The sequence below is a fragment of the Hibiscus syriacus genome, unplaced genomic scaffold (assembly GCF_006381635.1).
Source record: "Hibiscus syriacus cultivar Baekdansim isolate YM2019G1 unplaced genomic scaffold, ASM638163v2 tig00000738_pilon, whole genome shotgun sequence".
Lineage (NCBI taxonomy): Eukaryota > Viridiplantae > Streptophyta > Magnoliopsida > Malvales > Malvaceae > Hibiscus > Hibiscus syriacus.
In genome coordinates this window covers 490,018-634,196 of record NW_024061816.1, presented here as the reverse complement: position 1 = coordinate 634,196, position 144,179 = coordinate 490,018, and the positions used below count along the sequence as shown (strand labels likewise).

The 144,179-nt window shown below is 33.5% G+C and overlaps 8 protein-coding genes and 5 pseudogenes across 8 annotated transcripts in view; 5 read left to right on the top strand and 8 right to left on the bottom strand.

The window, feature by feature from the left end:
• Window positions 1-839, top strand: part of LOC120213772 (inactive protein RESTRICTED TEV MOVEMENT 2-like) — a 954-nt gene extending 115 nt beyond the window's left edge. The window contains exons 1-2 of the mRNA XM_039211836.1: window positions 1-319; window positions 827-839. The exon at window positions 1-319 is cut by the window's left edge and continues 115 nt beyond it. Coding sequence (XP_039067767.1) covers window positions 1-319; window positions 827-839 — 332 coding nt within the window. The remainder of the gene's footprint in view (window positions 320-826) is intronic.
• Window positions 840-1,445: 606 nt separating this feature from the next.
• Window positions 1,446-2,509, bottom strand: LOC120213764. The gene is made up of 2 exons (XM_039211823.1): window positions 2,354-2,509; window positions 1,446-1,789 (listed from the first exon to the last, which is right to left on the bottom strand). Exons 1-2 carry the CDS (start codon window positions 2,472-2,474, stop codon window positions 1,446-1,448), a joined length of 465 nt encoding a protein of 154 aa, XP_039067754.1. The 5' UTR covers window positions 2,475-2,509.
• A 13,302-nt stretch (window positions 2,510-15,811) lies between these two features.
• LOC120213752 (blue copper protein 1b-like) lies at window positions 15,812-17,012 on the bottom strand. Its single transcript, XM_039211812.1, has 2 exons — window positions 16,847-17,012; window positions 15,812-16,143 (listed from the first exon to the last, which is right to left on the bottom strand). Exons 1-2 carry the CDS (start codon window positions 17,010-17,012, stop codon window positions 15,827-15,829), a joined length of 483 nt encoding a protein of 160 aa, XP_039067743.1. The 3' UTR covers window positions 15,812-15,826.
• A 6,047-nt stretch (window positions 17,013-23,059) lies between these two features.
• Window positions 23,060-24,389, top strand: LOC120213742 (annotated as a pseudogene).
• A 2,186-nt stretch (window positions 24,390-26,575) lies between these two features.
• LOC120212956 (5-methyltetrahydropteroyltriglutamate--homocysteine methyltransferase-like) lies at window positions 26,576-32,103 on the bottom strand. Its single transcript, XM_039211127.1, is given in 13 exon segments — window positions 26,576-27,176; window positions 27,179-27,221; window positions 27,315-27,516; window positions 27,634-27,884; window positions 27,984-28,089; window positions 28,177-28,343; window positions 28,465-28,545; window positions 28,625-28,788; window positions 28,905-29,296; window positions 29,379-29,506; window positions 30,194-30,281; window positions 30,377-30,729; window positions 31,971-32,103. Coding segments are annotated over 12 exon segments (2,295 nt in total). The 5' UTR covers window positions 30,727-30,729; window positions 31,971-32,103; the 3' UTR covers window positions 26,576-26,853.
• Window positions 32,104-59,939: 27,836 nt separating this feature from the next.
• Window positions 59,940-60,728, bottom strand: LOC120213731 (protein starmaker-like). Its single transcript, XM_039211792.1, has one exon. It carries the CDS (start codon window positions 60,726-60,728, stop codon window positions 59,940-59,942), a length of 789 nt encoding a protein of 262 aa, XP_039067723.1.
• A 4,126-nt stretch (window positions 60,729-64,854) lies between these two features.
• Window positions 64,855-69,075, top strand: LOC120213720 (annotated as a pseudogene).
• A 691-nt stretch (window positions 69,076-69,766) lies between these two features.
• LOC120213711 lies at window positions 69,767-75,415 on the bottom strand (annotated as a pseudogene).
• Window positions 75,416-80,969: 5,554 nt separating this feature from the next.
• On the bottom strand, window positions 80,970-82,465 carry LOC120212944. Its single transcript, XM_039211121.1, has 4 exons — window positions 82,297-82,465; window positions 81,842-82,073; window positions 81,679-81,734; window positions 80,970-81,207 (listed from the first exon to the last, which is right to left on the bottom strand). The coding sequence occupies exons 1-4, from the start codon at window positions 82,336-82,338 to the stop codon at window positions 81,052-81,054; spliced, it is 486 nt and encodes a 161-aa protein (XP_039067052.1). The 5' UTR covers window positions 82,339-82,465; the 3' UTR covers window positions 80,970-81,051.
• Window positions 82,466-83,926: 1,461 nt separating this feature from the next.
• LOC120212925 (microfibrillar-associated protein 1-like) lies at window positions 83,927-86,573 on the bottom strand. The gene is given in 3 exon segments (XM_039211110.1): window positions 83,927-84,226; window positions 85,269-85,602; window positions 85,605-86,573. Coding segments are annotated over 3 exon segments (1,293 nt in total). The 5' UTR covers window positions 86,449-86,573; the 3' UTR covers window positions 83,927-84,111.
• An 8,396-nt stretch (window positions 86,574-94,969) lies between these two features.
• On the top strand, window positions 94,970-99,020 carry LOC120212934 (annotated as a pseudogene).
• A 5,642-nt stretch (window positions 99,021-104,662) lies between these two features.
• LOC120212915 (polyribonucleotide nucleotidyltransferase 1, chloroplastic-like) lies at window positions 104,663-130,015 on the bottom strand. The gene is given in 25 exon segments (XM_039211103.1): window positions 104,663-105,064; window positions 105,699-105,740; window positions 105,840-105,893; window positions 109,221-109,284; window positions 109,690-109,784; window positions 109,862-109,969; window positions 110,066-110,139; window positions 110,715-110,787; window positions 110,960-111,007; window positions 111,148-111,331; window positions 111,469-111,647; window positions 112,366-112,458; window positions 112,796-112,909; window positions 113,548-113,619; window positions 113,733-113,996; window positions 114,333-114,446; window positions 115,452-115,508; window positions 116,614-116,648; window positions 116,651-116,769; window positions 116,875-116,939; window positions 127,908-127,991; window positions 128,510-128,552; window positions 128,644-128,750; window positions 128,895-128,963; window positions 129,675-130,015. Coding segments are annotated over 25 exon segments (2,766 nt in total). The 5' UTR covers window positions 129,972-130,015; the 3' UTR covers window positions 104,663-104,752.
• Window positions 130,016-134,612: 4,597 nt separating this feature from the next.
• LOC120212439 lies at window positions 134,613-136,392 on the top strand (annotated as a pseudogene).
• Window positions 136,393-144,179: the final 7,787 nt, after the last annotated feature.

Below are 144,179 nucleotides of genomic sequence, written 5' to 3'. Positions count from 1 at the left end.
CCCCAGAAGGAAGTAAATGGATCCGATTCAGCAAGGAATTCGCCACTCCTAAAGACTGCAAACCAACTGAAATCCGTGCAAGGTTCTGTACCAATCTTTATATAACAGTGCCGAAGGAAATCGCGCCTTCGCATGCGGAGACAGTGCCTCCGTTGCTGCCGGTTCAAGACAAAGGAAAACTCGATCAACAGAGAAACATTCGCCAAAGCGGAGGGGTTACCGACGAGATGGCTCCCCCCGAATGGTCTATTTCAAGTCTTAAGATAGAAGGCAAAACAGCAACGAAGATTGTGGCAAGTTTGATAGTGACGGCAATATTGTTTATTGGGATGTCTAAGGAAATACATTCTAATATAAGATTAAAAAAAACGATGCTGGAAATATTAATATTTTTTTAATATTTTTGGGAGGACGCTGTCTAAAATCTTGTTTTTTCTACCGGAAATATTAATAACGAAAATCTTTTTTTATAAAACAAACAAACCCTTGTTTAAATTTATATTTTTCCCAATTTGATTCATTTCTGTTAAATAAATTTATTCATGTACATTAAATGAACATGTACATTAATAACTTGAATTTTATTTAAGAATAGTAATAAGAAAGCTACAAATTAAACCATTTCATTTTTAAATATATAAAAATTAGGTATAGATGTTGATAATTATATTACAAATAAATAAGATACACGCAAAATCGATAATAATATTAAATATATAATAATAATAATAAAATAAACGTGCATTAAATTAACATAAATAAATATGTACATGGGTTATGATCCACTTATACCTAGCGTAAAACTAAAAGTTTTACATATTTTTAGGATTGTTGGATAAGAGAAAACCAAATACTGATATTAATTCCTTATTTTTTTCCAATAAATATCTTCTGATTTACTACTATTCATCTCAACCTTTAATTTTCCTCATCCAACAATCTTAAAAAGATGTAAGATGAAAAACATTTACACTATGTAGCTGGATACTAACCCTATGTGCATTGATATAAATGAATTCAATATATCTTATTTGTTTTCGATTCATTCAATATAACATCAAATCGTTGGTAGAGCGTAAGGTTATTAATCTTGAGGTCGTGGGATCGAGTCTCATGGAGGGCATTTCATAATTTGGAGGTTTCTCACGGAAGCTGCTCTCAACCTGGCGTTGGGGCAGCCTATTATCCTACCTCCCCCTTATCCCATTACATATGGGAATAAGAGTCAGCTAAAAAATATATATAGGTAAAAGAATATATATAAATGAACAAAAACAAATCGTTGGTGGAATGATTTGTTAATTTAGGGGGCCATAGATGTTTTTGATATTTTAATAACTTATAAACAGTTGACGAATCGAATAGGAAATTAGATGTTCATTACTTCAAATGTAATTTTTAATTAAAATTTGATTTTATTTGAACCAATTTTCATGGAATTGGAATCAATTTCCGAAATAGGTACATTGAGAATACTTGTAGATATAAAACCCAAGAATGATGAGAAGAGCAAGGGCCATGGAAGACTTGAGAAATTCGTGTAAATGTAGAATTCCAATTGCGTTACCCCTCCCATTGGTGAGGAGGCTAAAGGTTGAGCTTTTACATGGAAGCCTTAGAATAAGTTTTCCACCTTCAAACTTGGCTTCAATTCCCTTTATATCATACTTTGAAACATCAATCCTTTTGCTTAATCGCTTTATTTTATTCTTCCCCATTGGATGTTCTCCACTGATATATAGACATCCATCCCATTTCATCTCGTTCTTCAACTCTTCCTCTTTGAATCCTGAAAAACAAAAATAGGGACAAATTCATGATTTTTATGTTACGGGTCAACTTCTAAAATTTTAGAGACAACAAGAAATTACCAATAGAAAATATAAAAAAGAACACGTAAAATATACGATAATTTAAGAATTTTAAGATCTATTGCACTAGTCGCCCCCTTCGATCCATCCCTAACAAGAATGATGTAGCTTTACATGAATCATTTAAACGTGTAATTGGGTAAACTACATGTTTAGTATCTTAACTATCATTTTTGTTCTATTTTTGCTACTTAATTATTATTTTTTTCCCGCAAAAGCATACATAATATTTAGTTTTACTTTAGTCACTCGACATTAAAAAGTAATAGAATTGCTGATGTATGATCACCGTTATTTTTTTAACAGTGGGTGACCAAAATAAAACTAAAACATAACGTTATGTATGATCTTGAAACAAGAAATAGTTAGGTAACCATAACAAAACAAAAACGATAATCGAAGTACTAAATTTTGTAGGTTACCCAAACTAATTCCTTCTTTTTAGTAGAAATAAAGGAAGGAAAAGATATTGGTTTGTGTACCTTGTAAATGGATTTCAACAATGCGAACTTCTTGGATAATGGAAGCTCCGACTTCCTTTCTCCACTGGCAATAGGGTTGGAAATCATCGTAACAAGGCTCGGTGTTTTCTTCGTTCTTCATTGGATTGAAGAGAAAAATGAAAATGGTGAATTATCAAAGAGATTTTGAGTGCATGAAAGTAGTGTTTTATTGCTTCTCTTTATATAAACAGACCTTCGTGAAGGGGGATGAACAAAAGATTCTTTCGTTTTATTTAAAAGCAAAGCAAAGTAGCCATTTTTGGTCTTGAAACCTAAATATTCTTTTCCATTCCCAAAATCATTCTGTTCCTTGTAACGGCTTTTTGCTACGTTTTTTGTAGTACGGGACAACTCGTCGTCTTGAGGTAACGAGTTTCGTTGATAATATTATTATATTCCGTGTATATTATTTAATTAATTTATAAGAAACTTGTCACCTTGAGGAGACGAGTTCTATTAAAATAATATTTTTTTCATTTATTTACTTAAATTGAAAATTAAATAAAACGTTAGAACTTATCACATCGAGATGACGAGTTCCTTTAAAATAATATTATTTAATTAATATTATTTTTTTTCAATTTTTTCGTGGTTTTTTTAATATTGTATTTAAAAAATAAGTCGTAATAATGTACAGGGGAACTCGTCACCTCGAGGTGACACGTTCTATAGATATTGTTATTATATTCCGTGTGTATTATGTAATTAATTTATAAAGAATTCATCACGTCGGGATGACGAGCTCCTTTAAAATAATATTATTTAATTAATATTTTTTAGTTTTTCGTGGTTTTTTTAATATTATATTTAAAAAATTAATCGTAATGATGAGGTTATGAGATTTGAATGGTCATATTCAGTTGTTGTTTTATCTTTTTAATGTGAGGAGTTCGAATGGTCATATGATATATGACTGAAAAGTTTAAGCATATTGTAATAGATTTTGTTTAAAAGAGCAACGAGCTATAAACATTAAATTAAATCATTAAATATTATATTATGGAGATAAAAACAACGTAAATAAGACTAATCTTACACCTTAAACAGTAAATAAAATCATAAACATAGTAATATTTTTAATAATGTTTTATTCTTCATAATTAATAGACTCGTCAGAAGTAATATTAAGTTATTCAATTCTCTATGCTTTTTTCTTGTTGTCGGTCACGAACAAATTAGAACCATACTTGTTTCTTCGTCATTTGTCTAAGTTGGTGGGATGTTCGAGCTGGAAGCAACATTCTCAACCGTACGAGCAAGGTCGAGATCAACAAACTCTACAAAAAAATCGACACTAGACAAAGAACGATAGAAATATGTCTCAATCATATCAGCAATGTCGACATCATCCCTTAGATGAAACCTCATGCATGATAGTGGAAATCTATACTATAACAAATATATTCTTCTACTACTTCCGAGTTGAACCCTTGTTTGTATATTAAACTTTAACTCGACTATTTAAATATTTTCTTTGAAACACATGGTTAAAGATTTGAAATTATAAAAAACATTTGCACAAATAGTTACCATGTTCGCAAAAAACTCAAGCTTTTGAAGTGAAAGACTGAAGTTGTTTTAGATTTTTTTGCTTCAAATGAGTAAAATATCTTTCACCTCACACATATTAATAGATTTATCAAAATTTTGTGAACTGAAAAGTTTCTTCCATGGTGTATTATTTTACCTATTATAATACCCCAAATTTTGGCTAGTTATTAAAATGTAAGTATTGAAAGTTTGGGGGCTAAAGTATAAACTTTGTAAAAGTTTAGGAACTACAAATGTATTTTAAAAAGTTATATATTTTAGCTGTAAATGAACAGTTTGGCTTAAAATAAGGATTTTTGTGTGAATCAGATTTTCGGTACGAGATTTGTGTTAAAAGTCATAAAACGATAAAGTTTGGTATTAAAATCAGATAATCGGGTCGAACTAGAATTTTTCAGTGAGAGTTCATAATGATGAAGAATTTTTTCGAACTTACTAATTTATTGCATAAGGAATTGGACCAGCATCAACACTTCGTTTGATTCCATCAAAAAAGGAGTTTGATCAACGTCACCCTTAGTTCATCTATCACATAAGAAGGTGGATTGACATTTCCAATAAAGAATTCGTAATGATTATTTTAAAGTAAATTTTTAAGTATTCGACCTACCTAACCGAAAGGTCGATAACGACTCTAAATTCATATTAAATCAAATTTCATCAATAATCCACAATTTTCAAAAAATATCAATTTCCCGAGATAATGTAATAATTATTTTAAAGAGAAAATCGCCTCAGTGACCAAAAAAAAGTTATAATATACGATTTTAACCAACTTTTTTTGGATTTGCCAAAATGACCAACAAAATCGCAACGCGAAATAAAAATCGCAACGCGATCCCCAGAATCGCAAATCAGTTTCCAAAATCGCAACGCGATTCTTGAAAATCGCAATGCGATATACGGATTCGCATTGCGATTTTCCAAAATCGCAACGCGAATATGAAAATCGCAACGCGAACACATAAATCGCAACGTGTATCCGTATATCGCAACGCGTATCCATAAATCGCAATGCGTATCCGTATATCGCAACGCGTATCCGTAAATCGCAACGATAATCCGTAAATCGCAACGAGAATCTGTAAATCGCAACGATAATCCGTAAATCGCAACGAGAATCTGTAAATCGCAACGATAATCCGTAAATCGCAACGAGAATCTGTAAATCACAACACTGAAATTTTGGGTATATAACACTGAAATCATAAACTAAATCCCTAAATCGCAACTCATTCCATCTCCATCTATCACTCTCTCCGGCGACATCCGTTCCTATATCCAACGACATCCTTCCCAATCCGGCAACAGGTTTTAGTTTCGCAGCTCGTCTGTTTAGTAAATTAATTTACAACCATGAAATCATCTAATGTTGATCATGTTTGGATAGATTTGTGTTTTGGAGGGTCATGGGATAATGTTCATGGTGTTTTACAATATATGCCTTTACCCATGAATCTTCAACTAAAATTGTCTTTACAAAAGTTAACTTATGAAACTCTAATGCTACGTGTTTCAAATAAATTGAATTTAGAGCCCCTAAGTGGATTTAGGCTATCTTATCAGAGAAATGGTAAGTTTATTTGTTAACCGACAATGAAGATGTTGAACGATTCATTGCTTACATTAGTGTTTCACAAGATGATGTTACATTGTATGTTGTTGAACCTAGAAGTAGTATTGTTGGGTCAGTAGCGGGTAGTAATCAACTAAGTTTTTCTCAAAACCCACAACCTTTCTCTAATCCAAATCCCAATCAACTTTCAGCACCAAATTCCAGTTTTCGTATTGACCAGTTAGACGATGATGAGCCAACAGAAAAAATTGTGAGTACTAGTCAGTATTCGAAATTTGGTCTTGGTCAATATCCGGACTTTGATATTGGTCAATACACGGATTTTGATGATGTTTCAGAAGAAGAAACAGACCATGTGTGTAATGATTTTAATATTGGTCAATACCCAAATTTTGATGATGAAACACCCGTTGCCGAGGAAGATGTTGTTGATGATAATGAGGAGGAAGTTACGACTGTGAATGAACATGTTGAACATCCATTCTGTAATTCATATAATCCTGAAGAAGAAAAAGAAGAAGAAAAAAGTCCCCGAAGAAAAGAAAATGCCACGGGAGTATAACTGGAATATGCCAGAATTACTTCAGTTACCGGAAGAAGAGTTGGCAAAGAAAGCAGTTGATTGTTACACAAAAGTTATTCGTGTCAAGAAAGATGATTGTTTTGATACAAAGGAAGACTTGAAGATAGCTTTGTATACGAAATGTGTGGAAGATGGCTATCAACTAAAAGTTAACAAATCAAGCAAAGATCGTTTCGAAACAAGGTGTATGATTGACAAAAACTGTACGTGGCGTATGATTGCAAAGAGAATAAAAGATTACAAAATGTTTCAAGTTAGGACTTTTATTGATAAACATACATGTTCAAGAACCCAAGTTTTTCCTCACCATAGACAGGCAAACAAAAAGGTGTTGGGTGGTTTTATGGCTGAGTTAATGTTTTTGAATGGCAGGGTATATCGGGGACATGAATTATGACTGACATGAATGCTCGGTTCAAGATTAGTATATCATATTCTCAAGCTTGGAGAGCCAAATGTTATGCCTTGGAATTGTTGAGGGGGTCGCCAGAAGCATCGTTTGCCCAACTGCCGGCTTATTGTCACAATTTAAAGCTGAAAAATCCTGGGATGGTAACTCATATCAAAACAGATAGAGATGGACGCTTTGAGTTGCTGTTTATCGCCATTGGTGCTACGGTTAGTAAATCAATATAATTTTGTTGACTCATTTTTGTTAGTTACATGCATTTCACATTTAAATGATTATATTTCTTGTGTATATTATTTTGTAGATTCGTTCGTTTATTACTTGCATGCGCCCAGTTATTATAGTTGACGGAGCACATTTGAAAGGTCGATACCTTGGAGTAAACTTATTAGCAGTAGCCATGGATGCTAACAATGGGATATTGCCAATAGCTTACGGGGTTGGCAAATCTGAAACCTCTGATTCATGGACATGGTTTATTGGGCATCTTAGGGATTGCATAGGTCCTATTAGCAATCTGACAATCATATCCGATAGGGCAAACTCAATTGATAACGCTGTTAGAAGGTGTTTCCCAGATGCTTTTCATGGACTTTGTGGTGTTCATTTGTATAGAAATCTAAAATCAAGGTCTGCTGGTATAAAAAAGCACAAATGGACATACTGGAAGGCTGTAAAAGCTTATCGGGAAGTGGATTTCAATAAGCATATAAATTGTTTAAGACGTGTTTTGCCTCAGTGTGCTCAAACACTAGAAGATGTCGGGTTTGAAAGATGGTCAAGAGTACATCAACTTGGAGCAAGATATGGTTTCATGACGTCTAATAGTGCAGAATCAATCAACGCTCTAAGTCGTCATTTCCCGGAAATTACCCATACTATGTTAATGGAGTTTTTTCGAGCCTCTATTCAACAGTGGTACTACAAGAAAGAACCATGCAGGTATTATTCTTTGAATTCGTAACTTTCATATTTATATATTTTACTAAGTATTGTTTATTAAATTTACAGGAACATTGGAACATCGTGTTACACCATGGACTGAAAAAAAGATAACGAAACGTGTTGTGAAGTCAACGTCATGGAGAGTTGAACCATGTTCAAACACTTTGTTTCAAGTATTGGATAATAACTTAAATGGGCTAGTCGATCTAAATGCAAAGACTAAATGCAAGACGTGTAGTTGTATGAAATGGCAAACATCTGTTGTACCCTATTCCCATCCTTCTGAGTGGGACATACCAGATGACTTACAAACAGTTTTTGCCACCAGACATGGACAGAAGGCTACTGGCCGACCAAAAGTCACGATCGTATACCGTCTAAGGGTGAAGAGAAGAAAGAGAACATGTAGTCGGTGCAAGGAAAGTGGTCATACAAGGTTGACATGTGGATCACCAGTGCCTCAAAATCATCTTTCCTCTACCAAATATGGATCCATCAAAATCCAAAGCTCATATGTGTCAAGCAAAAGGCAACCATCTTCAAAATCCAATCATTATGTGGATTTTATGTGTGAACTTTTAACATTTTCAGTTGAATTAATGACTCAGGCCAACCATTTTGACTTAACCAACTCTTGTTATTCAGTTGTTATCACTATTAGGCATGCATTTGACTATCGCAACACGGAAATTACAATCGCAACGAGAGAATCGCAATGCGAAATGAAAATCGCATTGCGATCTCTCGTTGCGATTTTCATTTCCGCATTGCGATTTTCATTTCGCATTGCGATTCTCTCGTTGCGATTTTCATTTCGCATTGCGATTTTCATTTCGCATTGCGATAGTCAATTTTTCCTTCAACATAATGCAGATTGAAATCAACAAAATCAACCATTACATTTCGCAATGCGGAAATGAAAATCGCAACGAGAGAATCGCAATGCGAAATGAAATCGCAACGAGAGAATCGCAATGCGAAATGAAAATCGCAACGAGAGAATCGCAATGCGAAATGAAAATCGCAACGAGAGAATCGCAATGCGAAATTAAAATCGCATTGCGATTCTCCCATTGCGATTTTCATTCCGCATTGCGATTTTCATTTCGCATTGCGATTCTCTCGTTGCGATTTTCATTTCGCATTGCGATTTTCATTTCGCATTGCGATAGTCAATTTTGCCTTCAACATAATGCAGATTGAAATCAACAAAATCAACCATTACATTTCAATCAATTAAACAAGCACAAATAAGAATTATATTCGCATCAATTACACAAATCAACTTTACAAATCATCTTTTACAAATCAATTAACAATCAAAAATAAGCAATAATTCTTATTTCCGATCATCTACTATTGAATCAACTTTTACAAATCAATTAAACAATCAAAAAACAATCAATTAAACTATTGAATAACTTTTGCAGCCACATCATTTCACGCAGTTCACTTCTGAGATTAACCTGCAGAAACCAAACATTTGCTCAAACAACACTTCTACACATCTAAAACCTACAAACAGCAAATTATTGAATTCTAGGACTTAACCAAACATTTTCAAACCAAAAGTATATAAACTTACCAATTGTTTATGGACATTTTATAACGCGGATGCAGGTAGGCAGCGTCTCGTATATATCGATTTAGCCATATAATGCCGAAACCACAAGCCTACTGCAGCTCTATCTCTATCGGTGGGAGGTAGATACTTGATGCTTCCCGTCGTTAAACGCTCCAACGCCAAGCATACGAGAGGACCACAATCTCCTCTGGCTCCGCTCGTTTGTTGTGGCGCGGTCTCGTCTCTAATAACTGTAATATTGAGCTTTTTGGCTTCTTGTTTCCAGAACGAGTCCAATAATGATCGCATCCAAGAATTTAGCCAAATGAGAGCTCCATCCCTTAATAATCTCTTAAATCAGCCAATGATATGTAATTTATCATGCTGTCATACACTATTGTCTTAAGGGATGGGAGCTGAAGCTCGACGAGAATCCAATGTTTACGTTCCAAAACAGGGAAAACACGCTCTAGGTGAGGTGATGGCTCTCGAATTGGAGGAAGTGGATGCTGCTCATCATCCGTGCCATCAAAAAATTCTGACTAGCTTGCCACCAATCAGTGCAAGCTCTTCCTCCGTGGGTGTCAGTCTTTGTAATGGAATGTTGGCCTCCTAAAATATAAAAACTCAAACAAAGTAAACGTCTACTATTAATAACTTGTTTATATATTATATGAAAAGTATTTGTGTTAACTTACATTATTTATTGTGGCATATGGTATTAAGTCTTCCCAATCCAACAGAGTTTCCTCTTCCAGGAAATAGCCCTGGGAATATCATTTGAACGTTTTTATTGCATATGTACGCATGCTGGGGAAAGCCTCGAATATCCAAATCTACAAACAATATAAACAAATTAGTAATTGTTAAATAATTAATTATAATTTTGAAACATTATAAGAAATTCTTACCTTAAAGGCCCAAACAAAGCCTGACAAAGTGTATGTGGACCCATCGCCCGCGCAAACTTTTGCGGTCATCAAGGCAGACGACAACTTAGTCCAGGTAGCTTTCCATATCGAACCCCACGAAACAGATTCCATGCATTCAGGTCCTCTACCAATATTATTAGCTCCCGATGAATAGGTTTGTCTGGCCTCTCTGCCTAAAAAGCGGCATACACAAGTAGTAGAAGGCATACTCGACAACATCGACGTCTTCCATCCGGTGAAACCAGCTTTCTTATTAAATATTTCTTCAGGTCGTCAACATGTAGGTTCGGCTTCTCCATTGACTCATCCGGAAAAACCGGGTATAACCATGGGCGGGCGATATGACAGTGTACCGGCCTACATCATCGTGTCCGAATCGAGACCAGTGATTAAGCAGAACTCCTTCCGCCCAAAGCAAGTATACGCTGGTGGAAAATGAAACCATCTCTTCCTCACCACGTTGTATACTGTCGGTAGATTTGATGTCATGGTCTGAAGCCACAAATGGGTCAAATTAGCATCTCCACCCGGATGCTGTACTCTCAGCCATGGCCCGAAGCAGGTTTCCTCAAACAATTGTCTTTGAGCAGGTGAAAGCTTCTTTGCAATTGTAGTGGCCAGGCTGACTTTATTTCTCAAGGTCAATTGAGCCGAAAAAATTTCTACAAAAACAATAACATACCAAGTTAGATATACCAAAAACTACACTGTGAAGATATACCAAAAACAATAAACTAAAAAGTAGTAGTTATTCTTGAAACTAAAATTTGCAACACTGTTTTGTCTTTTGGTTGAAATGAAAATCGCAACGAGAATCGCAACGAGAGAATGACTGTCGCAACGAGAGAATCGCAACGCGAAATGAAAATCGCAACGAGAGAATCGCACGCGAAATGAAAATCGCAATGCGATTTTGGTTTCGCGTTGCGATTCTCTCGTTGCGATTTTCATTTCTCTCGTTGCGACAGTCATTCTCTCGTTGCGATTTTCATTTATCTCGTTGCGACTCTTCTGTAAATTGAAACTTGAATGGATTGCATTACTTCAACCAAAAGACAGAACAAAGACAAAGACAATACTAACTTGAAAATCGCAAACGAGAATAGCAACGCGAAATGAAAATCGCAACGACAGAATCGTAACGCGAAATGAAATCTAAGTGAAATGGTTAATCTATTATTGAAATGACCAGTAAACTTTATCATCAGTTTCATATGAAAAACCTACAATATGCAAACATTTCAAAATAAAAATTAAAAAAAAACTAACCCTCGGAGGTTGATTTTCCATTTCTGAATATTGTGAGGGATTTCTGACCGTGAATGGTTTGAGGGATTTCGCCGGAGATGGGGACGGAAATCTTCGGAGATGGGGACGGATTTCTTCGCCGTAGAGAGTGAGAGATGGAGATGGACTGAGTTGTGATTTTAGGTTTTAGGTTATGATTGCGATTACGGGATTTTGTCTTAATATTCTTTTTGTAATTTGAAAATAAAATACGCGTAGCGATTATAATGGCGCTTTAAATATCGCGTTGCGATTTACGGATACGCGTTGCGATTTTATTATCGTTGCGATTACGGATACGTTGCGATATCGGATACGCATTGCGATTTACCCATACGCGTTGCGATTTACGGATACACGTTGCGATTTACGGATACGCGTTGCGATTTATGTGTTCGCGTTGCGATTTTCATATTCGCGTTGCGATTATGGAAAATCGCAATGCGAATTTTACTATCGCATCGCGATTTTCAAGAATCGCGTTGCGATTTTGGAAACGATTTGCGATTCTGGAAACTGATTTGCGATTCTGGGGATCGCGTTGCGATTTTTATTTCGCGTTGCGATTTTGTTGGTCATTTTGGCAAATCCAAAAAAAGTTGGTTAAAATCGTAATTATAACTTTTTTTTGGTCACTGAGCGATTTTCTCAATATAAAAACTCAACAAAGTTAAACGTCTACTATTAATAACTTGTTTATATATTATATGAAAGTATTTGTGTTAACTTACATTATTTATTGTGGCATATGGTATTAAGTCTTCCCAATCCAACAGAGTTTTCCTCTTCCAGGAAATAGCCCTGGGAATATCATTTGACGTTTTTATTGCATATGTACGCATGCTGGGGAAAGCCTCGAATATCCAAATCTACAAACAATATAATAACAAAATTAGTAATTGTTAAATAATTAATTATAATTTTAGAAACATTATATAGAAATTCTTACCTTAAAGGCCCAAACAAAGCCTGACAAAGTGTATTTGGACCCATCGCCCCGCAAACTTTTGCGGTCATCAAAGGCAGACGACAACTTAGTCCAGGTAGCTTTCCATATATACGAACCCCACGGAAACAGATTCCATGCATTCAGGTCCTCTACCATATTATTAGCTCCCGATGAATAGGTTGTCTGGCCTCTCTGCCTAAAAAGCCGGCATACACAAGTAGTAGAAGGCATACTCGGACAACATCGACGTCATCCATCCGAGTGAAACCAGCTTTCTTATTAAACAATTTCTTCAGGTCGTCGACATGTAGGTTCGGCTTCTCCATTGACTCATCCGGAAAAACCCGGGATAACCATGATGGGCGGGCGATATGACGAGTGTACCGGCCTACATCATCGTGTCCGAATCGTAGACCAGTGATTAAGCAGAACTCCTTCCGCCCAAAACAAGTATACGCTGGTGGAAAATGAAACCATATCTCTTCCTCACCACGTTGTATACTGTCGGGTAGATTTGATGTCATGGTCTGAAGCCACAAATGGGTCAAATTAGCATCTCCACCCGGATGCTGTACTCTCAGCCATGGCCCGAAGCAGGTTTCCTCAAACAATTGTCTTTGAGCAGGTGAAAGCTTCTTTGCAATTGTAGTGGCCAGGCTGACTTTATTTCTCAAGGTCAATTGAGCCGAAAAAAATTTCTACAAAAACAATAAACATACCAAGTTAGATATACCAAAAACTACACTGTGAAGATATACCAAAAACAATAAACATAAAAGTAGTAGTTTATTCTTGAAACTAAAATTTGCAACACTGTTTTGTCTTTTGGTTGAAATGAAAATCGCAACGAGAGAATCGCAACGCGAGATGACAATCGCAACGAGAGAATCGCAACGCGAAATGAAAATCGCAACGAGATAATCGCAACGCGAAATGAAAATCGCAATGCGATTTTGGTTTCGCGTTGCGATTCTCTCGTTGCGATTTTCATTTCGCGTTGCGATTCTCTCGTTGCGATTTTCATTTCTCTCGTTGCGACAGTCATTCTCTCGTTGCGATTTTCATTTATCTCGTTGCGACTCTTCTGCAAATTGAAACTTGAATGGATTGCATTACTTCAACCAAAGACAGAACAAAGACAAAGACAAATACTAACTTGAAAATCGGAACGAGAGAATAGCACGCGAAATGAAAATCGCAACGACAGAATCGTAACGCGAAATGAAATCTAAGTGAAATGGTTAATCTATTATTGAAATGACCAGTAAACTTATCATCAGTTTCAATATGAAAAACCTACAATAATGCAAACATTTCAAAATAAAAATAATTAAAAAAACTAACCCTCGGAGGTTGATTTTCCATTTCTGAATATTGTGAGGGATTTCTGACCGTGAATGGTTGTGAGGGATTTCGCCGGAGATGGGGACGGAAATCTTCGGAGATGGGGACGGATTTCTTCGCCGTAGAGAGTGAGAGATGGAGATGGGACTGAGTTGTGATTTTAGGTTTTAGGTTATGAGTTGCGATTACGGGATTTTGTCTTAATATTCTTTTTGTAATTTGAAAATAAAATACGCGTAGCGATTATAATGGCGCTTTAAATATCGCGTTGCGATTTACGGATACGCGTTGCGATTTTATGTATTATCGTTGCGATTTACGGATACGCGTTGCGATATACGGATACGCATTGCGATTTACCCATACGCGTTGCGATTTACGGATACACGTTGCGATTTACGGATACGCGTTGCGATTTATGTGTTCGCGTTGCGATTTTCATATTCGCGTTGCGATTTTGGAAAATCGCAATGCGAATTTGTACTATCGCATTGCGATTTTCAAGAATCGCGTTGCGATTTTGGAAACTGATTTGCGATTCTGGGGATCGCGTTGCGATTTTGTTGGTCATTTTGGCAAATCCAAAAAAAGTTGGTTAAAATCGTATATTATAACTTTTTTTTGGTCACTGAGGCGATTTTCTCTATTTTAAATTCGAATTTTCGTAAAGAAATGGTTACGAAAATGATGTCCAAGTGTTGCTTCGGACCTACACCGAGCCTATGAGGTCATGTTTGTGTATTTTGGAGCTATGAGCTCAAATATGATTATGGTATGTTATTGTCATATTGTGCTTATTGTTATTCCGGGCAAGAACCCTTCTCCCCCACCAATTATATTTTTAATTATTAATTAATATAAAAAATAAAAATAAAAAATTTATCAGACCCTTCAATTTAAAATATTATATTTATAGAAAATAAAATATTATTTTAGCCCTGTTATAATATTTCTAGTTTTGTTCCTGATTATCTTATTGATTTCGGTATACAATTGATGTGCCATAAGATCCATAACGCTTGTACGGATATTGTTTGGATTTCGGTCCAATTAGTGTCGAGGGGATAATGATTTGGTCGGACTGTGTCCAAGACAACAACGGAGGAACTAAGGGTTTGAATTTTATATCTGGTCTAGCATGAAGGAAACTAGATTGTTCCTATATGCATTATTGACGGTGACAACGAGATTTGCATATTCATTATTCGAAAGTGTATCATTGAGCTTATGTTTATTATTCATGAAACGATGATATGCATGTTTATCCTATAAATATTAGTGTTCTAGTTTATCACTAACTTAGCCTGTTTTGTAGATGAGAATAATTTAGCTAGGACTCTTAGATTAAACATTAATGTACCTTTTCGATTAGCAAAGATGGTGAATAAAACTCAACTTCTTCACCAGTAAACCTGTGTTCTACATGGCCATCACAAAACCAGTATGAAGATGGTCGTGAATAAGGGCCTGAGCTCTTTCACAGAACCTATATAAAGGGATGTTTAATAACTTGAAAAATAAGCCATATAATTGTAGTAACATTAAAAATAAAAGCAATCATTAGATATCAACTCAGTTACTTCAACCTTCAACCATTAGAGGGATGTTTTGAGCGGTTATCGGTCGAATATTACTTAATTAACTTAACGAGCAATGAGTCGAGTCGAATCGAGTAATATAATTTTTTAATGAGCACGAATCGAACATTATTTAACTCACGACCCACTCACACAAGAGCACCACTATAGCGTACAATATGCACATTACCTATTGACTAAAGGCACGGTGCCTATAATGAAAAAGGAAGGAATGGAACTTCGTTATGCTAATAGATAAATTCGCTGCGGATGAATTTTAAAATACTAGACCTATAACATACGGTTGATATGCCATGCATTAAATATGGTTTAAACTTACTGACCTATAGGGTGTGTAAAAAGATCCAATCTGATTTATTTGATTTGGTATTCAATCCAAAATTTTAGATATCCGATCTATTTTTTATTTTTAAATAATTTGGATTGGATATCCAAATTTTTTCGAATAACCGGATCAGATATGGAACGGATAAAATCCACTTCCGGATAATCATTTAACTGTAATGTGACAAATTCACCCCAAAAGTAATAAAGGTTAACACAGATTAATTAATTAAAAATCATTTGGTTTTTGTGTAAAAAATAAATGAAAAACACTTCATTATTTCAAACGTTCTAGCAGTAAATAAAATCTCCAATCCAGCCCCTAAAAACTGTTTTACTCTTTAAAATGCTAAGCCTTCAATTATTTTCTCCATGAGTGAAAAAGCTTCACTAGGCCGTGATCAAAGCGGCAATGGCGAAAATCACCCCTAACAAGACGTGGACACCGGTGGCTTTGGCGAATAATGTCGTAGCTGCGCTGGGAGCTGGAGCTGGGGCAGCGTCGAGCACCGTGATCTTAAGCTTCATCCCACCGTCGCAATGGCCCTTGATGCCGCAGATGTACCATTTGGTGCCGGCGGTTGCCAAATTAATCGTGTCGTTTCCGGTGAATGAGCCTAAGCTATTGTTTGATGGAACAGTGCAGCTTTTGAATTGATCTCCGGTCACTTTGTAGACATTGTGAGATCCAGCCTTGTACTTGAAAACTGCAACAACAAAAGTAAATAAAATTGAGTCTTCTATCCAAAACTAAATTTATAACCTAAAAATAAGATTTAGGATTACAACGGAATTTATAAGCATATACATACATATATATATATAATGCACGTAAATGGTGACGAACCCAAAAATACTTTTAAGAGTGAGCGTACATATGTTAAAACATAAAAATTTATATGGATAAATACAAATAAACTTTACGGTAGATACCATCAATAAAATAAATAATTAATAAAAAATCGGATTTCAAAGTGATTATGTACCCACCTTAATTATGTGTGAATCCATCACTAGATGTAAATATATTTTAAGTTATTTATATTTTAGACGCTATTTTGTATTTACCCCAAACTATTAAAATCAAAATATTTATATTTAGATTGATATATATATATATATATATATATATATATATATATTAAGGCTTAAAAACTCATTTATCCTCTATATTATTTTTTCGGAATATTTTGTCCCTAAATTATTGTTTTTAGAATGTTTTATCCTCTAAACTATAAATGTTATTTATGTTGTCCTAATTTTTTAACATCGTAAAAAAATCCGATAATATCTAAAAAATAATTTCGAGGTAAAATGGTAAAAATATATACTTAGAGACAAATAAACTTTTTAATTCATAGGGATATATGATCCATACCAGAGAGAAATGTTAGGGATGGTAAAGTGTACCGAGAGTGTCTCCAACAAAGAACTGCTTGTCCTTAGCCCATTCATCGTACTTAACTCCAAGATTCCAACCATCGCCACTTCCGACTACGTACTCCGTTGCCGACGAGATCACTGGAGCCATCAAAGCGACGATTGCGAAAATAACCAGTGAACGATGAACGACCATTTAATTCAAGCTTTTGTTGCTCTAATGTTTTGGTTTTCTGGGTATGGAAGGCTTCGTCAAACGACATAGGTGGATGTAAGTATTTGTAGTGTTGAAGCTAATTGCTGGCTTCTAAAGAGTACAATATTGAAAGTAAAAACTATGCGTAATTTTTTAAATAAACTAAATGTTGTATTCAAGGACTATTGCCGACTTAAAATGAGACAATTAGATTATTATATATCAGACTATCTATGGAGCATGTAGATGATTACGATATGTTAATAGAATTAATAATAGATGATGTATATGTTGGTTTTTTGGCAAAATCTCACATTGGTTGTGTATAAGGAGGAGGGGAAATTCTTTTGTTATAAATAGAGCCCCCTTCCTCCTTAATTAATCATCTCACAAATATAAGTTTTCTTCTATATTAAAGGCTATTTGTACTCTTTCTCCCTCTCTATAATATTTCCTCTATTAGTGAAATATTATTTTAGTAGTATTCGAGGACTTAGGCATAATTTTGGCCTAACCTCGTTAACTTTTGGTGTTCTCTTTTATGTCTATTTAATAGCTATTGTCGGGTATAGTTGTTGTTAATTATTGTCTTATTAAAATTACTTGTTTTTGTAGTTCTGTCTAAGGAAAGTGGATTTTAAGAGGAACCATTGTGACCCCTCCTCTTTTCTGGGAATCTACCTTGAGGTGATTTTTAGTACAATCGTTTTCACACTAGTCACCTAGATAATAGTTTTCAAGGTGAATTCGTTATTATTGGTGGAAATCAACCCGAAATCCACAATAATTGGTCTCAGAGCTCTTGGTTTATTTTAGTATGCTCTGTGGTTGCGGCTTAGGCTGATCTTCCACATCAGAAAAAATTTCCTTGGGGTAATTGACATTCCGCATTGACAGCTATTAAAAAATTTGTAGCAGAAATGGCAGACACACAAAAACATCCGAAAGAAATGTTGTGACAAATGTTAGATTTGCAGTGGAGATTTTTTATGGCACCGGTCATTTCGGTATGTGGCAAAGTGAGGTTCTAGATGCCCTATTTCAGCAGGGTCTAGGCATTGCTATTGAAGGAGAAAAACCAGATGATGTTGAGGAGAAAGAATGGAAGAGGATCAATAGATTGGCATGTGGTACTATTTGATCATGTCTTTCTAGAGAGCAGAAGTATGCATTTTCTAAGGAAACTTTTGCAAGTAAATTGTGGAAGGCACTGGAGGAGAAATTTTTGAAGAAAAGCGATCAGAACAAGCTCTATATGAAAAAGAGATTGTTCCGCTTCAACAATGTACCAGGTACCACTATGAATGATCACATTACTAGCTTTAATCAGCTAGTGACTGATCTGATGAATATGAACGTGACTTTTGAAGACAAAGATCTAACTTTGATGTTGATGAGATCACTTCCTGATGAGTTTGAGTATCTTGAAACTACTCTACTTCATGGGAAGGTTGATGTGTCTCTCAGTGAAGTAACTGTTGTCTTGTATAGTTATGAATTGAGAAAGAAAGACAAACAAGAAAACACAAGTGTCGAAGTAGAAGCTCTTGTTGTTAGAGGTCGTTCGAAGAGTCAGAATAAAGGAATGATAGGGAGATCGAAGTCAAAGTCCAGATTGAGCAAAGATGAATGTACCTTTTGTTGAGAAAAAGGGCACTAGAAGAAAGAATGTCTTAGGCTAAAGAATAAAGGCAAACCTGAAAGGGGAAAGGCTGTCTCAGAATCAAATGTGGTCGAGTATGATGATGCAGATTCATATTTCGCATTCGCCGCTACGCCATCAACCAGCTTTTCCAGTTCATGGATGTTAGATTCAACTTGTAAGCACCATATGACCCCAATAGAGAATGATTCTTTGATTTTAAAGAACTGAAAGGTGGAATTGTCTACACAACAAATAATTCTCCTCTTGACACACCTGAGATTGATTCAATTCGCTTGAGGAATCAGGATGGATCAATCAGAACCTTAACATGTGTCCATTATGTACCAGATTTAATGAGAAATCTCATATCTGTGGGAACTTTAGAGTCAAAAGGTTTAGAAGTTAGGGCAAAAGATAGGATTATGAGGATTATCTATGGTGCATTGGTGATAATGAAGGAATCCAGAAAAGAAACAATGTGTATTGCTTTCTAGGTACTACAATTGTTGAGACAGCAGCAGTGGCAGCTTCTACTGATGAACAAGAGTCAGAAGCAACCAGGTTATGGCATATACGCTTGTGGCATGTTGGTGAAAAATCCTTGAAATTACTGATAGATCAAAGATTATTGAAGGGTGCTCGGGCTTGCAAATTAGCTTTTTGTGAGCATTGCATCAAAGGAAAGAAGATGGGGTGAAATTTGGAACAACAATCCATGATACTAAATGTATTTTGGATTATGTTCATTCAGATGTATGGAGGCCTTCCAAGACAATGTCACCTTTGTTGATGATTTTTCCCGGAGAGTTTGGGTGTATATAATGAAGACAAAGGATGAGGTGATAGGATTTTTTCTTAAATGAAAAAAGATGGTGGAGACTCAAACAGGCAAAAAAATCAAACATCTCTGTACAGACAATGGTGGAGAGTATAAAAATGATCCATTTTAAAAGTCTGTGAAGAAGAAGGTATTGCCAGGCACTTCACTGTCAGATCTACACCACAACAGAATGGAGTGGCAGAGCGTATGAACTGGACATTAGTGGAGAAGGTTCAGTGTATGTTGTCTAATGTTGGGTTAGGCAAAGAATTTTGGGTTGAGGCTTTGGTCTATGCTTGTCACCTTGCCAACTGCTTACCATCGACTGCTATTAGTGGTAAAACACCATTAGAGAAATGGTTTGGAGTACCTACTACAGATTATGATTCCTTACATGTGTTTGGTTCCACTACATACTACCATGTTAAGGAGTCAAAGCTGGATCCAAGAGCAAAGAAGGCGATCTTTATGGGGATCACCTCTGGTGTGAAAGGCTATCGTCTTTGGTGTCCAGAAACAAAGAAAATAATCTTCAGCAGGGATGTTACCTTTGATGAATCTACCATGTTGAGAAAGGTGACTTCAGAAAAATTGGAGCAGACAGATGGAACTCCAAACAGGTGGAGTTTGAAGGAAGCAGAATTAACCTAGCCAGTAAAGAAACTGATGTTGACTCTCCTATGGTAGAAGAAGAGTCAGATGAAGAAGAGGTTCAGACCCAAGAACCTCCACAGCAACATGAATCAATTGCACTCAGAAAGGAAAAGATGACCATTAGACAACCTGCTCGTTATGCTGATATGGTCTCTTTTGCATCACTAATTGCAATTGATGACGTTCCTGCCACTTTTAATGAAGCAGTCCAAAGTTCAGAACATAAAAGGTGGAGGATCGCCATGAATGAAGAAATGCAATCCCTTTAAAAGAATCAGATGTGGAAACTAGCTAGTCTTCCGAAGGGAAAGAAGGCAATTGGGTGCAAGTGGGTATATGTAAAGAAAGATGGATTTCTTGACAAGAATAACATCTACTACAAAGCAATATTGGTGGCTAAAGGCTACGCTCAAACGGAGGGAGTTGATTATAATGAAGTATTTTCTCCAGTTGTAAAACATTCCTCCATCAGAATTTTGTTGGCTTTGGTAGCACAGTTGGATTTGGAACTAGTTCAGATGGATGTAAAAACTGCATTTTTACATAGAGACTTGGATGAGGAAATCTACATGACTCAGCCAGATGGATTCAAAGTTGCTGAAAAAGAAAAGATTGTGTGCAAATTAGAAAAATCGATGTACGGTTTGAAGCAATCTCCAAGGCAGTGGTACAAGCGATTTGACAAGTTTATGATAGAGCATAAGTACACAAGAAGCAAATATGATCATAGTGTGTATTTACGCAAGCTACAAGACGGATCCTATATATATCTTCTTCTTTATGTTGATGATATCTGATAGCTTCAGAGTCTGACAGAAATTGTGAAACTAAAGACTCAATTGAACAGGGAGTTTGAGATGAAGAATCTTGGTGAAGCGAAGAAGATTCTAGGCATGTAGATATCAAGAGATAAGAAATTGGGGAGGCTTTGTTTGTCTCAGAAATAATACCTGAGGAAGGTACTAAAACGTTTTGGTATGAATGAGAAGTCAAAACCAGTTAGTACACCTCTTGCTCCTCATTTCAAGCTCGGTGCATCCATGTCACCTAAGGATGATGCAGAACGGGAATACATGTCAAAGGTTCCGTATGCAAGTGTTGTTGGTAGCTTGATGTATGCAATGGTGTGTACAAGACCCGATATTTCACAGGGAGTTGGGATTGTGAGCAGGTATATGCATGATCCTGGAAAGGAGCATTGGCAAGCTGTGAAATGGATTCTGCGGTATATTTTGAACACCGTAGATGTTGGTTTGGTCTTTCAACAGGACAAACAAGATGGCCAGTGTGTAGTTGGGTATTGTGATTCAGACTATGCAGGTGATTTGGACAAGCGTCGATCAACTACTGGTTATGTGTTTACATTTGCAAAGGCACCAATCAGTTAGAAGTCCACCTTACAGTCAACAGTGGCTTTGTCTACTACAGAGGCAGAGTATATGGCAGTTACAGAGGCTGTGAAGGAGGCAATTTGGCTTCAAGGGTTGCTTGATAAATTGGGAATGGAACAGAAGCACATCAAAGTACACTGTGACAGTTAGAGTGCTATTCATTTAGCAAAGAACCAAGTTTACCATGCAAGGACGAAGCACATCGATGTTCGATATCACTTTGTACGAGAGATTCTAGAAGAAGGTGGAGTCATAATCCAGAAGATTCGGACCACTGAGAATCCTGCTAATATGTTGACAAAAGTGGTAACTGCGGTCAAGTTTAAACATTGTTTAGACTTGGTCAATATTGTTACAAATTGAAATTGAATTTGCAGACACTATTGAAGATTGAATTTTTGAGAGATGTGTGTGGAATTTGCCAAGGTGGAGATTTGTTGGTTTTTTGGCAAAATCACACATTGATTGTGTATAAGGAGGAGGGGAAATTCTTTTGTTATAAATAGAGCCCTCCTCCTCCTTAGTTAATAATCCCACAAATATAAGCTTTCTTCTATATTAAAGGCTATTTGTACTCTTTCTCTCTCTTTATAATATTTCCTCTATTAGTGAAATATTATTTTAGTAGTATTCGAGGACTTAGGCATAATTTTGGCCTAACCTCGTTAAATTTTGGTGTTCTCTTTTATGTCTATTTAATAGCTATTATCGGGTATAGTTGTTGTTAATTATTGTCCTATTAAAATTACTTATCTTGGTAGTTCTGTCTAAGGAAAGTGGGTTTTAAGAGGGACCATTGTGACCCCTCCTCTTTCTTGGGAATCTACCTTGGGGTGATTTTTAGTACAATCGTTTTCACACTAGTCACCTAGATAATAGTTTTCAAGGTGAATTCGTTATTGTTGGTGGAAAACAACCTGAATTCCACAACAGTATAAAAAGTTTTAGGGTAAATTATGCGTTTAGTATTTAAACTACCTCTTTTAGCCCGTTTTAGTACATAAACTTGTAATTTTTTTCAAAATCATACCTAAAGTTAAGTTTTTGTTTTATTTTAGTATCTGCCATTAAAAACTTTAGTCTTTGTTTCATTTTAGTACACCGCTCAAAATTTAACGTTAAGTATTGAAAAAATTGAAAATTTAGATACTAAAACAGATCAAAATTGATAGTTTAGGTACTAAACTTGTTAAGCTTTTAACGGTCGGGTATTAAAATGAAATAAAAACTAAACCTTGGCCATGATTTTGAAAAAATTAAAAATTTAAATATTGAAATATGATGCTGGAACTTGAATTTTTTAGAGATAACAAACATATTTTTAACTACCAAAACAGCTTAGTTCGTGATCTTTCAAACTATTTTAGATACCAAAGTGATAAAAATGGATGTTTTTTTAGGGTAAAATGAGTACTCAATCCTATTTAGCATTCATTCAATCCCATGCCAAAATTAGTGGTTACAATTCTTCCAAAATGCATAATCTTTTAGGGTAAAATATAAGATATTTACTGGCAAACAAATAACTGGAAGAACAATGGCGCTATTGAAATTTCTGTTTCCGACATATCCGTTGGTGACTGCAACGTCGACGGCATCTTTGACGTTAATGGCAAGTGCTGGATTATCAGATTTTAGAGGAAAGAACGATGAATATTCCAAGTTTTTCAACGTTTCCGATTCAGAAAAATCGAACAAGTTAACGCTCCCCAGTAGAATCGCCATGCCCACGCTTTATACACCTGCTTTTCTCGCTGGGCTTTCATCGTTTGCGATTTACCCAGAAGAGAATCTCAGGTTTTTTTTGCTCAAATCCTCCATTTCCATCCATTTCTTCAAGAGATTTTTTGAGGTAAAATACACAATTAGTCACCATATTATTCACATGCATCGATTTTTGTTAAAAATTAAAGATTGTTTAAGTTGAACGTTAGTATGCTAACTATGATATTATAAAATTATATTTTAATGCTCCCCTAACTATGACTCTCATATTGAATTAGTCCTTAAACTTTTGAGTATTTTAATTTATCCCCAAACTATGATCCTTATTTTAAATTGGTCCCCAAATTTTGACTCTTCCAATTTCATCTCAAAATTCATCGAAATATGTAATTAGTTTCAACTATAGTTTAACCTAAGTTTCATTTTTTTTAAAAACATATAAGAATATAATTGGCCTAATGATTAGTACATACATATTATTTTGGGTGAAATTGAAATGTTTAAAAAGTTTAAGGGTTAATTTGGAATGTAGGTCAAAGTTTAGGAGTGGAATTGAAATGCTCAAAAGTTTGACTAATTTAGAATGACAAACATAGTATAAGGAATAAATTAGAAAGTTTAAAAATCTAGGGACTAATTTAAAATAAGAATCATAATTTGAGGACATGTAGTACAATTAACCTTTTATTGCAGTCATGTTTTGTTCATAAATCAGCGGGGAACTGGGTGTGGAAACGATGATTTCATTTCCAGTGCGCTCATGATATTCAACCGATACTTAACAAACGGGGCTTCAAGAGCCTGAAATTGATCTGAAAACCCCTGGGATTCTCTTGTTTTTCATAGGGATCACTGGCAATTTCTACCATCATTTCCTGCTTTCCAAGCTGAGAAACGAAGGCGCCAACAAAGAGTACAAGGATCCCAAAGGGGGGTTTGTTCGGATTCGTGGTTTGCCCTCACTACCTGTTAAAGGTTTTATGGTTCTGGGGATTCGCTCTCATTCCCCAGACTTTGTTTTCGTTTGCGTATGCGATGGGAACTACCTGTTGCTTGCTGGGTAGAAGTTATTCCAGTAGGAGATGGTACCTTGCAAAGTTTGAAGATTTAATGTTAAGCCTTTGATTCCATTTTTGTTTTGAATTCTTTATTTTTTTTAGATATTGAAGATAGTCATGTTCAGATTAGAATATGATCTTTGGATATGTAAACAGATGTTGAGATATAAATTCATATTCGGTGTTTATTATGTGAGTGGGAACGAACGAAAATGAATGCTTCGAATTCGGATATTATATCGTACTTTTTTTTTATAAAAGATATTATTATTATTATTATTATTAGGGTAAACTATATCATATACCACCGAACTTTAGACGTCGTATTATTTATATCACTGAACTTTTAATTTTACTAATTATAGCATTAAGCTTTGAATTTTGTTTTAATTATACTATTAAACCGTTAAATCGTTAACGACTCGATGATGTGGCTGACGGTTGCCGACATGGCTGACGAATGTCAATGTAGATACATCACCAAAACGATGTTGTTTTGATCTAGTTGTTAATATAGGTGGCGAACGGATCATTCTAATTAAGTTCGGTTAGGTTTGGGTCATTTTGAGTTTAGACTTAATTTGGGTCGAGTTTAAGTTGGATCGGATCATTTCGAGTTTCTATTTTATTTGGGTCTACAGTAAGTTATTTGTGTAGTGTAAAAATAAGTTTTTCTCATATTAAATTTAGATAATTGTATTTTTTCCATATACAAAGGAATTAAAATAATTTGTAAATTAATTTAATAGTTTTGAAAAGTTATTTTAGTAGTTTCAAAGTAAAATATTAAATTTATAATTTATAATTTGATTTAAATAAATTGAAAACCAATTTAATAATTTTTAATCATTAGGTAATGAAATCTAAAATGAAATATTTAATTAATAAACTGTTATTTAGATTAGTTAAGGATTAATTTTAATACTTTGGTTCATTAATTAATGGAATCTAAAATAGATGTTAAATTACGAAATTATTATTAAATTAAAAATTGAAAATAAAAAGAAAAAATAAAATAAAATTTAACATAAATTTCGATATGACAAAGGTATTATTATTGTACGAAATTAGAATTAAATTATATAAAAAATATTTAATAGAGAAAAATTAATTGTATCATAATTATTAATTAATTAAATATATATTAAAGTTAATTTATATTTATTTAATTATTAGATATTTAATTCGGTATATAAATTTTAAATTTAGATATTTAATTAATAAAAATAATTAAAGTTCAAATCAAATAAATAATTAATATATATACTTGGATTTTATCTTAATAGTTTATTATTTAACACGTTGCTAAAAAATAGATAATAACAAAAATAAAATATTTACACATTTTAGCTCAATTATCTGGCTAAAATCGAATCAAATTCGGTTCAAATCGGGTTTGAGTAAATTAAATTTGGGTTACTTTTGGCACGGGTTATTTTCGGTTCGGTTGCTTTCGGTTTAGATTACTTTCGATTCAAGTTGCTTTCATTTCAGGTTATTTTCGGTTCGGGTTACTTTTGGTTTGGCTAAAATTCAGGTTGGTTTAAGTTCTATTCTATTTTTTGGGTTTCGGGTCAAATTTGGGTCATCATGTTCTGGTTTATTTCGGGTCTTTGTTTAGATAAATTGGCTCGGGTAATCGGGTTCATGTCAAAAAATTTACCAGGTCTAGTTGTTAACGATTTAACGGCCCAGTGGTATAATTGAAACGAAAATCAAAGTTCAGTGTTATAATCGACAAAACTGAAAGTTAAATGGTCTAAATGATACAACACCTAAAGTTCAGGGATATCTGATGTAGTTTATCCATAATTAAATTATATGTATTAAAAGTGAGATTTTATGCTTACAATTGTATTATTTATCACATTGCTAAAGAGATATGATAATAATAAAAATAAAGTAAATTAAATTTGGATTGTTTTTTATTTAAATTACTTTCAGTTCGGGTTGCTTACGATTTGTTATTTGTGATTTAGATTGCTTTCAATTCCGATTAATTTCAATTCGAGTTACTTTTGATCAAAAATTCAAGTCAATTTCGATTTAGATTATTTAAATTCGAGTTTCAGATCAAATTTGAGTAATCATATGCGAATCTATATTGAGTTTCGGATCATATTCGCCAGGTCTAATGCCACTGCTACAACACAAACAGTATTTCCACTACTAGGCATTAGGATTCCTTTTGTATGCAACATGGCAAAAGTGAATCGGGGACTAGCTCTTCCCTTATTTGGGCAGTCTGGACAAACACAAATCATCAATTATCCTACATCAACTCCACAACTCAACCCACAAACAGGTTTTCTTTGTGATAATATATATAAAAAAGGAGATATTTAGAGAAAAAAGAAACAACCATGAAAGGAGGAAATCAATTGGCCTCAAGGGCATATTATGCCCCTATCCAATATATCATCAAAGAAAAACACAGTTATTCAAATGGCAAGACAGTCCTACATCTCTTTCATTTTTAATATTTTTTCTCCTCCTGGGGCATATAAACCATTAATGGAGGGTACTCCAACCTCTCATGATGAGCTTCTCACTTGGCACTGGCAAGTTGAGTGCGGAGCAACTTGGCCGCAGCAACCATGTTGTTGAGGGCCGGTTTCACCTCAGCATACTTACGAGTCTTGAGCCCGCAGTCGGGGTTAACCCACAAGATGTTGCTCTCGAGCACAGCAAGCATTTTGTTGATCCTGTCCGCAATCTCTTCGGTTGATGGTATTCTGGGAGAGTGGATGTCATAGACACCAGGGCCAATTCCAGCACCGTACTTGACTCCTTCGCGGAAGACAGATAGGAGCTTCTCATCGGAACGAGAGTTCTCAATGGTGATCACATCAGCATCCATGTCGATAATCGATGGATGATATCGTTGAAGTTGGAATAACACATGTGGGTGTGGATCTGTCACAAGATTTTTTAAATGCAATACGCATGAGAATTATGGTGATCCAAGTAAGAAAGCTTTGAGGTCAAAAGAATGAAGCAAGATAAAACCTGGGTGGTGTCCTTGACGCCAACATTAGTGATCCTAAAGGAGTGGACAGCCCATTTGAGGTAGAAGGCGTGCTCGGACTTCCTAAGGGGCAATCCCTCTCTCAATGCGGCCTCGTCGATTTGAATGACATTGATACCGGCCTTCTCGAGATCCTCAACTTCATCCTTGATAGCCAAGGCAATCTGGTAGCAAGTTTCGAATCTGGAAAATTTGGCAATTGTGGAATGTTAAAAGATATTCATGTTGCAAAGCAAAATTCACAGGTACAAGTGTAGAATTTTGGATCATTTTTTCCTTTATTGGCTTTCTAGAGCATACCTGGGCTGATCATTTCGGACAAACGACCAGTTGAGGATGGTAACAGGGCCTGTAAGCATTCCCTTCATTGGGCGTTTAGTCATGCTTTGGGCAGTAGATGACCAGAAAACAGTCATTGGTTTGGGGCGGCTAACATCACCGTAGATGATTGGTGGCTTGACACAGCGAGATCCATAAGATTGCACCCACCCGTTAACAGTGAAAGCAAAACCGGACAACTGCTCACCAAAGTACTCAACCATATCGTTTCTCTGCACAATTTGAAGTATATATTAGGATGCTTGCGGAGTTCAAACCATATATGCATATCCCATTTACTGCTAAAGGCCAAAACAAAGCGGAATACTCACCTCAGGCTCTCCATGAACAAGGACATCAATGTCAAGTTCTTCCTGAAGATCGACAACCTTCTTAATTTCCTCCTTGATTGCTTTAACATAATCGTCCTCAGAGATCCTATAGGGAATGTAAGAGCATTAGTTAAAAGAATGGTCGTGTTGACATATTATAAGAAGATGAGGAAAAAATTCCAGATCAACTCACTTGTTAGCCTTGAATTCACGACGAACTCTCCTGAGTTCCAATGTCTGCGGGAAGGATCCGATGGTTGTGGTGGGGAGGATTGGCAGATTAAGCTTTTTCTGCTGAGCATCCAGTCTAGCACTAACGTTTGTTGTGCGACGGTGATCAGAGCCCTTCAAAGCAGCAGCCTGAGAATGCGAGCACCGTAAAACATGGTAAGCAAATAAAGATTTTGATGATGAAAAAGATTATTGCAGAGCAGTCACTTGAAAGGAGAAAAATGGAATTTTAATTTATCAAATCGCTTACAGCCTTTTGAACAGCTTCATTGGTCACTCTTGGGGAGGACTTCCTTGAAGCCTGAGCAGCGGCATTGGAAGCAAAGAAGGCCTAAAGATGGATGAATAACTGGTAAGTTACATGGTGTTGTCCGAACATTAAGAAAGGCGGGAAATCTTCTAATAAATACCTCATCCTTCTGACCAGCCAATGCCTTGGCAACTGCATTGACCTCGACAACTTTCTGGGCAGCAAAGGCAAGCCAGGATTTGATTTCATCATCGAGCTTAGTCTCATTTACTAGATCGACTGCAGTGTGGAGAAGTGAGCAGGAGGTGGATACCACAAGGTTTTCTGTACATCAGAAACAGGTCAAAGATATTAGTCTAAGACAAATAACAAAATTGTAATACTCTCCATATGATTATGATTTTACGAACACCATAAAATGCGATGAGAAAAACAAATACCTTTGCCAACAACAGCCTCAAGAGCCTGCAAGGTGCTAAGAGAAGAAGCAAGATCATTGGCCCAAATGTTCCTTCCATCAACAACTCCAGCAAACAGGAATTTATCCTTGGGGAAATTATTCTTGATCAAGTCAATGGTTTTAGTTCCACGAACCAAATCAAAACCATAAGCAGTGACACCCTTCAATTCAACGAGGGTCTTGTATGCATCAGAAGTAAGATCAGCAAAGTAGGTCTCGATCAAAATATTCAAACCAGAGAGAGTAGATTCCAAATCAGCATAAGCAGCACTGAACGCTTGCAATTGATGAGCTTCAAGGTCCAAGACAAGGGTGGGTTCATCAAACTGAATCCAGGAAGCACCAGCAGCCTTAAGCTCAGATATCACTTCCCTGCAGAGATTCAATGTTACAATGACAAATTGAAGCAGCTATGTGTGTGTGTGAAACAAATAAAAGGAAAATCAATTCTTACTTGTAGATAGGGAGGATTTTGGGGAGAAGTGAGAGAAGAGAAAAGGTCTTCTCCACACCTTTTGCTGGTTTAGACAGCAACAAGTATGAGACAGGGCCAATAAGAACTGGCACGGTGTTGACTCCAAGCTGCATTTGGGACAGTGAATCAACAATTACGTTTCAGAATAAGATTAAGAACATCAAATAAGATGAGTATGAAAGACAGGATACAAGTGGAGCACCATAATCAAGTGGGTCTGGTTGGTACTCCCAGTCTTGCAGGCAAATTCTCAAAAAAGGATTGTATAAAATACAATTCCAGGAAGATATAAATTATTCTTTTTTATGTAAAATCGGTAACAATAATGACAGACATGAAACCAGCACATTAGCCATTATCCAGTTAACCATATGTCCAAGGGCATTAAAGAAAAGAACGAATGCTAATTGCTAAAAGATGTTTATCTGGGTCCAAAGCCTTTAAACTATGTTTGAGCCATTAAAAAGTTCCATATAAAAGAACTTACAAGTCCAGCTATTTCCATCAAAATCATCTATGTAATGAATATACTCCATGGATTTAAATTGTGGTTGTGGTTGCGTTGCACAATACCTTTACTGCTACATAGCTCCCAATATTTAAATCCTTGATATACTCATGCATGCATCTCATTTCCCAAATTTCAGGCAACCACCATACTTGCAGGATCTTAACATTTGATACCTTACCTCTAATTACTAACTGAGCCGCTAGAATTAAATATTAAGTCACATCACAGAAAACAATCTATATTGTCATAAATATAGAGAAAAAATTAGACCCAAAAAACATACTGCTTTAGCTTCCTTGTACTCATCCACTGCCTTGTGAGATGCATAAGAGAATTTAACATCAGGTCCCAATTCGGGAACAATGAAGTGGCTGAAACAACACATTGCACGGAATATAAGAGCCAGTTTCAGAAAACTAGCATGCAAAACAAAGCTAATATAGCATGACCAAGCATGGAAACTTACTAGTTGGTGTCAAACCACTTGGTCATTTCCATGGCAGGCACAGAGGCATTTCCTCTGGCCATTGAGAAAAAAGTATCGAATCCGATCTCGCCACCATTCCAACCATATCTAGGAGGTACAGCGCCAAGCATTGCTGTGGCATCGAGCACTTGATCGTAGTAAGAGAAAGTGTTGCTGGGAATGTACTTGATCCCAGCATCAGCCATTTGTTTCCAGATGGATGACCTGAGACCAGCTGCAACCTTTTGCAAATCCTCGGCGCTGCTCTTCTTATCCCAGAAAGATTCCAGAGCAAACTTAAGCTCTCTCTTGGGTCCCATGCGAGGATATCCAACAATGTGTGAGGCCATTTTCTGAAATAACAGATAAATTTAGCTTTATTTATATACGATCAAATACAATATACAACAACTTTACATGTCATATATTATAAAACTGAAAATCATCAAAATCAAAGCTAAGATCCATGATGCATCTGTAATTTATATGGACTCTGTCAAAAGCTTAGTCGAATTCATATTTTTGGAAGTTATTACCTAAAATGAAAAAAAAATGCACTGGCTTAGCTTAAGATTATGTAACCAAAACATGTGCATATGAGAAAAAAATCTTTGCTTCAAAATTAGATAAAAAAAACACATGGATTAAAGTACTTAAAATTCAAGATCTGAATTTGTAAACTTGAATAAAGGAATCCTAGAAAATCAGACAAAAAAATCTAAAAATTTCAAGACAAGTTAATACTAACTTACTTAAATTTAGGTTTTACAGCTAGAAACCAATGATTACACCCTGTGTTACTGGGACTTATATATTAGTATCCAAATCCCAATATGCCAAACTAAGTAATATAACACTGAAGATCTATACCTTTCACAACCCCAACAGGTAGGATTTAATAAATTGCTATCATAAACAGACTGAAAAAATATAAGACAAAAGAACTTGATAAAATGCTAAATCTAACCGACAGAACTCAATAGAATAACACAGGACCATTAAAAATTCAAAAACAAGGAACCCAAGTTAAATATCAAACACTAATAAATAGTAAACAAAAATAAACTGAAATTTCTGGGTATATATATATATTATAAAAGAAAGACTGGTCAATGCTTACACTTTCTAGCATATATTAGCAAGAAGAAAAAAACAGCAGAAATAAATTTTATTTTCAAAAGCGAATGTTGAAAATAGCAATCGTTTTTAATCACAGAAAGAAAATCAACAGGTATGGTTGAAATGCTTACACTTGCAAGTAAATCAAAATCACAGAAACACAAGTTTTTGTGTAATTTATGAAAGAAAGAAAAAAACAAGTTCAAAAATGGAAAGATCAAATCCTAATAACAAAAACCCACAAAGAAAACCAATAGGAAAAGTAGAAATGCTAACATTTACACGTAGATCTGGGTGAAAAACCAGAAAAATCAAAGTTGATAAACTCGAGTTAAACCGATCAAAAAAGACCCAGAAAGGAATATAAAAAAGCATAGTTGAAAAGGAATGAAAGAAGATAATATACAGATGATAAAGAAAGATAAAAAGGGGGAAGGGGCAAACATGAGCCATAAGAGGAGGAACCAAACCGTACCGTAAATAAGAACGGAGGTTGAACCCGAGACAGAAGTGAACCTTAGATATAGAGATTAAGATGCAGAGTAAGGAGCGGCACGAGTTGTGGCAATGGAGGTGTTGCTATTTATAACCTAATGGTGCTTACTGGCTGGGCTGTACGGCCTATCAACCAGATCTCTCCCTTTTTTTTGGTAGAGTACATATTTATCCCTTTATTCTATTTTTGTTTCATTTTAGTTAAAAAATTAACACCACCATTGATGTGAATATTTTTAAAAAAAAATCAATGATGATGTAATATTATCTTATGGTGACATGTGAAAATTATTTTTAATCTTTAATGGTGAATGGTCAAAATAAAATCAAAACCTAACATTATGTCTGGTTTTGAACAAAAACATTTTAGATAATTCTAATGGAACAATAGTGATAGTTGGGGTGCTAAACATGTAGTTTACCCTTTTTATGTTGTGAAGTTAGGCTGGCGCGTGGGATTGTTTTCTGGGTTGGTGGATTGGTGGGTGTAGGGACTAGAGAGAGCACCATTTCTTTCTATAATTTTGCGTGCCTACTATTTGATGAAATCTAGGATAATTATAATTTTGCATAAATTATTTCAAATACCAGTGAACTTTTGTTTACTATCAATTTTATCATCAGACTTTAAATTGATTCAATTGTAATGTAATTTTTTTAATTTCAATTTCAATTATAATATTAAATTATTAATTTATTAATAGATGGATGATATGCTAATTTTTTTGTTGATGTAAAAGTTAAAAGTTAATATTTTAATCTATTTTATCTTATTTTTATCAAAATTATGGTTTTTTTTTATTTTTTAGCCACCATATAAAATTGTCATTTTCAATATTTTTTTACGACTACCTTAAACATCAATGAATGCATCTCATCATCCTTCATCACTTTTTTAGTTTATATTTTATTAAAATCTCTTTAAAACTCACGAAATTAAACATATAAAATTTATTATATTTAGAGGTTTAGGGGTTTTCATGAATTTAAGTGGTTTAAGATGCTTTTCTTTTTGAAAATTCAAATGATGTGAAGCATTCTTTCAACGAGACAAATAAAGTACCTGAAAACTAGTCTCATCGAATGACTTTTAGAGTATATCAGGATATTATAACACATACAGTTTAGATGAATTTTCATCATTTTGAGTGTATTTTGTGGAAAACTAATCCGAGAATGAATAAAATGTGCATGTTTTGACATTTATTTGTCTTGAATGTTGATCGGTGACTGGTGGTGATTGAGTGACAACGATAGCCAAAGGCGTTGATGATTATTTGTAGGGGAACAATATGATACTCAAAGTAAAGCTTAGTGTCCAAAAATGAAGTATTTGAAAGTTTTATGATAAAATTGATATACAAATTAAAGTTCAGTAGAAATAAAATAAACACATCACTTAATTAATGACTTAATGATTCAATAATTATATTAAATCCAAAACTAAAGTTCAATGCTACAATTGAATTCTTTTAAAGCATAAACAGGTATTGAGTTTAACTCTACGGTACCTGTAATAACATCGAGAGCTTCTCCATCCTCCTTTCCCTGAATGTGATAGATAGAAGCAAGGGTTCGAGATTCCTGGTTAGTGTGAGTACGGGTATTCGAATGATTTGCCTTGCCTTTTCCATGGTGGATTGATTAGGCTCTATTAGTGCCTTTATTTTGATTTGCAGGATTAGAACTTGCAATAGTATAATTTATGTTCGGGACTTTCCTTGGATTCTATGGACACTCCTGGATGTAGTGGTCCGAGGTTCCACACAAGTAGCATAAGTTCTGATGAGTCCTACATTGACCGAGATGATGTTTTTGGAAAATTTTATAGGTAGGATATTGAAAAATCTTCTCGGAATTCCCCGTACTATCCATAAAGACCATCGGGACTGTAGGCTTAGAAATTGACTGAGGCTTCAGAATATAGTTGCTCTTGTGAGCAGAAATGTGATTGAACGAGTTTTCCTGGCTGTGTTTGGACTTCTTGGATTGTCAATGGGGTTTGTCATCACTCCTGGGTCGTTTATCTTTCCAGAAACTGTCACTCTTGCGTTTCTCAGAAGCTTTTATCTTCGCCTCAGTAGTGATAACCCGGTTCACCAGGATCTGAAAGTCAGTGATTCCATGGTAGTGAATATAGGACTTAGCTCGTCGTTCAATTAGTCGATAAACATTCGACATTTGTCACTTTCCTTCCTGGTGTATTTTGACCCGTACTTGCAATATTTGCAGAAGTCCTTCACATACTACTTGATGGGTCGGTCACATTCTTTAAGGTACAAGAAACGCTTCTTGTGTTCATCCAGATAATGCTCACTAATATACTTCTTTTTGAACTCTTTTATAAAGAACTTCCAAGTAACGGATTCAACATGAGCAATCAGAAAGTGGTTTCCCACCAATTCAACGCTTCATCTCCCAACAAGGCTACAACATACTCGAGTTTATGTTTATCTGAGCATTGCAATTACTTGGTCAAAATTTGAGTGGTGTTCTCAAGCCAATACTTAGCCTCTTCGGGTTTATCTTCATTGGCACCAGTGAAAGTATATGCTCGGTGTTGAGCCAACTTATCGGTAGGAGCCTTGTTAGGTACAACAGGGAAAGTAACAGGCTGATCACGTCTAAGGTTGACTACAAGTTGATCGAACATCTCCTTTATGCTAAGGAGACATTCTTGTTGGATTGAACTTATGGTAGGATTTCCCTATTTATCAGGAATTTGGGCTCATTGTTGAGCTTGTTGTATAGGATTCTGATCCATCCATACACTGTCTCTTTTATTTGAGGATCCCTCGGGACTTTCACTATCTGAAGCCATTCTTGTTTATGGCATTCTATGATAGAACAAGAAGAGAAATTTTAGGTTAGGCAAGAATACAAGTATGTTTAAATACAACTCCTATGTAGCTCAACGTAACCTTATATGATACATGAGACTCGACCCAAAAAGCTATGATTACCATTTCATTATAATATTCCCAACTCGAATCGAGGGTTAGGAGCATTACCGAGACCATTAAGCATTGAATTAAACATACACAATGGACATTACAATTGAAGAGCTATTTTTTAATACAAGATTAATCAAATCTCAATCAATTTACTTATCGATTAATTTGATAGACCGTGAATTCTAATTTAGCTAAGGTAGTTTCATTTAATTTCAATCAATAATTCATTAGGCCGATTACTAATATAAAACCACATGCATATCTAGGAATTTAATGAACTTAACATGCTATAACTTCATATCATAACTAACTTATATATTTACATTACAAAAGAGACCCTTAATGGTTTATACCAAATGACATACTAGTAAGTTATATACATTCCAAAGGAGCCATTGACGATATATACATTACGGGTCTATTTACTCCATAGACTATTCTTTTTCAGTAAGCTCTTAGGTACATTTCATAAACAACTTAATTACCCACCAAATGCATGATATTTGAACCACTATACTTAGAACTAAGCCACTGACTAGGAGTATAAAGATAACAAAACAAGTCATAATTGCAATCTTCCTTCAGTTTGAACAGCTAGGAAGTTGTTCTTCAAAATACTTTAGAATTTGTAGTTTGAGAAAGAAAGAAACAAGAGTGACAAGTACTTAAAGTACTTAGTGAGGTGATATAAAAACCATATTAACTTTTACCATGTAATTATCTTTACAATCAATCACAGTTACAATTTAATTTGCTTCAATCTCGAATAAGGAAAAGAACGCAACCATACACATTCAAATTAGCAATCAATTCAACCAACCAATTAAACAAGTCAATCCTTCTTCCATTTGAGCAAGTCATAATTCACCATATATGCAACACACAATCTACATAGCATTTCGAATTAAGCAATTCAATCTATATAGCAATTCGATTTGAACAATTCATGCATATACATGTATTCTTCTAATTTAATCTTGTCAATTAATTTAAGCCTTCGTTTCTAGTTCAGTCTAGATAAGAAAGTCTCCAACCAACTATCGACATACACTTTAATTGCATTGTAGTGCTGGTCAAACCTCCTACTATCTCCAAAGAACACATAACGTACTCTTCGTCTGTCTCCAATAAGCACCGTAGTACTGGACTGTAGTTCCCATACACAATTGAGCTCTAAACTCTAAGGCGTGCCCTTATATCTGTTGAACTATGTTTTGATATAACAATTTAAGGCAAAATGGTTTTTGGACTTGAATTGAATTTATAAAATGTTTTTGGACTTAATTGAATTTATTCAAAGTTTTAAAAGGTTTCAAAAAAAAAATTCAAAGTCCATTAAAATTGGATTTGAGTCAAAATGATAAAGGGTGTCAAAGTGCATCCCTGCATCCCTGCAGTGCATCCATGCATCCCTGCAGTGCATCCATGCACCTGCACTAGTGCATCGATGCATCATGCAGTGCATCCATGCACTCAAACACCGAATGCAATTAGTGCATCGATGCATCCTTGTGTGCATCTATGCATCAAGGCCATGCATCGATGCATCCTGCCATGCATCCATGCATCAAGGTTGCAACGGCTAGTAACGACTAGTTTATTTGAATTTAATGAAGGGGTATCGATGCACCATGTTATGGGCAGTCTTTTTGAGTAGAAAAATCATCCCCAAACGACTCCAAAACATCCCCAACGACTATATACAACATCAAACACATTCCAAGCTATAAATACAAGTTAAGGACACTTGAAGAAGTAAGAGAACAACTATCCAAGCAATCAAACACAAGAGAAGAAGTTTTTCATTCTTATTTTTATTCTCTCTTGTAAATATTGTTCTAGTGAGCAAAATTCTTGTAAACACCTACCTTTGAGAGGTGTTGAAAACATTTTGATGTTTCGATATAACAAATTAAGTTAAATGAATTTTAAGATTTTCCAAATAATTTTCTAAGTATATTCGATATAACTATTCGAATATCAAAACATTACTCCAAATCTTTCAAAAATCGTTTTTAATCCTTACTCAAGTGTAAAATTAAGTTTTAATCTTAAAACAAATTCAAAATAATTTTACAAAGTATTTCTAACCATTTCAAAGCCAAAAATTCCAGATTAACCGATTCCCCCTGAATGGTTTGGCTCCGAGAATTCCAGTATGCTCGGAGGGAACCGATTCTCCCCAGGGGGTACCGATTCCCCCTTGTATAACGGTCGAAATATTTGAATTTTACACTTAGGGAACCGATTCCCCATAGGGGGTACCGATTCCCCCCACGCTCCAAGCTGTTTTATTAATTGTTTTCACACTAAAATGGCTATATGATCTTCACTAATCATCCCCAACGTTTAGAAGTGATTAAAGGTGTATTTAAACAAGTTCTGAAGCCTTTGATCAACAATAAATTATAGAGAAACAAGAGTGAAAGCATCAAACACCAAGTTTGTTCACAATTTTCCTTTCAATATTCATTTTGCTTTCAAATAACACCATTTGTGCTCATTTGTAATTCTTTGTGAGTGTTCTTTTCTTGTTCTAGAATTGTGCAAACATCTTATCTTGTGAGGTTTTCCTTGTAAGTTTGCAAATTTGTAATATTCTCTTTGGGAAAGAGTGTTCTCAAGAATTGGGGTATATTCTTGAGGGTGTTGTAAGGTTATCTCTTTGGCCTCAAAAGAAAGAACAAATTAGTGAATTTGTTGGAAAATCCTTAGTGTGGACAGCTAAGGTAGTGGACGTAGACTTTGATTGAGAAAGTCGAACCACTCTAAATCGTTGTGCAATCTCTTTCAATTTTCTGCAAAAGCTTCCACCAAAATTTTTATTGCCAATTCACCCCCTCTTGGCCGATTCAGTCAATCGATTAACTCAAAAATTGGTATCAGAGCCTCACTCATTTGAAGGTTTAATCACCTCTTGAGTCGATTCAGGAAGAGTTAAATCGATAAATATGGCGTCTACTTCCGGTTCATTCTCCATGGAAGAATCCAGACCTATTGACGTGCCTCCACACTTCAATGGAACAAATTATCGTCACTTGAAGAGGTGTATGATGATATTCATCAAAGCATTTGATATGGAAGCTTGGATGATAATCAAGAAAAGATATTCCTCTCCTACTAAGAAGGCAAAGAAGTGGAGTGTTCAAGAACGAAAGGAAGCTCAACAAAACTCAAAGGCTATGCACATGTTGTGTTGTGCAATTGATCCTAATGTATATAAAGGAGTTTCTTCTTGTTCAAGTGCCAAGGAAATGTGGGATAAGTTTGAGGAGATCTATAGAGACAAGGAAGAAGAAGAACCAATAAAAGTGATGTCTCTATTAGCTCTCACAGAGCCAAAGGTATCTTCTAACTCAAATATATCAAATTCAAAATCTTTTAATGAGTTACAAGATGCTTATGATAAATTATATTCGGAGTTTGAGACCATGAACTCCAAATACAATAAATTGATTTCTAAATTTATTGCTAAAAATGATCTTCTTTTGAAAGCTAAAATAGACTTGGAAAATCAAAATGAAATGTTGAGAAATGAGTTAGAACTTTCAAAAATAAAATCTGAAAACTTTGTAAAAGAAATTTTCAAATTAAACAAACTTCTTCTAGAAATGAAAATGGATTTTGAAAATCAAAATGAAATCTTGAAGAAGGATTTAGAACTCTCAAAAATGAAATTTGAAAGTATTGAAAAAGAAAATTTCAATTTGAAAGATAAGATTGAATGTTTAACAAGAGAAAAAGAGATCATTCTAAATAATTCATCTAATTCAATAATGACAATATGTTCACATTGTCATTATCATGGTCATAAGGAACATACTTGTCCTTTAAAGAAAAGAAAACGATTTAAAATTAGACAAGTATGGGTTCCAAAAGGAACAAGAGGCATTGAAACTAATGTTCAAGGATCCAAAGCAATTTGGATACCAAAATCTACTTAAATGTCTCTTTTAGGTGTGTGAGAGCAATGGTGATAAAGATGATGATATTCAAGATGCTCTAGCCACACATAAAAAGGGAATGGGTAACCTCTAAACTTAATATTTTTATTATTTGGTTGCTCATTTAGTTTATGCATGCATGAGGTTTTAAATGTTGAATTATGTTTTATCTCATGTATGTTGAAAAATATTGTATGATGAACATGGTAATTTTTGGTAATGTTTTATAAACTCTAGTTCATCATATTAATTTTTGGTCAAAATTGTTTTTTTAAAAATAATTGATATCTCTTTAACAATTGATATCGATTTTTCAAGAACTTTGGTTTTTCAAAAAATTTGACCTGAAATTTTTCTTAATGTTTATGCATATATTTTTGTTTAAATATTATAAAGTTTTAATGCATAACATTTTCAAAAACTTTATGCATGTGCTCTTAATCTCTATAATCAATATTGCATAATGTTTTATATGTGAATGGGTTAAAAGCATAATCTTTTGAAAAATAAATTTGATAAAAGATACAATGTTTTATTTTAAATGATTACAAAATTGATTGACATTGTATCTATTTTCGATTATGCTTGTTGGTCATAAAATAGGGATATATACATGGTGCATTTAGATTCTTTTGATATAACTAATTTATGCCAAGTTGCTAAGGATGAGCATGATAGTTGGTTATGGCATATGAGACTAGGACATGCTAGTATGAGTGTTTTGCAACGGTTAATTCAAGCAGACCTAGTAAGAGGGTTGCCTAAGCTTAAATTTGATAATGATAAAATCTGTAATGCTTTTGCTAAAGGAAAACAAAAGCGAGTTTCTTTTAAATCCATTAATGATGTATCAACTAGTAGAATTTTACAATTGATCCATTTAGATCTTTTTGGGCCAACTAGAACTACTAGCTTGGGTGGAAAACAATATGCATTTGTCTTGGTAGATGACTATTCTAGATATACTTGGGTTCTATTTTTAAGTACTAAAGATGAAGCATTAGAAAAATTCATCACGTTTTCAAAAGTAATCCAAAATGAAAAAGGTTACTCTATAACTAGTGTTAGGAGTGATCATGGAACTGAATTTGAAAATCTTGGATTTACTGAATTTTGTAACTCTAACGGTATTAGCCATAATTTTTCAGCACCTAGAACCCCTCAACAAAATGGAGTTGTTGAGAGGAAAAATCAAACTTTAGAAGAAATGGCTAGAACCATGCTTTGTGAAAATAATTTGCCAAAATATTTTTGGGCGGATGCTACAAATACCGCTTGTTATGTTGTAAATCGAGTAATGATTAGGACAATTTTAAAGAAAACTCCATATGAAATTTTCAAAAAATAAAAAGCCTAACATTAGTTATTTTTCATCCTTTTGGATGTAAATGTTTTGTTTTAAACAACGGTAAAGAAAACCTTGGCAAATTTGATGCTAAAAGTGATGAAGGAATTTTTCTGGGTTATTCCTTAAATTCTAAAGCTTATCGTGTATTTAATAAAAGAACTTTAGTTGTAGAAGAGTCTATACATGTTGTTTTCGATGATAATCCCCTTCCGAGGAAGGATTCTTGTGTGAATGATGATGTAGGTGTTATAAATACAAATGCCGTTAGACATGACATTGGAGAACCATCATCAAAGGAAGAAACAAAAAATGAGGAAACTCATGATCCTCTTGAGAATCCAACCATTGAAGAAAGGGAAGTATCTTATCCAAGAGAGTACAACTATGTCAAGGATGGTGAAATTATAGGTGATCCATCCAAAGGGGTAACAACTCGATCTTCTCTTAGAAATATTTGTAATTATGTTGCATTTATCTCATGCATAGAGCCTAAGAATATTAAAAAAAGCATTAAAAGATGAACATTGGATTATGGCTATGCAAGAAGAGTTAAATCAATTTGAGAGAAGTAACGTATGGACATTAGTTGAAAGGCCTAGTAATAAATCTACTGTAGATACTAGATGGGTATTTAGGAATAAGCTTGATGAAAGTGGTAATATAGTGAGAAACAACGCTAGACTTGTTGCTCAAGGGTATACTCGAGAAGAGGGCATAGACTATGATGAAACATATGCTCCCGTAGCTAGGATGGAAGCAATTAGAATGTTACTAGCATTTGCATGTTTTCATGAATTTAAATTATATCAAATGGATGTTAAAAGTGCATTTTTAAATAGTTTTATAAAGGAAGAAGTAAGAGAACAACTATCTAAGCAATCAAACACAAGAGAAGAAGTTTTTCATTCTTATTTTCATTCTCTCTTGTAAATATTGTTCTAGTGAGCAAAATTCTAGTAAACACCTACCTTTGAGAGGTGTTGAAAACATTTTGATGTTTCGATATAACAAATTAAGTTAAATGAATTTTAAGATTTTCCAAATAATTTTCTAAGTATATTCGATATAACTATTCGAATATCAAAACATTACTCCAAATCTTTCAAAAATCGTTTTTAATCCTTACTCAAGTGTAAAATTAAGTTTTAATCTTAAAACAAATTCAAAATAATTTTACAAAGTATTTCTAACCATTTCAAAGCCAAAAATTCCAGATTGCTCAGAGGGAACCGATTCCCCCCTGAATGGTTTGGCTCCGAGAATTCCAGTATGCTCGGAGGGAATCGATTCCCCCCAGGGGGTACCGATTCCCCCCCTTTTATAACGGTCGAAATATTTGAATTTTACACTTAGGGAACCGATTCCCCATAGGGGGTACCGATTCCCCCCACGCTCTAAGCTGTTTTATTAATTATTTTCACACTAAAACGGCTATATGATCTTCACTAATCATCCTCAATGTTTAGAAGTGATTCAAGGTGTATTTAAACAAGTTTTGAAGCCTTTGATCAACAATAAATTATAGAGAAACAAGAGTGAAAGCATCAAACACCAAGTTTGTGCAAATCAAGCCAATTTTCCTTTCAATATTCATTTTGCTTTCAAAGAACACCATTTGTGCTCATTTGTAATTCTTTGTGAGTGTTTTTTTCTTGTTCTAGAATTGTGCAAACATCTTACCTTGTGAGGTTTTCCTTGTAAGTTTGCAAATTTGTAATCTTCTCTTTGGGAAAGAGTATTCTCAAGAATTGGGGTATATTCTTGAGGGTGTTGTAAGGTTATCTCTCTGGCCTCAAAAGAAAGAGCAAATTAGTGAATTTGTTGGAAAATCCTTAGTGTGGATAGCTAAGGTAGTGGACGTAGACTTTGATTGAGAAAGTCGAACCACTCTAAATCGCTGTGCAATTTCTTTCAATTTTCTGCAAAAGCTTCCACCAAAATTTTTATTGCCAATTCACCCCCCTCTTGGCCGATTCAGTCAATCGATTAACTCAACAAGAGGTTTATTTGTTTACTTCTTTTATCCTTTTGTAAAGGGGAAAGATTCTAGCTTATCTCGTGTAAAAGCTAGAGAAAGGTTCTAGTTTAGCCCGGAAAAACTAGGGAGTTGTAAGGTTATCTCTTTGCCCTCAAAAGAAAGAACAAATTAGTAAATTTGTTGGAAAATCCTTGGTGAGGAGCTAAGGTAGTGGATGTAGACTTTGATTGAGAAAGTCGAACCACTCTAAATCGCTGTGCAAATCTCTATCTTTCAATCTCCTTACTCCCTAAACACAAAAATCGTTCCGACCCCTCTTTGTAAGCAATTTCGGTTGCCAATTCGATCTTCCAAAAATCCCAACAATTGGCATCAGAGCCTAACTCGTTAAGAAGGTTTAACCACCTTGAGACAGTCCTAGAAGAAGCTCTATCAATTCCTGACATGACTGAGAAGATGGCTTCCACCTCCCGCTCGTTCCACATGGAAGACTCTCTACCAACGGACAAGCCTCCATACTTTAATAGAGTCAACTGTCGTCATTGGAAGAAATTAATGAAGGTATTCATCCAATCCAATGATCTTGATGTATGTGAGATAATCGAGAACGGTTACTCTTCTCCAAAGAAGAAAGAGAAGAAGAAGAGTGACAAAGAACGGAAGAAAGCTCAACTTAATGCCAAGGCCATGCACATGTTGTTTTGTGTATTTGGTCATGAAATCTATGAAGGGGGTTCTACATGTTCAAGTGCCAAGGAGCTTTGGAATAAGCTTGAGGAAATCTATGGAAACAAGAAAGAAAAACCAACAAAGGTGGTGTCTCTAATGGCTTGTGAAGAGCCCGAGGTATCTTCTAACTCAAATGAATTTAATTTATATACGTTTGATGAGTTACAAGATGCTTTTAATAGGTTATATTCGGAGTTTGAGACTATGAACTCCAAATATAAGAAAATGATTTCAAAATTTAAAATCGAAAACGATTTTCTTTTGAAAACAAAAATAGATTTTTAAAGCCAAAATGAAATTTTGAAAAAGGATTTAGAGCTTTCAAAAATAAAAATTGAAAGTTTTGAAAAAGAAAATCTTGATTTAAAAGTTAAGCTTGAATGCTTAACAAAAGAAAAAAAATCATTTTAAATAATTCATTTAGTTCAATAATGACAATATGCTCACATTGTCATTATCATGGTCATAAGGAACATACTTGTCCTTTGAAGAAAGGAAATCGTTTTAAAATTAGACAAATATGGGTTCCGAAAGGAACAAGGGGCATTGAACCTAACGTCCAAGGATCCAAAGCAATTTGGATACCAAAATCAAAATAAATGTCTCTTGTAGGTGTGTGAGAGCAATGGTGATGAAAGTGATGATATTCAAGATGCTCTAGCCACACATGAAAAAGGAATGAGTAACCTCTAAACTTAATGCTTTTAATTTTGGTTATTTGGTTGCTCATTTGATTTTAAGCATGCATGAGTTTTGGTTTTAAATGATTATGCATCATTGTTTTAATCTCATGTATGTTGAAAATATGATTATGATGAACATTTTAAAGTTATATTAATTTTTGAGAATTTTTAGTTCATCATAATGAATTTTGGTCAAAATTGGTTTTAAATGCTAATGATATCTCTCTAACAATTGATATCAAATTTCAAAATACTTTGATTTTATAAATTTTAATTTTTGGCCTAAATTTGAATGTTTATGCATGTGGTATAAATGAAAATGATATCTCTCTAGCAATTGATATCAAATTTTTCAAAATGCATAACATTTTTGGAAAACTTTATGCAAATGCACTTAATTTTAACAATTGGTATTAATATCAAATTTCAACAATTGGTATTGCATAAAGTATTTTAGACTTGGATATATTGAATTTCATGTGCCTCTAACATGTTTGTTATTCTTTGTAGAAATTCAATATTTTGTTTAAGTGTCATGAACTTAAAAGCTAAATTTTGTTTGGAATGCTATTATTGAGGGGGAGCTTTGATTTTTCAAATGATTTTTAAAATGTCAAATTTACTACTTACTCTCCAAAGTTATTTTGAACTTCAAAGATTGAATTATTTTTGATATAACAAAAAGGGGGAGAAGTTATGGTTTGAAAAATTCAATTTTTTAATGAAAAATGGGGAGCTTAACATTTTCATATATTTTCCAACAATTGGTAACAATTGTTATCATTTTGTTAACAATTGATATCTTTTTCATTAAACATTTTATTAAGGGGGAGTTTTGCCAAAACCAATTTTTCAAATGTTTTGTTATATCAAAAATGGGGAGATTGTTGAACTATGTTTTGATATAACAATTTAAGGCAAAATGGTTTTTGGACTTGAATTGAATTTACAAAATGTTTTTGGACTTAATTGAATTTATTCAAAGTTTTAAAAGGTTTCAAAAATAATTCAAAGTCCATTAAAATCGGATTTGAGTCAAAATGCTAAAGGGTGTCAAAGTGCATCCATGCATCCCTGCAGTGCATGCATGCACCTGCACTAGTGCATCGATGCATCCATGCACTCAAACACCGAATGCAATTAGTGCATCGATGCATCCTTCTGTGCATCGATGCATCAAGGCCATGCATCGATGCATCCTGCCATGCATCGATGCATCCTGCCATGCATCGATGCATCCTGCCATGCATCCATGCATCAAGGCTGCAACGGCTAGTTTATTTGAATTTAATGAAGGGGTATCGATGCACCATGATAGTGAATTTAATGAAGGGGTATCGATGCACCATGATAGTGCACCGATGCACCATGTTATGGGTAGCCTTTTTGAGTAGAAAAATCATCCCAAACGACTCCAAAACATCCCCAACGACTATATACAACATCAAACACATTCCAAGCTATAAATACAAGTTAAGGACACTTGAAGAAGTAAGAGAACAACTATCCAAGCAATCAAACACAAGAGAGAAGTTTTTCATTCTTATTTTCATTCTCTCTTGTAAATATTGTTCTAGTGAGCAAAATTCTTGTAAACACCTACCTTTGAGAGGTTTATTTGTTTACTTCTTTTATCCTTTTGTAAAGGGGAAAGGTTCTAGCTTATCCCGTGTAAAAGCTAGAGAAATGTTCTAGTTTAGCCCGGAAAAACTAGGGAGTTGTAAGGTTATCTCTTTGTCCTCAAAAGAAAGAACAAATTAGTGAATTTATTGGAAAATCCTTGGTGAGGAGCTAAGGTAGTGGATGTAGACTTTGATTGAGAAAGTCGAACCACTCTAAATCGTTGTGCAAATCTCTATCTTTCAATCTCCTTACTCCCTAAACACAAAAACCGTTCTGACCCCTCTTTGCAAGCAATTTCGGTTGTCAATTCGAGCGTCCGAAAATCCCAACAATATCTTAGACTAAAAGACTTGAATTTTATTTTCCAAGAAATCATTTTTTCCGTGACATATCCATCAAGGATTCTTCCATGTAAAGATTATACATTCAATTCCAAATTGATCATGGCAGCAAGCAAGGATTTGTTCATTCAAGATTTCAATTCAATCAAGTTCGATCTTTGCAGCATGCACTAATTCAAAATTCGATTCAGTTCAATCATGGAAACGTGCAATAATTCACCATTCGACTCAATTTGATCATGGAAACATTCAATAATTCACAATTACATTCAATTCAATCATGATAGAATGCAATAATACACAATTCGATTCAATTCAATTATGGCATCATGTATAATTCACAATTCAACTTAATTCGATCATGGCAACATGCAATAATTTACAATTCAACTGAATTCGATCATGAAAGCATGCAATAATTCACATTCGACTTAATTAGATCATGGAAGCATGCAATATTCACAATTCGACTTAATTCGATCATGGCATCATTCAATAATTCACAATTCAATTCAATCATGGCTCTCAATAGTTTTAAAGTCTTTAATTAATCTTTCTTTCCCTTAATTTAAGTTCCAATATGACTTAATTTCATGACTAGTATACTGATTTCATGAGAATTGAACATAGTAATAAAAATAAAGGGTGGTTGGGATTTAATTCCCAATCCTAGCATAGTTACACTCATAATACTCCAATCTTATCTTTGGTGGATCCTCCCTTAGTTCCTTAAGCCACTTCCTCAATTCCTTGCTCTATCAATTTATACACAACATTGGGAAGTTATTAGAATCAATACAATAGTAATTCAAGCTAAATTAAGCTATTTGGCACTAAATAGATTATGTTCTGGCAGATTGTACACCTTAGAGTAATATGTCCATAACTTTTAATTTACTCATCGGATTTTCATTTTATTTATACCCTTAGAAATATAATTCAATTTTATTTCCAACCATGTATGGATTGTATTTTAATTTCTTATATACAATGACATTTTTGCATTTGAAGTTAGATAATTTTCCAGTGACCAATCTGTCACTCTTGTAATTCAATGTACTTTGGTGAACTAATTCACCTAGAATTCTTATCAATTTGTTTTATCTCTTCTTACCATTGTTTAATTTGTCTCTCCTCCATATTTTCATATCAACTTTAGCCTTTAATATTCTAATTAAGTCTTCCAATTAACAAATTATCCAGAACAATCTAGTTTTACTTATTTTACTAATGTATCATTTACAAACTACCAATTCCTCTCTAAATTAAGCCTTACAATTTATTTTCATTCTTTTCAGTTTCTACCATGTTTTTAGCTAGCATTATCAATCCTTAATTCTGTCCAATTTCATCCCAAAATTTATTAACTTGTTCAAAGCAGTCCTTAATCGATCTATAACAACAATTGTGACTAGTTTCTCTCTAAGGCCAAATTCTTAAAATATGTTTAAAGCTTAAATATTCAGTAATTTTTCAATTTTCAACAACTTTATCCAGCATATTTTTTCCAATTTAGTCCCCATCTTTCATATTTTTACAATTAGTCACATGCACAATTTTGATTCTCTCGGTTATTACTTTTGAATTAATCACTCATAGTTTGTTCATTTTCATCAAATCCGTAGTCATTCAAACTTAACCCAACATTATTAGTATGCATCTCTAACAACATGCAAACTAATAATCATGAATTGATCCAACAATTAACACTAACCAAATTTTTGAGAATTTATTCAATTAAATTCTTAGTAATTCGAATAGAAGAAGAAGAGGAGAAGCTTACATTGATGTTGGATGGTTTTTATTCTAGTTAATTTAAGATTGATTCCAATCTTCCATGATTGATTTCCTCCTCTCATTCTCTAGAGATTTTTCTCTCAAGTTTGTCTCTTATTTTCGGCAATGGAGGTGAATAGAGGAAGATGATATCAACTCTAATTGTTAGAGGGCATGGAAATGTCCATTTTAGCCATCACTTAAATTTTAATTAAATAACCATCAAAGGGTAATGTAGGAATGATGATATTTAGTATGCAAACTTAATGTTTGTTATTTATTTTAATTAGGTCACTTTAATTTGATCATCATTCTTCCTAATCTATCGATTAGGCTTTTGTTTAATTTAATTGATTTACTTCTTAATTAAATTTTAAATTTTATCTTAGGCAATTTAGTGTATTTCTTCTAGACTAGGAATTTAGGATGTTACGGTTGGTGAATGGAACCTCCCTCTTATTTCTTCTCTCTTTCCCCCGTCTATCATTCCCCATATTATGAATATCCTCCCCCTCAATCTCGATCTAGGTAAAGACCACAGTGTTTGGTTTGTGAATACCTTCAATTCTTTCACTATGAGCTCTACTCACAAGAAGCCCGTCAAGTACTCTTAGAACTCGTCCGATTCCATCTAGGAAACTATTTGGTTTATTCACATCCCCTAATGCATCCGCATGTTCCTCTAGCTCCTCTCCCACCAACCCATCTCCACATCCTCTTCGATTGCACTACTACTCGCATTATTTGGCTTTCCATCCTCGACACCACCCATAACCACTCTTTCTTCTCGCATGACATGGATGCTTGGCTCCATAGTAATTGTTGAACTATGTTTTTTAATATTTTGATATAACAAATTAAGGCAAAATGTTTTTGGATTTGATTGAATTTGTTCAAAGTTTTCAAAAATAATTCAAATTCTATTTTAATGGACTTTGAATTATTTTTGAAAACTTTGAACAAATTCAATCAAGTCTAAAAAAGTTTGCCTTAATTTTTTATATCAAAATATTATAAAACGTGGTTCAACAATCTCCCCTTTTGATATAACAAAACATTTGAAAAAAAAATTATTTTTGGCAAAACTCCCCCTTAATAAAATATTTCATGAAAAAGATAAATATTTGGAAAATATTAAAGCTCCATCTTTTTCATTGAGAAATTGAATTTTTCAAACAAATACTTCTCTCCCTTTTTGTTATATAAAAAATAATTCAAATTTAATGGTTCAAAACAACAATGGTGAGTAAGTAAGAATTTTAGCATGAAATCATTTGAAAAATCAAAGCTCCCCTCAATAAAAGCATTCCAAAAAAAAAACATTTGACACAAAAGTTTAAAACTTAAAATAATATTGAATTTCAATGAGATAAGAAATAAAACACATTAGAAGCACATGAAATTCAATAAATCCAAGTCAAACATACTTTATGCAATACCAATTTTTGTATTTAATTGCATGTGCATAAAGCGATCCAAAAATGTTTTGCATTTGAAAAATTGATATCAATTATTAGAGAGATACCATTTGCAATAAATCACATGCATAAACATTTAAATTAAGGTCAAAAATTAAAATTTGTAAAAACAAAGTACCGATATTGTTCTTACAGTATCAGTATCGATACTACATAAACAGTATCGATAATGTTCATGTGGTACCGATACCAAAAGGTAAGAGAAGTATTGATACTCTCTAGGTATTATCGATACTACCAGTTGTTTTCCAAATTACTCAAATTTCAGAATGCAAAATAGATACCAATACTCAAGGGGTACCGATACTACTTTACATAATGATATCGATATCATGAAGCATAGTATCGATACTGGTCAAGCCCAACGGTCTTCAACGGCTAGTTTATTTAAATATTATAAAGGTAGTATCGATACTCCCTGTTCTAGGTTGTTTTATTTTGCAGAAAATTAATCTCCAACAGTTCCAAAACATCTCCAACGGCTAGAAACAACCACAAACTCATTCCAACATATAAAAACAAGTTGAGAGCACTTGAAGAAGGTTAAACAACACCTATCGAAGCAATCAAACACAAGAGAATAGCTTTTCATTCTTATTTTTCTTTTTCTTGTAAATATTAGTGTTTTAGTAACCTTAATTTTTGTAAACACCTTCTTTTTAGAGGTTTTCTTGTTTATATCTTTTATACATTGTGTAAAGAGGGTTGGTTCTAGCTTAGTCTTTGAAAAGTTAAGGAGTTGTAAATGTTATCTCTTTGTCCTGGAAAAAGAAAGAACAAATTAGTGAGTTTGTTAGAAAATCCTAAGTGAGGAGCTTAGGTAGTGGATGTAGACTTGATTGAGAAGTTTAACCACTATAAATCCTTTTGCAAATTGTTTCATCATTATACTCCTTACTAGTTACTCCCTAAGCTTAAAAAAACAATTCATCCCTCTTGGCAAATTATTCAGTTGTTCGATTGAGCTTCATCGCAAATCCTAATAGTAATATAAATGCTTCTCACTTTTCTACTGCTTTGCATATACCTTGATGTCTTCTTTTTGTTCCTTGATTTGGCAGGTCTGAAAGCGTAGGAACGACCTCATTTTCAATGTCTCGTGCGCCTCTATGGACAAGGTCCTCTCCTAGAGCAGTAGTTGGGAAACTCACTTTTCTGGTGGCATCTCCAGTAGCTTCAAGCTTATCAAAAAGGTTCGAAGACACGTCCAATGGTGCCTTCCTCCATCTGGTTGGCTTTGCTTTAATATTGACACCGCCGTTAGCACTTCTTCAAACTTGGGTACTCTTGGAGAAGCCCTTCGCTCGTCAGAAGGATCCTGGATCCTTGGTTTCAACAAATCCATTGGTGTCTCCTGTCCTCTCTATGCTGAGCTTTGGAGCATCTTCATCGGTCTATAGTTGGCTTGGTCATTGGGGGTTGAGCTTGTCCAGATCCAATCAGATAGTGCTCAGGTCGTCCGTCTCCTCAAGCAAACGCCTGCCTCTCAACTGCAACTCCCCCTCGTTCAGGCCATTCATAACCTCTGTCACCGAGGTTGATTCACTGATTTTGTTTGGATCCCTCTTGAAAGCAACGCCCTCGCTGATGCCATGGCCAAGCTCGCCTGCAACTCAGACTTCAATATCATAATATTCCATGACGTTCCCTCAGATATTGCTAATACTCTACATAAGAGACACGACTGGCCCGCCTTACATGCGTTTGTAACTAGTTTAAGGTTTTCTTTCAATTAAAAAAAAGGTTATCTGAACAGGTCGAGGAGATAGAATCAGTGATTGTGGTGGTGTTAGATGCTAAGAGGTTTGATTGAGAGATCTTAGAAAGTCATTAAATTAAATTAGAAATTAAATCTTTTTGTTTACATGACACACCATTAATGCAATTGTAATAAATGATTTAATGGTCAAATTGTAATAAACCAATAACATAAATGATTGAAATATAATAATACAAAGTTCGATGATAAAAATAAAAATAAAACCAAATCAAAGTGACCTTCTTTGTAGTTTATCATTTCAATTTTAAAAAAAATTAAATTTTTTTACATCAAAATTTAGGTCAGTGTGGCTCTTAAGTTCTAGGTTAGGGCATATTAAAACTTAATTGAGATTTACATAAGAATTTACAGATTGACCACTAAAAATAACTGTGATAGAATTCAAATTTTACCTTACAAACTTAAATTCTTGAATCTCAATTATATGTATTAATTCTAGTTGGCTTTAAAATAATTAATTTTATCATCATTATTTTTTATTCCCAAAACAACATCTCACGCGCCTCAACAAAAGAGTGGACCTACTACTATACTAGAAAAAAAAGAATTAAAAATTTTATTGGACGACCTTAAGTGAGACTCTCGTACAAGCAACTTATGCGGTTGGTGAGGCACATAGTCGTTGAGATATATATATATATATATATTGTGGTGAGGTATATAGTCGTTGATATATATATATATATATTGTGGTGAGGCACATAGTCGTTGAGATATAATTCTATATATATATATATATATATATATATATATATTGGGGTGAGACATATCGTCGTTGAGATATATAATTATATATATATATATATATTGCGACGGTCCACTCCTTAACTTTATTGCTTTTAGTTTTGGAAACTATATTTTTTTATTGAAAAAAAAAACCATCTCTAGCCCCAAAATTACTCGTTAATTTATACAAAATTGATATGGTTTTGTTGGGGGAGTAGGTGGATTAAATTTATAATCTATATATTTATATTATATATTCATTTTTTACCGTACACATTATTTTTTAGATTATTATTTGATAAATTAAATATTTCTTTTTTCTACAAATATTTATTCATTATTTATGTTTTAATTAATATTTTAATTATAAATTAATGACATGTGATGATGAATTAAAATAATCTGTAAGAAAATTTTCAATCTAACCCATAAATAATTATTTATAATTTTTTAATATAACATATCAATCATTTTACTTAACCACGTGAGGAAATTCATACTAATAATAGAGAATGGCAGCCCCAAAGTTTGAATTACATTACTTTTTTCTTAAATTTATTTTCTACATATAAAATTTAATTAAATGCGTTCAAAGATGAGTTATTTTATACATATAAAATAAAAAATCAACTTCAAACAACGAGAATTCTCTCTTTCAACGCCGTCCAAATATTTTAAAAATAGAGATAATTATCGAAGGTTTTCCACGAAAATTGCTCTCAACCTAGCGTTGGGGTTAACCTACTACCTTACCTCCCCTTAACCCTTAAAATATTACAGATGTTAATAGGATCAACTATTTTTTTAGTCACATCAACAAAACTATCACATGAAAATTTTAAATTTAATAAGATATGAACGACTTTTTTTAAAAAAAAAATTATGAGGAAAAATATTAAATTGTTCCTAAGCATTATTATTTGATCTACCTAGGCTTTCTAACTTTTAAGATCATCATTGTATAATAAATAATTTCAGTTTTCTATTTTATCATAAGGGGTGTTTGGATTAGTAATCACATATTATTAAGAATTTGTCAGAAGATTATCAAGCTTGGTCCAATAACTTTCCTTATTAATAGTGCTAAAATTTAGTACTAAATGATAATCTCAATTTACCAAATTTATATGGTAACTATTTTCTTATGCAAATAGAGCCGTTAATTTTTGTTTTAAAGGAAAAAATATTAAAAATTATAATAAAATTTGAAAATTAAACATATAATTAGAATATTTTTTTCTATAATTATTGATGAAATAATCTAACCACTTGAGTCCATTCAAGGACTATAAAAGAAAAAGTTAAGACTCGTCCAAGAAGCTGGAACAAAAGATAGACAAAAATAAATCTGTCTACATCGGTAAACGAACCACAACTGGGAATTAAACTATTGAAAGACCGCAAACAACTGCAAATAAGAATCGAACGTCGTGAGAAAATTATCTACGAACGAAAATCGTGTGTCCAAATACAATCTGATGGTCTAAAGCAAGGAAGGTCAACGAGTTAACAAATAAGCACAATCTTAATTAATCGAGGTGACGTCAAATTCAATCTTGAAAAGATAGTCAAACGACAAAAAACGTGCCTTGAAGAGAGAAGAAAATATCTCATAAAAACAAAGGAAAAATTTTATAAAGAAAAAATTATTCGTAAATATACATTTAAAAATAATTGATAAATAAAGAATACCAATCAACACTAAAACTAATATCTCCACATGTCAAAACAAAATGGAACAAAAAGAGCAGCACTTATAGGGGAGAGAAGAAAAGACTGCTAGGATTTTACTTTTAATTATAGCGTAAATTATGCGTTTAGTACTTTTATTAGTTTTGATCTGTTTTATTATATAAACTTTCATTCCTTTTAAAAATATAATTAATATTTATTTTTTATTTCATTTCAGTATTGTGTCGTCAAAAACTTAAGGGTACTATATTTTTATAGGTAAATTACATCATTCATCACTCAACTATCTTCTCACTCATATTTTGGTATTAAAGTTTTCTTTTGCACGAACCATACGACATATGTGTTAAATAAATTGTTGCTATTCCTTGAGGTCCCGGGTTCAAACACAAAGAATGTCAGGGGTGTGAGCATTCAATGTCAAATGGTTGAGAGTTATATTTGAACAGATATTGTCTTGTACTTACCTCATATTAATAAAAAACTAATCAACTTTCAAATTGATTCTATTTTAATCATTTTAGTTTATTTTATTAATAATTTTTGGGACATGATATTTTTATTATTATTTTATTAATATATAATTAGAAATAAAAAATTAAATTTGAAAGTTAAAGTGATTAAATTAAGAGTAATTTGAAAGTTATGTAATTAAATAAAAAAATTAAACTTTAGTGACCAAAATAAGAGTGAGAATATAGTTGAGTAATAAATGATGCAATTTACCGATAAAAATGTGCTGCAAATTACCAGTTAAGTTTTTAATGTCGATATACTAAAATGAAACAAAAATTAAACATTAGGTTTGATTTTGAAAAAATTGAAGGTTTAAGTACTAAAATAGACCAAAACTAATAGTAAAAATATAAAAAATATTAATAAAATTTATTAAAAATAGAACAGTATAATGAATTTAAAAAATTAAGTAAAAAATATAAAATTATAAATATGAAAATAAAATATATTTTTTGATAAATTATTAAAAGTTATGAACACTTTTAATAGAGAATTCTTCCACGGTCTCTTATTAGTCTGAATCTACTACTATTTTTTCAACATATTTTTAGTATAATCATCTTTGTATTAGAGTAGCAATAAAACTTTTTTTTTTAATTTCCTACATCAAATATTAATGAGCATCAATTTAGTTTTTTATATCTATATTTTATTATTTTACAACTACTGATATTTTTTATTTGATTTTTATATTATTTTTATTTTTATTTAATATGTTATGTATTTTCATTAAGTTTATGGTTTTTTTTAAAATGAAAAACAATTTGATTGCTAAAGTTTGGCTCGAATTCAATGTGACAATTGAAGAAATTAAGAGATCTGGTTAAAAGAGTGAAACTTTTTTCTTTTTACGTAGAAAATCTAATTTAAATACATTCTACCTATTAAGTTTCATTTGTAATTAAGTATTTATCCTTATAAATAGATACAAAACATTAGGGTTAGAATTTGAAAAACATTCTCTTCTGTTTGGGATATTTCTCAAAAGGATTTTTCACATAAAATTTTGATATGTATTTTTATTGTGCGATCACTATATTTGTCGTTATTTTCTAACAAAATGGTACAATATCTTTCAGGTTATTCATCTTGATCACTTAATGACAACATTGAAGTATGATATTATGTTGTTGGATTACAACACCATATTATCATTATGGCAAATGAAGATTCATGATGTTCTTGTACATATGGTTTTAGACGAGGCATTGGTAGAGATCAATAAGATCTCGTCGTTCTCAACACCTGAGGAGAAATGACAAAGGATTGAAAATATTATCTCAAATCCATATATACTTATTAAATTAGATTCTATATGATATATTGAAGGAGAAGACTAATGTTACACTATGGTTAAAACTAAAGAAAAAATGGTTGTCCCTTGTTCCCATATGTAATGGGGTAAGGGGGAGGTAAGATAGTAGGTTGTCCCCAACACCAGGTTGAGAGCAGCTTCCGTAGAAGACCTCCAAATTATGAAATGCCCTCCGTGGGACTCGATCTCACGACCTCAATGTTAAGAACCTTATGCTCTACCAACTGAGCTGGATAGTCATCTCAAGGTTAAAACTAAAGAAACTATATCTCAAAAACCCAAACTAGCAAGTTGCATTTGAAGCAATGTCTTTATTCTTATCGTTTGATTAAAGGTAGGTACAACTTTGGTAGGTCAATTAATTTTATTTAACCAAATTATCTCAAATTTGGAGAGTAGGTTAAGTGAGATAAAGAGAATTTAGGGTTAATTTTGCTTTATTCGTTACCCTTTCTTATTCGACCTTTAAAGATACAATTATGTATAGTTGTGAATCTCTCACAACTGATAAAATTTATGATTCTTTAACTTCATACAAAAAGATAAAACATCTTGTGATCGGATCTGACTTTCAAGTGAAGGTCTTTGTAGAGAGACTTAAGGAAAAGGTTCTAGGATGCAATTTGTAAGGAAAACAATAAATAAATATGAGGAAGTTGACATAGTTGAAGGCTATGATAGTGGCAAACTTTTTAGTAGCATCAAGTGAAGACTTTATAACAAACGAGAAATGAATATTTGACTCTGATAATAATTTTTATGTGAGTCTCAATCAAGAATAATTTGTGAGGCATAAAGCCATATCTATAAGCAATATACTTAAGAAAAATAATGCTACTCTTAAGGTCACATATATTAAGACAATCAAGATTAAGATTAAGATTCATTAATAGCACGTATAGATTTCAAAACCAATTTCTTGTGAATTTTTTAAGTATCAAAACCTAAATATGGGTTTTGAAACCCGAATTTTAAAACTCTATCCCTATCTTATGACATCAATTCAATCTAAAGTTTATAAATGGTATAAATTATTACATTGTTATTGAATTATTACCAAATACGCTCCTACATTGAAAACCTTAAAAATTGTTCTTCTCTTGGTGGAACCCATAAATTTGGAGGGGTTTTTTTTTGAATTGGAAAAGAGGCGTAGGAGATTACATTAAACTCTTAAATACGAGTGACCATAAACATCACACTCTACCAGTTTGAGAACATCCGGAGAGGCAGCGTCAAAAAGAGCGACGTTCAAAGAGACATGGTCTGCCAGCCTTGTAAGTTTGTCTGCCACCTTGTTACATTCCCTGGGATTCATTGTAATTTAGTAGTCCACAAGTTGCATCTCACGTTGTAAATTTGGAGGGTTGTTGAGAATGCAAAGTATAACCCAAATTTTCATGTTATTCACAAGTTGGATTAGACTAAAATTGTCTTTTTATACTTCCTTAAAAAAGAAATCACCTAAAACTACCAACCCAATATTATTGAGTCAAATATAAGGGCTGGGTCTCTAGACTTCTTTTCACCACCAATCCCAGATGGTTACGTTTTCCTGTCCCATTTCCTCACCCAACAATGGGAACTAATCCCTCACCTCAATTTTGACTTATATTTTGTTAAACTTATTTGATATATTAATTAAATCTCATTTAAACAATAAAATTGTTCTTATTTAGTTATAATAATATTTTGAATTATTCTTATTTAATCAAATCGAACAAAAAACATGAAAATAGGTAACCCAGGGGAAATCAGAAGAAAAAAAAGGAATAATCCCATAAATCTTCGACAAATCCCAACCGTGTAGGGATTTACGGTCACCGAATTAAAGGGAACAAGCCACCCCACCCGTGGCTATAAAAGCCCATGCAAAACAAAAGAAAAGGCTTGGGCTTTCGGTGAGGAGAACATTCGAAATACAAAAAAAAAAACCAAAAAACGAAGAGAACTTAGCTTCTTTCATGGAGGGGATTTATCACTCGAGGAAGACCACCAGAGCACTGAAACGCCGCCAGGAACCAAAGAGCTATGGTCAGAAAAGAAAAAAAATAAAAACTGAGGGCTTTCGAGTTAGATCTATATTGAATGGTGTTTTTTTTTTAGAATTTAGGTGTCGTATTTGGGTTCACGAGGTTGAGAGAATTCTTTTTGGCTAGGAGTTTAGGTTTCTGTCCACCATGGACGATGGACAGAGCGGTGGTCAGAGGGATTACTGTGCGATGGCTGGTGGAGCTCAGGATCGTGTTCTGGGTTTTGGCTTAAGAGGTCGAGAGTAGGGGTGTAAACGAGCCGAGTCAAGTTCGAGTATTGTTGAACTCGACTCGAAAACTTGCGAGCTTAAAATTTTCAATCTCGACTCGAACTCGAAATCTTGAACTGAAACTCGTGAGCAGCTCGAAAATGATCGAAATGAAGAAAAACAATTCTTAAACTTAACTCGATTGAAGCCTCAAACTCGAACTTAAACTCGAACCTGAATTTTAAATGTATTAAAATCTTAATGTATTTTTTTTAAAAAATCAATACATAAATATTAATAATTTTAATAATTTTTTTTATAAAAAATATAATCTTATATATTATATTTTCGAACTGCTCACGAGCTTTTCAAGTAGAGTATCAAGTAGCTCGTTTCGGCTCGTTAAGAATTCGATTCGAGCTCGAGTCCATTCAATCCAAGTATTTATCGAGCCTTAATTAAGTTGATCTCGAGTAGTTCACGATCTGTCTCGTCTCATTTACAGCCCTAGTCGAGAGAATTTTGAAAGCTTGAGGATGAGTGACTTTAGGGATGGGAAGGACCCTACCCGATTAGGTCAGGTTTTTTTATAAAAAAAAATAAGTTAAGGTTAGGTTGGTCCGGATTTTTTAAAGGTGATATTCGGGTTAAATTCGGGTTTAGGATAAAAATGCTTGATCCGATCTGAAAAATATAATTTTATCTTATATATTTAGAAATAATTACAATAATATCCCTCTATATATTATTTTTTCTAACTAAATCATTATTTTTATTGAATAAAAATAATATTTTTTATTATTTCAAGCCATATATGATTCGGATTTTATCTTAAAAAATCGGGTCGGGTTCGGGTCAGGTTGAGCTTATATGTTTTTCGGGTCAGGTTAGATTAAATCAGGTGAAGGATGTAAAATTTTTTGATCGGGTCATGTTGGCCGAACCCAACTCATGTATATCTCTAAGTGTATTTAAGGGATGAATGAAAATGAGAAAAAAGAAAAGTTTTGGGGTATTTAAATAAAAATTAGCTGACCCTATTCTCATATGTAATGGGGTAAAGGGGAGGTAGGGTAGTAGGCTGCCCCCAACGCCAAGTTGAGAGTAGCTTCCGTGAAAGACCTCTGACAGTCAAAATTATGAATTGTCAACAGTGAGACTCGATCCCACAACCACAAGGTTAAGAGCCTTGCGCTTTACTAATTGAGCTGGACGGGCAATTAATTAAATTATTTCCACACTCCCTTTTACTTTTATGTGTAATTTATTTTAGTCATCATATTTTCATGTATAATTCATTTCGGTCATCACTTGTAATAATTTAATTTAATCCTTTTTAATTTTATTTATTATATTTATTTTTGTACATTGCCCTTATTTTGTTTTGTATTATTATTATTATTATTATTATTATTATTATTATTATTATTATTATTATTTTATTTTTTACTAATTTTGTTTTCTCTTAAAAAATTATTCTAAAATCTCAAAATCTCGTCAAAGGTAAGTTATTTTAGACCGAATATTTAATTTTTTATCTTAATTTTAATTTTTGATATTAAGATAATTAGATAATCAAATTATACCGAAAGAGCAATTTGAGGGTGCTCATGTTTTCTCGTTTGTAAACGACCCTCGAATACGATAAATCTCTGGTAAAACATCCGATAAATGGGTAAAATTTAGGTGTCTAATCTACCTAATTCAAAAAAATCGGTGATAAATCTATCACACGATTCAAGTCGAAACGTGAACACGGGACCACCCGAAATACTATATTTATGTTTATTTATTTTATTATACTAGATTGATCGAAGATTCTTTTATTAACGGATTGGTAATATAATTTTTTTTAGGGAAATAGTAATGTTTCTTTAGTTTGAATGATGAGAGAAATGGTTATCCTAACATCTAAGACATTAGAGACTTTTTCTTAGTAATTGAAAATAATAAAATATTATTTTTTTGGTTTTAAAATTTTTGAATTAATAAAACTGGAATTCATTTATTATGTAAGTATCATTAATTAAATTAAACTTGATTTCATAATTTTTCATTCTAAGATAATGATGTAATTAAATAGGTATCGAAAAGACATTGTGGGAGTATTAATCTTTTATCATATATAATCGGCTCCCGAATTTATTTTTTGGTTACAAGAACCACAATTTTTTTAATTTTTGATAACTTTCCCCTAAAAAAACAAATTTCAATAAAATGACAATTTTTTAGTAATTCAATCTCATCTTAAACAAAGATTGGTAATGACTCATTCAACTTCATATTTTTTAATTTAAAAAAAAACCCAAATCATTGAATCTCTTTAAAAGAATTCGATTTTAAAGATGTTTCAGCACTAACCATTCTTTTAGGAGTCGAATACTAATTATAAATTTCATAGGAGTTAAAATATAAATTCATTAATATATTATTTTATAATTTTTATCTATTTAACGGAAAAAAACAATTTTATCTTTTATTAACCTATAATTTTATCATGACCCCCACCAACCCCTTCTAGATCGATATAATGTTACATTAATCCTATAAGATAGAACATTTTATTAAATAGTAATAAACTAAATGCATGTTTAACACATCGTAAAAAAATAACATATTTAAAAATAAATTAATTAATTAGTATTAACATGTATTTCACATGTGATAAAAAAATATGAATTATCTTTTCAATAAAAGAAATACCTTATTGCCATGATATCAATATATTCCATTCATATCCTCTTGATGAAAACAAAGAGAGATAGTTGGAGTAACGAGCTCATGCTGATGATTTATATTGTTAGTCGACGACTATGGCGATGATCTAATGATCACGATCACTGTCACTGCCACTTCTATGGTCATCTTTATACTTCTTTCCCTTCTTTTTTTTCTTCCTCTCTCCATCGCTACCATGGTTACTATCAAGATCACTACCACTATCACAATAACCATGACTATTATCGGGATCGGGATCACGATCTCGATTGTTGTCACAACTACGACTACTATCACAATGGTCATGATTAGCATTGTCATTGTAGGATTTGTCTTTGATCATACCTATTAAACCTTCTTCCTTGTATTTCTGATCAGCTTTTTTGTTGTGCTTATCCTCTTTGTCTTTCTTGTGATATTTATTGTATTTATCTTTCATTTGATGTTTATCGCCGCCTTTATCTTTACGATCACGATCATCATCATCGTCACCGTGAAATTTGTTTTTTGACATACCCATTATCCCTTCTTCCTTGTGCTTATGATCATCTTTCTTATGTTGTTTATCATCGTTTTTATGTTTACGATCACGATCCTCATCATCACCATGGAATTTATCTTTGGGCATACCCATTAGCCCTTCTTCTTTCTGCTTAGGATCACTTTTCTTGTGATGTTTATCGTCTATATCTTTCTTATGGTGTCTATCTTCTTTGATTTTTCTTTGATGCTGCTTGTCGCCGTCTTTATCGCCGATGATTATGTCCTTGATCTGATCGATTATGCCTTCATCTTCGTCTTCATCATCTTTGTGATGGTTATACTTTTTCCCCTTGCTCTCCTCATCGCTATCCCCTCCAATCATGTCTTTCACCTTATCTAATATTCCCGACATCGTTTTCCTTTTCTGGTTTTTTAATCTAAATTTTATGTTGCAATGAAAAATATATATGTTCTCGGATTGCTATTTACGCATTTGCGTTTACTAAGCAAATTACTTTATTGTGTGTGGATTTCCACTTTGCCTAATTTGGTTAAACTTTAAAGGATAAAAATGAGGAAGGAGCTAAGATTAAGCCCTCGCTTTCGTTGGGTGTCTTTTATTTTATATTTTGGGTAAACTAAATCAGATACCACTAAACTTTAGATGTTTATCGTTTATACCACTAAAATTTAGACGTTGTATCGTTTATACCACTGAACTTTCAATTTTGCCAATTATAACACTGAACTTTGATTTTTATTTCAATTATACCATTGGATCATTAAATCGTTAGCGACACGATGACGTGGCTAATGAATGTCGACATGGTTGACAACTATCGACGTAGACACATCACCAAAACGACGTCATTTTGATTTGACTGCTAATGATTTAATGACCCAGCGGTATAATTGAAACGAAAATTAAAATTCACTACTATAATTGGCAAAATTAAAAGTTTAATGGTATAAACAATACAACATCTAAAGTTTGATGGTATATGGTGTAGTTTACCCTTATTTTTTTAATTTAATTTGATATAAATTAAATATCATTATAATTTGATATAAATTAAATTTCATTATAATAGTTATTTATTTTATATTTTATTATTAAATTGAAAGGTATTAACACTAATAAAATTATGAGTAAACTATTGATCATTTTTTTTATATTTGTATAATTTTACTCACTAAATTTAAAACATTATATTTTGATTACTTACTTTATTAATTTATTAAATTTTGTTCATTTATTTTATCGACGGTTAGATTTTGATCATTGAATCCCTAATTTCACCCATTATTACCGTCAAATCAACGGTCAACGCTCACCACTTTCGTCGACAAACCCTTACCACCAATTACCCATTTTCCCATAGTCGAAAATCGAAGAATAATGCGCTAATCGATTGTCAAAACAAGAATATAAAATGTTCTAATCGAACCACGAACGCGACCAATCAATGGACAAATGGTGAATAATGTGCACAGCGAGAGGAAGAGACTTCAATGCAGTGGCAATGACGTGTTATCGATAACGATGGTTGGTGAATTTAGGGATTATGAATTATGGATTTTTTTTATGGAATTTACATTTTTTTAGAAAATTAATTTTATTTATTTCAACAAAATTGTGTCCTTTTAGGCATTCACGTCAACAACGTCACGGTACAGAGCTACCATGTCATCATGTTGTTAAATCATTAACGACGGAATGATATAATTGCGTTTAAAAGTAAACGTTAGTGTTAAAATTGACAAAATTAAAATGTTGACGATATAAACGAGTCGACGCTTAAAAGTTGATGGTATTTAAAATAGTTTACCCTAAATATTAAAATCATCTTAAACTATTAAGAAAAAGCATTAGATTATTATTTACAATTTTTAATTGATCGATATTGTTCTTATTATAACATAAGATGTATATTCAATTGTTTTAATGTCTTGTACAATCAATTTTTAGTCATTGAACGACCATTTATAATATAAAAAATTAACTGACCCTATTCTCATATGTAATGAGGTGAGGGAGATGTAAGGTATTAGGCTGCCCCCAACGCCAGGTTGAGAACAGCTTCCGTAGAAGACCTCCAACAGTCAGAATTATGAATTGTCCACCGTGGGACTCGATCCCACGACCATAATCAATTAATATTTAATTAAATAACTATAACTAGAATCACATCAATAAAAACCATAATCAAATTGAAAAATGAGATATATTAAAATCTAAACTCATAATAAATCTAAGAAATAATTTATATAATAATAAGTTGGATTCAAATACTTAATGTTTCACTGGATGTAACGTTCTCTAAAGTAAAATAAGAGAAAATATTATAATATGATAAATTTATTGTTGTATTTTACTTATTTAGTTCTTCACATTTATCATTTATTTATATGATTTTAACATCTTTTCTAGAATGTTTTAGATTCTTTATAAATATATATTATATTTTTTTATACAAATTTGGAATTTCTAGATTCTAATATAATTTAAATTTTATTAACCTTTTAGAGGTATCGTTTTTCATTTTCAAATCTAACGAGGATCGAAGGGTTATTTTCACTAATTTATTTTTGGATTCATTCGAGTTGTTAAAGCTTTACTCAATCCAAGTAGAGTTGGGTATACGGGCTATCCGCCCGTTTAGCTCTCGTGTTTTGACTGTGCGGGTTTAAACGGAGCGGTTTAAAAAGCCTGTAATTATAAACAGTCTTGAATTCTAAGGTCCGAGCCCGTCCATTTAACCCGCGGACTAAACGGGCTTACCCGTTTACTGTTTATGTGAAAAAAGAGAGAAGTTGGGGAGATAGAGAGAAACGACGGAGAAGAGAAACAAAAAAAAATGAGATTATGATTCCTAAAATTTTATAACGGCGTATATATAATATAAGTCATACAAAACAACGTATTTTAGGGATTTAGGGCAACCATAACAAATTTTAATGTGCTAATCGTGTAAGGGCTCCACCCACTTTTGAATTAATGCAATATAATCCTTAAAGATAGTTTATTATTTTAATTTTGCACTCTAATTTTATGTATGTTTTTTTTCACTGCCTCAAGTTTTATATATTATTTGCATATTATGTTACTTTACCTTTTTAATTTAATTATTATATTTATACATGGTTAATACTTTGATTTGTTTTTTTTTCTGATTTTTTAACGTATATGTATATAGTTTTTCTTATGATTAATTATTGGAGTATAAACGTTTTATGGCTTATTTATATATATATTGATGATATTAATTATAAATGGTAAATACATATATAAAAAGATGGAAATCTTTTTGCTTATGTTATCATATTACGTTACCATAGGTATAATTAATACGTTCGAACTTCAAAATTGGATATCATCAAATTAAAACGTGAATTGGGCTTCAAATTTCAGTGCACATAAAACTTGAATTGGACTATGGCTAAAATGCACATAAAACGTGAATTGGGCTAAACGTTAATTGTCTTCCGTAAAACATAAAATAAATTGAAAAAAATAATTAAATTAAGAGGGCTACCCGCGGGTATACCCATTAAACCCACGGATTTAACGGTCCGGGCTAAAAACCTACAATTTAAACGAGCTTTATTTTTTTAGACCCGAAGCCCGCACGGGCTGCGAGTTATACGGGTAGCCCGTGGGCCTTACCCCATATACCCAGCTCTAAATCCAAGTTTAAAAAATCAAAATTATTTATTCAATGTATTTTGAAAAATAAAACAGCTCAATTTTAACGCATTTTAATTACAATCGAATCAAATTGATTCATCCCATATATAAGTAGAGTAGAAGGATTGGATTTCAAATGATTATGGAGCACAAGGACTGGTGCAGAATTAAACCTTAATTTGATCAATTATGCATTTAGTACTTAAATTATTAGTTTTGGTCTATTTTAGTACCTAAATTTTAATGTTTTCAAAATCACATTTAATATTTAATTTTTGTTTCATTTTAGTACCCGTTCAAAACTTATCTGCACTGCATTTTCTATGGATAAATTGCATTATTCAACTATCTTCTTACTCTTATTTTGATACTACAGTTTAAAATTTTTCTATTTAACTACTCACATTTTAAATTACTCATATTTTAATCACTCTAATTTATTTTATTAATAATTTTTGTAATATAATTTTTTTATTATCATTTTATTAAAAATAAAAAATTAGAGTGATTAAATTAGAAGTAATTTGAAAGATAAGTAATTAAATTGGAAAAACAATTAAACTTTAATGATCAAAATAGGAGTGAAAAAAGATAATTGAATCGTGAATGATGCAATTTATCCAAAAATAAAGTGCCAAGTGAAGCTCACTAGTTAAATTTTTAACGATAAGGTACTAAACGATATAAAACTAAGAGTTAGGTATGATTTTGAAAAAATAAAGTTTAGATATTAAAAAGAATTAATCTAATAGTTTAGGTACTAAAATTGTATTTTACGCAAAATGTTTTAGCTATTCACAGCGTTCGAGGCCGAGTGAATGATGGTCGTCGTCCCACTCACCATTAATCATGAAGTGATAAAACAAATCGAATTAAATTTAGAAAAATGCAAACGAATTCTTCCAAAACAATCAAAATCATTCCCCGACAAAAGTCACCCAAATCCCAGAAACCCTTAAACCCCCCCCCCAAAATCCCATGCCCTCTTCTCCCTTGGGCTCGCCCACGAGCTCCCGGTCCGTAACCCAGACCGTCAATGGCTCCCACCGGTTCACAATCAAGGTTATTCCTTAGCCAAAGGCATGGGCGTAGGCAAACACATAGCCAGCGAGAGCTTCACCGTCGGAGGTTATCAATGGGCAATTTACTTTACCCCGATGGTAAAAACCCAGAGGATCACTCCACGTATGTCTCGGTTTTCGTGGCTTTAGCTAGCGAAGGCACCGATGTTAGAGCCCTTTTCGAGTTAACTCTTTTGGACCAAAGTGGGAAGGGGAAACATAAGTTCATAGCCATTTCGATCGAGCTCTTGAGAGTGGCCCTTATACGCTCAAGTATAGGGGAAGTATGTGGTAATGAATTTGCTTCTTCGTTTTTAATTGTTTATCTTTTGGGTGTCCTTTAATCTTGATGACCTTTGTTTCTTTTAATTTTTTTGGTAGAATTTTTTAATGTATTAGGGAAATTAGGGTTGGAGAAAGGTTATTGAAGAAAATAAGGAAATGATTGATTTCTTGTTTAAATTCTTAGTTAAATTTTAGGGTTTTTTGGGGGATTATTCGGGTGTTGGGTTTGTAGAAATTTCGAAGTGGGTTAAGGAAACAAGTTCTAGAAAAAAGGTGGGGAATGAAAAATATTGATGCTTTTGAAGAATTAGACGTGGATGGGAAATGATGATTTGATGAAGAATGTTTGATTAATGCACTGGAAATTGATGATCATTTTCTGCTTGGCCTCAGCTCAAATGCCAAGAATGGATGGTATGAGTACAAACTTTGGGTTCAAGTCGTAATGCCCCTTTTTCTACAGACCAAAATCAAAGATAATTTATACTTTATTGGTTCGTGATTGTTGTTAAAATTTTGTTTTTATACTTTGTGATGAATATTTTGCACATTTTTTAAATGCCAAAAATAAATACCGGAAAAAGCTAGTAATCGTTAATGAATTGAAATTTGGGATTGTTAGATTAGGAATGATTAGTAGATGGGAATAATTAGAATAGGTTGTATTTAGGTACTTTGGTTGGCACTGATGGTACAATTTTTAGAGTGAGATTTACATCATAAATTTGTCGGTAAACATTCTTAAGAAAGCATCTTCCTTAAGTGGTAGAATAATGGAGAGATTGCCAGTCTTATTTGTCACGGCGTGCAAATTCCGTTAAAGCTTCTCGGTCAAATTCAGTTAAAGCTTCTATGCCAGAAAATTAATGTTACTTGAAAACTGAAGTGGACTTGATTTCCTTTTACGGAGGAGGGATAAAAAAAAAGAAAAACAAAAGATAATGAAGTTTAAGGAAATAGAACTATCATAAGACACATAGATAATAAGTAAGAAATGTTCAACCACAATGAATAAGATAGTAGAAGAATATTGATGCAGATAAATACTTAACCAGCTCATAGGTACACCAGGTGCATGGGATGTATGCATTTATTGGGATTATCTGTCAGCTTAGAGCAAATGAGAAAAAAGATTCTTACAGAAGATCCTTTCATTTATGAGATCTGCTTTCCGGTGTTTTGCTTCCATAACTTTTTCTGCATGTGCACTCTCTTTTCCTATATGTGAAAGTGGAAGGAGTAAGTTATCTCAATGCCTTATTAGTTCTTTGGAGTTTTGCTACCATATCTATTTCTTTGTCAGCTTGGTTGTGAGGAAGTCAAAGAGGAGGAGCAATTTCTGCCTTTTTCTTTAATCCGCACACCACTAGCATGTTTCTTGAGTTAAATACTTGGTTTCTTGAAGTTAACATTTATTGTTTCTTCACAAGATGAATCTCAATAGATTTTACTCACTAAGTTATTTTTATGATCATTGGATTTCAACCATGTGGGGAATCTCTTCTCCTAATTCACCTTTGATGTTGTCTTGTTAACTTTTCAACTTTAACGCATATTGTATGGCACTCAGACTTGGGGTTTAATGCCGGCTTTATGCATTTGCTTGACAAGTCTGCTCATTTTTTTCTAAGTATTTCCATTTATTTAGAGGGTTGTGATAATCCTATTTATACCTGAATGTGTCCGCCACAAGTCCTTCAGCGAAAATGCAGAGTTGGAGCAACATGGAACATAACGATATAATTGTTTTACATGGCTAGTGTTCTCTTACGAAGAGTTTATTGCCTTAATGTTTTTTCTGTTGTACTGCTAAAATTGTTATTTATTGTTAAAAAAGCTAACTATAAAGTCAACTATGGATAATAATAATATTATTATTTGTATTTCCTATTTTACGAGCATTCTACTGTCTTTTAAATACGACGTTTCTTGTAACACTTACATTTACCATATTTATATTTTTCGAGAAAGGATACAAGTACACAAATACAAGACATCCAAATCAAAACAAGTAAAATTAAATAATATAAAGCACAAAATAGACAAACATAGACTAGAAAGTTCTGGTTGAGATCAGCACATGACAGGATATTAGTACATTTATCATATACACAGAAAAGTTGGATGTTTACATAACAATCAATACTTGTTCGGAACCAGTTTTTTCCCTCTCCTATCTTATTTAAAGCATATAATTTGAATGCATTGCTTGTCAGGGTTTTGACACGTGACTCATTTTATTTTCGATGCCTACTTTTTTCAGGGGATACAAGCGTTTCTTCAGGCGGGCTATGCTCGAAACATCTGATTTCCTCAAGGATGATTGCTTAAAAATAAATTGCACTGTTGGTGTTGTGGTTCAGAAATAGACTGCCCAAGGTTGCACTCCATACAGGTCCCTGAGTCTGATATTGGCTCCCATTTTGGAATGTTATTGGAAATGAAGAAGGTTCTGATATAACTTTAATGTGTTTGGGGAAAAGTTCATGCTCACAAGCTGGTGTTAGCTGCTAGGTCTCCTGTATTTGAAGCTGAATTTTCTGATCGGATGGAAGTAGATGATAATGAAATAGTTGTTACAGATATGGAGCCCAGGGTTTTTAAGGTAGCATTTTCTACCCTATTTCACCTACCTTGGATTTGGTTGTAATGCTGCTAAATCATGTTATCTCTTTATAGGGCATTAGAGTTAACTGTTGGTGTGATCGTCTTATTTTCCTGACATTCTCTGCAAATTTTCATTTGGGCAGGCTTGCTGCACTTCATATCAGTCTTATTGACGAGAGGAGTTTGTTGGGACTAGTTCATCTTCGATGCCGTCTGTATCTGATGCATTAGCAGCAAAGTTGTTGGCAGCAGCAGACAAATATGACTTGCCTAGACTTAGACTGATGTGCGAGTCTGTACTCTGCAAGGACATATCAGTGAATTCAGTTGCAAATATTTTAGCGCTCGCCGACCGCATCAAAGTTGCATGCAGAAAATCTTGTTGGTAAATTCTTCAGTTCTTTTATTGCCTTTCCAAATCTTCATTATATAGACACGCTTGATGTTTGCCATATTCTGGGTAAAGTCAGGTGGCCCGTTTATGATAAACTACTTGTTTTAGGATAAAATGTTTGAGATGATGCTAAGCATTCAGATTTAGGAGCAATTTCGTTTTTGAGATGACTCGTACTTCCAGTTTTTTGTTCTGTCTCTGTTCCGGCCTGCCTGCTGGCCTTGCCTGTTGTTTGAGGTCAGGGTTTTGATGTGTTTTTCAAGCCTAAGCCAGCCTGACCCAGCCTGTGGGTAAGGTCGCATCAAGTATTCTATATAATAAGATGTCGGCTATGATCTCTTGTGGGAGTTCTCTTCTGTTTTATGAACTTTTTGGCTCTTCTGGGGTCCTGAAATTAGTGAAACACTTTTCTCCGAGGATCCTAACTTGCGTTCTGACTGCTATATTTATGCAGCTGTATGCGCTCAGATGGTTTTGAGTATCTCAAAGAGAACTGCCCGTTGCGCAGTCAGAGCTGCTCAAGACAGTTGCAGGATGCGAGGAAGAATTTAGCGGCGGGGGAAAGGGACGAAGCGTGTGGGCACAGTTTTCTGGTGGTGATGATACAATTAACAGGAGCGTAAGGCACAAACCTGGGAAAACGGAGGGGAACAAAATCAAGGTCAGTGGGTTCCTCGAAGGAGGTGGTGATGGCTGCGAGGGGAGTCCAAGGCAAGAAGAATGATGCTGCCACAGCGGCCACTGCTGCTGGAACAAGGTACATTGTTTTTACAACTAACATTTGAGGACATTAGATGAGAGGCAAAGCAAAAGAAAAGGACATGGTGGGAATGAAATGAACATTATTATTAATAGTGAGGAACATTAGCCTTTTGCCTCTTTTTACTTGTCATCTGAATGTCTTTCCTTTTGAATGTTTTATGTTGTATTGTATCTTGTGTCTGTGACTAGTTACCTTTGCAATGTACTTATGTTTGCTTATGCTGTCACAGTGCATAAAATACAGTATAATTTGCTCTTAGGTTGTATAAGAAATTTAAATAATCTGTGGTTTTCCAAAATAAAAAACCCCAGATGTGAGAAATAATTTTTTGGAGCTTTGAGTTTTACTTGGATTTGGGGTGTTTTAATTGGATTGAGGTTAGAACCGAGTTGGTCTTGAATGGATAGTTGTTACCTATTATTATTAATATGTAGGAAAAGAGGAAAGAGTTTGTGTTGTAGCAGAAAGAATTTAGTCGCATGTTTATGCTAATCTTTGAAAATTGGTATATGAAAGCAATTATGATTTTTGGTAAAATGGACAAGCATTGGCTCTTTTTGATGGGATGAAGTTGCCCTCGATATTATACTATAATACCTCATAAATTGCTATGGTCGAGGGTCTTTGCATGAAGAAACCACTTTCTACAAATATTTAGTTTGTGATAGCCATAGTGCCTCAAGGTGAAGAAAATATGGGAACACCAGGCAATGTAGCCCGGAATCAACGATGAAAGCGCTACTGGTTGCGTATTCCGAAGAATCATGGATCAAGTATTTTATTAGCCTGGAGCTACCCTACCAGCCTCTTAAAGGGGCTGCTTTTGTCATCACCTCTTTTAGCCACTCCTTCATAAGGTCTTTTGTGATCTCCGATTCGAAAAGTCCAGGGGATATCGAGTTCACTCGGATTTATGCATCCCTCTTCCGTGGCCATGGTCTGCATAGCAATCACATAAATTTACACACAACAAAATCACCAAGACAACATGTTGAAACAATCTAAGCTTTGGTAAAATAAGTACTATTGTGAGGTGTTAGGGCAGCTTTGGGGGAAGCATAAGCTAAGGCGCCGGGAAATTGGGCAAGGTTAGGACCGGCAGCGGAAGAGATATTGAGAATGAATCCTCCTTGATTTGCATGACGCATGTGTGCGCCAATATATTGGACACCAACCATGCACTCTAAAATTGGTTCTCATATTTCTTCCCATTCCATTCCAATGGATCCTTCACCTCACCTAGGGTTGCACAGAATTCGGATTTCAATGATCTGGATCGGTTTTATCCGATCCGTTTTTTCCCATAGAAAAAAAATTTATAAAATAACCGGTTTCGGTTTCTAACCGTTTGGATGGGCCTGATATCTTAACCGTGTACCGGTTTCGGTTTAAAAAAACCGGTTTTTTTAAAAATCCGTTATAAAAAAACCGATTTTAATATTATTAAAATTACATCGTCATCAATTGCAACAAAGTTACGATAATTGAAATACTTAAATACTTCAAGTTCGATAAATTAAAATACTTAAAAACTTTCAAGTTCGATAAATTCAAATACTTAAAAACTTCAAGTTCGATAATTGAAACAAAGTTATGATAATTAAAATAAAGTTTAAAAATAAACTACATTGCCATCTCTTCTTCATCTTCTTCGCCTTCTTCGTTTGGAGGGATATTCCAAGTTCGACTTCTTCAATGTGTAAGTTTGTTCTTCCAAATCGGCATCAATTGCATCTTCATAAATAATCCTTCAAACAAATGCATACTTCCACCGACTCGGGACTTAATCTTGATCTCCGTTGCGATATAACCCCTTACAGAAAAAGCGGATTCCGAAGCGTAGAAGCGGTTAGTAAATCCGGGCCATGGCGGCTAGAATCGAAAATTGTGCTTTCTTTTCTTTCCACCAAGCCAAAATATCCAAACTTTCAAACTCAAATATCATTTTTGATAGAAAATCGCATGACATGTAATTTCCCAACTCGCTACTTGGGGTGATGTACGTGATCGTTTGGATTGAGAATTTACAAGAGTGTTAAAAAGATTCAAATTTATGTTACTTGGACGTCTACTATGATTCTGCATTCATTCATTTGATCGTTACACTACTTGATCCGTATTTAGTTAAATAAATTGCAAACATGTCTCGAAACATTTGTTAAAATAATTTATTTGGTTTTGGACAAAGTTGGGTTCATCATCGGTTAGATTAAAAGCAAACGTAATTTTTTCAATTAGGTTTCAACCCCACCAACATTTAACGTGGGGTTTAAAGCGGCGGCACAAGTAAAAATGGGGGGAATCTCTTAAAATATTTAAAAGTTTTCCTTCATTGCAAAGCCAATTTCTTGAAAAACTTCGGTTTTAATTCAAAGTCATTTAGTCTTAGCCAACAAAAATATTTGATAAGACCAACGGGCTAGTAGGGTAATAAACACCGGATAAAAAGTTGTTGCATTTTAAAAACTCAAGCAAATCGGTTTATTTTGGCTATAGTTTCCCAACTCGAATCGGATAAATGTTTGGGACATGACCCCTCTCGAAAAGTCGATCGTGAAATGTTTGCAATGTTTCCCTTTGCCTAAGGCAGTATGCATCATCATCCAAGTTGAGTTCCAACGAGTTGGACAATCCAAATTAGGACCCAAAGCTTTTTATTAACGGACTTACAAAATCGTTTATAATCATTTAGTCTTTTGTTGTTTTTACAAAGAACCGATTTTATCATTGTTTTAAATTCTAATCTATCGGCTCAATAACCTCCAAACCGGCTTGCACGGATAAATTAATTATGTGTGCAACGCAACGGGTGTGAAAAAAACGCACGTCTAAAATCGGTGAAAGTAATATTTTCAATCTTGGAACCGCGTTGTATTTTCGATGCATTATCAAGGAAATATAGAAAAAACTTATTTTCTAATTTATAAAGACAAATTACCCTTTTTAAAAGTGTAAATAAATTAGCACCGGTATGCGGCTCACGAATAATTCAAACGCGATTGTTTTTTCATCATTTGCCAATTATTTGATCTAACCAATGTGACGTAACGGCTAAAAAGAATTTCCGGTATTATGAGGGGAACTCCAAATGTCACATGTAAGCGACACACCATAACGGTGTTCTTAGAATCCTAAAATCATTTTTCCCTCGCCGTGCGCCACATTTTTATAGCATCTCTTCTAAGGGTAGTACGACTTACTTGAGTATAACGTGGTTGCATTAGTTGTTGAATTGTTGTCGTGAAATCTTAATCATCAAAGTGATCGAACGCAATGCTTTTGTAATCACGAACTTTGTAAACGCTTCTTCGTAATTTTTCGTTGTCGTAAACAAAAACACCACCTTGCGGTGTAAGATTCGATTGACTAGGATCCGATCTTGAGCGAAGTGCCTTGCATGATTTTGTCAAATGGTTCTTCAACGTTGTGTTTCCTTCCGATGCAAGAAACTTTAGACAGTTTACAACGCGCCCTCCTCGAGCCATTTGACATCTCACATAAATCGTAGTGATCCCAAATATCTTTGTTTCGAGTGTGTTCGATCACTCTCACGACTTCAAGGTTTCCCCCGACGGAAGATTCAGCCGTGTTACTCATGATGAACAAAAAATTACAAAAATAAGATTTGAGAGATGTTTAAGTGTTGTGTAATAAAATTTGAGAAAGTTGTAATCAACCAAATACATCCCCAACCTATTTATACATGTTTAGGGTGGTAAAATGGTAATTTTTTAAAGAAAAAAAACGGTCAAAAAACGGTCACAACCCCCCCCAACGGCTATATTAACGGTTAGTTTTTAAACCCAGACGGTTTTTTTTTCCGGAAAAACCATTTTTTAACCGGTTTTTTTCAAACCGGTTTTTATCCGGTAAAAAAAACGGTCTAGGTTTTTTTCTCCAAACCGGTTAAAATAACCGGTTTAAAAAATCCGATCCGGTTAAAAAAAACCGGTTTTTCCCAAATCCGATTTCGAATATTTTTTTCGCAAAATCGGATATTCAGATTTTTGTGCACCCCTAACCTCACCTGCCAATCCGTTTTACTTGCAAATCATAAACAAATTCCTACGCAATCATCATGAATTAAAGAAAAAACATGGCCAGCAGTGGCGTCCGACGTAAGATGGGTGGGCATTCAACGACGGTGATAACAATCGGCAACAATAATGGACTTTGAGGATAGAGATTTTTTAGGACGACAATAATGGACTATGAGGTTAGAGATTTTTTAGGATTGTAGATAGTTTAAAATTAGGATTTTATAATTTTTTAGTGTTTTGTGAAAAATAAAAAAAGTTAGGATATTTTAAAACTATGAATTTTATTTTTATTTTATAGAAAAATTAGAAGAGTAAATGAAATTAAGAATAGATGACTTGTCAAACATTGATTGATTTACTAATTTTTAGTAGATATTTTTAACAATTCATGATGAAAAAAATTGACCTTAAAATGGTAATAGGGAAAACATTAGACACATGTTTTGACAATAGTTTAAAATAACGAAGAAAATATTAGACACATATTTTGAAATATATTTTATTAATTTATTTTTCAATAAAGCTTAAAAAAGGGTAACTTATACAAATGGCCCCACAACTATAGTGTGTTGCTTTGTTGAATCCTCTGAGTATTAAAAGTTATAAAATGATCTCTCAACTATTAAAAGATATAAAATGATCACTCGACTATTTATATGTTCAAAACTTGTCTTTTTCATTAAAAAAACTTATAATCTTCTGATCTGGACTTTAACCTGGTGATAGAGATATGATAAAATCATATTTTACCAATGTGTACTAGGATCGTCGTTGCTTTCAAGCAATGGCTCGATGACATAATGTAAATGGAGACTTGATCCACAAAATACAACTCAAACGATTCTGGAATAAGATTTTATCATATATCAGCCAATAGGTTAACGTCCAGCTCAAATGATTGCCAATTTTTCAATGGAAAAAGACAAATTTTGAACATATGAATGGCCGAGTGACCATTTTATAAATTTAATAGTTGAGGGACTCAACAAAGCAACATCCTATAGTTGGGGATCTTTTTATAACTTTTAATATTCAAGGACTCAATGAAGTAGCACCCGATAATCAGGGGACAATTTGTGTATTTTGCCGAAAAATAATTTATTTCCGTTTATATACTTTTTTCTATTCTATTGAAAATAGAACAATGGAGGAGGTAATTGAAACCCTACTAATTTTACTACAAGTGTGATCGTGCAAAACTAATTAAACAACATAAAAATTTTGAAATACAAAAAAAATATGGAGTACCTCTAATGCGAGCTAGACCTAGCAAACTTGACTCGGACCTAATTACTCGAATCGATTTATCCTACCCAATACCTGGTATTAACCCAAATATTATGATCAAATTTGATTTGAAACTCGAACCATACCCGATCTAAAATTTAGTTGACCCAATATGAACCCATATCCAATTTTACCCGAATCGAAAACAATCTAAATTAACTTGAACCAAAAGCAATCCGAACTGAAACAACTCGAACTGAATTTAACCCGAATCGAAAAGCAACCCAAACCGAATTTACACAGTTAGAAATTAATCCGAATCGAAAACAATCTGAACATAAAATCTATATATACTTGATTAGTCTTTTAACAAAATTAAGTATATATGGTAAGATTAACAAAGGAAGACATATTTTTACAAGAATATATCAATAATTCTATAAATACTTAATTAGACTTATAACCAATTTAATCTGAATTGACATAATCCAAATGTTGATCCAAATCGTAAATAACCAATTTAATATGAATTTAATAATTGTTTATGGTATTAACCAGACCCAAAAATCAACCTATTTGATATTGATATGAACCCAAAAACAACTGATCTGATAGTCACTCAATCCGAAAATTGACCCAACCAAAAGTTGACCCGACCCGACCCAATTTACCATACACCCAATCTAAATCCGAACTAAACTTGATCCAACCCGAATAAAATAAAATTAAATATAATCTAGATCTGAAATGAACAACCTAAACCCGAACCGAATGACCCGTTTGCCACCTCTAATGCCAACGTTATTTATTAAAGCGTCGATCCTCCAAAGGCGTCCCAAGTTGCTTTCCCAAGGCCTGGCGGCTCCGTCAACCGATATGTCGAGCTCGACGGCGACAACTCGAGGACCGCTATACTGTGGTTCCAGAAAGTTGAGACAAAACTCATGCCCTAAGCCGGAAGATGCACTCGTCACCATCACCCCTTTGTTGTTGAGGTATGTCCATGGCTCTAGTTGTCGTTGCTGCTCCGCCATTCACAATAACAGAGGATTTAAATTACAATTTGTATTTGTATATTTAGTCGCGTTATGTTTATCGTTATTACAGACATAACTGATGATATTGCTATCACTGCAAGTATCGTGATTGTGAATTTTTAATAACATATACTATTCTAGACATAACGCTATGGATATCGCGGTTTCGGACGATGTAATTACCGCTGTATAACAATCGTTGTTGTGGTTACGTATCGTTATTTAAGTTATTGTTCCTAATAACAAGTGTTGAAAAAAAATTAATGGTAGCTTCATAATAACAACTGTTGAAATAAATGAGGCTCTAATAACAAATATTAAAAAATAAAATTTCAAGAGTAATGAAAAAAATTTTCTAATAACAAATATCTGAAAAAACATTGCAAAAAATAGACTCATAATAAAAAATAAATATTAGAAAATAAATTAAATTTTAAAAGTATACCCCTAATAACAAATATTAAAAAAAAGGCCCATAATAACAAGTATTGAAAAAATTAGACCCTTAATAACAAATGTTAGAAAAAATGTTGGTAAAATATTAGACGCTTATTAAATATTAGAAAAATAAATTATAAGAGTATGCCCTTAATAATAAATAATTAAAAAATTAAGACCATAATAATAAATATTGAGAAAAATAAATTTATTAAAGTAATTGGGCATAATAACTAGCATAAAATTATTTTTATATAAGTACAATGAAATATAAAAATTCTAGGTATTAGGTAGGTGTCTCTCCTGTCCAGGCCCAAATACGACTTTAGGTGGATGTTGAAACAATAGCAATCGATTCATTCTGATGCATGATCTTTGAAAATTTCATTGGCTATTTATAATTGAAGTAAACAAATTTCTCAAATTACATTCAGTCAAAACTTAGCTTAACGAACTCTGATTTCTTGAATATCTAATATACAATTGTACAAAAACAATTAGAAAATAAAAAATTTATGTGAAAGAAACTGAACAGACTCAAATTATATGTATAAAATTAATATTTTCATATTATAAATATTATTTATAAAATTATGTTATTAAATAATTTAACTAATATCAATTGTAATATATTATAAAACTATTGTGGTTAAAATTATAATTAGGTTTTAAGTTAATTTAGTGGTTAGATGTTAACTTTTTATCTAATAATTCTTGGTTCAAATCTCCTTAAATGCATTTGATATATTTTTTCGATTACCTTCTAATAAAAGAATGTTGTTTCGGACATTAAAATAGTGAAACCTAAATGATAACATTTTGTTAGAACATCTATATCGGCAATTCTCATTATGTCATCAATCCATATTGCCCATATCGTTTTAAAGCATCAAATCTAAACTGTAGTTTCGACATATATTTAGAAGAAAGTTCTAGAATATATATGTTAAGTTCGACACACTCAAGATAAAAAAAAAATGAGCAAGAATATTAGGTATTGTTAGATAGGCTTAAATATTACCAAAAAATTGTATTTAGTATTAAGTCAAGTGCGTTTTCAATTAAAGGACTCGTGAGATGTCATTGTAATATTTCAAAAGAACTAATCACACTATCTACTTTCATGTTATCTAAACAAAAATGTGTTCAAAACTTTCATGACATTCTAAGATATTCAACGAAACGCTAGGTATTAAACATAAAATTCAACATATTCGAACTAAAGCATACCAAAATTCAAACATATGAACAAACAAGGGAAATTTTGATTTGATTTCATTCCCCTTACTTAAAGAGTATTGTCCTAATACAAAATAAATAAAGTAAAGGAGAAGAGATAAAATTACTCCACATGTCTAGTGTTGGTGGGTTGTTCAATGGTATAGGAACATTAACCTTTATTTGAATCAATGTAATGTTCATAATTCTGATCTCGGTCAGAAAATACCTGGTGTACCTTAAAAATATAAAGAAAAATAAATAACCAAAAAATAAATAAAAAAATAATAAAATGAGTTGCCTTCCATTAAAGTGCTTTTGTTTAATGTCGTTAGTTCAACGACCTGGTTTAGACTATAAGTTCCGTAAGAGATACTTCCTCCACTTCATTCGTTTTTTTCCAACTGAGAATTTCCTTATGAGAAATTCTATGATTCTCATAGGTATTTTTTAGAGCTTTTTCAACTTGGTCGAAATAATAACCGATAATGTGTCTCATTCACCCAAAATCGTGTACTTCAAATGTTCTAGAAATGGTTTCAACTCTAATTTTGTTGCCTGCAAAATAGATGGAAAAATTTTAGATTGAGAAGACTTTAAGAGCAAATCTAAATCAACGTTAGAAATTCTAACTCTTGACACATCAACTTCATCATTCAAGTATTTGCGCAATTCATTAGAAACATTATGCTTAATAAATGGTTCAATAACATTGATAAAGTTAACTTTTACCATAGAATTAAGGTATTTCATGGTCTTGTAAATATCAAACTTCAATATTTCACCATCAAACTCCATGGTGAATATTCCACTTTGAACATCGATCTTTTTTGTGTCGTACTCAAAAACGATCTCCCGAGCAAAATTTCAGAAGAATTTTTGGATCAATCATCCTTCATATCGATGACATAGAAGGCGGCTGGAAATATCAATTTATTACTTTTACAAAAACATTTTCCAACACTCCTTCTAGATATACCACCGATCTGTCAGCAAGTTAAATAGTCACCATTGTCTCTTTCAAAGAACACGTGTTAACCAACATAAAAATAGATAAACGCATAAGGTTAATCGAAACTCCAAAATCAAACATGGACCTTTTAATACAACCTTATCAATTTTGCAAGGAATTGCAAACAACGTCCTATTCTTTCAATAGAAGTAGTTGACACCATTGAATGAGGGAGACCTTGAGATGGAGTGGAAATCTTCAAGGTAATACGAGCCAAAAGTTGAAGTCATCTTTTTCGATTAAATTGAGAATGATAGAGAACTTCTAAGATCTTCACAAGTTTCTTAAATCGTCAATTGTGATCCGCTCTGATACCAATTGTTATGATTATTGAAACTCTATGATCAATAGAAAATGTGTCAAAAGGGGGTGAATTTTCCTTTGGAAAATTTTAGGCGTTGAAGAAAAAAGATAGATAATTTAACACAATGATTTATTGTGATTCGACTTTATCAACCAAAGTCTACATCCACTACCTTGGCTTCACACTATGGATTTCTAATAAATTCACTATTTTTTCCTTTCTTTTTCTATGCTAAAGAGTAACATTTATAAATCTATATCTTTTTAAATATTAAGATAGAACCACTTTACTTTTACAAAATTATAAATTTAGTAAACATGAAAATCTCACAAGGTAGGTGTTTACAAATTTAAGCTCACAAGAATGTACTAAATATTTGCAATTAAACTCAAAACACTATGTACAAGAGAAAATAGAAAATAAAGAGTGAAAAGACTTTTCTCTTGATTTCTTTTGTTTGGATAGGTGTAGTAACCTTTTTTAAGTGTTCTTGTATTATTTTTATATGTTAGAATGAGCTTGTGGCCGTTTCTAGTTGTTGGGGTTGATTTGGAGCCGTTGGAGAATTAATTTCTAAAAAACAAACTACCCAACAAAAGGAGTATCATTATCGTCTTTAGGAGTATCAATACTTCTTTTGTTATATTTAAAAATCTAGCTGTTATTCAACTGTTGAGCTTGATAAGTATCAATGCTTGTAAAGTAGTATCGTTATTCCCAACCCCCGATAATAAGTTATTCCCAACAGTGGTATTTTGGGGGTATATTATCGAGAATGTGATTACCCTATTCCCTTAGGTATTGTTACATTCCCAGTGTTTTGGACTAAAATACCCTTATTTTTTTTCAAAAATATCATTCTTCTTTTGTTGAATAAAAAAAATTCTACAAATGTTAAATTACAAATTTATCCTTAAACTATTTTAGATTTATAAAAAAAATCCATAATTAGAATTTTATATGAAGATCAGGGGTTAAAATAAAATTTTACCCTTTCATTAAACCTATTTATCTTTTCAATTTTATAAAAAAATTATATAAATTTTATGAATTTAAATTTTTTAAAGAAAATATATAAATTAAGTATAGTAAAATTATAGTAGAATTCAACTTGTTAAAAAACAAATATATAATAAGGACAATTTGGTAAAATATACATTTCAATAATCTTTTATTCATTTAACCAAACATTGTAATCTTACATTCTTGCTAAACGAACCAGACACAACAATGCAACATTCCCAGTAATCTTATTCCCTCCGGTAATCCTATTACCGCCGGTAATCTTACATTCCGTGAACCAAACGCACCCCTAAAGTATTAGTACAAATTTACATTCTGAAATTTGAACAACTTGAAAAACAAAGGATAGTGTCGATACTACATGAAAATATCGATATTTCTCTTACTTTTGACATCGGTACTGCAAGAACAATATCGATATTATTCATACAATATCGATATTGTAGGAACACTACTACTTAACCATAAAAATATTTTATGTTCAAATTCTTGTTTTATGAACTTTAAATTATTTTTGAAATCTTTAAAAAAATAATTAAGTCAAAAACTTTAATCTTTATTTATTATATCAAAATATAAGTTCAACATAAATAACTGTAATTTTAAATATATCCTCTATTTTAATATATCTGAATGCTTATATTTGCGCAAATAAAAACTCTAGCTGTCACTGTCTTCATCACCTATACCTAGACTTCTCTTAACAATTATTGATGAAACAATGGTGGATTTAAAGTCTATTGAAATCCCATATTTAAACCCTTTTGCTTCTCCGCCATTTTTGACTCCACCTCTAGCTTCAACCAATGCTTGTTTCAGTCGCTTATTTGGATTTAACCCTTTGTTCGGATCACGAAGTGATGCAAATTTTAATAGGTCAAGTTCTTCACATTCATGAAAGAAGTAAAACTGAAGCTTCATGGGAAAACATTGATGGAAGATATTCGCAACCATGGCAGGTTGAAGATTTCTTCAAAAGATTCAGAGACGAAGAAGATTGTAGCTCCTCGACATTTTGAATCGATTTTTTAAGTTCGATTATCGAAAAATATTTTTGAGGATTAATTTTAACATTGGAATGTTTCTAAGGACTAAAGTTCGATTGAAATAATGATTTTGATTCGAAATCCAATTTGAAACTGGAAAGTGATAATAGTAAGTTCAAGAACTAAATTGAAAAGAAGGGGATTATTGAAGCATTGCATGAATGATTAAACCAAGTGTTCACTATTCAAATTCATTCAATTAAGTGGTGGAAGGGGAAAGATTCAAACCTAGAACATGAGTAGCAATGTCACTTAACCACTAGGACAGTGAGACTATCAACAATTAATTTGATTTATCTAATAAAAAAATCGATATGAATGCTCGATTCCAAACTCAATTATTTATGCTCAAGTATAAATAGAAAACTCCCAATATTAATCAATAATAAAAAATTGTATCGACAATAAGAAAGTTGGAACTATTCAAGCTCTACCTTTTTTTGAGTCGAATCCGAATAGCTTACGAGTACAAGTATCTCGATGACACCGTTCTCGGATTGCTCGAAAGGGTTCTTACCAGTGCACATATCAAAAATACCATTTGAGTAGTATTTAACAGATTTGAGTTGAAACATAGTTTACATGAAAGAGTCTAAAACAAAATCAGTTCAGGGAGATTGTCAAGAGCCAACATGAAAACTCCCCCCATCATAAACATCATAACGAAAGCTAACAAAACCTTTGCAATGTAAACAAAATTGATTCCTGGTTTCGAAAGGGTCTTAGTAGAATGAGACCCATCGATGTTCTGTCAAAGTAAAAACAAATCAGCAAAACGATCCGAATTCTTCATTTTTCATAATATAATCATGTTCGACATCTATGATCAACATATATTCGGACATGTATGAACCAGGAGCAACTGAATTAGGAAGGTTTCGATTTGGCACTCACTTTTTCACAAAACTTAATCTATGCCAGGACATTGCTACTTTAATTCGGAACTAGTCTTATAGATGTAGCCATGTCGGTATGCAACTGATGGTGTAAAGCTAACCGGTAACCCGATAGCTGGGGAGGGCCGTAATTCTTACCTAGATTGCCTCCTAGAGATAGAATGAAATGGGTTTTATGTTTTACTTATGAGCTGCAAAGAATTTTATTTTTTCTTTCTATTGAAAGCATATAATTGAATCGTTCTGCAAATGATTCGATTTTAGTTCTACTGAAAACCTCTTTAACTACATACACTAATGGAAATGCTAGAGTAAGTCATTACCTTTCCATTAGGGATTGGTGTTGGAACCTCCCGGATGCGTTCTGGCATGCCGATTCCTAATTCGAAATCGGTAAACAAGGATGTAAGACAATTAGAACCTACATAATCCTAATTCCCAGCATTCAAAAGAATCAAAACCATGATGAGATTTCATTTCAATTACCAGAAAAATCCATATCAGAAACAGTTTGCAAAATCCAACCATTGCCATAATTCACAAGAACGGCATCGGGGCCAAAAACAATAGGCTCCCCTTCTTTAACCGATTCAATATACAAGGCAACCGGAGCTTCGATACCCAACTTTCTATTTATCAACGATACCGCAAAACCGGCCTTAGTTCCGGCTGCAAACCGGGTTTTCTTGCCGGAAATTTTGCATAAAACCTCAAAATACTACAGATTCAAACACATAAACAAATGAAGAATCGGTTTGACTGCTTCCCAAAAAGTAAAATGACATGAAAATCGTATTTTCAATAGAACATATAGTAAGAATTAAACCCATCAATGAATCAGCATTAAAATTCATAATTTCAATTGATTTCAGAACATAAACATATAAATACATGAAAAAGAAGATATATACACAATTTTATAGAGGTAAAGAGATAGTTACTGGATGCGGCTGAGGAGAATTGACTTCTTCAGCTTCTGACATGGGAATTGGAGGAAGGAAGAAGACAGAGCTGCAAACGAGTTGACATCGATTCTGAATTAGATTTGTCGACAATACAGGGTTGAATTAAGCCCATTAAATCTGGAATCTAGCCCAATAGCCTTTACCCATCAATTCTTCCTCGAGAAATCCAAGCCCGAAACTGTGGAATACTCTAATCCTCTCTCATGTTTTTCACTGTTTACCTGTAAATCACCTTTTTTAAGATCGAAACTGCAAATCCACTAAACACATGCAAAGCTAAAGATCCCATGATTCCTAGTATTAGTAACTATTAATGACATCAGCTCGATCGGGTTTGTAAATTTTTTGAATAATAAATGATAATTGGCTTAAATATAAAATAATTGTCTAAACTATACATTTTTCACTCATTGATGTCTAAATTATTTTTTGAATCATTCATATACTTAAACGTTATAATTTTAGGTCTCATTTTACGACTGTTAAAAAAACTCTTAAGTGACACATGTCATAATATGATGATTTTACAAATTTATTAAAAAAAATTAAAACTTTTACTTTTTGGATATAAAACAAGTTACACTTAAACACCCAAAAGATGGATATGGATAAAGCCCCTGATCGATCATCGTTGATGCACTTGTTTAAGTAGCAATATCACAATGAAGCATGCACATCCAAAATATTTGCTTTCAAGCACCCCCATTCCCATTAAGAAGCGAAGACTTCGGTCATTATCTATTCATATTTTATAACTCAAATTTAACTATTTTTTTAAGTCGAGTCAAATTTATGAAAATTGAATCAAATAATTTAAGTTTTTATACAAATTTTATATAATTATTTATAATATTATGATAAAGATTGATTCTAATTTTTTGTTTTTCTCTAACCATATAAGATATGTATATATTTCTTTATATTTTTTTTCATTTGTATCAAAATCTAAAGTTGCAAAATATTTACAATATTTATTTAAATTTTTTTTGAGATTAAAGTATTAATGAGAATATAAAAAAGTCGTGAAATTTGTGTGAAGAAAGCATTTGCTAACAATTGTAATCAAAGACCAAATTTTAATGCAAAATTGAGGGACTAAATAAAAAGAGTATATTTTTCAATAAAAAAATAAGAATTGAAAGTACATAAGTATTTTATAGTGGTATAGGAGCATGTGATTAAAATTTGACAAAAAAATATATTTAAAATGAAGGATGAATTGAAGACATAAAAAAATCATAAAAATTTGAGGGACTAAATTGAAAAATAAAAAATTATCAAAATCAGAAATTGAAAGCACATATGTATTCTATGATGGTTTAGGAACATGTAGTTCAAATTTAATAAAAATGGACGAATTGACGGCATAAGGAAATCAAGGACTAAACCACAAAACTATCAAAATAATCAGCCAAATTCGATTTTTTGAGTAACTCGAAATTGAAAAAAAAAATCAAGTCGAATTGAATGCAATTGTCCCCGATTTTACTTCTACAAAAGTTACTATATGCTGCAAGAACCCTGAACTCTTTGCAATCTATTAATTGCAATAAATCATAATTGATGCTACGTAGTGTTTAACTAAAAGGTAATATACCATGGCATGTGGAAAACTGGGTCTAACTCGGTAAATTTAATTCTACAAATCCAGTTAATCATACAAATACGACCCAAGGGAAAGACATAGGCATCAACGCTTTTACCAATCGCAAAGAAAGACCGCAACCATCGCGGGGGGAAGATAAAAAGAGATGAAACTCACCAATCAGAATGATAATTTGAAACTAGTATTTATTTCGTTTCCCACTCCTTCAACTTCTTGCTTCCTTTTGGTTTCGCTATAGGTGCATTCACGGCTGCCATTTTCGCATTGTATTTTGCCCGAAGGGGATCGTTGTATGTCCATCTGCACAAAAGAAAAATAAACTCGAGATTTGTCAGGAACATAATTGTGTTTATATTCGGTGATCATATACAGAGGAGTAATATCAGCCATAGCAAACGGTTCAGAGTTCCTATCTTTGGGGTTCAAATCTACATCCTACTAAACTAAAATTTAAGGCCCTTTTTAGAGAATATGCTCTTCAAATAAAAGATCTAATATAAAAAAATAAGCAGGTTCATTGCCTACATCTACATACTTCCTCTAAAAAATCATTATCTTTTACTAATTCTACTACTAGAGGCATGTTTGATTTCGCTTCTGATGGTCCATGACAGAAACTATAAAAATTTACTCCAAGCATGTTCTCACTATCATCTTCTGAACTAGCACAGTTTGAGGCAAGAAGATCCATTAATATGGAGTACAAGAAATCCAACAGGTGCCAATTAATAACCTCCAACAGAATCATACAGTAACTAAATCAATTCGCAAAGAAAAAGAATCCATAATATGCTTCTAGGCTATTCTGTTAGACTCCCACTCAATAAATCCCAGAATAACTAGTAACAGATACAGTAACTAAATCACAATTCGCAAAGAAAAAGAATCCCATAATATGCTTCTAGGCTATTCTGTTAGACTCCCACTCAATAAATCCCAGAATAACTAGTAACAGATACAGTAACTAAATCACAATTCGCAAAGAAAAAGAATCCCATAATATGCTTCTAGGCTATTCTGTTAGACTCCCACTCAATAAATCCCAGAATAACTAGTAACAGATATGAATATGTAGACCCAAATAAACCAGCAAATATAATACAAGTTCCACGTAAGTTCCTTTGCTTTGCCTCAATAGAAAAAGCTTTAGTTAACAAAAGTTATCATCTTATCCTTCAAGCATTAAGTTATATTTATTGACATTGTTTAAACTAAGTGAGTTCTTCAGTTGATATAAAATGATTATGCAAATCCAATACATAAAAAAGGTAAATAATTAGAAAGTTAGAATCTAAGAGCTAAGAGCATAATTTCATAGAGATGAGCTTTATGGATAACTTACGGATTGTTCCAGTCAGTTGTGTCCTCGTTGACAAGATGAGTCCATTTGGTTCTACCACTACGACCGAAATGCTTCACCTGCATGACCTTGGGTAAGATAGTCTTGTCCATCTTGTCATCACCTGTTGGGGAAGAGAAATCGCGGTGATAAATATTGTGTGCTCCGGCAGTTGCAGCAGGATCATCGGCATCTGACTGGAAGAAAGCACCCTTGTGGTAGTACTTCTGCATAAACTTCCACTTCTGTTTTGGTGGTGGAGCAGGTTTCGGGTTCTTCCTCTCCCATTCTCGTCTCTCTTCATCTGTCATATTCCTTACCTTCTCTATCTCCTCCTCTCCTTTATCATTGCTTCCCTTTCGTCCCTATCTCTCTTAATCCTAGCAATCTCTCTTGCTTTCCAAGCTTCATATTCCTCAGCCTCGTTAACCTCGTCATCAGTATCCACATCTTCTATGTTCGCCTCCAATTCCATGTTTCTCTGAATCTCAGCATCCTCCCTAATCTTCTCAACCACAAGTTGCCTTGTCTCGATCTTCCGATGTTCCAACTTCCTCTTCTCCGCCTCCTCCATATCCCGTTCTTCAGCCTCCAACCGTTTACGCTCAGCTATAGTCTCTCTCTCGGATTTTGGCACAAAAACAGCCTTAGCCATTGCAATTCCCATATGTTCCTCTTCCGAATCCGTCTCATACTCCGACTCTTCCTCCTCTTCTTCCTCCACTTCCTCTTCCTCTTCCTCCTCCAACAACGGAGTTTCCTCTTGTTTCCTTTGAAGCAGCTTCTCCCTAATCCTTCGCCTTCTCTCCTCCAACGCATCCTCATCTTCATCCTCGGCATCCTCGTTCCTCCGAGACTCCTCCTCTTCCGTGGACACAATCTCGGCTTGCCTAATCCGTCTATGATCAGCCCTGATTTCATCTCTATTGTCAACCCTACTTTCAGCCAAACGACGTAACCTACGGTCATCTTTTAAAACGATACCCGGATCTTCGTGACTAGGAAAAGCTTTTTCTAAAGCAACGGACCTAGCCATCGTAATATCGCCATCTTCATCGGCGTCATCAGCCCACTCAGGAGCTTTCCCAGGCCAGTATCTTTTAACTTTGGTTTGTCCAATTTTCCCCCTAAGTTTATCCCGAATTGCTATTACAGTATCACTAACACCTGCCGTGACCGACATAGTTCCCCCCTTTTCTTTCTGGTTTTCCTACGTTTTCTGTGTAACCAAACAGCGAACTGTATATGAAAATAAGTAATCAACCAAATGAAAAAGGAAAACGCAAGGAATTATGATGCAAACGATTGATTAAAAATCGAAACCCTAAAACCTTATTACCTGAACGCAAGCTTTTCCGAAGAGGAAATGAGAAAACAGAAGGGAAAAAAATCTGAGGGTTAAAGGATTTTCACGTTAAAACTCCTTTATTTTTATTCTCCTGACTGCTCTCAACATATTTTGGACACTCAATTATCCTACCTCCCATTATTTTTGTATATGAAAATAAAATTTTATTGTTGTTTAAATTATATTTTAAAAAGATTTAATATAAAAATATCTGAATTATACGTTTTTTAATTAAGTGTTTAGTACGAAATTTCTATAAATGAATTGTTGATGTTATTTAAGAACTCGAAATGTAAGAATATGAGCGTTCAATGTCAAAAAATTAAAAAATTTCTTTAAACAGATATTAATTTATACTTACCTCATGTTAATAAAAAAAAGTAATTAAGTACCTAATTTCTTTTTTCGTCGATATAGGTGATTGATGTTATTAATGTAATCATTTTAAGAGTCTAATCTAATTATTAAAAAATATCTATTATCTGACACATATCGTGCTTATAAAATTTTAAAATTAAAATTATTTTTTAAAAAAATCTCAAATTTTTTCAAATCTTAAAAAACTCTCAAAATTTTAAAACTTCCAATTTCAAACACATTTAACTAAATTGATCGTTTTTATCATCAACAAACAATCACTCGATCACGATGAATTTCAACACATGATTTTAAACCACTCACGACAAGGAGAAAATTAAACACAACGCTTTAGTGTCCAACGAAAAACATAAAGGAAGAGGACAAAGAAGATACCGACGACAATGGAGATAATAAGGGGGAATAAAATTAAGGTTAAAGATCTTAGGGATTTGAGATTTTTTTAGATAATTTTAAAGAAATTAAATTTTATTTTAAAAGATATAATAATAATTTAAAGATTTTTTAAATGATTTTTTTGAAATTTTATAAACGCGACACGTGACATATAATATATTTTGTTAACGTTTGTTATAGTCGAAATACTTAAAATGATAACGTTGATAACATTAGACACCTACATTAATAGAAAAAAATTTAAACACCTAAATAGAAAAAGATATTACTTAGATATTTTTTATATTAAACCTTTCACAAAAAAAAAACAATTCTAAGAAAAGCATTTCGTAAAATAAATAACCTTAGTTAAAAACTTTATCATAACATAATATTTCTATTATAAAAAAATTATTATTGCGTAACTTTATTATTTTTTGTGTTCTAACTGAGTTGGGTATTATTTAATTTAAATAATAGTTAATATTATTATAATAATTTTTTTTAATTTTTTTCATAGTCTAAAACAATTATTATTTTATTTTGACAAATTCTAAATTTAATGTTAGAAATATAACAATCTGAGACGATAAAAATAAAAAGTAAAAGAGAAAAAACTTTGTAAGATAATCGAAAATAATATAGAAATAAATACACAATTGGAAATGAGTTGAGTCTTATAGCTACACAGTTTCCTTAAGATAAATTTTTTGCTCATTCTATGGTGTTTGAGATCGTTAGTCATTTGTCTCCCATGATACAATAATTAGATGATCAACTACAATTGCACTATTGTAGAAATCACAAACTTTTTTTTCCTTCGTCTATCATCAAAAAACTAGAAGAGAAGAAAATAATTTTTTTGAGTTATTTTCGTTTTGTTTAACCTAAAAGGTTTGCATAGTCTCTAAAGGTTTCACATAGTGAACTATAATAAATTTTTGGCCTAATGAAGCTTTTAATAATTGAGAATTAATAGTCATAACAAGCAATTTCTATAATTATTGTCTAGATTAAACGAACTTTTTAATATGTATCCTTTTAATTTTAAAACAAAATTTTAAAAAGATACGCTTTATTTGAGGAAAATATTTCAAATTTGTGTTAAAACATACGTAAGCCCACAGAGGACTCGATCGGTTCAAACATACACATTACCCACTTTGTGCACGTCTATACATTTAAAACCGGGCAATTGGTTCCATGTTTTCCTTAATAATATTTGGATCAATTTCTCATTCAAAGTTCCAAAACTATTGAATTTTTTCCAACAATCCCCCACATGAATGAAATTGATCATTTTATCAAAATCATTTTGACTCGATATGGTGATATATTTATACGATCAATAGTTGCATAGGATAGATAAGTTTTGTAATATACCAAATTGTGTCTAGTGACCAAAATGAAAATTTTGAAAGTTTTATGGCCAAAGTATAAACTTTGGAAAAGTTTAAGGACCAAAGTGGTAATTTTCTCAAAAAATAAATTTTATCTAGTAAATAAACAGTTTATTCCCAATAATTACATTTTCTTGTCATTCGGATTTTCCGTACGAATTTTGTATTAAAAACTATAAAGAGATAAAGTTCGAGAAAAATTTTGGATAATTGGATCGAATTGGATTTTTGATATATTTTGAATGATGATAGAGGAAGGTTAATAATTCCATTTCCATGTCTTAATAAGGAAGGATTTAACATGGACCATTTGATTTAAGTTGATTTTTCATGTTATATCGAGACACTTGGATTAAAATGGCAAGACTAAAATTTAGAAAATTACAAGGGCAAAGTTGAAAGTTAATAATGTGTTGGTTTATTTTTAACTTTTTGATGAATAAATTAACATGTGTAAAGTTATGGAACATGTGATTTCAAGAGCAAAATGGTCATTTGACATTAAAATGAATTTTTAATTCATTTTAATTATTTAAAGGACAAATGGCCTTAAATGAAAAGAAATGAAAATTCAAGAAATTTCTTCATTTTCCCTCCCATGGACGTGAGCTCCTCCTTAGGTAAGAAAAGATTTCTTTTCAATTTTCAAGCTAATTTATTAAGAATTGGATGAAAACACCTAATACAAAATTGTTCTACATGAAATTCTCTATCATTTGATACCATTTGTTCATGTTTCCATGCTTGAAACCTTGAATCCATGAGTTGGGTGGATGAAGGGGAGGTTAGTTTTATGTTTTAAGGTTGGATTATGATGTAGTTAATGCTGTTGATTTATTTCCATGCTTGTATTATGATTGAAAACAATTAGAAATGGTTAAATCAAGGTTTGACCATTTAGTGGTTTTATAGAAAATTAAAGTTTGAATTGAAATTGATATGAGATTGATTGTGATTGCTTGGAAATGATAATTAGAAGTTGAATTCATGATTGAATCAAGTTGGAAAACAAGGCCAAAGTGACTTTTGGTATTTGGCCTATAGGAAAATGTTGAGGAAAAATTATAGAAAAATTATACAAGGGTTAGAAATGACGAAGGAATGATTCTTCAAGTTTTAAAATATTGTTTAGACCAATTTGGAAGCTTGTAAAGATTAGGGAACCAAATTGCATAATGTTGAAAACATGGGTTTAAAGTGGAAATTGATTTGAAGTTGATATGTACTGTTTAAATGGATTGTTGATATGCTTGAATATGTTATTAGATGCTTGAAGTTGAAGTTGAAATGACAAGGGACCATTTTGAATAAATTGAAAACATTGAGATAAATTCTAAAATAATTCATTTTAGTGATTAAATTGTGGAATTAGAAATGGTTATGTGATATATTCTTTGAATTGGATAATGGGAGAATTGAAATTGTATTTGGAAGTGTTAAGATTGACTTTGATGTTATGAAGTAGAATTAGTATCGAATAAGTATCGAAAATTTTTAAGAATTTATTTCCTATTGTGCGCCTATGTTAGTAAAGTACTAACATGTACTTTGAAATGTATATGTTTTGTAAATGATATTCATATAGATTGTGATCAAAATCGAGAATAAAACAAGCCAAAAGATAAAGAAAAAGTGCAAAAGTGAGGTTTATATAGTTAAATAAAGTGTGCAAGCTAAGTATACTAGGTGAGTGCATTCTTACCTATATGATTACATATGATATGAGGAAGACTTGCGATGAGTCAACCTTGAATTATTTGAAGAAAAAAAAGATTTTTGAATCCTATTTTGATATATTTTATACTGTTTAATCAAATGGTATATGATTTTGATAAAAGCCCAGTGTATGTGCATTGAAAGTTATTGATAAAATTGACATGTCATGAGGTGGAGTGATTATTGATTATAAAACTGGTACATTCGTGTACATTTTACTGGCATTATATGTACATTATGGGTTTAACGATATTTTGACTTTGTGAGATACCATACATGATTAGTGAATACTGGTACAGTGATGTTGTGTTCTACAGTACCTATACGTCTGACTTGCACTAAAAGTGCAATATGTTACTGGCAGTAAAACTACATATTGCACACACTCGCCTGACTCGCGTACCATGCATTCTCATTTATCATACATTGGGTTATGATTACATGAAATTGAAAAATACAAGTTGATTGGTTCAATGGAAAATAAATCTTTCATTGACTCTTTTGATTTGGTTACATGTGATATATATGATCTATTGTTTTACATGTTATTTGATGAGAAAAGACTTTGAAAAGTCTATTTTACATATTCATACATTATCATATGATACTTACAATATTATGATTTATACAATATTTTATATTTCTATATGCCTTACTTTATTTATGTTAATGCCTCACTAAGTGTATATTTATCGTGTGATGATTTCATACGTAGGTAAAGGAAAGCAAGTGGAATAAAGAGCTTAGCTTGTCATTAACTATCGAGGACTACCTACCGGTATCAGTAATGACATCCTACTATTGTTTTAATTTTTTAGTTGGCATGTATACGTATATAAGTGTTAGTAATATTTTTATAAGACTAGATTTAATTGGGTCATAAATGTTCTGATATGTCTATGAAGTTAAATGGTTTATAATAGTTTATATGCGTGAATCTAGTAATTAAAAATGGTTATAATCATAGATTTTAGTCTTATATTTTAATAGTACAAAGATGAATTTCTATTTAGATAGTTTTTAGGCAGTTCCACTTAGAATATGATACATTATTGAACTGCCATGTTGTTGCCTGAAATCAAATTTGAGTTAGATGTTAAAATATTATATTTTGATTTTATACGATTAAATATTTTTATGATTTATGCTAAATTTGATATTTTTAAAGAAAAATATTTTAAACAATATATGTTTTAAATGTCTGATGTGACATCTCTTGGCTCGTATTCGAGTACGAATTTCGAAAAGGGGTGTTACAAATGTCCTCCTTTGAACCTTCTCTTATGAAAGTATATTCACTTTACTGGTTTATCAGTAGATGTGATGTCCTTGAATTGTTCTATCGTTCGTGTAAATGGTGATATACTTCACACAACTACCTTTCTAAGAAGAATATTAGTTCTCATAGGTATGTCCATATAGTTGCGAATATTGCCTGATTCTGCAAGAGTTTGAAAGAACTATGTCCAATAGTCTCCTTGAAGTAGCTCCACTTCACTCTCACATATGTGACTTATGTTGGTTGGCTCACTAAAGCACACAATGGTCATTGAAAGCTTTGGTCAGCCTATCACACTATGATCATTGTTTACATCATAGGAACAAATTTGGGATAAGAAATCCCCACTATGACTAAAAAGAATTTATGTAATTAGGTTGCCTTTTTGAACCTAGATCTTAGAATCTCCAATTAACTAGGTGGGGTTTTCCTTGACATAACACTTTTAATTTTCATTGGCTTTAGTCTCATTCCTTTAGATTTTTTTAACTTGATCTCAATTTAACTCTTTAGTTAGCAGATTGATACTATGATAAATACTACAACAATCACGCAAGTCTATGTATCGGATTCAAGTAGTAAAGTGGATACACAAAACGTATCAGACGTCGAACCCACAGAGAACGTATGTCATAAAAGAGTTGCTATTAGAAAAAAAAGAAAAGATAAGTAATGTGTATTTTAAGAAGGTAAAAGGAAAATAGCAAAGTAATAAAATCATATTAATAAAAGCAGGGGAATGTTACAGTGATCAATGGAGCAATCACACCAATGGACCAAAGAATGATGTTATACGGTAGCTAATAGTACGACTATGTTGTGGCAATACTGTTATGAGTCATGCAACAATTAACACATTAATCCTCTTTCAAGAACTAAACACTTAACCAATTGGAATTAACTTTCATTAAAACAATCAATCAAACAGTTAATAAAGCAAAAACAATCGACAACATACATTTCTATATGCTTAAGTTTACTTTCATAAACACTGATTTTGAAACTAAAGTAGCATGTAGTCTCAACAATTTCTATTTATAAAAATAATTAAGATCGACATTCATAAGGATTAATCCATCTCTAAAAACATCCAATAAAAAGAAATCAGCTCATAAAAATATTATTTTAAGCAAAATCATAAGATAGACATTTCATCGAACACCTTATGTTCAAATCCAAATAATAACATAAAAATAAATAATTCAAACTTAGAAAAGTATCTCTCTTTTTCAAGGAAAAAATATTAAGGAAAACTTGAATCCTGATCGACCGTCGTTGCTACACGGTTGCTCCACGCTGCTAGTACATTTCCCAACGAATGACTTAGGCGGCCATGGTGATGGTAGGAGAAAAAAATAAAAAAGTGGCTAGAAAATTAGGGTTTCTAAGAATAGGAAAAAATGTGTAGAAAATATTATAATTTTAGCAGGTGTTGAATGGAACGGAGCCGATATGCTTCATCCAGACTTCGAAATGGCTGATGTCGATACAAGACCAGAAACTCCGCCTTCTAGAATAACCGAAGTTCCATCTTCCGATTTTACCTCAATAGGTAAAATCAATTTCCCTAACCAATTTCTGCAAACAGAACGCCAGCACCCCCCATCTTTAGTTTACACGGATGGTAAATATAGGGGTTAATGCAATTTACTGCATGGTTGAGCTATTTATCTATTCTATGGTTTTAGTTATAGAAATAAAATGTGTAGGCATCAGAATTCTGGTCGGTCAAATCTGATTATTATATATGCACATTAACAACACCCCTTTGTGATCTGAGTTTTGCTCAATTAGTCATCATTTTGATGTACCAAAATTAGAAAGCAGCCATACCAAATGTAGATGTGTAGAACTGGTGCATTGAGAAGATCATCATTGGATCGATCAACGAATTCGATCCAGTGTATATGGAGATTGTGATGATGGAATCCATAAACCTTTATCCAGTGATTTTTCTTCCGCATTAGCTCCCTCAGCCTTTTCACTGCGGTTGAATTTGATCTATTGTGTTCGCATTCATGGTTGGGATTTGTTGTTTTGTTTTTGCTCATGCAAGTTATAGAACCTAAAATTTACATCATTTGTGCTCAAATCAAAAGAAAAGATAACAGGAACATAAAATTGCCGTTTAAAAATTAAAACGGACATCATTTGGGCTCAAATCACAATATGTACAATGGTATTATGTTCAACGAATGTCTTGCAAGTCTCGGTCAACTTGATTTTCTAATTTTGTCCGAGTTAAAAAAGGATTCAAATGTTTCGTTTGGGAATGCTTCTTCAAACGAACTTTTCCAATTATCTTTTCTAGTGTAAAAGCATCGTTTTTTAGTTTGAATTAATAATCACTTTTTAATCTTGAATTTTCGATTGAAAATGAGTTGTTTGGGAATGTTTATGTGTTTAAAACTGAAATTTAGGTTAAAAATAATTTTATAAATAGTGGCGGATCCAAAAATTTAAAAATGAGGTTTTAATTTTTTAATACTCTTTTTTCTAATAAAATAGGTATGTAAATTTTTAATTTTTTTCTTACTTTGATATATTGAAATATATTTAAAAATTTATCCAAACTAACGATTATGTATTTGATCATGGCCCAAATGGCCCCAAGTCAAAATGAAGATAGATAGGCTTGAGATTCCTAGCTGCTGCTTAATAAATGTATGAGCAGGTTGGGACGACCTTGACTTACACAGTTCATCCTTGTACAACAATTTCCTTTCCACACAACCAAACAAATTTAAGGATAAATTACGTATTTAGTATTTAAACTATTAATTTTGATCTATTTTAGTATCTAAACATTTAATTTTTTTAAAACTGTACTTAAAATTTAGTTTTTGTTTTATTTTAGTATATCGTTGATACAAATTTTAGATTTTGTTTTATTTTAGTATCCCGTTCAAAATTGAACATTAAGTTTTGAACAAAATGAAAGATTAGGTACTAAAATTGATCAAAACTGATAATTTAGTACTAAACATGTTAAGTTTTAATGACAATGCACTAAAATGAAATGAAAACTAAACGTTAGGTATGATTTTAAAAAATGAAAGTTTATGCATAAAAACGAATAAAAACTTATAGCTTAAGTATTAAATGCGTAGTTTATCCCAAATTTAATATACGAGTAATTCATGGAATGAAAAGAACACGGCATTTTCCTTATGAATCTAAATCAACAATTTTAAAACACCAGCTTGCAATTCATGGAATGAAATGAACCCGGCATTTCCTTATGGACCGCTAAATCAACGATTTAGTTTTTTGTTAGCTTGACCCGGCCGCCATTGATGAAGCTTATCAAAGCTTAAAAATCTTTTGAAGCTGTTGAGACTTAAATTTGGTTTGAATTAACTAAGTGGGTACTTCTTATTTTCAAGGAACCGAACTGGGTATTTTTCAGAATTTCGATTTTTGGTCGTATTTGTTTTTCTTCTTTTTCTTTATTCTGTCATGGAGTTGAACGAAGGGACGGCTGGAACTGGATCTCATAAGACGGCGTCGGAGAGTGACGAAGTGGCGGCACCCGAGTCGCTGCAACTTACCGACGAACTCCGCCTTTTGATGTCGGCTCCGGTGACCGATAATTCCAGTTCATTCACGGCTCTCCAAGCTGTTCAGCCCATTCATTCTCCGGACTCGGCTAAGCTAATTGCTGCTCCAGCTCCGGCTCCGAACGTTGATGATTTCAAAGACAGCTCTCATTTTCTTTCTAATAGTGGGTTAATCGAACAAGCGGCGAAGTTCTCTGTGTTCACCGGAGATGGTGCTGGTAACATCAACGACAATAACAAAAGCAACTCGCCTGAACCGTCGTCGTGCGATTCAAGCGCAAGTCTCCAGAAACCAGGGAAGAGTGAGCCGGAGGGGACCGAGTCACCTCAGCCGTTTCTGATCCAACGGTGGAGAACCGGAGTATCAAGGGAAAAGACTGAGAAAAGGTGAAAATTTCTGATATCGGCTTTTTGGGTGTTTTCTTTTTTGGTAAATTTTGATCAAATTAGTTGATAAAATTGGTTTTTGAGCATTTTAGGTGAAAGGGTCGACAAAGGAAAGCAGAACTGCGGCGAAAGAGAGCTCCGACGATGCCGAGAAGCTGCCTTACGTTCACGTTGAAGCTCGCTGGGGACAAGCCACGGATAGACATATCTCAGCAGATAGAGTAATTCACTAATTTTGATGACTGGGTCCTTAATCAGTTTGCTTGTTAGTATTAGTTAATTTGTCTTGATTAAGCCAATAATATTTGTTTTTAGGCAACGAGAGAGAAGATTAATGAACGTATGAAGATCCTACGGGATTTGGTACCAGTGGGCAGTAAGGTCAGTTCAATTGGATTAGTAGGTTCATTAATGATTTGATTATGATTACGTGATTAAGCTAGAATATCCGTCTAAATGGGTACACAAAATTTGGATTACATCTTTAGATTTATTTCTTTTGTAACTGTTTCAGTACTTTGTCAGCTTTTGCTCAAAAAAGCTCAGCTGGTGTGCCATGGCACTAGGGTGTAAACGAGCCGAGTCGAGTTCGAATATTGCTGAGCTCGGCTCGACTCGAAAATTCTGAAATAGAGTTTGACTCAACTTGAAAATTCGTGAGTTTAAAATTTTCAAGTTCGACTCGAACTCGAAATCCTGAACTGAAGCTCGTGAGCAGCTCAAAAAGGCTCGAAATGAAATTTTTTTCTTAAACTTAACTCGATTGAAGCCTCAAACTCGAACCTTAAATACATTAAAATCTTACTATATTTTTAAAAAAAAATCAATACATAAATATTAATATTATTAATAATTTATTTAAAATAAAATAAAATCTTAATATATATTTTCGAGCTGCACACGATCTTTTCGAGTCGAATATCAAGTAGCTCGTTAAGAACTCGAGTCGAGTCCATTCGATATGAGTATTTATCGAGTCTTGATCGAGTCGATCTCGAGTAACTTGCGATCTGTCTCGTTCCATTTATAGCCGTACATGACACTTTGACAATTTTAATGTTTTAGCCCTTCTTCCTTTGTTGGATGAGTTTGTTAGGAGTGCTTTTTGAGGTTAACATCGATTTTTCGAACAGAAACTGTGATTTTATTTGTTGTTTTAGACTTTTAGTGAAGGGAGTAAACGAAAGAAAGCTAGATTTTACAGGTCAAATCGAATCTTCATATTAATGTGCCGCACATTGAATTATCTTTGGAAAGGATAGGTATCAGTAAAATGAAAATTCTAGCATTCGACGTCAATGAAAGGAAATTTTTAGTTATGTGGAATGCTAACTGGATATTACCATGAGGGATGAAGTGCTCTATGAACTTGTCTAGTGGCTTGCTTGATTAGATGTCTTTATGGGGTCCCATTTCTTTGATGTACAGTAGTTGCCAACTTCTTTTACAAGTTCGGCATCCATACTCTTATGGGATAACAAGATAACAAGATAAAAGATCACAAAAGAAAATGCCTTTCATACGCCAAATGGCTGCCTATCTATATGGGTACATAATGTGATAGTGCATGGGAAACTAGTTTAATTGTGCCGAACTTAATCTTGATCATGCCTTAATAGTTCAGAAGACGTTTTCGACAATTGAAAAGGGTGTATAAGTCATTTTCTTCAAGATGTGACCACAATTCAGTGAATATTAGATGGCCAAACCTGTAAATAACCTTTCTTTTCTAGGACCACATGTCATGATCTGCTCATAATTTGAAAGGATCGGCAATGCCTAACTGTTAAAAAGAATATTGTTGATATTAATGACTTACAGTCAATCCCTTGGGAGACTGGAAATCTGTTGCTTCTGGATAGGTTACTGTTTCTGTTTCGAGTAAACCATTTTGGAACTCTTCTATCTGCATCCCATGAAGGTGTATTCAAGTTGAACTTATATGGCTATTGGGAAAGTATAACTTTTCAAACGATCAGATGTTGACTTGTACTTTGAATTTCATTATAGAATCATTGAATTCACGTAGGACCTTTTCTGATTTGCGAAATACCATGTGCTGTAGATCAAGGGCGAAGTGTTAGTGTTGGATGAAACCATCAGTTATGTGCACTCCCTACACCGTCAAGTGGAGGTGAGATGTTACCCTGTAGTAAGGGTCTTGTTATGGAGATTTCCCATCTTCTGCAACCCTCACAAAGTTGATTTTTCTCTCGGTTCTTATTGTGAACATCCCAATAGGCTGGCATGTTTCATTTTGAGCTTTATGCTTTGGTTTCGATGCAGTATCTTCCACCCCCTCGGTCTGAATCTAGTTATCATGTTTTTTTGGTTGCAGTTTTTGTCAATGAAACTTGCTGCAGTTAACCCGCGCATTGATTTCAACCTCGATAGCAGATTCCCAGCAGAAGTAAGTATCAGACACCTTTAGTCATATGTTTCTAGTCTAGAGTCAGAAATTGAAAACTCCTTCCACAAATCTCCCACTTCATGTGGCGAAGTGCAAATCTATGTTGTTCTAACTCTTCATTTTCTCGAATAGATTATGTGATTGTCCATCGAGTTTCTCTTCTGAGGGCAACACAAGGCTGCATGAATCAATTATCCTAAATCAACCAAATACTTCTGTCTTGGATGATACATACCAATATAGCCCATCATCAAATTCATGACTAATACTCAACTAATTATCTCATTCTGGAACTACAATTTGAATATTTAGATTCAAGTATTTTAACAACTGAACTCTAATTGTTCCTTTTGTGTGTGTTTTGTCTTCATGTTCAATGAATAGATTTGGATCTTTCTCATTGCCAACCTTGCTATAGAGATTATATCGGCAGTTTTTGACCAGCTTGCTTCAGTGCGTAAGCCAGGATTCGCCTTGGCAGCAATGTTAATGGCTCTCGTAGGTTTGTTCGGATGCATAACCGAGATAGCTTATAAGGGCAGAAAGGAAAAGGGCAGATGGAGATGGGATAGTCCCAACACTTATAGACATTTCTGTAACTTTGCAGATATATTTGGATTGGTAAGTGCCATACTTCAAACTACTACAGCAATTGTGGCTTATGTCCTTTATCGCCGGCATTCTGATAATCCCATCAAATTGTCCTTTTGGCCAATTCTTTTCGCAATTGCTCTTTTGTGCTCTCAATTTCTTAAGGATCAAAGTCGGACGGCGTCTCGGCTTTATCATGCAGCTCATAGTGCTTAGCTTTTTCTTGTACATCTATATGTGCTGAGATTTTGTTATGAGACAACCGAGATAACTTTTGATAGTTTCAATGAATGATTGACAACGTGATTATAATGTGGTCCGTATTTTTCTCGTTTTTCCGAAACCCATTTCTATATATTTATTTGAAGGGTAAATTATAAATTTGATAACTTTACTCTTTTTCTTAAATCATTTATTGAATTTTAAAATATTTTCAATTTTCTTATTGAACTTAATATATTAGGGTTTTTTTTGTACATAATGTGTTGAGATTTTGTTGATGAAACAACCGAGATAAATTTTGATGGTTTCAATGAATGATTGACGACGTGATTATAATGTGGTCCGTATTCTTCTCGTTTGTCCAAAACCCATTTCTATATATTTATTTGAAGGGTAAATTATAAATTTGATAACTGAACTTTAATTCTCTCTCTCCTATTTCATTTATTATACTTTAAAATCTTTTAAATTTCCTCATTGAACTTAATACATTGGTTTTTTTAACACTCAGTCGTTCCTTCACTAATGGCGTTATGGCGTGGCTTTGTTTATTGTTAATTGAGGAGTGACCAAACAAATCTAATGTATAAAGTTCAATGATTAAATTGAAAATAATTAAAAGTATAGTGAGTGAAATATGAGAGAGATAGAGTAAAGTTAAGTGATTAAATTTGTAATTTACCAATTAAAAAATAAAATATAAAGTTCAATGATTAAATTTGCAATCTGTAAAGTCCTATGTAGATCCCAATTGGGTCTTAGGTATGCCCTGACCTTGGACTGTGGGAGTCACCCTTGACCTAAACTAAGATGTACCAAAAAAAAAAATTACCGGTAAGAATCGATTGAGTTACCAACAAACTTCAATGTATTAAGTTCAATGAGAAAATTAAAAGGATTTAAATATAATAATAAGTATACATATAATTATATAAGTATATATGTATATATTCTTATATATTAGACTTATATATATATAAAGTATATATGTAAGTATAAATATACATATGCATGAGTATATATATAATATTAATATATATGCATATAGATACTTATATATTATATTCATAAGTATATATTATATATATATAATATACATTACACTTATACATCCATTACGGTTGTTTTAATTTGAACCTTACATATTGTTTAATTTATTTAAATAATAGTTTGTAATTTCATGTTTAATTAGTTTGGTCCTTAAAAATATATTATATTATCCAAATCCTTATAAACTTTTGTTCCTCAACTTTTGTAATGAATACAATTCAGTCCATTTTTATATTAATTTCATCTTCACATTTTACAATTATTTTGATTTGATCCCTATGTATTATTTAATTTATTTAAATCTTAACTTGTAATTTCATATTTGTTCATTTAGTGCTTAAAATTATATTTGTATATGAAATTGACCCATACTTATTTATATTTTTATAGTTTACTTCAAACCCCATAAATCACATAATAAACTTCATTTCAAACTCTATAAATTATATCATAATCTCCAAACCCTATAAACTTTACTTCACCAACTTTTTAAATGTATTCAATTTAGTCAATTTTTATATTAATTTCAACTTGACATTTTATAATTATTTTGATTTGATCCCTCATCCATACTTGTTGTTTCATTTATTTAAATTTCAATTTGTAATTTCATATTTGTTCAATTTAGTCCTTAAAATTATTTTTTATTAAAATTGACCCATAATTATTTATATTTTTTAACTTACTCCAAATCATATACAATTACAAATTACAATTTGTCATTCACGAATAGCAAAAAACAATTAACCCAAAAATGACCCTACGTGAAGTCAATTTGTATCTAGTAAGATCCAAATGAATTTTATCTGTAAATGATGTAACCGATCTGAACGGGATCTAACCTGAAGTCCATCTGAACATGAATTAACTTGGCATTTATCTGATTCGGACTTGAACTATTTTAACCTAAACTGTTATTGATCCGAAGTGAAACTAACCCGATCTAAACTCGAGAAGAATCTGATGTCAAATCAATTTGAAAATGACCTGAATTGATTTGACCTGAACCCGACATGATCCAGGTCGAACCATCAAATTAACCTGACATAACTTATATCTAATTTGACATGACCTGAAGTATCCAACTGAAATCTAAACTATTATCTTATTTTACATCAATACAGTCAATGCCTCTGGCAACCTCCGATGGCTAGTGTCGACTCAAGACACTGTTGACAGGAGCATTAATTGTTCCAAACTCAACTAGGGGTGGGTGGCGCGTGCTTTTGGGCGCATAACAACTATGGTTCTGATTTTAGCTGATAGTATTACCCCCTTGGTTTCAGGGATTTCCCAGGTGTTTATTTGGCATACGTTGCTTCTTGATTTCCTTTTCAACGGCCAATGTCTATTATTATGAGTTTCTGTGTCCTAACAGGTAAGTTGGGTCCACTACTTATCAATGGGGGCTATTCGACACGGTTTTTCCTAATATTTACCTTTTTAGCACCGTTTAATATATATTTTTCGAAGTAGCATCTTTTCGGCTTAGCTGGTGAAAGGTGCATCCTCGGGGTCGCGCTTTACCCGGGTTTTCGCTGAGTTGGATGCCACGTGTGGAAGGCGCATCCTCGGGGACGCGCCTTCACGGGGTTCTGATGACTTGGCTGCCACGCTGGTATTTTGTTTAATAATAAATATAAATAAATATTTTATTATTATTATTATTATTATAAATTAGTAATATATTATATAAAGTGTTTCGATTATAATGTAAGAATTATTAAATGTATTTTGTTAGTGTGTGTTAAGGTGGAGTGAATTATCTACATTAATATGATAGAACAATATATGAAAACCAGTTTTGATTTTATTGTAGTTATAGGAAAAATGTATGAAATTATAATATTACACATATGTTTGTATTATTATTTTTTATTTTGATTATTGATCTATTAATTTTATGAGTTAAATATTTAAATGTTATCAATCTAGTCATCTCTTATCAATATTTAACGAAAATATTGATGCATAAGTTAATAAATTAGTATAATTACACATTTAATATTCAAGACTTACATATTATATGAATTTAGTCTTATTGAAAATTTAATTTAATAAATTTAATCCTCCAATCAGAACATGAAAATATATTGAATAAATATATTAATTATTATATTAAATAAATATATTGAAAATATTTATGTATTTAAAAGTTAAAAAAAATTATTTAGGTGTACATACATTGAGAAATTATATAAAATGCAATAACATTAAATTATTAGAAACAAAAACATTCATTTAAATAAAATATTAATTACATAAGAGTTAACGGTTATATGATGATATGGTCAGCATCCAATCGCAGTAGCATTTCGTTTTCCATTATAACTGTAGACAAAATAATATAATTAACACAAAAAAATAATTAATAATTCTAAATAAATTATAATTATATAATATTATTTTAATAAAAAAATAATATTTTATAATTATATTAATATAAAATATAATAACTATTTAAAAAAATACTAACATAAAAATAAATTTCTTACCACTAATAAGAAATTTAAAACTCAAATAGTTGGAGAATTTGAGTTATAAAAGAGAGGAGAATATGATTTTGGTGTGAAGAATGAGGAAGGGTTGAGGGGGTTTATATAGGAGAGGATGAGGGGTAGTTGGGGAAAACGGATGGGGGTATTTATGGTATTTAATGGAAGGCGCGTCCCCGGGGATGCGCCTTCCACACGTGGCATCCAACTCAACGAAAACCCGGGTAAAACTCGTCCCCGGGGATGCGTCTTTCGCCAGCTCAGCCGAAAGGGTGCCACTTCGAGAAATATATATCAAACGGTGCTAAAAAGGTAAATATTAGGGAAAACCGTGTCAGTTTGGTCAAATAGCCTATCAATGGAGTATTTTATTTCCTATAGTTCTGGAATTACGCATGGGTATTATTATATTGCATGGCATTTTCTATCCCATGTACGTCTTCTACGTGGAAGCTTTCCGAGGGTTTTTCTCACTCCTCGTTCACACGTCCGGTATTATCGCATGCATGCTTGCTTGAGTGGCGTCTTTCCTTCATGCACGTGGCTATATAGGACCTTCTTTTACTCTTATATATTTACTTGCCAAATTTTTTTTGGGTTTAATTACATGATTTATTGTTTATGTTTGTGTTTTATCATCTTTTCCTCGTTCATTATGTCATCTTAGTAGAAATTCCTATCATCTACAATTTTTTCTTTTTCTTTAAAGTGTTTATAAAATAATCATTTCCATTGTCGATTTTTAGGATTTGGATGTGTGTCTAAATCATAGTGTCAAGGATTTTGAATATACAAACCACATTAATGTTTTCGGAACGTGAAGGTCCTGGAAGATCACTGGAAATGGGTGTGTATTTGATTCTAGGATATACATTAAGTTAAAAAATTTCACAAGAAAAAGGTCTTTGGTTTTCTATTACTGAACACGTGAGGAAATAGTTTTGCAAGATGATCAGAATTTGGATGACCAAGCCCAAAATGTCTCGTAACATAATTCCATCTAAAACAATATAATTAGGGACATAGTTGACTACACGCCTTGAATAAACTTGTCTAAATAGAGGAGAGTTCCCACCACACAATTCAACATTGCTAATTAACATCTCTGAAATTCAAAAAAAAAATTGAAATACAATTTTGTGACACTATTTAAATCATTAGATAATTTATGAACATATATCAAATTGCAAGCCGATTTTGAAACATGAAGGACAAAGGATAGAAGGTTATTTGTCAATTGAACCAATTTTATCCCTTCCACTTTAGAGATTGATCTGTTGATTGTTCAAATCGTGAAGGGAATAGGTTGTGGGTTGTATTTATAAAATACACTGAGATCCAGAGTCATGTGACCAGAAGCTTTAAAATTGACTATCCAAGATTTCACGTTATTGTTGGGTAATTCGACTATACGACAATCTAATATAAAAAATGACAATCTAAAACTATGATAAAAATCATAAGGGTGAGTGCAACCTGAAATGTTACAATCTTCCTAAAATTTTCGGTTGAATATAAAATGTTCGAAAGAAGGTGTCAACCAAAAATGTTATAATGAATATAACATTTTAGGTTACATTCAATCTAGAATGTTATAATTTTTATCATATTTTCAATTATACCCAAAATCGTTATTTTTCATCCTTGTATTAGATTGTTGTCCCTTGGACTTTTCCCTCTACTGTTTTCAGCCACAAAGAAATAGTCGTTGATCTCTGGTGCATTGTGAAACAGATGGGTTTTGCCTACATAAGTTGTTGTCGCAGAATTTGTTGATTAGGATAAGAGTGGCTGGTTTTTTCATGATATTTTTTTATGATGAGAACCGATACCATGTGAAAATATTCTAAGAAAAGAAAGGAAATTCAAAAAGAAAATGGAGATCTCGGATGAAAAGAAAAGAGAAAGTGTTATTTTTATGTTAAAAAAATCAACCTGGTTTTATAGGTTAAGAATTACAAAACTAGAATTTGACTAAATATATTTTTCATAACATTTATCCCCTAAGAAAATTAATCTTGTCTTTTCAAAGAAAATAAAATCTGATCCTAAGTAATTAGAACTCAAAAATTATTAGGATGAATAGATAAAACCTAATCCTAAATAAATTATAACTCAGAATTTAGGATGAATAGATAAAATCTAATCCACAGGCCTTGCCACTGTTTCATGTATGTGAGAAGCTATTTTGTCACCTTTGGCACAACGTTCATTGGAGATGGAAATTCTTGTCAACATATGATAAGAGAACAAGAACACTTCCATTCGATTATCGACTACTCTCCATCTTTGCCGGAGACACCGGTTGCAGCTTTACTGCCGCTCTTCTTTACTCTCTTAAAAACTTTTTTTCTTGGAAGTAAAGAGGTCTCTGCAGAATCACTTTTGGACGAGCTTGCAACTTTGTTAGCACTGTTTTTAACCTTGGCCTCTTCAATCTTCTCTTCCTCAGATGCTTTACCAGAATCAGCAACAACTACTTCAGCTTGGTCGTCGGTAAGCTGCTTTGAACTGGGATCATTTGGACTTGTTTCGGGAACGGGAAGAAGTGCACGGTGGCTAAGGCGAAGTTGTCCCCTACCATTAACCTGCATTAGATGATACAGTTAATGGAGAGAGATTCCATCAAGGAAAAAGGTTCAGACAAAGACTAAGAATTGTAACAATTCAGCACTTTGATGGATTTACAAGACCAACAGAAAGGATAAAAGTTTGGAAACCACTTTTACCATCTACATTTTTTAGTAGCGTAGATTAAATCTTTAAAATACATAGTACTGATGAACTTATCAAACGACTTTCGTGTTTAAAGGGAGTATTATTCTCCCTAGAAGTCCTAGGTTCGAACAACTAGTCTGTAGGGTGTGTACATTCACTAAAATACCTAGTACTGGTATATAGCTCGAGCCCGTAGAATTGTCCTCACGTGTCGCTCACCCGGGCCTACATATGTAGTAGCTCATACGGTCTACAGAGACGACCTCAGCAAGGGTTAACCTTACATGAGGTTAGGTCGGAAGAACAACATAACAAAACTCGGGTTTTGATACCGTGTTAACCTAAAACCAATTGGTGACGGGTGAGGGGCCCTACTTTAAACAAGAACAAAAGAAACCTGGCACTTGATAGATGTGAGATAACACCACTAATCAATTTTAAGTGAACAACATTAGCCATATTTAGTTTTAAGATTGAACTAACAAGACAAAACAAGTTGCTTACCTCGATAAGTTTAACATCAACACGATCACCAACTTTAACAGCCTATGATGGAAAAAGTTACAATCAATAATAATTTCAGTAGCTCATAATGGTAATGCATCTACAAGTTGAGGATAAAAGATACAGAAAAACTATGCTTACATCTTCTGCCTTGGCCAACCAGTCTGAAGTCAGCTCACTAATGTGGCAAAGTCCCTGAAAAAGCAGATCTTTTTATATATATATTTTTTGGGATAGGTGTCGAAACGATTTTTTTTAAAAAAGGTGAGATTTTAAAAACCATATTAATTTTTAATTTACCTCTTTCAACTGATTTTTAATTTAAAAACAAATGCGATTTAAAAACCTCTCGTTTCGAAAATTTTTGGATTTCCTTTACGATAGAAAAAATACAGTTCAAAGAGTCGCCACCAATCTTTGATTAGGGTGTGATTGGGCACCCAAAAATGCTTTGTCATTTTAAATAAAAATTAATTTTAATTAAAACAACAAATTAAGGTCTGCGTTACCAAAATCCGAGTTCGGGAGTCGGTTACGTGCAGGGAAGGATTAGCACCCCCACAACGCCCTAAACAAACCTAGTCGATTAATTAACGTCTTTGCAATGAACTTTACAAATTCGAATTTATTTTAATTTTTGATCCCATAAAACAAAAATGTAAATTTAAAACATTCAAAAACACCCAAACAAAATTAAAATTACCAAGTCATTTTAGAAAGATAAAGAATGTTCGATTATTTACAAATATCGAGACCAGATCTTAAAGATATAACAACCTTTTCTCGATATATTTAAATAAACGAACATTTCTTTTTCTCTCGTTCCCAAATTTTAGGTGACGAATCAATTTTTTTTGTTTCACTTTCGGGATACACTTTTATTTTAAAATCATTAAAAGCGGACCTCAAATCAGTTATGACTGCCCACTTCAACAATTTTAAATTAAAAGAGTATTACCCTTAATCCGATTATGTAATATGTCGAGTTATGCACGTGAGGCTATCATGCAAATTATGCAAAATAATGTCATGCCAAAATTAATTAAACAGAATAAAAAAATAACATACAATATGACATATAAAAAATTACGCATATTAATACCTAATGTACAAAATGTGACTTAAATATAAAAACAAAATCATAACATGCTAAACTATAAATTTTAAAAAGTGTATATATACATAAATGTAATGACTAAATTTAAATGAATGTAAAATTCGACATACAAACTAAAACTAAAGTATGGATTAAAATGAAACATGCGTATAAATGAGGAATCTACATCCAAATAATCTAACAAGATTATAACTAAAACTAAAAAATTAGAAAATAACTAAATCAAGACAAACACAAAGGATTAAATTTAAAAGCAGTCCTAAAGATGACTAAAGTGTAAAATAGTCTTAAAATTTGGGGATTGGAAACCTGATTTTACCAAGAAAATTTGATGGCCAGAAAGTAATTAACCCAAATTCTTTAATATACAACCTAAACTAAAAAAAAACTAAACTAAATTTAATCCTAACTGAATCATGCGCAAGAAAATTCTGCCGTTCAAGCTCCCTTTTTCAATCTTTTTAGCATACTGACCATACTCATCTCCTCTAACCTTCGACGCCGTGCTCAGCCACCATCCCTTTGGTGACCACTTCTCTTCTAACCATAGCTCACCATCACGCTCTCTTCTCTCCATTTAACACAGACCACGATCGAGGGAAGACAATCACCGCACCCCCTTATCGCTCGTTACTTTATTCGAGTCTTTCACCCGGAGTTGAAGCAAGTAAATGGAGGTGTAATCGTTGGGTAGAAGGATGAAAAATTCTGAGGATTTGTAATTAATTTTAGGGGCTGTAATTTGGGACTTATGATAGGAAAATAAGAAGCTTTAAGCTCAGTTTGGGTCTCGGTTTAGTCGACCAAAAATGTTGATTATCAAAATTGGTTGGAATCCAACATACGAAATTCGGTGGGGCTCTCATATTTGTCGATCAAAGGAATTGAAAGGTGGATTCTTAGAGGCAATTGGAGAGAAAAATGGCTACCGAGTAATGGGGAATTTCAATGCTGCTATGACCTTCGACCATCGTTGCCGAGAGCCTTCCCCAGACAAAAATTTCAACGACAGGTAAACTAGCTATTTCCTCACCATTTTCTATTTATTTCTCTGAAGACTTCACTTCTAACTTACGAATGATGGCTACTCAAGGAAACCTAACTCTTACCAACACCCCAACTAAACGCTATGTGATAATTACAAGGCAAATGGAGAGCAAAATCAAGCAAGGTAATGTAATTGATTAATCTTTCATGCACTTGTTTAGAATAAAAGCATTCACGGAAATTACCAGAAAATGAAATAAAGATAGATGATACCAAAAGAATTGTTCCTTGCTTGTTATTGATCTCTGGAAAAACGAGGATCCAACCTCTGTTACACTGCTCGATCTTTTAATATGGAAATGTTGTTGTTTTTTTTTTTGTTTCTTTCCCCTTGTTCTGCTATGTAAAAAAAAACCAAGAAAATCTGGTTTCCCCCCTTCTTCTTGTAATGGTCTCTGAAACTCGATCAATCCTCCTCCTTTTTCCTTCTGACTGTGTAATTTTTCTCTGCTCTGTTTTTTTTTCCTCCTTTACTGTTTTCTCCTCCTTTCTATCCCTCCCCATGGTTGATAGTTTCTAGTGGTTAAACCCCCTCAAAACTGAACATTTACAGTTTTTTAATTCCCCACTCTCTACAAACCGTTCCCTCTAGTTTTTTCTGGTTTCTTAACTTCCCAGACAAATTAAGCATCTACAATAGGAATAGTAGGCCTCATTAAAAAACCCCTTCATGATTAACGGAACTTGAAAATAGTTCCTTAATCAGCGAAAGGAGAAAAAGAGTGCCCTAGGATTTCATTAACCTCAAATAATAAAAAAGGAATACAAACTAATATCCCACAAGAGATACAAAACCAGAAAGAAACAGCCCTTAACAGAACATAATTATAATGTCTTTAACAATTTGAACATAAACGACAGGACATGAAACAACATCCTTAACCCAGCCAATTGCCACCTTACTATCACTCTCAATAATCAATCTATCTTTAAACCCATGGCGAATAGATTCATAAAAATCTTTTTATATATTTGAATCTCCTTGTTCTCATCATTGAAAAACTTACACGTTCCTTTTATAAATTTGATAGTATTTCAAGCACCACAAGGCTCTTGGTCCAATATTTTACTCAATTGATTCAAGTCAAAGTCATGAGTTTTGTGTCAAAAACAAAAGGTACCACCAATAATGGTGCATATATATGTCTGTTCTATGCATCAATAACTTTGATAAGAGTTGTCACGCTCTTTGTAAGAACCTCAAATTTAAAAACAAGTGGAAATGTGATTTAAAGCAAAGGAGAAAACTTTCTATGTAAAACAAATTCCATATTCCTTAAAGTTGGAAATAAGGTGACTGTAAAAGTGATCTAACTTTTACCCGAAAAATGTGCAATTTTCAGGAAAAAAATATGTACCTCTCTCCCTGGAGCTATCTCAACAAAAACTCCGTATGGAACTATTGATTTGATCTCACAATTCCTGCTTAAAAAGATAACAGAGACTCAGAGTTCCCAAATATCCATTAACATCCAACAAGTGCAAACAAGAAATGCTACACTTTTCAAAGGTACAGAGAACAGAACATTAAACTTGCTTCCTACACTGAATGGTAGCAGCAGTGACTTCTACTGAAATATCACAAGTATGGTACCAAGCATATAAAATCAAGAGCGAAAATTAGCTCATAACTTTTGTCTGTGAGATGATCAATCTCGGTGTAAAACCAAGAGCAAAATTAATTCCCTAACCTACCGTAATGCTAGAGATTTATTGTTCATATATCCTATACGTAGTATTAAGTTATCTTTATGATAGCATAAAGATAGAAAGTTAACAAATTCTCAGTTTATCTGAAGGGCAAGGAATGGTAAATGAATGAGATACCTGTAAATGTCACCCACAGTTGGAACCATTGTCAGACTGCTAATAATGGATTTGCACTTCTCCAGACTTGACAAATCTTTTGCAGTGATTTTTACCTGTGAAAAACATATATAAGAAATCTTGTTTTGAAATAATCATGTCTATTGCATAAAAAGGTTCCATAGGATCTTACAATTCCATCATCTTGTGTGTCAATAGCCTCTACTCCAGTTTCTTCAATAATGCTTTTCACCTTTTTCCCACCAGAACCTATAATAAGGTTAACTTTCTCTGGAGCAACCTGAAATTGGCACGATAAAGAGCATGTAACAAATTTGGATACAGCACATTATCAATTAAATGAACAAGACAAAAGGATGGGCTAAGATCAACAGACCTTCATTATACGAACAAGTGGAGCATACTTTGAGAGACTTTTTGTAGGCGGAGGGAAACAATTCATCATTTCAGCTGAAGAATCCAGTCAAGAACAAGAAAGTATGAAAAAGAAAGAGAAATTAGGTTAAATTATGACAAAAGAATTCTATCTTTTCTTGGATAGTATCTCTACACCTAGAGCTTGTCAATCATCAGACAATACTCTCTATCCCAAGAACATAAGATCAAGCTGCATCAGCAAGCAGTTACCAGAAAGGTAATTCAAATGCTCCAATCCAAAAAACAATACATATTGCACAAGGCAATATATGGTGGGCATGCCACCCGCCAATGGTAGAAACTTAAGCTATATCTGTCTAATAAATATTTAAGGTTGAAGAAGAATGAAGTACAGTTTTAGAGTATATGTGTCTGAGTACAAAAAGAAAACCTAATTCGACAGGAACATGTATGAGAAAGGGTAATGTTAACTAAGACCCTCTTAACTCCACAAATATAAGATATTGGTAAAGGGATAAAAAAGCAACTCTGCCTGGAATAGGAACGGTCGTACAATTAAACATATCAATGTGCCATCCAATTATATTCAACGTGTAAGAACCATTTTATTTACTCCATATAATCAAAAGAATATAGGTTTACATTACCAAGAATACGTCTGCGCCCGTCCCTTGCCTGTAGGAGCGCCTCTTTCATAGTAGGTAAGGTTATCCCTTCTACCTGTCATTGAAGAATAGTAATCATCTATTATAATCTAGAAATGACAAAAGGATGGGAAACACACATCCATAACTGGAGTCCAAAAGGCAGATATAAGAGCAAAACATTTGCAAGCACCAGAGGAATCATGACAACTGTCCAAAGAGGGATTACATAGTATATGATCAACTACCTTTATATCCATCTGAAATGCAGTTATGCCATCTTCATTTCCAGCAACCTGCAAATAACATTCTTATAAGGTAATTTATGTAAATTTTGTGACTGGTTTAGCGTGGACATTAACATAATTTTTATCTTTCAAGAATACTTCATTGAAAAAAAGGATCAAAACCATTAACAAAAATCCATGAAGATGACCTTGAAATCCATATCTCCAGAAGCATCTTCAGCTCCAGTAATGTCAGAAAGAATAAGTGGTGTGCCATCTCCTCCAAATTCATGTGTGTCCAAAACCAAACCCATCGCAATCCCAACAATAGAACATTTTAGTGGAACACCAGCATCTTGCAATGCCAAGCAACCTCCACAAACAGATGCCATACTATTATGCAGCAAAACTTCATGTTAAGTGGTATCACATCATAGAACACTTGCACGCAGGTCTTAAAGAAACAGATGTTTTTAATGCAGAAAAGTGCATGATAGCATTTGGGCACACTTTAAAATTTTCACAAATACCTTGAGGAACCATTGCTTTCAGTAATGGTGCTTTCAACTCTTATAGTGTAAGGAAATTCATCTTCGGTAGGTAATATTGGCTCAAGAGCTCTCTCTGCAAGTGTTCCATGTCCAATTTCTCTTCTACTAGGTGCTCCCATTCGTCCAACCTCTCCAACACTTGATGGAGGAAAAGAGTACTGAAATATCAGATAAAAATGTTGCAAGTTGTTAGCTGATCTCTCTCAGGGAATGGGGTTTCCTATTTAATTATGAAAACAAAGTTTCAAATCCACTAATTTAAATATATGACCACAATGCATAGCATCTATTTATACTTTGACTAGAATAAGCATCTAACCAAAATGAACTCAAAATTAGTTCTCCAGGGAAAAGTTTCCTATAGCATAATCATATCATGAAAAAATTAAATACATGTGATTATTGTTTGTCCTGCAAAACTATTGTGGTAAAATGAAAATTTATCTCTGTCACCATACCAGTTACATTTTCAATAATCAAGTACTTCCAATTAATTTTATGGGATCGCAAAGCAAACCACAATAATTGTCTATATAAAAAGTATGACACGAACATGACAACCAAATAACCATGTTAATGTCATTCATGTTTGTCACTTATATTTGAAGGTAAATCACACACCACCCTATTAGTAAGGCGAACAAGTAGATGCTAAGGATGCAGCAAATTTTCAATGATTATGGTTTTTGTTTCTCGGTTATCAATACAAGCTCATTAATAAGGCATCTGTTGAAGACCATGTGGTATTAGCGGTGTCAGTTATTAATTGCAAGTTCGGCAAGTTCAGTCCCACAAAGACAGGAAATAGTATATAAATAAATAAACTACAGTAGATAACTAAAGAAAAGAATAAAATCTTGAATATTTCTGACTGACCTGAAGATAGAACCTCTTGAATTCCTCTACATTCGCTAGATTGTCTAGTTTTTGTGCCATTTGTTTATCACCAAGTGTGACCACTGCCAGGGACTAAAAGCAGGATGGATGACAAAGATAAAATAAGGATTACGGAAAAGTGAAAACATTGCAATAAGCAACCGAGCATCATGCAGATAAAATCAATAGTCAAGAAAGAATACGAACTTTTTTATCAGGAACAAACATATGGCAATGGAAGTATGAAATTGAATGTTACTTTGGTGACGACTTAAAAATGAAAACACATTTCTGAAAACATCAAAACGAGCAGGAATAACAATCATATGAGCATATTAAATCACTTATCACTAAGCAAGCATACCTGTGGCAACAGAAATGATAGGTTCGCACTTAAAAATTCTATAAGCAAAAGCACTAACTTACAAACTTGTGTCTCCCCACGTGTAAAGAGAGCACTTCCATGTGCCCTTGGAAGTAATCCACATCTTGATGTGATTGGACGTATATCTTCTGGGGACCTCCCATCACTTCTTTTTCCTCCCTGTAACAGTTTTCAGGGTAAAATGTTAAGAAAGAGTATCTGCCAGAAGGAATCACGTTTGGCTGAAAACTGACCTGTACCCAGGAAGCAAACAAAGGTTATTCACATTTTCATAGTGTAGTCAAGTATTAACCGGCTAAAAAGATACTACAGAAGTTACATGATACGATTTGCTGCTTCAGAAAAGTTTCAAGAGACAAAATTAAGTGTTCTTGAGAAAAATACTTGTAAAAAACATGTAATCGTGACTCATGAATTCCAAATCCAAAAAGAAAATAAAACTCATAGGATCCTAATCTGCAGGACTGAGCCATAAAGGCAAATTGCCAATGAAAAAGATAGTGGTCCTAGAAAATATAGGTTTTATTTTTAAGTAACACAAAATTCTAGTTCGCAGGATCAACACTTATTTCACTTAAACTACTTTAAAAATCACAAAATCAAAAGAATACATACAATAAATATGAACCTCCAGGGATAAAAGAAAAAGCTGCCCCTTCATAGTTTTCGAGTTGTGCTTCATTGCTTTGAAAAAAATGCATAACTAAGACAAATTATACCGCTAAAGTTATTATCAATAAATGGTTATTTGGACCAAAAAAATTTCATTTTCTAATTGGAAAAACATGCCTTCATACCTCTACAATACGTCTCCGTAAGAATTTGGACGAAACTTCCTTAAATACCAGCTTCACATCTACTTCAGTAAACTATAATAGAACAATAGAAATAAGAAAATGGGCAACTGAATTGAAAAAAGGCAAAAATTTACAATATTACAAGACAGGCAAATAAAATGCCAATTACCCCATTTACAACTCACCAATGGAGTGGATTTTCGAGAAACCGGCTTTATGTGTACATCACCTTCATCTACTTCACCATCAATGACAATTTCTTCATCCTCATCATCCTCATCAATGAAGTCTTGTATTGCTTCAAAAGATCCTGCTGTGCCCTCTATGCTGATATATCCCTTATCTGTCAGTCTGTTAATAACTTTCTCTTCTAACAATGAGATGGCCTTTCTTCTTGGTATTTTACTCTTAATCTGAAGCACATTATGCAATTCGTCACCAGCAATTTTCTGCATATAGAAAATGATCATTTCATTAGTTCAATGTACAATTTGTATAGAACAATTTACATGAGAAGGTACCGAACTAAATACACATGAAAATAACATAACATTGAGAGACCAGACTCTGAGTTTTAACTACAAAGTTATCATGTTATGCTCAGTTGACTCAAACCATCAGTATTATCTGCATCACCACTAATTGCCCAAAAGTTTCAATTGTTAAAATAGATGAGAGCTAGCTTCATCGAATAAGATAACAAATATTAGTAAAAATATTAGAAAATTATCAGAAAAAACAATATCAAAATTATTTTTTATAAGAACATCAAAAAAGAACCATACTTCTACGAGCTGATAAAGCTTAGGAGGTGGCAATTTGATAGCATCAAGCATTTTGGGTTTCCCACACTTCTTGACCAAAGCCTTCACTGCACTGCAGATTTCTCTCACTGCATCCTGGTATCAGTGAAATAGATAAGATTAGATATTATAATCAAGATAAACTAGAAATCTGTAAATATTTTTTTGGGGTGCCATTTTCTAGATACTTTATATCATATTCTGGGGGAAATGCTAACAAACTTTCAGCATAACGATGCAGGACAGATACAGTAAATGCATAACTGCGACTGAAAATTCATACCCACGTATCTATTTATGCCACTGAATATAATCTCTTCAACTTGTAAAACAGAACAGGTCCCTACCATAAAGGTATGGTTAATACACAATGCTCATTTTTTTCAAAGTTGCCTATTGAGTTTCCTACAATTAATAAATCGAATATCATTTTTAAGGTAAAACCAAAGATCATTGGATAATCCATTTAAAATGAAACACAGCTTCCACAAAAAGTTTTTTATGGTTTCTTCTCCAGAAACCTTCTAAATAAAGGTTTCAAAATTACAAAGGGCAATTAAAAAAATAGAAGATATGACAAGATAAGCTACCTGGTAAGAACAGAATATGCACATCCAAGTGACATGAAGAAATCAGCATGCCTTTAAAATGTAAATCATCTATCAGTATGTAAAGTACACAAGGACATTAATAAGACATGTATCTCATGCAGAAAACGAGATACTTTTAGGCTAGGGGTGTTCACAGATTGATTGACCGTTTTGAAACAAAAATGAAAATCTCAACTATATGGTTAGAATCCCAGTCCTTTTTTATTTACTATAGAATTCAGTTTGAGCTTCCTTTGGGGGCTTTCATAATAAATCTGCCAAATTCTAAGTTTAACAAATGCAATTCAAGTCTTAGCCTCTAATGCAAACACAGACACTCTCTCCATATCACTAGGTTTAACCAAGGAAGTAGATAGATGTCATTGCATGAAGACATAGCAACTCTCATGAGCAATACAAAACTTAGTTTCTCAAATGACAAGAAATTGATAACTCGTGACTTCAAAAATGAAATACCATATAAATACAAAACTATGAAATAAGAAACAACCTGCCCTACTTGTACCGCTTCAAGCAACTTTTCTTCGGGTAGAAAATCACAATAACCCTGCAAGGGATAAATTTTGGAAATATCCGTGACTCTCAACATGCCAATGAACAGTAGTTAAATAAGAAAATAAGTAAAGAAGAGAACCAAAATCAGGAGCAATGCCTTTAATAACATTCATACAGGCAAACAAAGTGAAATGATGAATGGCCTTGGAGCTCAAAATAATGATCAAACAAATAGAACAACTTATAAATGGATAAGACAGCTCCACATCTATGAATCTATAACGTGTGTATGTGTGTGTGTGTGAAATGCTCACACATAAGCAATGATCATTAACAAAATTTACCAAGATCAACCTACTTCAACATATAATCAGTGCTACTGATTTCTGAGTTAATTTCTTTTCTTAGGTATACGAGTCAAATAAAGCACATTGAATGATGATCTAATGAGTGCTCACTCTCCTAGACCCAACTCTCATTTTCCTATCACTAATGCAACTTATTCAATAATTACCCTATCATAAGAAATTCTTCAGTCATTAGAACTAGGGAGTGTCGTTGTGCATAAATTATTGTTACTTTTTAGATTTCAGTTGCTTCTCGTGTTTGTGAAATTTCTGATCTTTCTATCATCTCACCTAAGAAAATGGGTTACATACTATATTCAATTATTTACATTTAAACCATGTCCATTTTCTCATGCTGCTGTAAATTTATTCTATAATGTTTTCAATTGCAGCTCCACAGACTGAAGATGCTCTATTGGAATTCCAAATGAAATAACTTGCAAACAAACAACTGTTTAAGAACTCAACCATAAGCCACATTCTAATCATGGAACATAATAAAGGAGATATCAACAAACAAGTAAAGGAAAAGACACTTCAAATCTCATGATTCTGAACTTGCAATCCCTTATACGCCAGTTAGAACAGATTCCTATCCAACAAAAGAGGTAAAGTTTATAGGAGATAAATCAGATGGAATCATACAAACAGCACATACACCTATCAAAATATCTATATGGAAAAAAAGGAAAAACATTAAAAAGGATCCTATAGAAAAGACCAAAATCAACAGCCATGTGTTCTGGTAACTGGTATAAGTTCATCAAAATCCACTATATCCAAATACAAAGAATTAGGATTGAAGTTAACCTCTATCATTAATATAGCATTATCTGTGCCGGCCAAAATAGGTCTAGTTTTGAGTCTTCCATCTCCTTTGTTGTCGGATTCACAAAAAATTTATCACCAAGCAAACCAACTCGAACTCCTGCTATAGCTTCGGAGTGTGGCACTTCTGAAAGCGCTCTGTGGCATTGAAGAGCATATATTCAAAAACAGCATCTTGTATGTTAATTTACATATCAAAAAAGCCACAAAGGTAAGCAAGAACTAAACTGTTATCAGCCTTACACTGCTATACCGGCTGCAGTAACCGCTAAAGCATCTGGGCAATGCAAACCATCATAACTCAAAACCTGAAAGATGAATGCAACTTAGATATGAACCAAGCAATGAAGTGTATATAAGTAACATGCCACTAATGCCTCGAACCCTTGAAAAAAAGCTCAACAATTGAGCACAGGGAACATAGAGAAGCACATAGTGCACTACTTATCAGTCAAAACTACGCTCAGCAGATAATCTGTTTCTATGGGCAACAAACAGAATTATTAAGTCTATATTACTTCTACACAAATATTACAATATATACTAACATGGAATGTGAACCCCTAAATGATATTATGTACATTATCGTTCAGAAAAATAATCAAAGGCAACATAGGCGTCCACCATGAAAACATCTGCCTATAATAAGTGCTTTCCAGTTATGGATAATGCAATGACATTCTGAACATGCATCTTTTAAGTATATCAAAGTGAATGCTAGAGGGGGGATCTGCTAGCCAAGTAGTTCAGTGGACAAAGCAAACATCTTCTATGGGAGGAAAATCCAGGAGAAGGAAACAAGTTCTACAAGAAACATTTACCTAATGTTGCTCCCTTTGTAGTAAATTATGATCTCTCCCTTGACCAAATGAAGCATGGATGCATTCACATGGAGGGAAAGGAGAAAGGAACAGAGAAGTCAATTCTCCAAGGAACAGTTACGTAACATGGCTCCCTTTGTATCAAATTATGTTCTCCCCATGACCTAGAAAGCATAGACACAGCGACACCAGGATTTGTAAAATCCTGACTTTTCCCCCTTTTTTGGCATGTCGTTATGTGCACGACACGTATTCCAGATCCCACCGTATCACGTGTCTGTATCAGACACATGTACAAGACTAGCATGCAATGGTGAATTTTGCCCATGTTCATAGCCTTTTACCGGGTGCAAAGTGTAACATCCCAAATTACGGGTTAATGACTAAATTGTAAAATTTCAGAATTTGGGGATAAAAGTAGAATAGTTCAATAGTTCAATGATTTATGTGGAGATATTTCCTGAAAGTTGTTAGTAATTATTAAAGGAATTAAAGGGCAAAATGGTCATTTGAAAAGAAAGATATTTTTTTCCCTTTTATAAGCATGAATCACGTTGAGAGGGGGAGAGTTATCTGAAAACTCTCTTATTATTCTTCTCCTCTCTTCTTCACGTGTGCCAAGCTAGAGCAAAGGTGAGTTTTCTATTTACTTGATTAATTGTTGATTTTATAGTTGGGTTTTGATCATTAGATGATAACTAAGCTTAAGGAAAGCTTAAGTTATCTTATAATCAAAAGATGAAGAAGTTATGAAAGATTTAAGTGAAGGAGTTTTTAAATGAATTTCTGTAAAAGAGTTGATAAGTTGAATTTGAAGTTAAATTCGACTTGTCATCAGCTTAATTAAGAGATATGAAGTGATAGAATTGAAATTAGAACATATTAAAAATTTGGGTATGATTATTGATTCCATATGAAAGATGGGATTTTGAGGTCTAAGATGAGATAAATTGATATAAATTAGTGTAAGTATGTATATTTGAGTTAAGAATATGAAAGGGAATGAAACATGAAGAATTGAAGTTGAAATAGTGAATTTTCGTGCATAAACAGTGATTTCTGGGCAAAAATTTACAGATTATGCAGAGGGTACAGATACCCTATGGGGGGTATCGATACCCCCTAAAGGAAAAATGGAATTTTGGTTCATTAAACTAGCATAAGTTATTAATATCAAGTTTAAGGTTTAGGCTTCTAATAATTGTTTTGAAAATTATATTTATGTAGATATAACAAGTTCCAGAACAATCAAAGAATTAGGATCGAATCAAAGCAAGGCTAAGGTGAGTGCAATTTAATTGTACTTATGTTATTGAACATACCTTGGCTTGCGATAAGACAGTGATGGAGTTACTATGGTAAAAAGTGACTCCTAAAATGTTGTATAATTAATGGAATTCTTATATGTGCATGAGTACATGAAAATAGGTATATGTTATTATTTGTGATCATAAGAGCAATAAAATGAATACATGTATATGTCTCTAGAGTAAGTGCATTTCTACATGTGATTTATGTGAATACATGTATGTGTGAATATGTTTGATATGATTACATGATCATAAGATATAAGCAATGAGATAGGTGACATGTGAATCAAATGGAAATGATTTATGTATAAGTTTATATGTTATTCTATATGCTATGTGATGTATATATGAACATATGTGAATAAGATATGACATATGTATATGAACAAAGGAGTAATGATATAAGCCATATGAAACAACCTACGTGATTCCATGCAAAGTGATATGAACTATGTGACATATGAATATGCAATACGTGATACATATGATATGATATGAAACATATGGTTACACATACATGTGGTATGTGACAGAAGAGAAAGAATAAGTGATGTGAATATGTGAACTGTCATAAATGATAATGCTCATGTTATTGATATGAGAGCTAGTGGTATAGTTGGCATGCCAAGAGTCGAGGGTTTTTCTATGTCTTTCGGGACATATGGACAGTATACTTATGTTCTAAGGAACATATGGACAGATTACCTAGGTTCTTCGGGACCTATGGACAGTTGTCGAGGTTCTTTATGACCTCTGGATAGGTCCTTCGGGACATTTATACGAGCTGTGGTGACAGCATAGTGGTGCACAACATCAATGTACTCACATACCTTAAGTTCTCAAAAGTATACATGGGTTAATACATGGGATTTTAAAAGAGTAAATAAATCAATTGATGTGATACTGTGTGTGCTATGTTATGAAATGATGTATATGCTTATATGATAAAAAGAAATTAGTGATAGTAATATAAGTACCGATAAGCATGTTAATAATATAAGTATATGTGTGAATTGATTATATGAAAGGATACACGATATACAAAAATGATAAGTACAAGATCATATGATAAATGGGTTAATGATTATGATAGAGATCATGACAATGATGATATATGTGCATGTATACATTTTGTTATATGAAATGTTTTATGGTTTCCATTACATGTTTATATACCTCACTAAGTCTATGACTTAGCGTGTGATTGTTTCACACGTAGGTTTGGAAAGCGAAAAAGAGAAGTAAAGAGGAACAAGACAGGTCAGTTCTCCTTACCGAAGATCAGATCAGGAATGTAGTTGAATTACATGTATTTGGTTATATAGAATTTAGTTGGCATGTAATATAAAAGATTTGAATCTGATATGCTCTGAACAAGTTTTGTAATGTTTAAATGTATTTTTGTAAATGGTAAATGTATAGAGATGACCGTTTTAAATTTTAAGACTTTATATATGTTTTACGGAAGTACTGTAGTAGGGTATCAGTTCCCTGTAGCAGGGGAATCGGTTCCCTGTAGCAGGGGAATCGGTTCCCTGGCAGCAATCTGGAAAAATTTTGGCATTTGATACTGTAGCAGGGTACTGTTTACAGTACTGTTCATACCGTATTTTACTGTTCATAAATACCTTTTTGCCTCAAAATTTTATAATGAACACAATTCAACAATATATGATCGTATTTTCTTAATATAAGTCCAAATGTTATGTTATTTTACAAGAATAAAGGTTTTGAAATGTCAATGTGACATCTCGGACTCGTATCTGGGTCGGATACGGGTTGGGGTGTTACACAAAGTCTAATAAAATTGCATATTACTGCACTCATGTGACATGTATTGTTTAGTTTTAGTATTTTCCTCGATGAATACGATGGAGTGCATGCTAATATTTCCACGAAGAAAAAAATTAAAGAATAAATAAAAAACAATGACATGTTAAATACAAAGGGGTTATACATGCAGGCATTTCGCATTAGAGACAACCTGTGATCTATACGAAAGCATCATCATACTGTAAAATTTCAAATCATTGTAAAGCATCTAGGTCAGGCTCTTTGCATAAACACAATGCAACAAATTACGAACAAGGAAAAAGAAAGTCAAAACAAAAGAACAAACAGCAAAAAAATGAAGCTTACCAAGCCTGGAGAACAAAAAGTTCAGCCACCTCTCATTTTAGCTAAGTTAGAAATCATTGCAGTAAATGATATAAAAGATTTACTTAGCTAGTGCTGATAATTATCATTTAAAACCTTATCAAGTAGATTGAAAACAACTAAACAGATAAATTTCTACACAATCACATGTTTAAGAATCACCACATTATTATTTTTTTTTATAAGATTAGAAGGCCTCATTAAAAACCTCCTTCTTGATTAATGGATCTTGAAAGCTCTTTAATCATTGGAAGGAGGAAAAGAGCGCCTTAGATTTTCATTAAAGAAAATAAGATTACAACCTCGATAAATCTCTTCGAAATAACCCTTACAACAGTATATAAACCCCACCCGAACAGGAATCAAATGCTAAACTGAAACAGCAAACAACATAAAAATTAGCCTATTCCAGCCTTTGCTAAAGCATCGGCGTCCATATTAGCTGACCTAGCAACCCAATTTATAACCCCCCCCAAAGATCTAAGATTGTCAACAATATCCCTAACAACGGAAGCATAAACACCTGGGCATGAATTAACATTGTTGATCCAGTCTACTGCAACCCTGCTATCACTCTCAACAATCAGCCTATCTTTGACCCTCCCTTGAGCAAAAGCATATAATGAAATACCCCTCTAAATAGCTTTAAGTTCAATCATAGTCGGAGGTCCCGGACAAGCTGGCTCTTGAAAAGATCCTAGGACTGAACCTGAATGATCCCTCCAAATACCTCCTATACCCGATTTCTTCCAGTCACTACTAACGGTTGCGTCCACATTCAATTTTAAAAACCAGAAGGGGAGGTCCCCAAGGGAGTGAGGAAGACTTCATAGAGCTGTAGGGCGAGTAGGAATCTGCTAATGAAGGATCCATAATCAAGGAATCCTTATGAATAAAAACGTCCTTGTGCTTAGCTAGAAACCAAGAAGCCAACCTAACCCGTGATAAGAAAAATAACTCTAACTGATCAAGCTTTCCCCTTTCAAAGACAATAAAATTTCTGGCCTTCCAAATGGTCCAAATGATAGCCCCAAGAATGAAAGCCCAAATAGAAGAATTTGATTTCAACTCATCCCAAGCAGTAAGAAAGGTTTTTGCATCAGCAGGAAGCACAGAACTAAATCTCCAAAAATTATAAAACTTGTACCACAAAGCCCATGCAACCGAACATGTAAAGAATAAGTGCGTGGAAGTTTCCTCAACCAATTTACAAAGAGGGCATAAATCATCTTCGATACCTTGAACCCCTCTTTTGATCAGTTCGAATTTAACAGCTAGCTTACCAAGCACAACCTGCCACATTAAAGATTCAACTCTAGGGGGTACCAAACCTCTCCAAATAATGTTATTCCAGAAGCAACCATCATCTGATCCAGAAGCACAACTTTTAATACAAGAACTGACTGAAAAAACACCATCCCCATTGCCTTTCCAAAGTAAAATATCACTGGAATCTTTAGACAAAGAATAGGAAGAGATAAAGCTCACCAAGTTACACCATTGTTCAACCTCCCAATCATTTAAATTTCTTCTAACTTGAACATCCCAAACCCAGCCAGAAGGAAGGAATTCCCCAAACTCACAAAGTTTACCAGATCTATTAGAAGAAACCGAAAACAATCTAGGAAAAAGAAACTGAAGCGGATAATCTGCAGCCCAATTATCTTGCCAAAAACGAATAAGCTTACCATTTCCAACATAAAAACTACACAAACTTCGAAACTTAGAGCCAAAGGAGTCTTGTTTGTAATGATTGTTAACCACCGATCTCCAAAGCCAAGAAGATTGAGGAGGAACCTTGCTATCAAACAGTAACCTTGAAGAATCAATGTTGTATTTGCTACAGATAAAATTCCTCCAAACAGAGTGTCTCTCATTTGCAAATCTCCAACACCATTTCCCTAGCAATGCTCTATTCATATTAGTCAGATTCCGGACTCCCAGACCACCCTCGTTCTTAGGTTTACATACATCATCCCATTTAACCCAGTGAATCTTCTTTGAACCATTTCCCCCTCCTCCTCCCCATAAAAAATTAGACATGATCGAATTTAGAGTCTTAAGGATTGAAACTGGAATCTTGAACATAGACAAGAAATATGTAGGCAGTGAGGACAGAACCGATTTGATCAAAACCAGTCTCCCTGCTAATGAAAGTGTAGCAGCCTTCCAACCTGCTAATTTAGTATGAAAATTCTGCACCACCGGTTCCCAAATAGCCGATGCATTCTTAGTTGCCCCTAATGGGAGACCTAGGTAATTAGAGGGGAAACTCCCCACCGAACAACCAATAGAGGCTGCCCAGGTCTGAACCTCCTCTTGGGATATATTAATCCCAAACAAACTGCTTTTTTTTAGATTAAGTTGCAGCCCTGACATAACCTCAAAAACTCTGAGTACCCTCTTCACATTCATTATCTGTGTTTTCGAAGCTCCACAGAAGATAATTAAATCATCAGCAAACTGTAAATGTGTGAGCTTGAAAGACCCTTCCTCCTTACCAACTGTCAAACCAAAAAATAGTCCTTCAGAAACAGCCCGCAGTATTAATAAATTCAACAACTCCCCTACTAGATTGAATAACAAAGGTGAAAGTGAACACCCCTGTCTTAGTCCCTTGGCCATCGAAAATTCCTCGATTGGAGACCCATTGACTAACACTGAAATGGAGGCAGTAGAGACACATTTCCTGATCCAACTAATCCAAGTCGAACCAAATCCCATCTTTTCCATCACCTTGAATAAGATAGGCCAATCAACCGTGTCATAAGCCTTTTTGAAATCTACTTTAAAAACACAACCCTTTAGCCCTTTCTTCCTCCAATAATCAATGCCCTCGTTAGCAATGAGGGAGCAATCCAAAATTTGCCGACCGGGTATAAAAGCAAATTGTGATTGGCTGATGATTTCTCTCATACAGCTTCTAATCCTCCTTGACAGACACTTGGAAAGAATCTTGTATACACCTCCTACTAGACTAATAGGTCTATAATCATCTAAACTTCCAATGTTAGAGCCCTTAGGAATAAGGGTAATAAAGGTGTGGTTAATACCATGTTCCCAATTTTTCCCCATGTGGAATCTGTGAAAAAATTGCATGATGTTACCTTTAAGTACAAACCAAAACCTTTTAAAAAATCCCAAGTTCAATCCGTCGGGCCCCGGAGCCTTATTACTATCGCAAGACTTTAAAGTCTCCCAAACCTCCTCCTCTGAAAATTCCTTCTCTAAAAAAATGTTTTGATCCATGGAAATTCTAGGAAACGTCAACCCAATGTCTTCCACATCCAAAGTAGATCGATTATTGAAAATATTAAAAAAGTGCTCTTTAACAGTGGCCTTAATTACAGCTGGATCATGAGTAATATTCCCCTCAATTAACAAGGCATTCAACGCATTCCGTTTTCTTCTAACTGAAGCGCAAGTATGGAAGAATCTAGTGTTTCGGTCCCCATCGTTAATCCACTTCTTTCTGGAATTTTGATACCAAATTTGTTCCTCAATTCTAAGGAATCTCCACAACTCTGATCTACAATTACGTAACTCCTCGATTTTCCCTTGAACCGAGCTGTCCTGCAACATCTGAACGTCCTCCTCTAACTTGTGAATTCTCCTTTCCAAATCTGAGATAGAGGCTCCCAGAAATTGATTTTTCTGCCCTGTCCAATTCTTAATGGCAACCTTAGACTTCTTCAAAACACTTAGGATTCCAGCTTTTCTCCCATCCTTCTTGCAATCTGCTATAGTGTGACAGACCATTTCCTCAAAACCTTCTTCCTCCATCAAATAATTATATAGTCTGAAAGGTTTTTTCCCCCAATCAACTCCGCCATCTTGTAAAAGAATAGCATTATGGTCTGAAATAGACTTAGGAATAAGTGACTGAATTACCTCGGGAAAACCATCCAAGAATTGTCCGTCCACCAAAAACTTGTCCAACCTAACAAAAGTCGGATCATCTTGGTTATTGCACCAAGTGAACCTTCCCCCATTCAAAGGCAGATTAATTAGACATGTTGACTGAATAAACTGAGTGAAAATCCTCATTGAAAGTATGTTCTGAGCTCTGCCCACCTTCTCATCCTCACACAAGTAGACATTAAAGTCCCCTCCAACACAAACCGGCAGATCCTGTCCAGTAATGAACACGCTCAGTTCTTCAAAAAAACTTTCTTTTTCTACATCCACTGAGGGTCCATAAACATTAATGAGAATACTTCTGAACTGATTAAACCTGAACTTCCCTATAACCGCAATGAATCTTCTGTTAATACTGTGATTTTCCATTTCAAACACATTTTCATCCCAACAAAATAATAACCCCCTGAAGAACCAGTAGCTGGAGATTCAATAACCCCCTGAAAAATATTCAATCCCTTCCTTCTCAGAAAAGACCTATGGATGTTCTCTGTTTTAGTTTCTTGTAACCAAAGAAAAGAAGGATGATAGTTGGAGACTAATCTCTGAACTGCTCTTTGTTTCTCTCTTTTTCCCAAACCCATGACATTCCATGAAATTATAGCTAGTTTATCCTTCATAAAAACTGATGAATAATCTAGTTTCCCCAAAATGGCAACTTAGTTTGCCACCTTCAAACCTTTCTCTAGCTCAATGATTTTATCCAAGAAAGCTTCCTTCCCCTGTGTAAAAGAAACCCCCAGAATCTGACTAACTTGCCATGTAGCTACTGCTTCATCCAAGATTTCCGAGAAACCTGAAGAAGATGATGTATAAATATTGACATGTTCCAAAGCTTCTCTAACCAGAATTCTTCTTGCCCTTCTCTTAGAAGTGTCAGAATTGTAGATAGACAAATGTTTTTCCTCAACACCACCTTCAGACTCTTCAACCAAACTCCTGGCCCCAGCTTTATCCACTAAATTTGGAACCTCACTGCCCCGTAAATTAGACTCTGATGTTGTAGTAATCTGGAGAACCGTCGTATAATCCTGTTCATTAGCCTTCATTAGCCTTCTTTAGGCCTATCACATCCTCTGTAGCATTTTTTTTTTATAGGAATCCTCTGTAGCATTATTTTCTTTTTGATCATTCCCGTACCAGTAATTCCTCTCCTTACATCTTCTGTAGACTCTTCTAAAGCTAGCCATTTCCCTCCTCTGAAGAGACTCACTTTTTGTAGAAAGGGAACTTCTACGCACCACCCTCGTTCTGCCCCTTGATAAGCTCTTTGATAGTTCTGAACTAGGAACTGTCAGCTTAGAGTTAGTGTTATTAACCTCCAGATCCGCACTGCCGGGCGAACCTGGAATAGAGCAGAACCCCTTATATTGTTTTCTGACACAGCTTGCTTCTGCAATTCCCCTGTTCTGGACCAATTTACCAAATTTATTAATTGTATACGCTGGCCCAAAAGGAATTATGTTAGAAGCCTCCAACCACCCAGTTCAAAGTCCTCAGATTGGGCTTCTGGCCCATCAGCCGAACTTTTTGAAAATCTGATACCCAGACCTGCAAAGTCACATCTGATATTCCCAAGGTTCTGACCATCTGACACTCCTTCATTAATATTTTTCCCATGTTTAGTAAGTCTTGGAAGATGTTGTTTTTCCCCATCAGTACCTTCTGAACCAAAGGCCATGCCCTTTTCAATCCACAAGTCAACCTTTTGTCTGAACGTCTCAGCTGATTTGACTGAGCTTTCCTCATAATCTGACTTCCCTCTATAATCGCCTTCCTCAGACCCCATCTCACTAAACTGTTTCCCAAATGTTCTGGTCGCCGGAGAAAATTTAAAAAAAGGATTTGAATCTTCACTATGTGATCCAACTTTAATGGAGACTCTATACGATCTACCATAGGAGCCGAGAGTAATAAATTCGGGAACATCAAAAGGACTAGCAACTCTCATAAGAATTCTAGCAGACGTGAGATCAACCCTGTTCTTTGTGGACTCATGAATTTCTACGTTATTCCCCCATCTCCCAGCAACTTGTACCAAAAAAGATTCATCCCAGCATAACAGAGGCACCCCAGATAACTCGAGCTGGCAGAAAGCCATTGGCACTCCTTCTTCATTCAGTAAAGGGGCCAATCTGTCAAACCAGAAGCCTATTACACCTCTCTTCTTTGTCCATGCCTCCGACATCTCCTCTTGAGATTTGAAGATGATAGCACAGGAATTACGGGCATAACCCCAACCAGCAATCTGAACTTCATAACCGTTACTAAGGAAAAACTCATAAACTGACTTAAAATCAAGAGAGAGCTTAATAATCCCCGTTAAAGATCTTCTGACCCAACTCCGACCCTCGGTTGGGATATACATTTCCAATACATTCTTCTTAGTTTTCTCCCTATGGCTCCCTTCAGAAAATTTCTCCCTATACTCCAATGCATTCACCCTCGTAACCTCAGTAAGTAAAGCATCTCTGTACGTTCTATCATCTCTAACACTCCTACTGGATAAATCTACCTCTTTCAACTTAGGAGGTCCTGCTGTGGACAAATCTGGAACCAACTTACCTGGACTCTTGTTTGCCAAAATCCTTGGACGAGCATCATTGTATTTACCAACTCCAACAGAAATCCTTCTCCCATCTATCAGTGAACCATTCAACATCTCGATTGCCCTCTTCAAACTAGATTCCCTCTCAAACTGAACAAAAGCGAAAGTGGAAAATCTGTGGATTTTTGGTTTCTTTCGGGATGAAAACTCTCTCCACAGTCTCATGGGACGAAAAGATATCCCTAAGCTCCCGCCGAGAAACTCTCCTGCTAAGATTATCGACAAAAGCCTTCCAGACCTCGTCGGAATCTATTTTCCCTTTTAACTTTTCTCTCTCTACTTTTCTCTCTCCCATGTTCAACTAAAAATATTTTCTCAAATTGCAGATTAGAATCACCACATTATCAAATTCCATTTTCAAAAAAGAACCACAATATAAAACAAAATTACATAGAAGTCAACAGAGTCCAGCTAAAAGCTATGAAGATAACAATCATGTGGGGAAAAAGAAATAAGGTTTACCCAAGATAGTAACTGAGTTTCATGGTAGAATCCTTTGAGCATAGTTGGACGCAATGGCCTATCAATCATCCGGCATATAAGAACCTACAAACAACGAAGTAACAAATAATAGTAAATGAAAACTTAAAGGGCATTTGAATCAATGATTCATGAAGAGATGGGAGCCATAAAATATCATCAAAGTACTGCAGCCTTCAGCAAGTTATTGAAGGAAATAGCTCCTCAAACATAAAGTGATGTGCCAAATTAAAAGAGTTAAATTATCCTAGAATAGTCAATTTTAAATACTAATTTTCGGAAAACCAAAAGAGGAAAGTTAAATAATGATGATCAAAGCAATAGTTTGCAGTTTGCACAGTGGGATGTCTTACCTACTAACCGTAACCATGAGAGTAATAAGGGAAACTGATGTATTAAATATACTATCTTTTTGAACAAGGACGTTTTAGATTGGCCAATTTACAATGATAAAGTGATTAAATGATATGATGGATGGAGCAAACACTTCCAAGCAAAATAGTAAGTTAGCGACCATAGTTCCGAAAATTCTTCATATGTCAACTGGGTCTAAAAATTTTAAATCCTTAGACAGTGACCGGTACCTCATTATCCTTTGTCTTCCCTTCTCGTTTAAAGAAACCACCACTGAAGCAACAAAAAGTTAAGCATGATACATAACTACATATGTTCATTTCAACTAATTAAAATAAAGAATAAAGGATAGAAAAATACACACCTAGTCCGGCCTGCTGCCGAAAAACGTTCTTGATAAGTAACACTAAGGGGGAAAAAATCAGAAGGCTCACTTGGAACATCTGACAAACAAACAGATGTGTATACAATCTACAAAAAAAAACAATAATTATAAGCCTCCACTATTTCTTTTAACATATGAAAAATAGATATAAAAAAATTCTTTATGCAATGAATTTGAATATGTTTTCGTAGGAACACGTTACACATTCATAGAAGGTAAACAGCACTTACAGTTTCTCCATCAGTTGCCATCACAGAACCACTAGCTTGCCTCCCTATATGACCTGTCTCAATAAGAATCTGCAACATGCAACAAAATCACTTATATAATCCGCTAAATAGCATCAGACTGAGTTCAGTATTCACCTGATTATTACTATGAAACCCAAGAAGAAACAACACCAAAACAAAGCTAGCATTTTAACTAATCCAACGTGCAAAATCTTAGCAAGAAAAGAAATACTAAAAATTTAGGGCCGCCATCAGCTATCGAAATAGATGTTATTATATAGTGGTAGCGGTGCCGTCTGAAACCGTCATTGCAAGACCGCCATACCGCAACGACCGCAATAGCACCCGTTATGTACGCAATCGAGATAATCGCAAGGCAACCAAAAAGGCGACCGCAACCACAATTTAAATCCCTGGCCGCCATTTCTAAGAAAACTGCCTATGTATTTTCCCAACTATTGCAATAGCAGATACATATCATATACTCCTTTCCCAAAACATTTTCAGGATGAAGTTCTAGTAACAACACATTATTTTGAATTTGCTAAGTTTTTTTTTTTTTTTTTGCAAGCTAGTGGTAAAAAGACTACGTTCAACCAAAGCAAGCACCGAATCTTTTAAATAATTGAAATATTTAGATAACAAACTTCATGATTCTAAATTTATGTTGTAAAAACACTGGCAGTATTCGCTTACTTTTTACCACTTGCTTCTACTTTGTATTCCATCTACGACTAAATTTTCACAATAAAAGTAAAATAACAAGTTCTCTAAGCTTACCTCTCTATTTCCAAACGGAATTTTGACAGAAACGGGTTGCAGTAAACTGGAACCACCAGCACCAGCAACCAAGTCAGAAACATCCAGGTCGGAAAAAGATGAAAAGGCAAAGCGGTTAAATCGGACGCCGTTTCCCGATAAAAACAGCGAGAGAGAAGAAAATTTAGAGGATTTTTGGGGAGTAAGAAAGCGAGGTCTATTTGGAGATGAAAGGAATTTGCAACAGCGAGAGAAAGTGAAATGCGATGGTTGAGCATAGCACGGCGTGCTTCGTACGCCGCTAGAGCTTGCCAGCATTTCGAGTTTTGTTTCAGAGCTTTGAGAGGGAAAGAGAAGGAAACGAGCAGCAGGTTTATCCGTTTCACGAGGCGAGCTTACATGTAAAGAGAGTGGGAGGGAAGGGGGAGATGAACTTGTTTGGGCTTTTAATGGATTCTTATTTTGATGGGCCTATTCTTTATTATGGCCTTTTTGTTTTGCAATTATTTTTATAGGTTTTTTTCCAATAGAGCACCCTCCGTAATTATTTAACTCAATAAGACACCTCAAAAATTAATTTAGAATCTAAAGTATTTTCTACCGTCCAGGGTGGACTCATCACGTCGATGTGATATTTTCTATGAGATATAATTTATATATTCTGAGTCTAATATTTTAATATTTTATGTGAAACTCGTCACCTCGAAATGATGAGTTTTATTAAAAATTATTTTTTCAGATTATTATGCGAATTTAATGTTCGAAAGAAAAAAATACACAGGAACTAATCACGTTGAAGTGACGAGTTTAATTAGATTTTTTTACTCTCCAAAATGTGGTAGAAAATAACAATAAACTTTGAATATTATTAGACTTTAAAAAATACACATTAAGAAGAAAAAAACTATAAACTTAGTTCATTAACATAAAGACGTAAATATGATTATTTCAATCAATAAAGTCTATTCTTAATCCTGTTGTGGCCTTCACCTCTGCAGTGGCCACATAGCTTTCGACAAACCTTGCTCTCTTTAAGAGTCATCCATATTAGCATTAATTCAATTAGATTCAGGACGATCCCTCAACTTCCTTCGTAATTGAGAATTGTACAACCATTCTTCAGAAACAGTATGTGACCAATATGCTATGTCAATGATTTTATTTAATATTTATGATGTTCGTAAGGTTAGTCATATTTACATCCTTATGTTAATGTATTGAGTTTGTAGTTCTTTTCTTCAAAATGTGCAGTTCTGAAAGTTTAATATAATGTATTAAGTTTGTACTTATTTTCAAAAAATAATCTAGCAAATCTCATCATTTCGACGTGACGAGTTCATGTGTATTTTTTCAACAATAAATTCGCATAATAATATGGGGAAAAAATATTTTTTAATAGAACTCGTCACCTCGAAGTGATGAATTTTGCAGGAAATATTAAAATATTAAGCCTAGAATATAAAAATTATATCCTATGAAACTCGTCACGTCGACGTGACGAGTTCGCCTTGAACTATAGAAAATATTATAGATCCCAAATTAAATTTTGAGATGCCTTATTGGGCCAGATAATTACGGCGGATGCCGTATTGGGAAAAAAGCTATTTTTATATTATTATTTTTTAAAACTTAAATATTCACTTCACTTGTTTGTTATCACGTGATTGCTCAATTAGAGATGGACAACAATGATGCTAAATAAGGGAAACAATGCATTTTAAAATTGAAATTTGGGAAATGGGGCTTTTCAAAATAAATCTAGGCAAATTTATAACAATTATTAAAATTATTTTTAGATGTTGACTTTGATAAAGTTGTGTTCTCTTCACTTGAAAAATATAATATTAATTTAAAAGATTTTTTTACTATTAAAATCATTGATAGTTGAAAACGAATTTGAGCGAACAACATACCACAGAATTGGCTCTCTCAAACAATCGATGGTAACTATACATGAGTTTTTAGCTCATGACAACCAAAAGAATTTTCATAAATCTGTATTGATTGACTATGAATATGAGAAAACTTACACTATATTCGGCTTCAAGAGACCAAAAAAGTATGGTCTAGTCTTAGTACATTGTTAACCAAAAACAATAGTCTTGGTACATTGGCCTCGAATAACCAAACCATTAGAGGCGATGCGGCGAACACCAACAATCGGTGATAAGCCGACGAGGCTCTACAAAGACGTCGATGAAGGGTTGAGAGAACTTTAGCAAGCGTTAATTCAGTAGAAAAGAAGAATGAAAAATGAAGGCTAATTGTGGGCATTAAATACCCCTTTCAAACAGCGTTCTTTTGGGAGGGGGCAGTTAAAGCTAAAACGACGGTGTTTTGGAGGGACCCGAGTGACACGGTCAAGAGGACTCGCGTGTTTTTACAAAAAATTAGGGTAATCATGCTTTTGGTCCTTGTCATTTATTCTACAATTTAACTTGGTCCTTTATTGCACAATTGAGCTTTTAATTGTGGCTTAATAGTCTCAATTATCCTGATTTAGTACTTAATTTCAGTAATTAAATACTAGATTGGCCCTTAAGTCTTTAATTTTATCAATTGAGCCCCTAAAATTATTAATTAGTTGTTGATGAGATATTTTCTATTGAAGGAAATTATTTGGGGGTCGTGTTCATGTTGTGGAGCGCCCATGTTTGTGGAAAAAAGGTAAAAGCTTGGATTTAAATTCAGGAAATTAAGGTATGTACACCTCAAAATCCAAAGTGTTTCATCATTTTCATAATTATGATGTTGTGTTTTTCATGTGTAAACGTTTAAATAATTCAAGTAGTCATAGGGTGAATTTACCAAATTACCCTATTTATAAATAATGTCTAATGATATAACGATTAAATAATTCACGTAGATGTGGCGATTCCCATGAAATATATTATAAAATTAACCCACATTAGGTCCACTTACCTGTGGCCATTAAAAAATAATTTTTTGATAAACTCGTCATATCGAAGTGACGAGTTTACCCTGTATTATAACATTGACCATAGATTGAAAAAAAAATTGAAACGACCTATTGAACCAATTAATTTTTCTGCCTGGCTTAATGTGAAACCCCCCCCTCAAATAACTAGGTTTGATTAGTAAATTGATACTAAATTTTAGTGGAATTTTCATATTTATTTAACTTTTTTAAAATTATTAAACAGATAAATAAAACCATTCATGATCCATATAAAAAGTGTTTAAAATACCATTTTTTTATTTTAGCAAAAAAATATTCGACTTTCAATAAAATCATGTCACATACTATAAGTAGGGATGGACACGGGTCGAGTTTGGGTCAACCCCACCCGACCCAAAATTAATACATCTTCTACCCGATCTGATCTGACCCGAAAAATATACATCATCCACTCGATCATAACTCAATTTGACTTTTTAAAATAAAATATAAATCAGATCAGATCCGATCCGATCCGACATAACCCGAACCGAAATAATATATTTATTTAAAAAATATTATTTTTATTCAATAAAAATAGGGATTTAATTGAACAATAATATATCGAGGGATATTATTGTAATTATCCCTAAATATATAAGGTAAAATTATATTTTTCGGGTCGGATTGGGTCGAGTATTTTCTCCCCATAAACCTGAACTGACCCTAATATAATATCTAAAAATCCCAACCCGAACTCGAAACTTTTTTAATAAAAAACTGACCTAATTGGGTCGGGTCGGAAGCAGTGGAGTTTAGGTTCCGTTCCCATCCATGACTATAAGGTACAAGAATTAAATTTTTATAGTAATTTGTGATGATTATAGGTAGTATTTATTTAGAATCTTTTTTAACCATCGATATAATACACACTCTGTAGACACATCTACTCGAACCCAAATTTATACAGAGAAGCAACATTCCCATAACCACCAAAGCTACTTAATGAGTTTGAAAAGTTATATTTAAACTAAAATATGAAAGAAATTAATGGAAGTTTGGAAGGCAAGTTAGAGGATAGCGATGCAAAACAAAAGCTTGTTATAAAGATGCATACGGATGCCTAATTCTTTATGCCAACAAAATTCATTAATCTACTACTTCGCATTAGGAGACATGTTCTAATAGAATTTCCTCTAATTATATCAGTTCCAGATCAGAAATTGTACGGACAAATGTTAGTAGGGCAACTAAAAGAATTGCTTAAGAAAGTCTTGTTTTCCGTATTGGTCTCAGGTTCGAATAATTGTATCTGTAGGATGTATATGCGTTTTCAATAACTAAGAAAGATTTTGAACAAATATTACCTTATAATCACCACATAGTATTTAAAAAAATTAATTTATGTTTGAACAATCTAGCTAAGTACTCATGTTTCATTCCCATATTTGTTATAGCAAATGCTTGTAGCACAAGCAAGGGTTCCTATTACTAATTCGGATGAACCAACTTCCTTTTCCAGGATTAAAATGTTGTAATTTGGAGATATTTAATTGCTTTCTTCACTTCCTTTTCAAGCTTTGGCATTGGGAAATTTCCTTGCCTTTGTACATAATAGAGGTACAAGCCATAAAATGCTTATAACTTTGTAATCAATAAACAATCGAAGGTTTTCCCTTCCACAGTGTTAATGCAAACACAGAAATCCATTGAAACTCACATATTCTCTCGAGGGAACTGAAACAACAAACAAGGGAAAAAATAGACATTTTCTCCCACTTTCTCATCTTCCAAACATTACTTCAAAGGTGTAAATTTGGAAACGTTAAAAACACATGTAAAACCCCAAGCTACAATACAGATTGTTAGACACTATTTGTTGAGAAAATGAAACATTTTTGCTCGTCGTTTACTGTTATTTTCTTGATGTTTTGAAAAAAAAATACTTTCTTCATGGGGAATTATCCCTCCCTCACCGTATAACAAAGCTTGAAAGAGAACCCTTCATTTGAATCACTTAAAAATCATTTCTGCAAAGTTTCGAGTTCTATCAAAACTGTTAATGGCAACTTCGTTGTTTCTGCCTAAGAAACTCCCTCTTTTCCTTAACATATCCTTTGTATTCCTCCTCTTCTTTGTTATAAGTTACAATTTTCTTGGCCAATCGAATAATGGGAGAATTCCCATAATTAATAGCCGCCCTTCGATCCGCCATGTGAGTAACAACGATAGCTGTGCCAGTCTCCATGACTTCACTGATCATAGGCTGAGGTGCAAGTATGTGAAGTCCGAAATCGGGTGCAGGCCTAAAGGGTACATAAACTATCTGCAGATTTTTTATTGCACTTGTGGTAGATTTCCAATCCTTGGCCATCTTGTACTCTTAACATGGCTGCTTGTTTTGTTCTATCTATTGGGTGACACTGCAGCAAGCTACTTCTGCACTTCCTTAGAGAGCTTGTCTAAAATCCTTAGGCTTTCCCCTGCCATTGCTGGAGTCACCCTCCTGTCACTCGGCAATGGTGCTTCCGCTGTTTTCGCCAGTGTCGTTTCCTTCACAGGGTCCGGAAACGGAGCTGTTGGTCTCAATAGTGTATTGGGAGGTGCCTTCTTTGTGTCTAGCGCTGTTGTCGGGGTTATTAGTATAACGATCAGCAATCATCGGGTCGACAAGCCTAGTTTCATTAGAGACATCGTATTCTTCCTTTTAGCACTTTCTTCCCTCATGTTTATCATTTTTGTAGGTGAAATCACTTTGGGGGGAGCTATTTCCTTTCTTTCTATCTGCTTCCTGTATGTTTTCGCCGTTTCTCACATTTCTACTACAAAAGCAATGAAAGTAACACGGAGTACATACCGGTCTCCACTGATAACATTGGAGATGTTGGGATACCATTGCTTGGTTATGCAAGTGATGGAAAATATTTGCTTTTGGATAAAGAAACTCATGGAAACCAAGTCGAAACCCCAAAGTTTTTCGACTTCGATTCACAGAGTTTTTACTACGTCGGTAAGTTTCTGTACCTTTTGGAGTTACCTTTATACTTGCCAAGGAGATTGACTATTCCGGTCATCGATGAGAAGAGATGGTCTAAGCCGTATGCGGTCGTTTCAACGACATTAGCACCACTAATGTTGGCTGAACTCTGCAATTCTCAAAGGGAAAAAGCCACGGGTTCCAACACCAGTTTGGTGACCTACATGGTTGCAGGGCTGGTTGGATTGGTGTTAGGGAACCTAGCCCTTGTGACCACCAAGAAATCTAGCCCACCAAAGAGGTGCCAATTGGCCTGGCTCATTGGAGGGTTTCTCATGAGTGTGTCCTGGACATATTTCACAGCTGAGGAACTGGTGTCTTTATTGGTCTCTTTCGGGAATATCTTGGGGATAAGCCCTTCAGTTCTGGGACTCACTGTCCTTGCCTGAGGCAACTCACTTGGAGACTTGATCTCCAATTCAGCAATGGCACAGAATGGTGGGGAAGATGGGGTGCAAACTGCCATCTCAGGGTGCTATGCCGGGCCCATGTTTAACACATTGGTGGGTTTAGGGGTATCATTTGTTTGGTCATCATGGTCAGTATACCCTGCTTCATTTGAAATCCCTAGGGACCCTACCCTTTATGAGCTACTGGGATTTCTAATGGCAGGCTTGCTTTGGGCACTGGTCATTTTGCCAAGGAAAAATATGAGGTTGGATAAGTTCCTTGGAGGTGGGCTCTTAGCCATTTACTTTTGCTTTCTCTCTCTCAGACTAGCCAGAGCTCTTGGTATACTCAAACTTTACGAGGCTCTTTCACCTCGTACCCTAAAATGGTGGCCTTCTTCATTGTAATTTCCGATCAGGAATGGACCAAATGGAGGTAGATGAGAACAATCATTCAACTGAAAATTTTAAAGTATCATATATTTTATATATTTTCTATTGATATTATGTTTTTGTCCCTCTTAGAATTGTCATAACCATTTTTTTGTAAAACAATTAAATATTATTTTTAAAACGATTATGACTTTAATTTGAAAAAATGGGTGATTTTGAATTGATTTGAATAAAATTAAAAAGAGTCGCCATCAACCTTTGGGTTAGGTAGGTCGAGTACCTAAAAACGTCTTTTAAAACAATTTTAAGAAAAATCATTTTTTAAGACAAGATTCGGTCTGCGTTACAAAAGATTCATTTAAATGGATTCGGGAGTCGGTTACGTGCGGGGAAGGGTAAACACCCCCGCAACGCCCAAAATTGGTACTGTGTCGCTTACACATCGTTGTAAATGGTGGAATTTATGAGTCGAATATAAAGTTAAAATGTGATCTATTTATCGAACGTTGATTAATTTGCTTCGAATTAAATAATTAGAGAAAATTCTTTAACTCGAAAAGAAATCTCGAAATTAGCAATCCTCCATCGGGAAAGCTAACTCGACTATTTCTCATCTATAAAGAATATTTCCCTCTTGATAAAATGTGAATCGAATATAAATAAAATTGATGTTTGCATACAACAAAATAAATTGATTAACTAAAACGTGAATTGAATACAAATGCAAACTTTGAAATTGACATTTACATAAAATAAAATAAATTACTATTTAAAATAACACACATTGCATCATTTGCACAAATTAATTAGTGAAATATACTCGACTTGTTGCAAGTTCCTATGTCGTTAAAATGCCGTATCGGATCGCACCACTTCGACCAAGTGATACTTTCCGCGCTCATTCTACGCATACGTGTACTTACAAGTATTTGGACAATATTTAAATAAAGAAAAATGGAAATAAATAGAAATAGAAATATGAGAAATAAATATTTACAACAAATAAAATTAAGCATATTTAATTACATATGGCACAAATAAATACATAACATGAAAAATGTACATACATAGTGAAATAAATACAAATGAATATTACAACCCAAAATAAAATAGTCATAAAGTAAGTGTTTAATAATTACAATGATTAATATGGTAATAACAACTTAAAGGGCAAAACAGTAAAATAGAAAATTGAAATACTAAAATGCCAAAAACAGAAATGTAAGAACTTAAAATAGTAATTAAACCGAATGCAAACTAGTGACTAAAATAAAAAGATTTACAAATCTTAAAGTCAAAATCGAAAATCAGCCAATATATGACATACAAAATCAGTGACTAAAATGAAACTAACACAAACATTGTGGCCAAAGTAAAATATGACTATAATAACATTACATTTAATAATAGGACTAAAATAAAATATATATAACTGCATAATACAATGTACAAATTTATAAAAATATTAGCAGCAGAAGATCTAGTGACCAAAAGACAAACTATACGAACATGGTATACAAAATACAAAATACATAAACTGTAAGGGTGACCAAAATGTAACATGCATAAATATTAAGGCCAAATTAAAATATCAACAGAAACATAAAGGGCCGAACAGTAATTAAATAAAATAATAAACAGTGACTAAAATGAATAATCATAAATTCATGGGCCAAAATTTGAATATCAAAGAAACATGCATGAAATATTAAATCAGTGGCTAAGATGTAACATTTATAAATATTGAACCCAGAACCAAATATACACAAAAATGATATAACCTAGGATAGTGACTAAATATAAAATGAAAAGATAAAGGCTCAAATTGAAATAATGTAAACTTCATTCCATGGCTAAATAACACGGTTACAAAACATCAGGGACCAAAAGAGTAGTTATCCCGTAACTCAAAAAATCAGATGATATTGGGGGCAAAACGACTGCGTTTTGCTCGGCATACCCCCCCCCAAAACCGAGCTCATCTCTCATATTCCCTCATTTTCCCTCTTTCAGCAACAAGAAAAAAAAAGAAAAGAGAGATATAGTTGAGAACTCTCTCAACTTCTCTCGCCGGAGACGAGGGCGTTGGCCGCCAACGACGGAGTCCACGGCGGAACTCACGGCGGCCGGAGAGAGAGAAGCCTCCAAAAGACTCCTCTCTTAGCTCTCAACCCAAATCTAAAGTCCCCTACCCCAAAATCCAAACAGAAAACCCTAGATTTAGGATTTACCTCACGGAAAACCGAGACTCCAACGCCCCTTTGGACTTCCGATGGTTCCTCCGATCAAGGTATGGGTTCCCCTCTCTCTGTTTTTTTTTTCGTATTTTTGTTTGAATGGGATGGATGGTTTTTTTCTTGGTTTCTTTCTTTTCTTTCCTCTGTGTACTTTTCTCTTTTTTCTTTTTTTGAATCCCCTCCCCCTTTTGACTCTGATATCTTGCTTGATTTATGGTTGATTTTTTCGTTTGGTGAGATGATGATGTCTAGGAATAGGATTTGATTAGATTTGCTTGGATTTTTTTTTAATTTTTAATTGATTTCTCTGCTACCTCACTGTTGAGGATCACTGTGGATGACGGATGGACGGCCCTTCAATCGCTGTGGATGCAGGAGGCCGGCGTCAGAGGCTGTCGAGGGGTGAGGCTCGGCTGGGAAGCTGAGGAGTCGAGGCGGCTGGAGCTATTTTAGGTTTCAAACCCTAAGCTCTGCGTGATCTGGACCGTTGGATGGGTCCAGATCCAACGGCCAGAAATGAGGCGGCTGGAACATTTAGGGTTTGAAACCCTAATCTAGTTTAGGGTTTGAAACCCTAATCTGATGGGTTGGGTTGTCTGGGTCAACAGTGGCTTGATGTATATTGGGCTTTGGCCTGCAAAAATTGTAATATGTAATATTAATAATATAAAAATAATAATAATAATAATAAAATAACGATAAAAAACCCGGAAAAAAACGGGTGTCTACAGCTGCCCCTCTTTGCACATTCTTGTGTTAACAAGAATAGGGCAAAGGTAATAAGACAACACGTTTTTGTCTGGTTCTCTTCCATTTATACATAGAAATTGGATAATATTGGTTGTTGGGGACGACACTGCTCATACGTGATGAAGAGTTTGGGTCGTCTAAAGGTGACACGGCTCCTACGTGATGAAGAGTTCTTGGCCATCTAAAGGTGATAACACGGTTCCTACGTGACGAGGACGGCTGTTTATCTATGGTTGACACGGCTCCTACGTGATGAAGAGTTCTGGCCATCTAAAGGTGATAACATGGTTCCTACGTGATGAGGACGGCTGGTTATCTATGGTTGACACGGCTCCTACGTGATGAAGAGATCTGGTCGGGAATGACACGGCTCATACGTGATGAGAGTTCTGGCCATCTAAAGGTGATAACACGGTTCCTACATGACGAGGACGGCTGTTTATCTATGGTTGACACGGCTCCTACGTGATGAAGAGTTCTGGCCATCTAAAGGTGATAACATGGTTCCTACGTGATGAGGACGGCTGGTTATCTATGGTTGACACGGCTCCTACGTGATGAAGAGATCTGGTCGGGGAATGACACGGCTCATACGTGATGAAGAGTTCTGGCCATCTAAAGGTGATAACACGGTTCCTACGTGATGAGGACGGCTGGTTATCTATGGTTGACACGGCTCCTACGTGATAAGGAGATGGTCTGGGGATGACACGGTTCCTACATGATGAGGACGGCTGGCCATCTTTAGAAGCTATGGTTTCAAGAGAAACCAACTCAAAGATGTGCTTCAATAGAAACAAACTCAAAGATTGAATTTTGATAAAAATTGTCTCAAGGGAGACAAAATTCGTTTCAAGAGAAACGATCTCAAAGATATTCGCTTTGTTTCAAGTGAAATAAACTCAAAGATAAGTTTTTCCAAAGCAACTGTCTCGAAAGAGACAAGATTCGTTTCAAAGGAAACAACCCAAAGATGGCATTTAAATGGAATTGTCTCAAGCGAGACAAAATTTGTTTTTAAGGGAAACGTTCTCAAGATCGGTATTTCATGGGAAATTGTCTCAAATGAGACGAAATTCATTTCAAGGTAAACGATCTCAAAGATGTTTATTTTGTTTCAAGGGAAACATATTCAAAGATGGTAATTTTGTTTCCAAAGAAACAAACTCCAAGATTTTTCTCAAATAAACTGTCTCGAGAGAAACAAAATTTTGTTTCCAAAGAAAGAGATTCAATGATTTTTTTTTTTTTTAAAACATTGTCATAAGAGACAAAACTTTGTTTTTCAGAAATTGTATCTTAGTGAGACAAAATTTTGTTTTCAAAGAAACAGACTCAGATTTTTCTTCAAAAGAAACTGTTTTAAGGGATAAAACCTTGTTTCCAGAGAAACAAACTCAAAGATGATCTTATTTTAAGAGAAATGTTTCAAGAGACAAAATTCGTTTGAAGGGAAACGACTCAAAGATGTCATTGAAAGGAACTGTCTCATGCGAGACAAAATTAGTTTTAATAGAAACAATCTCAAAGGTGGGTATTTTCAAAGAAGTTGTCTCGAGAGACAAAATTTTGTTTCAAAGGAAACAAACTCAAAGATTTTTTTCAAAAGAAATTGTCTTTAAGAGATAAAATTTTGTTTCAAAAGAAACTGACTCAAAGATGGATCTCATCTTAAGTGAGACCAAATTTGTTTCAAATGAAACACTCTCAAAAGTTAGTTTTTCATTAGAAACCGTCTCAAGAGAGACAACATTTGTTTTTAAAGAAATTGACTCAAAGATGATTTTGTTAAGAGAAACAAACTCAAATATTTTCAAAATGAACATATTCAAAGATTTACTTCAAAAGAAACGGTCTCAAGAGATACAAAATTCATTTTAAGAGAAACAGATTCAAAGATTTTTGTTTCAAAAGAAATTATCTTAAGAGAGACAAAATTTTGTTTCAAAGAAACAAACTCAAAGATTTTTGTTTCAAAGAAACTATCTTAAGAGAGAAAAAATTTTGTTTCCAAAGAAACAAACTCAAAGATTTTTTTCAAAGAAACATCTCAAAGATTTTTTTCACAAAATTGTCTCAAGAGAGACAAAACTTTGTTTCAGACTCAAGATTTTTCACGAAATTATCTCAAGAGAGACAAAACTTTGTTTCAAAATAAATAGACTCAAAGATTTTCAAAAGAAACGACTCAAGATATTTATTCAAAAGGAACAAACTCCAAGATTTTTATTCAAAAGGAACAAACCCAAAGATTTTTTTCAAGAGAAACTGTCTCAAGAGAGACAAAAATCGTTTTAAAAGATTCAAATATTGTCGATTTTGTTTATATGGAAATAATCTCAAGGTGTTTTCAAAAGTGTTTATTTTGTTTCAAATGAAACAATTTCAGGATTTGTTAAGAGGGAAATGTCTCGTGCAAGACAAATCAGCTTTGAAAATCTCAAGTGATATTAATTTGCTTTAAGTACAACAACCTTGAAATTGTATTATGAGAGAAAATGATGTCTCAAGCGAGACGAAATTTGCTTTAAGATATAGTCTCAAATGAGACAAAATTTGTTTTTAGAGAAATTGTCTCAAGCGAGACAAAGATTGTTTTTTGAGAAAACGATCTCAAGTGAAATCAACTTTGTTTAATGTGAAACAAATTCGAAATTTGGATCTCAAAGGGAAAAGGTCTCAAGCGAGACGAAATTTGTTTGAAAGAAACAACAATCTAAGGTGAGATTAATTTTGTTTTAGTGAATCAAATTCAAAATTTGTATCTCAAAGGAAAAATGTCTCAAGCGAGACGCAATTTGTTTTAAAATTCTCAAAATTTGTGGAAAATGTCTCAAGCGAGACGTAATTTGTTTTAAAGAGAATGTTGTCTCAAGCGAGACAAAATAAAATTTGTTTTAAGAAAACTATCTCAAGTGAGACGACACTTTATTATTATTTTTTTAAAGAAAATAATCTCAATAGCTCAAAGTTTATCTATTGATTCCTGCATGTTGAGGAAACATCTTCAGAAGATCTGATTGTTGACTTCAGGAAGCCAAATATGTGGATTGCATTGTTCTTTCAGGTTGAAAACACCTGGTTATTTCCGAGCTCTAATTTCCTGAAAAGATCAGAATGATGCAATTTTGACTAACTATCTTGGAAGTTATGATAGATGTCAAGATGAATTTATTTGATCTTCTTTTATTGAATTTGTCCTCAAGTGAGGAGAAAAATGTCTTTAATACATGATGATAAATGTTTGATGCAAATTTTATGTATCATGGATGTATGTATGTATGTATGTGTGTGTGTATGTATGTATACTTTTCTCGATCTAGAAGGAGAATGATCGCGAGAGCAGTCTATCATTGATTCAACTTGTCCGTATTTCCACCATGGTGTACTCTTGCAAACCTTGACCTGAGACCATTTGTTTGTCCCATCAAATTTTGTCCAAAAATTACTTTCTCTTGCCCCAGCTTCGATTCTGAGCTTCGGTGAGATATTGTTGAATTCTAAGATATGCCTCCAGAGATTATCTTGTTTGAAAATTTTTTCTTCTTCTTTTATTTTCAAAAGTATGAAAATATCAATTAAAATAATTTTGAAAAATGTTTAATCAAAAGATATGAAAATATTGCCCCTTTTAAGGTTTCACAATTGACAAATCATAAAACAAGAGTTCATTGGATATCAAAGAATTAATTACTCTTTTAATCCTTCAATAAATTATAGCTATTTGACAAGTGTCAAGATCAATGCTATCTTTGAGAGATGGTTAAGTAAGGAAGGATAAAAAATCTCAAGTGGTTATTTTTGGTCAACAGTATAGTGTTCTCATTTATTTGATGTTCTCTGATCTGATGGAGTAGCTTCTGTACTCAGCTATTGGAAGTGTGCTCTGACTCCCAACTCTCATGTTCTCATTCATGTTGTGTGATGCCTCATCAAGGGATTTAAGCAATCGTCTCCTATGTAATAACCTTCATATTCGAGCCGCCCTTTCAGGTTTTCAACTCGAATCCTCCTTTGGTTTCAAGACGTTACTCAGAATTTTACGTCTTTAACCCCCCTTTGTTATTTTTCTCTATCATGCATTAAAGATTTTAGAAAACTTTTTTTTTGAAAATAAAAGATTAATCCTGACGGACGGGATGAAATATGAAGATAGTCTCTTCCGCTTAGAAATCCATGTATGATTAGAAGGGACTTGTAAGGCACGTAATGTAGGTCATGGTTCAGGGTTATGAAAGAAAGGGATAAAAGGCCCAAACATGTGTTTTAAGGGTATTTGAACCAAGGATCAATTAACTCTGATGCCTTCGATCCTGTTTTGCTCAATTTGAATCTACTCGCATGCTCTTCTCTTGATGTTTTATGATCTTCGAGTCAAGTGATTCTAGAGTGATTGTTTTTGATTAATCTCACGGTTTGAAGCTCAATGCGCCATTTAAGTCAGGAGACTCTTTGTCTGTGTTCTTTGTCCTCTTTTGTTCTTTGCTTTTTCTTTGATTTTTGCTTTGATTTTTTTCTTTGGTTTGATCTTTGCACTCTGCGTCTGGTTCACCTTTCGGTATCTCATTTGGATCAATTTTCTTCACTCAGATTTCCTTCACATTGCCCCCCAGTGTGGAGGGTGATCCTTGGTTAGGGTTAAATCAAAAGAAAATATCATTCAGGCTCAAGGGGACACAAGGGATATATTTTCTCCTTTTGTGAAGGGATAAAGAAAGAAAGCCGTTCATCATCTCATAGACAGAAGTCCTTGCAGAAGAGGTATCCCCAGGGGATAGATTTTCAGGATTAATTTTTATTTAAATGAAAACAGTAATTAAT

Coding starts and splice junctions, on each gene's coding strand:
- LOC120212944 (XM_039211121.1), bottom strand. CDS start 82,338: ATGTCAGAAGCTGAAGAAGTCAATTCTCCTCAGCCGCATCCA. Junction 82,074..82,296: donor ATTCTCCTCAGCCGCATCCA/GTAACTATCTCT, acceptor TTGAATCTGTAG/TATTTTGAGGTTTTATGCAA. Junction 81,735..81,841: donor TTCTGATATGGATTTTTCTG/GTAATTGAAATG, acceptor ATTTCGAATTAG/GAATCGGCATGCCAGAACGC.
- LOC120213752 (XM_039211812.1), bottom strand. CDS start 17,012: ATGGTCGTTCATCGTTCACTGGTTATTTTCGCAATCGTCGCTTTGATG. Junction 16,144..16,846: donor CTTTGTTGGAGACACTCTCG/GTACACTTTACC, acceptor TTGTTGTTGCAG/TTTTCAAGTACAAGGCTGGA.
- LOC120213764 (XM_039211823.1), bottom strand. CDS start 2,474: ATGAAGAACGAAGAAAACACCGAGCCTTGTTACGATGATTTCCAACCC. Junction 1,790..2,353: donor TGTTGAAATCCATTTACAAG/GTACACAAACCA, acceptor TTTGTTTTTCAG/GATTCAAAGAGGAAGAGTTG.
- LOC120213731 (XM_039211792.1), bottom strand. CDS start 60,728: ATGTCGGGAATATTAGATAAGGTGAAAGACATGATTGGAGGGGATAGC.